The sequence below is a fragment of the Suncus etruscus genome, chromosome 5 (genome assembly GCF_024139225.1).
Source record: "Suncus etruscus isolate mSunEtr1 chromosome 5, mSunEtr1.pri.cur, whole genome shotgun sequence".
In the NCBI taxonomy this organism is placed as follows: Eukaryota; Metazoa; Chordata; class Mammalia; order Eulipotyphla; family Soricidae; genus Suncus; species Suncus etruscus.
Window position 1 is genome coordinate 20,101,329 of NC_064852.1, and position 140,791 is coordinate 20,242,119.

The window sequence follows — 140,791 nt, forward strand, 5'->3', positions numbered from 1 at the left end:
GCATTCCTCGGATCAATTAATCTTTTTTTTTTTTTTGGTTTGGGCCACACCCAGCGGTGCTCAGGGGTTACTCCTGGCTGTCTGCTCAGAAATAGCTCCTGGCAGGCACGGGGGACCATATGGCACACCGGGATTCGAACCAACCATCTTTGGTCCTGGATCAGCTGCTTGCAAGGCAAACGCTGCTGTGCTATCTCTCTGGGCCCAGATCAATTAATCTTTAAATAAAACTCAAATGAAGACACAGTCATTATCTTCAATAACAATCAAGCCGGCTTGACTTTAAGAGTAAAGTTGATTCTTCATGGGCACTATCTGGAGTGATTTTTATTTTGTTTTATTTTTGTTATGGAAGGATTTGAAGGCCATCCCTGGAAGAGCTCAGGTATCACTCCTGATGGTGCTCAGGGGACCATAAATTGCACCAGGAATCGAACCCAAGTTGGCCACCTGCAAGGCAACTGTCTCACCAGCTGTACTTACTAACTCTCCAGCCCGGGAGTAATTTTAAAGAATAATTTTGGGAATAGGAGCAATATAGTACAATGAGTAGGGCATAAAATATCTCTCTCTCTCTTTCTCTCTCAGTTTTTGGCCACTCCTGGAGGTGCTCAGGGCTGACTCCTAGTTCTGTACTCAGGGATCACTTCTGGCAAGCCTAGGGGACCCTATCAGATGTTGGGGATCAAACCCAGGTTGGTCGTGTGCAGAACAAGTGCCCTCCCTGCTGTGTTCTTTTTCCAGCCTCTGGATGGTCTCTTCTTGAACCACACTGATCCATGGTGCCATGCTTGAGAAACATGACCACTCACTCTTCCAACTCAATAATCAGGGCCGGAATTTTCTAGCTGGATTCTTGGGTTTAGGATGTTCAAGCATGCAGTTTTCCCAAGACAGAAAAGTTTCTGGGAAAAGAAATTGTAGTGGCTAAAATCAATACAGTCCCTAGCCAAGGTCAGGTCAAGGTCATGAAGGTTAGCCAGGACTCCACTCCCATTTTTACCTGCCATCTTGATTAGTCAGTAGCCAGCCAATTAGGGACTTCCCTGGGATTCTTTCTTTCTTCCTTTTTTTTTTTTTTTGGTTTTTTTGGTTTTTGGGTCACACCTGGCAGTGCTCAGGGGCTACTCCTGGCTCTACACTCAGAAATCACTCCAGGCAGGCTCGGGGGACCATATGGGAGCCGGGATTTGAACCACCAACCTTCTGCATGCAAGGCAAATGCCTTACCTCCTTTGCTGGAATTCTTTAAGTGTTTTGGGGACAGCCCTCCTCAGGCCCCTGGTCAGAGGGTCAGAGTGACATGGTCCTGGTGATGGAGGTTTCAGGGAAGCTCTCACCTGTGATGGCCCACACCATGGGTTGTGACCATGTGTCTGTGTGAGTGCCTATTTCTATATTGATCTGCAGGCTCAGTTGCCTGCCCATAGTTGTCTCTTATGCCTGGAGTGACCAGGACGAGGGGTGCTAGGAGGAGAGTATCCTTAGGCAACTGCCTCACAGTACCACCAGTTTCAGCCTGAGTAGGCCAAGGTAGTGGTGTTTACGAGCAATAAATATTTCATCCCACCCAGGGCTGCTCCTGCAGTAGGTGTGTCTAGTGATCAGCTTTCTGCATTCCAGACACATCGCGCTTCCCTTTGCAAGGCTAATCCTGTCCTCACGCAAGTGTGGGAATGAAATCCACTGCAAGGAACAAATGTGCTGCCTGGACTCATCCCATTTTTTTATGCAAAGTAAATATATTTGCACAACAGCTTGGAAAGAATTCCAGAGAAGTGGTGCGCATTCAGCCCAGCTATAGTCCCCAGCCCACTGCCTCCAGGTCTCAGAAAGGAAAGCTCAAGCCCCCCTTGACCCAGGTGGCCAGTGACCAGCTGCAGGCCAGCAGGCAGATGCCAGAGCAGCACAGAGCCAGGAGGATGTTTCAAGAGGAAGGGATCTTGGAGCCCAAGGGACAGTCCAGGGGGAGGGCACTTGTCTTGCCTGGGTTTGATCTCCAGCATCCTATAGAGGCACCCGAGCACCACTAGGAGTGTTCCTTGAGCACAGAGCCAAGAGTAACCCTGAGCACTGCTGGGTATGACCCCAAAACAAACAAAAAAAAATAAAAAGAAGAGGGACAGCCCTGGCCCAGCATGAGAGGTGCCAATGAGTTTCTTCCCCAGTCAGAACACAACATACATAAAATGCACACATGTACCTGCATGAAGGCACACTATGGCACATAATCATGTGCGTGAATATTCATGAGCATATTAACATACATAACAACCCTGCTGTGCAGGAAATACCCCCACATGTACACACAAGGCATGCACACTCACATGCATACATGTACACAAACTGACACGTGCACATGAGCGATCACATTCACGTGCACACGCTCAGGATATTCACACACATGTACAAACACAGACATAGCTGCAAACATACATTCATGTGTGTATCCATGCATGTACATAGCATGGTCAGCACAAAAGCCATGGTATGAGCATACAGTGCACATTCGAACACACATCATGCCCACAACGAACAGGTGAGCACACACATAGACATAATACACAGGTGAGAGAACATATGCATGTGCACAGCATGTCAAAGCACATACACACACCCTTCTGCTAGGTGTTGCCTACTTTAGGGACCAGGAAAGGAACTGAGTCACAAGGGAGGTGGCCCTTTCTCCACTGTGCCCAGGCCTGGGGACTCAGCTAAGACATTAGACACAGAGCTTGGGGTAGGTTCTTCAGCCTCTCCAAGAGAACACTGAGCACAGCATGGTCCTGGGGTGCCCCCAGATCAGCTGCTTCCTGAAACAGAAATTCTCATTTCCTCAGCACAGACCATTACCCCAATATCCTGTTCTTCTGTCTCTGTGCCTGGCAGGTACTTAATGCTGACAAGTTTACACCAAGAGCTGCCACGAGGGGGTTACCCCACTGTTTCCTATCCCCCTGCAGGGATCCCTGGCGGGAGGGGACCCCTCTCATTCTGGCCCTCCTGCTTTCCCGCATCCTTAACAGCAATAAGGGATTACCTTTTGGAGGTTACCAAAAGGCCAATCTGGGGGTTTGGGCAGGCCCAGATCTCGAACTCAGGCCAGCATGGGGATGGGAGAGCCCCATTGGGCTGCTCTCTCCTCAACAGCTTTCTGGGCTGGAAGTCACACTCTGTAAACCTGGCCATTGCAATGCATGTTCATGACTGTCTTTTCCCTCCTGGCTGGTCTCCAGGACTTGTCCCCTCTCAGAATCCATTTGTACCTTCCAGAGTGCCCTAGCCCACAGGCCACACACCCACTTCCTTTGCCCACTTATAGGTCAGGGCCTGGGCTGTGGAGGGCTGGTCCCACCTAAGCAGGGGTTGTCTGTGTCCTCCTGCCCATAGGCTCATGTAGCAGAACCCTGCAGCTGGGAAGAAATCCTACCTGGTCCCAGTGTCTGGTGGTGGTGACTTTATGCTCGTTGGGGTGGGGTAGGATGCTGGCCAGTGGGGTTTATGTCTACCCATTCAGCTGGCAACCTCCAGTTGATGACCAGGAAAGAATGGGTCCCAGGCTGATAACCAGAGAGACACTTTATCCCATTCTAACAATGCTTATATAAAGCAAGAGAAACTGGGATATGAGTAGAGTGTGAAAGAACCAAGACCTCCTGGGTTCATGACTAGGGCCCAAACTAAGACAATCACAAGTAGTTCTTGAGACAGGTAAAACCAAAGTTGTTACCCTCTAAGAATGAGGAAGTAGAGGTTGAGTGAGCTTGGAATGTTCAATAGGTTAAGGTTCCTTGAATCACCAAAGTTTGAGAGTATCCCAAGACAACCGAAGTTGAGCCAAAAAATATCAGTGATGAATCAAGACATCTCTACAATGAAATGATTGTGCTGTTAATGCTTGTGGTTTCTATATAAACTGCTTGAAGATTTGATTCAGGGTCCTTGTCAAGACTCCCCTGGTTGGGGCTGGAGAGACAGTATGGAGGTAGGGTGTTTGCCTCACATGCAGGACAGTGGTTCAAATCCCAGCATCCCATATGGTCCCCTGAGCCTGCCAGGAGCGATTTCTGAGCGTAGAGCCAGGAGTAAACCCTGAGTGCTGCCGGGTGTGACCCCAAAACAAAAACAAATTAAAGACTCCCCTGGTTGGAATGTTAGGGTCCGAGCAGATAACCCAACCGGTGCTGAGGGACAAAAACCACCTCTGATAATGTAAAATGCAAAGGGAGAGTTTATTCAGCTAGTCAGGCCCAGTTTTGTGAAAAGACAATGGCCCTGAGTTAAATCACTCCTGGCAGGCTCAGGGGACCCTATGGGATGCCAGGATTCGAACCATGCATGCATGCAAGGCAAATGCCCTACCTCCATGCTATCTCTCTGACCCCAGAATAAAACAGTTTAACTTTCACAGCATTTATGATTGGTTCTCACATCTCACAGTCCCAACTCCTGCTTCCCTCACATCCCTTATCTGCTCTGATACCATTTGGCCTGAAAAACAAAACAGCCTTTATAACAAGGAGGCCTTGACCACTCTATGATACAAACTGACATCTCATTTTCTCGGAATTCGGCCTGGGAATGCTAGGGGGAGCAGGATCTGGGAAGGGAAGAGGAAGGGGTGAGCAAACTTTCAAACTGCTATAGGCTTGTTGCTCATAGCTTCAGTGTCTGGGGTCCAACAGGATGAGACTTGGACCTCCTCTAGCTGAATAAACGCCCTTTTGTGCTTTGCATTATCAGAAGCGGTCTTTGATTCTCAGCACCAATAGTAGTTAACTCAGACCCTTATAGGGGCAAGGTTCAGGATACCAGAAATGGGCAGCCAGGAATGTGAGGCACCAGGGAGAAGTTAAACAAAACGTTGGGAATTTGGGACTGTTTGGGAGCAGCACAACGGGGCATAAAAGTAGCCTTATTTCTTTCAACCAGAGTTCTCTGTGAGAGAGAAGGGAGGGCCAGAATCAAGGCTGAGTGTGACCTCTGCTTATAGGGGAATGGCGCCCCCTTTGTGCTGTCCTTCCCCATCTCTGGAGTGTTGTCTCGAGACTTCTGTTCTAGGAGAACCCCTGGAGCAGTGGTTCTATGGGGTAGGCCCCTCTGGAACAGTTTTTCTACAGGGAGTTCCATCTGCCAGATGGTTAGGGAAAGCATCACAGGGTAGATCCAACGGTGTTACAGGGCTCCTGAAACCTCATCCCAGCAGCTGGTGTGGGTGTGTGGGGGGGTGTGAGTGTGGGTATGGGTTTCCACAGCTGCCTGCAGCCCTCATTTCCATCTCCTGCAGTTCAGACTCTGCTCTGTCCTCCTCCTTACCTGGGCCCACATCCTGCAGCATTGAAGCTCTCTCCCCTTAGTAAAATTTCGGTGGGGGGGGGGCCGGGCGGTGGCGCTGGAGGTAAGGTGCCTGCCTTGCCTGCGCTAGCCTAGGACGGACCGCGGTTCGATCCCCCGGCGTCCCATATGGTCCCCCAAGAAGCCAGGAGCAACTTCTGAGCGCATAGCCAGGAGTAACCCCTGAGCGTCACAGGGTGTGGCCCAAAAACCAAAAAAAAAAAATTGCGGTGGGGATTCTTCTGGCTGTGACGTATGTTTTCTGATGCTGACATGGAGGTAGTGGGGTCTGAGGCAATTGCACAGCAGAGAGGTCGCTGACCTAGAATTGTGGCTAACGTTTTGGTCCCTGGAATTTGGTCCCTGGAACCCCAAAGGTTCCCTGAGTCCACTAAGAGTGATGTTTGAGCACAGAGCCAGGAGTAACCCCTGAGCATCACTGAATGTGGCCCAAATTGGCCCCTCAAATGGTGGAGGTTGCTCCAGTGTTGTGCACCCATGGGGTGCTGGCCACATGTCCACACTTGTGGCTGGCTGACCAGCCCAATTGTGGGGTGGAGAGGTGGGGGCTACAGAAAAGGAGGTAAGCCCCTCCTGCATTGACACTTACAATAGCATCCTGCAGCCCTGGATCCTGCAACCAGGAACAGAAACTGACACTGATCTGGGCACAGAGCTGGGAGGGGGGCCGCTGGAAGCACAGGGGGAGAGGGAGAAGGACAAAGATGGGGACCTCCTGGTTTATTGTTGACCCCATGTTGGAGCCTCTCACTTCATAAAAATTTTGTGTCACTGGGTCACTGCAGAAGACTTAGATCAAGCCATTGACCCTAGGTCACACAGCCTGAAGCAGGTCAGCTAACTCTTCCCACTTAGTGGGGCGCTCTGTCATTCCTGGGTTATGCTTCTGAAAATGGCCATAGAGGGGATCCCCAGGACTAGGAGGGGCCAGACCCAGCCTCTGCCAACAGGGCAGCCCAATAACCCTTCTGTATTCCGTGGTCTGATGCCAGTCTGGGTCCTACCAGGATGTAGCTTCTCCACCTGCAAATCTAGAAGCTGTGATTTGGGTACTAGATGGGGCCTGGAGTTGGAGCAACTCTGAGCACCTGATCCTGGGCCACAACTCAATGGAGCAACTTCAGGGCCTGAGGAAGTGACCAGTACCCAGGACGGCAGACTCCTGCTCAGTATGAAAGTTAGGGTCAAGCTCATGGTTGTGCTCCCCGATTCTCCCTGTGCTCCAGTGCTCTCTACACTCTTCACTTTTCCCGTGTTCCCACGCCTTACATGTTCCCAGTGCTTCCTGTACACCTATACTCACAGGTGCCTTATCACCTCCTGCTTGTGCTGACATAAATGACCTGAATGAGGAGACAAGCTTAATTCCAAAGGAGCCTCAAGGTCACCCCCAGCCAGTGTCAGCCTCAGGGCAGAGTCTTTGTTGGGGTAGTGTAAGGTTTGATCTCTGTGTATAGTAACAGTTGACCAAGAGGGAAGTGGTGGTCACACAGTGAGGGTGGAGCATGGTGCTATATAGAGGTCTGGCACAGCAGGAGGCAGGAAGCACCCCCAGGACAGTCAGAAAATTCTCAGTTGACAGCTGGTCGCCAGCCAAGAGAATGTGGCCAGGCTGGGTGGTCAGGCTGGGCCTGCTGCTGCTGCTACTGTGTGCCCCTGGCATCTGGGGCACTGATACCTGCCCAGGTGAGTGGGAGTGAGTGATGAGGGGGAGGGCTGAAGGGACAGCTACAGTGGACAACAACTGCATCCCTCACTCTGGATAATCTGGAGCAGCAAAGGACGTGTCTTGAGGCAACAAGCTAGGCCTCCTGAGAGTCTCAGGGTCACCCCCAGTCCCAGGACCCTGAGAATAGGCCACACAGGAGCTATCTGAGGACCCAGGACACCATCTGGGGAACTGGACTTACAGCAGGGTCTCCTCTCACCTGCCTGACTGCACCCCAAACCTGGCCCTGCAACAAACCCAAAGAACTGGGGGGTGAGGGTGGGTGCTGCCCAGCCAACCCAAGGGGGGGGCTGAAGGCGCTGTCTCGCTGTCTCTTTGCAGAAGTCAAGATACTGGGGCTGGGCAGCGAAGACAAACTCACCATCCTTCGAGGCTGCCCAGGACTGCCAGGAGCCCCTGGACCCAAGGGAGATGCAGGGGCTGCTGGAGAGAGAGGTAGGTGAGACCACTCAATTCTGTTCTGCCAGCTGGCAGGACCTGTGCCAAGGGGATCAAACAGAGAGAGCGTTCCCCCCCCCCCCCACTAGAGCTTGGGTGGTGGGGATCCAGCCCTGAGCTCTCAGTGCCAGTCATTGACCAGCTTGGATGCAGCTGGTGGGCAGGATCCTCCACAACAGTCTCTCTGTACAGGGAATGCTGGGGATATTCAGCAAACGAGGGGCCCTGCTCCATGTTCCAGAGGAGGGCTGAGTCAGTCTTCCCCCTAGAGTCAGGACCCCTGACAGTAGCTGGACTCCAGTTCTCCCCCACCAGAAGCCAGGCACACAGCTTAAACATAAGCACACAGTAGATCCAGAGAAACGCTGGGAAAAATCAGCCCAGGAGCAAGTTCTACAGTGTGGGGAGGGGAGGGGGGTTTTTGACATGCCCAGCAGTGCCCTAGGGGCGAAAAGACAACCACAGCCAAGCCCCAGGGAAGATCAAACAACCTAGGGGATCAGAACCCCCATCAAAGCTCCAGGGGGTCAGACACCTCAGCTGAGCCCCAGGGAAGATCAAACCAGACCCCCAGCTGAGCTCAAGAATGCACCTTGGTGTTTACAGGGGAACGAGGCTACTCTGGAGCCCCCGGGAAGGCAGGGCCCCCTGGACCCAAAGGTAAGAAAAGAGGTGCTCTGGGGATTCCAGATCAGGCCTGAGTGAAGAGGGTGGGTGGTCCCAGGGGCCTTTCCCCAGAGCCCATCTCCATAGGAAAACCCACATCAGTCCAGCCCAACACACAAGGCTTCTTCCTCGGAGAACCAGATGGGGCCGAGTCCCCCACTTGGGTCCTGACTGCGCCATGGGCCTGAGGTCCCTGCCTTCAGTTGACCCTCATCCTCCTGCAGGAGCCCCAGGAGAGAAGGGAGAACCTGGGGAGAAAGGTGAGCCACAGCCAGACAGGGGTCTGCTGAATGGGAAGGGGGATGCAGGGGGTGGGGGGGACGGGGGACCAGCTGGGACATCAGCTGGAGGCAGGGACAAGCATCCTGGGCTAGAGGGTGAGGAGGCCCCTTGGCACTTCACTCCTGGCTAGACCCTGAACAGAGGCCAGACTCAGCCCCCAACTGTCCTGAGTCCCACTCTCTGAATGTGCTTCTGGGAGCAGGAGCTCACACAGGGCTGAGCTGGGCTGACACATCACACTCACCAGGCCCAGAGATGACATGTCCCCACCCATCAAGGGGACCCTCTCCCCCCTCCACAGTTCCTGCTGTGGAGACTCTGTTCTGAATGGACAGAGTCTCCTGTGCTGCCCAGTCCCCTACAGCACCCCACACTCCCCACAGCCCAGTGAAGGGCCTGCCCCAGAATGGCCCTGCAATCAGCTATCCCCTCTGCAGGGGTACTGGAGGATGTGGACCTGGACATCCACTCATAGCCTCAGTTTCCCCAGGACCTCAGCAAAGACAAGGCACACAGAGAGCCTAGCCAGAGTGTGCTAACAGGCAGGAAATGGAAGTCTAAGGGCACCCTGTTGTTGGCTGGGGTATGGCCAAATGACAGTAACAGTTCCTGCTGTGTCCTCACAGGTGCCTGGAAGGCTGAACAATGTGACACAGGTGAGTGGGGCCAAAGCATCCAGTGGCCCTAAGAGTCAGGGCCTGAGGGGTGTGGCCCAGAAGTCTATCTGTCTAGTCTAGATTGGAGATGTCAGTGGCCTGTCCTCGCACCCATTTTGGCCAGAATTCACCTCCACCTGAGTCCAGCTACTCAGGTTTAACCCCCTAGTTCACTAGTTTTCCTGGTTTTCCCAGAGGTCCATGCTTGGTAAACCCCAGGTCCACTATCCCTAGCATCCAGGGTCCATTCCCAGGGTCCACACCCCAGGTTCACCATTCCAAGGTCCACCTCCAGGATCCACCCAGAATTCACTCCGGGCCCCCGGCCGTACCTCCCTGTCCAGGTCCACGGAGCTGCCACCAGCTGTTGTCCAAGGGTCATGCTCTCAACGGCTGGCACACCATCTTCCTGCCTGACTGCCAGCCCCTGGAGGTGCTATGTGACATGGACACGGATGGTGGGGGCTGGACTGTGAGTAGCAGCAGAATGAGGTGGGCCTGGGCTGGACACAGAGAAGAGCATGTGGCCTCCACGTCCTGCTCACTGCAGGAGCCATGTCCGTGGCCCCAAGGCCAGAACAATCAGAAATGTGGTAAGGGGAACCCAAGATCTACCCGGGAGAGGCACTACGATACCTGATGCCCCTTGTGGCAATGGGCATCATCGTCCTGTCTAATCCCATGGCCAGTGTGTCCCAATACCTGATCTCACGTGGCCCCCTGTGGTTCGGAACCCTTGCTCTGTGCCCCAGGTTTTTCAGCGCCGCAGCGATGGCTCCGTGGACTTCTACCGGGACTGGGAGTCCTACCGTCGGGGCTTTGGCAGCCGGCTGGGCGAATTCTGGCTGGGCAATGAGAACTTGCATGCGCTCACCTCCCAGGGTAGGCATCACACCCCATCTTCTCCCCAGTTACAGGGGTGGCTCAGGGGTTCCCACACCCAACATGGTGCAGCTGTCCTGAGACTCCACATCACCACGTCCTTTACCTACCCTGGTCATGGCCCAGAAGCTGGTGACTTTTGGGTTTGGGTGACTTTTGTCCCTATCCCCTGCCCATGGATCTGCAGTGATCCCTTACCGGCCAGATCTGGGGTGACCCATGACCCCCTTCTCACAGGCACCTGGGAGCTGCGAGTGGACCTGGTTGACTTTGAGGACAACCGCCAGTATGCCCACTATTCGTCATTCAAGATAGGCAGCGAGAGTGAGCAGTACCCGCTGCTGCTGGGGAACTTTGTGGGGGGCACCGCAGGTGAGGGCAGCACTTCTCCCTCCATCCTGAAGGGAAGCTATCGAGTTGGTGGTGGGAGTCGGTGCATCTGGAAGGTCCCTGGCCCAGCTGAGGGTCGTGGCCCCGAGGTGCCCCCAGTAGGCACTAAAAGCCACATTTCTCTGGGCTCACAGCTCATCCCTGATGCCACCCTAGAATGAGCCTGTGGACACAGAGGTTGGCTGTGACATCATTGCCTTCTGCCTACTTATGTGTGTCTGTCTAAAACTGAGGGTCAACACACCTGTGTGGTGTCTGAATTGGTGTACCCTAAAATGCTCAGCTCTCACTGCATCCACAGTCAGATGGGATCTGCACTCCATTCTGCAGATGGAGATGCTGAGCAGGTCTGTCTGAACTGAGCTCAGACAAATGTGGGGTTCTCCAGTCCTGGGGCCCTGGATATTCCCAAGCCTCTGTGTTGCCCCTCAATAGTTTTCCCTGGCTCTCAAGGCCATATCTGCACAATGGGGTACAGGCCAGAGGTGACCAGCTGGTGGGGAAATTGGCAAGTAGTCTCAGGAACTCCCATCTTTCTGTAGGTGACTCCCTCAGTTCACACAAGGACCGGAAATTCTCCACCAAAGACAGAGACAATGATAGTAATGGCTCTCAGTGCGCCATAACGTACCAAGGAGCCTGGTGGTACTACAACTGCCATGTGTCCAATCTCAATGGCCGCTACCTGGGCGGCAACCATAGTAGCTTTGCCAACGGAATCAACTGGAAGTCTGGGAAGGGCTACAACTACAGCTATAAGATATCAGAGATGAAGCTGCGGCCTGTCTAGTGGCTGTGCAGCCCATGGTATCTCCAATGATGCCCCACTCCATCTAGGGGACCTGATCACTCCTCACCCTGACCCAGTCTAGGATGATGCCGTGGCCTGTCATCGGGACTCACAATCTGGCAACCCAGAGCATCTTCCTATTGTATCTCAGTGGGCGTGCTGTCCCTTATTTTCACCACCTGCATCCTGACAATCGCTGCTTGTCAAAGTCCCCCTGGATCCCCGTGACTCCCCAAGTTCTGTCCTTAACCCCATGTTATAAAAGTGTTTGCTGCCTGATGTGTCTGTTCTGATGGTGTAGCTGGGTATGTGGGTGTCTCCAGGTGATGGGAGACAGCCTTCTAGGAGACCCCAGTATCTGGTAACAGAAACCCAGCACAGTGCTGGGTTCTGATAAATCCTTGCAACTTGTCAGATTGCATGACTGGACTGTGATAAGCTCAATGGCATAGTGGGGGTGTGATGCATGGATTGGCTTCTACCCCCAGCATCCCACAGACCTGGTCTGCCTCTGTGGTCCTCATGCAGGTGGAAGGACATTATACTTAAGGCCCCTGGCCACAAACAGAGCAGCTCCCTTGTGACTGTGATGGGGTGAGAACAGCCCTCTCCAGGCTGTAATGGGAGAAATTGGGGCTCACCCTGTTTCTCCTGGAGCCCCATTTTCTACTTAGGTTCTGTTTCTGCAGCCCCTCCTGACACCTTCCCTGCTGTCCCACCCTCCCCTCTCCCCCACTTTCTCTCAGCCAGAAATTTCACACAGTTGCACTGTCTCGGCTTGATCTGCTTTGGACCCTGAGAATCAGGGATCTTTCTCAGGAGAAACGGCACAGCAGAAACTCCAAAGCCTCAGAAAATGCCCAGAGCCTGGCTAGCCTGTGACTTGGGGTCCAAAGCCAATTCACTTGAATGCAGGCGAGTTCAAGGTTAGGCTTGTATTTGGGTGGCCTATCCTTTCCCCTAGAGAAGCACCCACCAGTCCTGTCCTAACTCATTGTCCTGAATCCTGGTTAGCCAGGCATGAACACCTTAGTCTAGAGTACACCCCTTTGTCCATCTGCATCTGAGGGAGCAGATGGCTTCATGTGAAAGGAGTGAGATCAGGACAAACTTATTCTTAGAGCCCCACTTTGTTTAAAATTAAATGTCGCCTTTTATAGTTTGACAGCTCTGTCCTGGGGTCCTATGGTGCAGGTGGGCTTGTGTGTGTGCATTTGTGTGTGTATATGTAGGGGGAAGAGCAGGGGTAGAGAAATTTCTTTTTTTTGGGGGGGGTGTCACACCCAGCAGCACTCAGGGGTTACTCCTGGCTCTATGCTCAGAAATCGCTCCTGGCAGGCTCAGGGAACCATATGGGATGCGTGGATTTGAACCACCGACCTTCTGCATGAAAGGCAAATGCCTTACCTCCATGCTATCTCTCTGGCCCCATTTCTAACACAGATATTTGGATAGAGTTTTAGCACAGGCTCCTGTATGGGGGGATTGGGGACTATGGAAGAGTTTGATTCATCTCTTGGGGTACAGGGATGCTTCACACATACCTGGAGCCGCCCCCTAAATCACATTCCCCAATCCCCACTTCTCCTGGAGCAGGAGCTTTTCTGGGTGCTCTGAGGGTCCCCACTGGTCAGGTCTAAGCAGCACAGTGCCCTCCTGCTCCCACCCAGGTTGGCAGAGCCAACCCTGAGACACCCCACCCCACCCTACCCCCAGTGCTCTCAAAAAGCCCAAACATGCGAACCCAGATTCGGGAAGGAAAGAGCCCAGCTCAGCATGTGCTTTTGCCCACTTCCTCTGTCAAAGGGAGCCAGAACCCACTCAGCAATTTGAAAGTTCAGGAACCCTGATGTGACGCCCTGCAGGAAGTGCAGAATCAAGCAGGGGAAGGGGAGAAGCATGATCTGCCTGTCATTTCCTATGAAGGGGCAAAGGGCATGAAGAGGGCAAAGGGAAGAGTTTGAGGCCTCGTGGGCTCCAGTCCCAAGAAAGTGGGTGCCAGGTCTGGGTGGTCTCTTGCTAGCCAGAACAGGGCAGGATGTGGGGGATAGTGGGACTCACCCCCAAAAGTTCAGTTCCCTATGCACTACAGCCCCCCTCTATTATCCTGGCACTGGACAAGGAAGCTTCTCCCTCCCTGAGGGAACTGGCCCTAAGACAGTGTTTTGGCAGGAGAGGAGGGGAGGGGAGGGCTGTGTGCTAGAACCAGATTTTAGAACCAGCAACTGTACCACAAAACCCTGGCAGTTAAAATCCCTCCTCTTCCTTCTTTAGCCCAAGTTTGCTCCATTTTTATTTTTGGGGGAGAGGGGGTTGAGTCAACCTGGCTATGCTCTGGACTGAGTCCTGGTCCCTGGTGTCATCTCTTCACCCCTTTTGTGGGAGGACTTTGGTGAGAAGCACCTTAATGTGGAGTTCTTTGTGGGGAACTGGCCTTTCTCTGCTTTTAGAGAACTGGTGTGGCTAGACAGGACATCCCAGCTATGATTACAGCTCTGAAGACTCCTGTGCCTGCCTCTCACCTTTTCAGCACCCCCACACCTCCTTACTCACATGCCCCGCACTCCCCCTGAGGGACTGACCCCCTGGGCCTCCAACACCAAGGGAAAGAGGGAAAGGCCAGGTCTGAGCACACTCAGTGCTGTCATGAAGGGAACCCCAGCAGACATTCTTCCTTTCTTCATTTGATTTCTTCTTCTTTGGGGGAGCCACCCAGTGTAACTCAGGGATTACTCCTGGGTCTGTGCTCAGAAATTGTTCCTGGCAGGCATGGAGGACCATATCGGATGCCGGAATTTGAACCACTGTCAGTCCTGGGTCGGCCGCTTGCAAAGCAAATGCCCTACCACTATGCGATAAACCTCTCTGACCTCCATTTGATTTGATCTCATTTTACTTTAAGAGACTCCTCAGCAAGTGCTCAGGGGACTTGGAACCATGTACTGTGCTACTCGCCCAGTCTGAAATGCACTCAGTGCTTAGGCCCATGTGGTGCTGGTATTAAAATTGGGGTCCCACTCCTGGCCTGGCACATGGGCCCTCCTAGCCCTGGCCCTGTGGCCTAGAGAAATCGAGAGATAGGAGCAGGGTGAGATTGTCCTGGGCAGAGGTCAGTGTGGAAGGATAGAGGGGATTAGAAGGACTACAATGGATTAAGCAAAACACTCTCCGGAAGAGGTAGAATCTTTGCTGAAGACCAGAGCACATGTAGACCATTTGCCTCTGAAGGAAGGAACAAAATTCCCAGCTCAAGATTGCTGAGGCATCCCCCAACCCGACACAGCCAGGCAATGCATCTGGGGGGGGGGGGGATCCGGGTCCTGGAAAGCACCTCACAGCTGGGCATGTGGATAATGGCCTGTCTGGGATGATTCCTGGAGAACCACCAGGGTAAGACAAGTCCCTGAGATTTGGGGACAAGATAGACCCACTTCTCATCTCCCAGCTCAGCCAGAGATGGTTTTGGGGCTGTACCAATTCACTCTGAACCCCCAAAAAGGGCTGATGAAGGCCCTGATACCCCAACCTGCACCTCTCATTGTGATTCTCATAGAGCAGGGAGGCGGTGTAACAAAGTCAGCTATCGCCCCTCGCGAAGGGGGAGAGCACCGGGTTAGGGACACTTCTGGCCCATACCAGGTTTATCTTTGATGCTCAAATGTGTCCTAATGGGGTCTGGAAGAGATTGCACCCTTGAGGCCTGCCACCTGCATAGGCACACACCATCAGAGCAGACACACCAGGATGCAAACATTTTTATAACATGGGGTAAAGGGAAGAACTTGGGGGAAACATGGGGAGCAAGGGGGGCTATGACATGTAGGGAGGTCAGAGGTGATGGGACTAAGGGAACAGTACTCCCCACTGGGATGTGGGAGGAAGAGGCTCAAATTCAACATCATTTTTGACTGGGTGCAGTGGGGTGATATCAGGCACCCTAGACAGGGCAGGGCATCATTGGACACGTAGGGCTGCACAACCCCTAAACAGGTCGTACCTTCATCTCTGATATCTTATAGCTGTAGTTGTAGCCCTTCCCCGTATGCCAGTTGATGCCGTTGGCATAGCTGCCATGGTTGCCGCCCAGGTAGCGGCCATTGAGGTTGGACACATGGCACTCGTAGTACCACCAGGCGCCTTGGTACGATACAGCACAGTTGGCATTGTAGTTATCATTGTCTCTGTCTTTGGTGGAGAATTTATGGCCCTTGTGCACACTGAGGGAGTCACCTGCAGAGATAGGGATTTCTTGCAGGTTCTCCCCCACCCAGCCAGTCACCTCCAACCTATCCCCAATTGTACAGATAAGGCCTTGAGAGTCAGGAAGGACAGCATTGAGGGAAAACACAAGCTCAGGCCCTATCTAAGGCTCCAGGACTGCAGGACCCCACATCTGTTCTGAGGCCCCTCCTCAGTACTCAGCTCAGATAGGCCTGCCCAGTGTCCCTATCTACAGAATGGGGTGCAGATCCCCTTCTGACCATGGTGGCAGTAAGAGCAGGGCATTTCCGGGCACCCCAATTCAGACACAACAGTCATTACTAACAGACCAGACCCTATATTTTGGGTCAACACGCAAAAGCAGGCCAAGTGCAACGATGTCACAGCCAACCTCTGTGGCCAGGTATCCACAGGGTCATTCTGAGTGGCATCAGGGGTCAACTGTGAGCCCAGAGAAATGTGGCTTTCAGTGCCTACTGAGGGCACCTCAGGGCTATCACCCCACTACTCAGATGAGTCACAACCTCTGCTGGGCAAGGGACCTCCCAGGTGCATGACTCGCTAGCTCCCCTTCAGGATAGAGGGAGAAGTACATCCGGAGCAGCCTGGGAGGGGCACAGAGCCAGGAGCCCCCTGCCTGGTTTCTGGGCTGTGGCCCTTACCTGCGGTGCCCCCCACGAAGTCCCCCAGCAGCAGTGGGTACTGCTCACTCTCGCTGCCTATCTTGAATGATGCATAGTGGGCAAACTGGCGGTTGCCCTCAAAATCAACCAGGTCCACTCGTAGCTCCCAGGTGCCTGTGGGAAGGGGGTCATGGGTCACCCCAGATCTGGCCAGTAAGGGATCACTGCAGATTCATGGGCAGAGGATGGGGACAAAAGTCACCCAAACACCAGCTTCTGGGCTGTGACCAGGGTAGGTAATAGGACGTGGTGATGAGGAGTCTCAGGACAGATGTACTATGTTGGGGGCGGGAGCCCCTGAGCCACCCTATGATTGGGAAGATGATGGGGTGTGATGCCTACCCTGGGAGGTGAGCGCATGCAAGTTCTCATTGCCCAGCCAGAATTCGCCCAGCCGGCTGCCAAAGCCACGGCGATAGGATTCCCAGTCCCGGTAGAAGTCCACGGAGCCATCGCTGCGGCGCTGGAAAACCTGGGGGCACAGAAAAGGATCCCGAACCCCAGGGGGCCACAGGAGATCAGGGGATTAGGAGACACTGGGCCTGGGGTCAGACAGGACAATGACACCCATGGCCACAAGGGTGGGGGCAGTAGGCCTCTCAGTGCCTCTCCCATGTGGGTCTTGGGCTCCCCCTACCACATTTCTGATTATCCTGGCTTGAGGCCAGGGATGCGGCTCCTACAGTGAGCAGGACTTGGAGGCCATGCACCCTTCCCTGTGTCCAGCACAGGCCCACCTCATCCTGCTGCTACTCACAGTCCAGCCTCCGCCATCCGTGTCCATGTCACACAGCACCTCCACACGCTGGCAGTCAGGCAGAAAGATGTTGTGCCAGCCATTGAGAACATGGCCCCGGGACAGCAGCTGGTGGCAACTCCGTGGGCCTGGACAGGGAAGGATGGCAAGGGCATAGGGAGTGCAGGGTGGATTCTGAGTGGATCCTGGGGATGGACCTTGGTGGAAGCCTAGGAAGACCTTGGGATGGTGGACCTGGGGTGTAGATCCTGGGAGTGAACCCTAGATGCTAGGGATGGTGGGTGTACCTGGGGTGTACCAAGGATGGACCCCTGAGGGTAACCTAGGAAAGTGAACTCAGGTTGAACCTGAATAGGATACCCTGGGCAGCTGGACTCAGGTGGGGGTAACCTCTGGCCAGTCTCATTGGGAGGACAGGTCACTGGCATCTCCAATCTAGACCAGACAGACAGACAGACAGACAGACAGACTCCGAATCCTCACCCCTCAGGCCCTGACACCTAGGGCCACTGGCTGCTGTGGCCCCACCTACCTGTGTCACACTGCTCGGCATCCCAGGAATCTCCTGTGGGAGATATAACGGGCACTGTTACTGTCATTAGGCCTCCCCTCAGCCAACAGCAGGGTACCTTCAGATTTCTGTGCCCTCACCCAGCACCCTCTAGCCGGGTTCTCTGTGTGCCTTGGCCTTATTGGTTCCTCGAAAACTGAGGCTCTAAGTGGATGTCCAGGCCCACATCCTCCAGTGCCCCTGCAGAGGGGACAGCTGTTCACAGGACCTATCTAGGACAGGCCCTTCACTGCGACTGTGCGGGGGTTAAAGGGGTCTGGGAAGCACATGGGACTTTGTCCATTCATATCGGAGTCCCCAAAGTAGGAACTTTCCCGGTCTCCTGGTCTGGAGACAGAAGGTCCTCTTGATGGGTGTGGACATGTCATCCCTGGGCATGGTGGGTGTGATGTGTCAGCCCAGCTCAGCCCTACATGAGCTCCTGCTCCCAGAAGCACATTCAGAAGGTGGGACTCAGGACAGTTGGGGTCAAGCTGGACCTCTTTTCAGGATCTAGCCAGAATTGCTAAGGGGCCTCCTCACTCTCTAGCCCAGGATGCTTATCCCTGCCCCCCAGTTAATGTCCCAGCTGGTCTCCATCCCCCTCCCCATCCAGCCAGCCCTGTCTGATCATGGCTCACCTTTCTCCCCAGGCTCTCCCTTCTCTCCTGGGGGTCCTGCAGGAGGAAAAGGGTCAGCTGAAGGCTGCTGTGCTCAGGGGCCTCAGGCCCATGCTGCAGTCAGGACCCAAGTGTGGGGACCCGGCCCTATCTGGTTCTCCAAGGAAGAAGCCCTGTGTGCTGGGCTGAGCTGATGCAGGTCCTCACATAAGGGTGGGCTCTGGGAAGAAATCCCTGGAATCCCCACTCCCCTCCATCCAGATCTAATCTGGGGTTGTCAGAGCACCCCTTTTCTTACCTTTGGGTCCAGGGGGTCCTGCCTTCCCGGGGGCTCCAGAGGGGCCTCGTTCCCCTGAAAACACCAAGGTGCATTTTGAGCTCAGCTGGGGTCTGGTCTGACCTCCCCTGGGGTGGCTGATACCCCTTGTCACCTGGCTGGAGGTGCCTGACTTCCCCTGGGCTCAGCTGAGGTGTCTGACCCCCAGGAACTTTGCTGGGGCTTCTGATCCCCTAGGGTGTTTGCTCTTCCCTGGGACTGGGTTTCTGGGGATGTTTAACCCCCTCTTTCCCTGGGGCTGGGTCCTAGACTGATTTTTCCCAGGGCTTCGCTGGATCTGCTGTGTGCCTGGCATCTGGTGGCGGAGAACTGGAGTCCAGCTACTGCCAGGGATCCTGACTTCACGGTGCAGCCCAGGGTTCAGCCCTCCCCTGGAACATGGAGCAGGGCCCCCATCTCCTGGGCTCCCTTCTGGTTCTTCCTGAACACCCCAGAACTCCCTGTGGGGATACTCTGAGGTGGAAGATCCCGTCCCCCATCTGCACCCAAGCTGGTCAATGTCTGGCACTGGGAGTTTAGGGCTGGATTGATCCCCTTGGCCTCAGTCCTGGTAGCAGGCAGAGCAGAAGAATTGGGTGGTCCCACCTACCTCTCGCTCCAGCGGCCCCTGCCTCTCCCTTGGGTCCAGGGGCTCCTGGCAGTCCTGGGCAGCCTCGAAGAATGGCGAGCTTGTCTTCGCTGCCCACCCCCAGCACCTTGACCTCTGCAGAAAGACAGTGAGATAGAGCCTTCAGACCCCTCTTGGCCTGCTGGTCAGTTCCCTGTCTTCAGCCCCAGTTCCTTGGGTCTGCTGTAGGGCTGGGGATAGAGTTCAACCAGGCAGGTGAGAGCAGACCCTGCTCTAAGCCCAGTTTTTCAGATGATGTCCTGGGTCCTCAGGTAGCCCCTGTGGAGTCTGTTCTCAGACTTCTGAGGAGGAGAGGCTGGGGGTGACCCTGAGACTCTCAGGGGACCTAGCTTGTTGCCTCAAAGCATATCTTTTGCTGTTCCAGGTTATCCAGAATGAGGATTGCAGGAGCTGTCCACTGTAGCTGTCCCTCTTGCCCTTCCCCTCATCATCCGCCTAGCTTACCTGGACAATTATCAGTGCCCAAAATGCCAGGGACCAACAGTAGCATAACGCCCAGCCCGACCATCCTGCCCAGACACATCCTTTTGGTTGGCTACCAGCTGATGTCCCAGGATCTTGACTCTGAATTGGGGGGTGCTTCCTGCCTGCTGCAGCGCCAGCCCTCTATATAGTACCATGCTCCACCCTCACTGTGTGAGCCCCACCTCCCTCTTGGTCACCTGTTGCTATACACAGATGTTGCTATAGACAGAGATCAAACTTGCACTACCCAAAACAAAGACTCTTGTCTGCCCTAGCTTCCTCTTCCCCTCACCCAGGGGTTTGAGACACAAAGACCCATTTAGGATTATCATGAGGAAGGCCCTTCTGACTGTCAAAGATGTCTTCCCAGGTGATGTCACAGGTGAATTTAACCTGGTCAATAAAGATGGCAGAGGGGGGCCCCCCTGGAATGATGTAGGGCATTTGCCTTGCTTGGGGCTGACCCGGAAGGAACCTGGCTCAATTCCTGGCACCCATATGGTCCCCCAGTCTGCCAGGGGTGATTTCTGAGTCCAGATCCAGGAGGAACCATTCTGAGCATTGCTGGGTGTGGCCCAACAGCCAATCAATAAATAACTAAATAAAATTTATATATATATATTCATTCATATATGTATACATATATATATATTCATTCTCAAGGCAACACTTCTTCAGACCCATTCTCCCATGGTTGGATTACAGCAAGTAATCACAGCCACCCTTTCTTCTTCAGGAAGACCCCAAGCTCAGAAACTGGATCCTCTGACTCTTCCGGATGATTGTATGCCAGTGACCGGTGCCAAATGGATAGTACAGTCCTTGGGACACTTGCCTTGCATGTGGGCAATCTGGGTTCAATATCTGGCATCACATAGGGTTTCCAAAAGTGGAAGCCCTGAGCACCTCCACAAAAGAAAAAAGGTTCAAGAGACTTGATGCAAATATAAGAAGTGATTTTATTGCAATATATCGTCGCCAGGGGCCTGGGAGAACGCATAGGTCTGACGTCAGTAGAAATGACATCAGCATGGAAGGACCAACAGAGGGAAAAGTGGGGGCCTCAGGACTGAGGGAGGGTCCGGACAGGACCACATGACCTAGATGGGGGGAGTCCTTGGGTCTTGGCTTTCTGGCAAAGGTCACGGCAAGGGAGAGCATCCTGGCCTCAGACTCTCCCAGGAGGGTCCTCAGGAAACTCCACAGATGCTGGTGGGGTACTGGGGGCCTCTGCTGCTCCTGGGGTGCAGGGTGGCCACGGGGTACCCAGGAGGGCAGGTAAGGACAGTGTGCCAGGTCACATCTCCCTCCCAGGGCCTGCGGCCAACCAGCTTTTCACAGTAAAGGGACGGCCCTTCCTAGCTGGACCCTGGGACCTTCCTGACCCCTGAGGTGGAGCCCCTTGGTCAGATTAGGATGCACCACGTTCGTTCTGCAGTCCAGGTTCTGCGGGTCAGGAGAGGCCCAGTTGGTCCCAGCTGAGGCAGTGGAGGCCCCCCGCAAGGCAGCCTTCGACTCGAGTTAGCACCACGAACACGTGTCTTCGGGTCCCACCTGCTGTGGCCTCTGTGTGGTGGGCGTGCACCCCTGCCTTGAGATCCCAGCTAGGCTGAGACCCCCATGGCTGTGCACACCCGGTTTGTGTTGAAGGAGCCGGATAAAGGTGGGAAACGGAGGCTGTAGCCTTCAGGGGCCCATCCATGCCAATAGCACCACAAAGACGCTTACAAATGAGCACCTATTTTCACCGACCAGCTGCAGGCACAGCGCTGTTCCTGCCCAGAACCTCACCTGGGCCCCACAATGAGGGAAGGGGAAGGAGTACCATTAGGCTTGGGGGAGAGGCAGGGGAGAGGGGAGGGGACTGAGCATCCTCTATCCTGCCTACCCTGGAAAGCACCAGAGGGACCCGGCCCTGTCTGTGGAGGCAACTCCCCACCTCACACAGGGGTGGGATGGTGCCCCATATTCCTATCCTCTGGGTGGGCTGGTTCTCTCTGTGCTTGTAAGCAGCAGGGGGACACCGAGCATTTCTGATGCAGAGACGGACCCACCGAGGCTCACAGAATCAGAAAGAAGCACCTTGAAAGGGCAGCAGGGGTGAGGGCTGCCGGGCTGCCAGTGGTGTGGGAAGGGGTGTGGTGGGGCGGGGTGCCCATGCACACACTCAGAGTACTTGGAATGCTGGGGAGACGGGCATTTTCAAATTGAACGAAAACAGTAAAAAATACTTGGTCTCCGAGCGCAGCCACCTCCACCACAACCCAATTCTCAGTGGCACCACGAGGCGGTGGGGGGAGCCCTGAGGTGGGGCCTGGAGAAGGCACATGGGATCTCTAGGTCATGTGATTCAGCCGCTCCCCATGGCGGGATGCTGGTCTCTCCCTTCCCTCTCTCCGGGTTTGGGGTCTGGCCCAGCACAGGGTGACCAGGGCACAGATGAAGTGAGGGAAGGGCGAGGGGCCTTCACTGTTCAGGACCCTCACAGACGGCGCTGAGGTACAAGGTTGGTCTTGGGAGGCCGGAGGGTGCCTCCTAACCCAGGAAGAAAGCCGGCCCCACTTCGAATCCAAATTTCTGGGATGCTTCTCCGAAGTCATTGAACATGATGTTGACCACAGGCACCTGCTCCACCTTGGGTGTGTCCAGCTCCAGCACCGTCTTCTGGTAGCCTTTCTTGGTCTGGGAAGGGATGGGAGGGTCAGGGGTCATGGGCCCCTCTTCCATTCCAGCCCACTTCACAGAGATGTGCCCCGGTTCAGCCCTGCCAGGACCAGCAGGGCCTAGTCTGAACATGAAGAACTGGGCAACGAGGCCAGCAGACAGCCATTAGAACCAGGGTTCGAGTGCCTGGTGTGGTACAGGTGGTTGGCCCAGGCCCAGAGAGGTAAGAGCCATACTGGGTCCAAGGTGGATGGGAGGGGCTGTTTCTGGCCATTGCCCAAAAGACCTGTCCCATCTGTGTCCCATCACACCCCCCTTCAGCCCCAGTTCCACCCCTTATGTGACCCCAGCTACCAGCACCTCGTTTGAATTGCACCCCCAATAACCACGCCCCTGCATCTGGTTCTGCCTCCTGCCTGGACCCCAGATCCTGGTGCTGGGGCAGCTGAGGGTCAGTGCAGGGTCGAGGGCTTGGAGAGGTTTTCCTGCCCAGGAGCCAGCCATACTGAGCCGGCACAACGATTTCCTGGGATTTATGGGGCCCAGCGCTCCAATTACACAGCGTGGAGAGGGCGTATTTAGAGCAGGCTGCAGCATGGCAGCCCAGATACCCCCTTCCCCAGGAGCACTAAACAACCATTAGGAGCCAGCAATGGCCCCCTGGGACGTGCAAAACTGCAGAATAGGGGATTTAAGGGGCGGCTCCTTGAATCCCCTGGCCGGCCAGCGCTCACACACGCCTCGGACAACGAGGGGGCTCGGCAGGCAGGGCAGAGTCCTGGGCCCTCATTACCATTTACACGCATGCCAGGGGCAGCCTCTCCTACTGCCACTGCCCTGTGGGGGCACCTTGTCCCCAGTGTGAACCCCCATTAGGGGGCTGAGCACTGACCTCATTTTGCTAGGCTCGGGAGAGCTGAGTTCCCTCAAGTCCCCCAAGACTATCTTTGTGTCCAGTCCATCAATAATATGTCCCCATACATGCACATACATGCAACCACCCCAGTCATGCATACCATATGTAGGCATACATATTCCACTCATATCATTAGCAGTTGTTATAGTCACTGCATTGAGATGTGCTATAAATGGCTGTAATATTATATTGTTAAAGCAGCAGCCTTGTGGTTAAAGCCACAGCTTCAAGATTCTCCGTGCTTTATGAAGTTCTGATTGAACAACAGGGCCACTGAGCAATAGCACAGCAGGGAGGATGTTTGCCTTGCATGTGGCTGACTTGGGTTCCATTCCCAGCACCCCATAGCTGCCTGAGCCTGCCATGTGTGATTTCTGAGTGTAGAGCCAGGAGTAATGCCTGAACACCAGCAGGTATGGCCCCCAAAAAAAGAAAGAGAAAGGGGAGGAAAAAAGAAAGAAGGAAGGAAGGAAGGAAGGAAGGAAGGAAGGAAGGAAGGAAGGAAGGAAGGAAGGAAGGAAGGAAGGAAGGAAGGAAGGAAGGAAGGAAGGAAGGAAGGAAGGAAGGAAGGAAGGAAGGAAGGAAGGAAGGAAGGAAGGAAGGAAGGAAGAAGAAGGAAAGAAAGAAAGAAAGAAAGAAAGAAAGAAAGAAAGAAAGAAAGAAAGAAAGAAAGAAAGAAAGAAAGAAAGAAAGAAAGAAAGAAAGAAAGAAAGAAAGAAAGAAAGAAAGAAAGAAAGAAAGAAAGAAAGAAAGAAAGAAAGAAAGAAAGAAAGAAAGAAAGAAAGAAAGAAAGAAAGAAAGAAAGAAAGAAAGAAAGAAAGAAAGAAAGAAAGAAAGAAATTGTGACCAAAGATGCCTGGCTATTGGCTCTGTACTCAGGGGTCACCCCTAGAGGGCTTGGGGGAACCAAATGAGTTGCCCAAGACCAAATCAGGATCATTGTATGCAAGGAAAACACTCTCCCCACTGGGCAATCACTAGGCCCCCTAAAATGTTTGTATTAACTATAGACAATGCAGCTCAAAGTGAATCTTGTGTTACATGTCTCTCTGGGATGTTGCTTTAGAATAGAAATACCCCCGCAGTGTAAAATCGTTGGTCAAATGGATTAAGAGGCCCATGGCCCATCATGATTACATAAACTGTCCTACCTACCCACTTCTGTGTCCTGGCTGCTTGCTGAGTCAGGCTAAACTCGGGCACAACAATACATATATGAGCTGGAGCCAGCACAGTGGGGAGGGTGCTGGCCAGGCATGTAGCCAATCCAGGTTCAATCTCCAGCTTCCCATAGGGTCTCCTGAGCCCACCAGCAGTGATTCCTGAGTGCAGAGCCAGGAGTAACCCCTGAGCAATGCCAGGTGTGGCCCCCAAACACCAAAAAATGTACATAATACAAACACATTCATATACATATAGGTACAACACACCACTCACATACCTCACACACAGCACACACTACACGTACACACACATCACTCAAAGCAGGAATTCTCTGGCCCCATAGGTGGAAAAGGTCTAGTCCAGAACCAGCCACCAAGTGTGACTCTGTTGTCCTATTTGGTCCCCATACTCCTGGTGGTACTCAGGGCATATTTCTACTCTATGTGCAGGGACCAGTCCTGCTGGCCTTGGGGGACCTTATGTGGTGCTAGGGATTGAAAGTGAGGGGCCGGGCGGTGGCGCTGGAGGTAAGGTGCCTGCCTTGCCTGCTCTAGCCTAGGATGGACCGCAGTTCGATCCCCCGGCGTCCCATATGGTCCCCCAAGAAGCCAGGAGCAACTTCTGAGCGCATAGCCAGGAGTAACCCCTGAGCATCACAGGGTGTGGCCCAAAAACCAAAAAAAAAAAAAAAAGAAAGTGAGACACAGCTCACAGGAACAAGAACATAGAGGAGGGAGCCAGCATCTCACACAGCATCTGTGCTCACTAAACCTCAAGTCACCCTGGGTGCTTACAGCTGAGCCATTTGGGGAGAAGGAAGGAGGGATGGAAGCGTCCCAGAGCTAAGGGTCCACCCAGCCATGAAGATTCCAGCGGGGACCCTGCAGCCCATCTGGGGTGGCAGACCCAATGCTTGAACTGACTGTACCAGGTGGACGGGCGCTCTTTGGGTCAGCGCGCCAGCTTACTCTGGAAGATAGGAGAGGGCCGTGAACTTGGCCGCCTTACCATTTTCCCACGCTTGAACTCACTGAACCAGGAACCTGGGGTTTCTTTGGGCCAAGAAGTGATTCTGGCCTGGGAGGGCCGGAGCGGAGTGGAGCCAGCAGGGGGACAGACAGAGAGACACACACAGAGAGAGAAAGAGCAGGGTCACTGCCCGCCCTGCCAGACCCCTCCATCCTTCCAGCAGGTCTGGCGCACCAGGTGGCAGGCAGGCGACTTCAGGCCCCAGATCAAGGCCAGCAGGTGGGGCAAGAGTGTGATTGTGGGGACTTCGGAAGACAAGGGGTTCGTGTGCGAGTGTGTGAGTGTTCAGTGAGTTCAGGCTATGTGGGATGTGTGACTGTGTGTGGGTTTTGTGTGTCACTGCGTGAAGTGTGTGTATAGGTGTGTGTGTGTCTAAGGGGTATGATTATGTATGGGTTAGTGTGTGACTGTGTGTGATTGTGTGTGTTACTGTGTTAGAATGGGATATGTATATAGTTGTGTGCTTGTGATGTGTTGTGTGGCTGTGTCTCCCATCTCTGTGTGTGCTGTGTAGCTCAGCAAGGGTGGATGTGATGTTGCTTGCCAATGGACCCCTGAGCAGCTCACTGTGCCTCCCTCAGAAGACATGCCATCAGAAGTGTCAGGGCCCTCTTTGGAGGTGGGACTCCCCCTGGAGTGACCTTGAGGCCAGGAGAGCTGTGGAATGAACAAGTGAGTGTGGATGAATAACTGCATGAGGAAGGACACCTCCTCTGGGAGGCCTAAGGCTGGTGTGGGAGGAGGCAAGATGAGGAAGCAGGATCGAGGCCTGTGGTTCTGGTGGTTTGGGCAGAAATCCAGTACTCAGGGCCAGCTCTGTGTCCCTTGTCCCAGGCATGCAGATGGGCTTTGGAGAGCAGTGGGGACATGACAACTGGCCACTCCCAGACCGTGAGCAGAGGAGGGTCTGTCAGCTCGGAGGGTGCCCTGGGTGCCCCCAGGCCAGCAGAGACTATTGAGGACTCTCCAGTCTCCACAGTCACCTCATATCCCAGCCACACTTGCACCCACAGTCATCCACCCTCATCCCCCAGTCCATGTTCACCTGCCCATGCACCAGGCCCTTCTACACCCACTTCATACCCCAAACCCCACACTCACTCAGATCAACATCCCTGACTTGAGAAACCCTGCCCCAGTGACCACCCAGTCTCAGGGGTGCTGGGAGGGATCAGACTAGAGCCCAGAAGTTGCACCCCAGCCCTGAGGTGCCCGTGTCTCCACCTTGTCAGCACTCCCAAGCCCCTACAGGATGGGACTGAGATGGTGACACCAGGCTGTCAGGGTGTTGGTCTTGGGGGGGCACCCACACTAACCCCCTCAGACTTCTTGTCGGGGAACACACAGGTGGCTCCTCTTCCTGTGAAGTTGCAGTAGACTTTTTTTCCCCATTGCTGACACCTTAATTTTGAACATAAATTCAAGGAACATTAAGAAATAAAACAGAACCCATGTACAATTACTTTGTCCCTCAAGTCTCCAGATATACATTATAACATTTCTTAGTGGTACACAAAGCAATTTAAAGTCATGATATTTGTGTAACTCCTTAAACATTGAAGGCATAGTATTTTTTACATTTCCATGCATATGTATATTAGTTTATGTTAACCTCAAAAGTTTAAGTAGGTTTTTTTTATTTAAGGTTTAGAGTCAAAGGAGCAAAGTAAAAAACGGTGTTGAGTGGCAATTATTGTTTGCATAGGCCCACCAAAATATGGGTGACATGGAAAGGAAAAGGCTTGGCCTAAATACAAGGAGACCCAACCCCTGAAGTTTCCTGGCATAAGACAAGCTCTAGGCTCTGACAAAATAGTTTGTCTAATTCAAGTCCTTGTCTATAGTGCCAATACAGTTTTATTTTTCAAACAGTCTCTGTTGTTGGCAAAAGATCCTGGAATCTGCATATCCTACATTGAAGTCAGGCTGGTGTCGAGCGTCCTCTAGTTTCACCTCACAATTAAAGGGCAATGTAGAGAGCCCTGTCCAGCAATCAGGACATTGTTGTTGTTAAGTCTTCTCAGTGTTAAGGGAAGTCTCTTTTGAGTAGGTTGATCTCAGAGCAATGGTAGGGTCTTCCCTGGTAGAGGATTGCTTCCAGGTGATGTTATAGACAATGTTGGATGTTTTCGTAGGTGGCTTCCCTAGTTCAGGGGTGAATGGAGAATGCCCATTCTTCTGAGGCCTGCGCCAGGTCATTATGTCAATGTTCAGGGTGTAAGGTCCAATTGCACTATAAGTTTTGTGTGTTCCCATCTCTATTAGATAAGAACTTATTTGTATGTATAGAATTTCACCATTTTAATGTGCTTATGCAAACAAGGAATAATGCCATGTGGCATTATTGGTACATATGGGGGCTGCAAGAACAAGTCCAACAGTTCCGTGACTTGGTTCAGACATAAGCGATAAACTGAGGGAATCTTTCACTAAATTGCTTCTTGATCAGTTCACTAAGATAAGAAAAGATAAAAAAGTAGGGGAAATCGTCATTATATAAGAGAATATTTAGTAAGAGATATAGCTGTCAAAGAAAATAGATATAAAATATTCAAAGGGAATACTTGTCTGTTTTATGCTTTTAAAATAGTTGGGTGGGTGTTAAATCCAGTACACCATGTTGGTCTGTGATTTTGGATGGTGCAGTACTGAAGTTAAAAAAGGGTAAATGTGGGGTAATGATGGTTCAGGATGAGAGTTAAAGAGTAAAAATGAGTTTTGTAGAGGTGTGATAAAGAGAAAATACAAAATGGACATTCTGCATACATAAATACATATCTTAAGGATATGGAGTACTATTAATGTATATTGTGCGCACGGGGCGCTAGCCTCCACGTGGTTTGGAACATGTAGACTGGTATGATTACCAGTGACTGCCTTAGTACAGCCAATCAACTAACAGCCACCCCCCAGTTAAGCTCCTCCAAGTGTAAAAAAGGCCTTTGGCACAACGGAGGTCTGCCGAAACCCACACTGGCAGAGACTTCAGGCTCCCAGGAAGGAAGGAGATCCTTCCCGAGCCGAAAGGCCGGAAGTTCAAAGCCTGCACCCTAAGCCTCCCTCTTGAGCCGGCTTGGGAGTGGGGAAAGCCTAGGGTATCCCATAAGCTCCTCCAAGGGACCCACCTTGCTGGCTTGCAAGGAACTTGCAAGGAACTCTGGAGGAAAGAGGTAGAGGGATGCTGGGATGACCCAAGTTCCGCACCCCGACCCTAGACCATGCAGTAGACTTTGAAGGAGTCTTCAGAACAGCCTTGGTTGGAGTCCACCCAGTATTCGCCTGCAGAGATGGGGAGAGGGGTCAGCCTCATGGCAGCCAGAGGACAAGGAGCTCCAGCCCAAGGCAGGGCTAAGACCCCAGAGCCACAGAAACACTCTCAGTTCCTGGGGCTGCCTCCCCTCCTCTGAGAGGCTCAGCCTGCTGCCCAAGAGGACCCTCTATAGTAGGGAGCAGTGTGGGGGACCTGTCCAGCATCTCCAACCAGACACGGAGAAGAGGACAGAGTAGGTACAGCTAACACTCCCCCAGGCTCCCTGAGCAGAGGAAGGTCTGGGGCACCACAATGGCCCCAACCTTTCCCAGGAACCCCCACGTCCATAGCAGTCCCCTACCATCTGGGAAGTTGGGGTGGCACAGTTGCAGGTCCTTGCAGCTGCGGGCCGGGTTCTGCTGGGTGCCCAGCAGCCACTTCATCTGCTCGATCTGCACCTTGAGGGAGTTGAGTGAGCTGAACGCCTCCTTCATGCCGTCAGCATAGTCGGTGTAGCTGTCGTCTTCTGCATCGTCCAGCAGCTGGCTGGCATCGATGCTCTGCCTGGCGCGTGATACATGCATGGACAGTGGCTGGATGACCTCGCCTGGAGGGCCCTGCAGGGAGACCAGTGCATTTACCAGAGTCCATTCTCTCTCTCCCATGGTTTCTGCTCCCCACAGACACCCTAACCCAACCCAGGTCCCATCTCTAAGCTCGGCTCTTAGGACCATGCAGTGGGACCTCTACCAGCATATATAGGCTGCCATGGTCCAGCCATACACACATGCAGACATGCCTGAGCGAGTACATATGAGCATGCACATGTGTGCAAGATGGTGATGACACAAAAACATACATGTAGGCATATAGACATGCATGTAAACACTAAAGAGAGAGATGCACGACAGTTACATGTGCAAAACATGTGACAGATGTTTGCAGGCACTTATACACACATGCACCAGTATGTGTGCAAACACACGTGATATATGCACACATGTTCTCACTGCATACTCACTTGCCTGCACATGTGTTCCCCTGAGCCAACTCACCTTCCCAAGAGGGCCCCACCCAACCCCCCAGCAAGGCCTCACCCTTGGGGCCAGTTGGACCCTGGGGACAAAGAGGAAGAGGAAAAGGAGACATACATGGTTACAGAGATGGGACACTGTGGCCGGGAGGAGAGGTCACCCCAGGGTTTTAAGAGGGGTCATCCATGTGGAGGGGTCACCCCAAGGCTGTGGGGAGGGTCACCCCATGTTTGTGGAGAGGGTCACCCTGTGGTTGTGCCCACCAGGCCCTGGCACTTACCGAGGAGCCCTTGATGCCTTTGGGCCCAGGAAGACCCTGTAGGAAGCAGAGGGGGGTCAGCAGATATCTCTTTCCTTTCTCTTGGACAGGCCCTGCAGGCCCACATGGGACAGAGGGGTCCACAGCTCCATAGCTCCAATCCCAGAGCAAGTGGCCCAACCCTTTCCAAGGTCTGGAACCTGAGATGGAACCTCCATAAATGACCCCCAGGTCAGATTCCTCAACCTCATCTCTCCCAGTGTACCCCAATCTTCAACGTACCAATTTACCCCGATCTCCCAATGTACTCTCTATCTCCCAGTGTACCCCCTAACCTCCCAATGCCAGTGTCAAACACTTTCCTGTCACCGAGCTGTGCTTGGATCCAGGCCCCATCCCATCCCCACCCTTCTACACTCCCACACCATCCCTCACATACACACCGGTATGCCAGGAGGTCCTGGAGGGCCAAGGGGGCCAGATGGCCCAGTAATGCCCTAGAAGGAGAGGGAACAGGTCAGGGATAGGGGAGCTACCGGGGCACCAGCGAATGTCCACCATCCTTTGGCCTGTCTCAGCCAGGCTCTCACTTGGGTAGGTGTGACACCCAGCCCAGGCTGGCCCCCAAGGCAGGACCTTCCAGGACCCACAAAGTCCAAGGGCTTTGTCCCAGTGATTCCTTTACATATGATGCCCCAGTAGGAGATTGCCTGGGGCAGCCAGGTGGAAAGACAGTCTCTCCTGCCATGCTGTGGCCTCCCTGCACCTTACCATCCAGCTCTTCAGCCAATCCATCCTGTATCCCCACGTACCTGCTCTCCCTTGGGGCCTGAGGAGCCCTGGGGGCCTGAGAGTCCCCAGTTGCCCTTTTCTCCCTGTTCTCCCGGAGGTCTGATGAGTCTGATCAAACCTGGGTGCCCCTGTAGGGAACAAGCAGGGGTTCCTGGGGTGTTTAGGTCCCCCACGTGGTCATAGGGCCAGAAGCTCTGAGGGGGAAGGAGGAAAACAGGCCTCAAGACAGAAAAGAAAGCTGAGGCACTGTGTGGGTGCCCAGGGTACTGCCCACTGGTCTTCAGCAGACATGTGCTGGCACTCCTGGACTCTCTGGGAACCTCAGGTTGGGGGGAGCAGGGGACTTGTCTGCGTGAGCTCCTGAAGGCCGCCCTCACATCCAGAGAGGATGGGTGGGTGCTACCCCTTGTCCACAGCCTGTTCCACCCCTTGTCCACAGCCCATGGACAGTGTCAGGGTCAAGGGTCAGGACTCTGCAACCAGAGTGCTGGGGACCAGCAGGATGGACCTGGGATGCAGCCAAATCCCCCACCCTCCAACCCCTGCAGCAAACACAGTGGGAGAATGGACAGGAAGCGGCACTGCCTCGGGGCTGGACCTCAGCTGTTGTGGGGCCCCCTCACCTTTTCCCCTTTGGGGCCAGAGTCTCCTTTGAGGCCAGGAAGTCCTGGGAGACCCTTCATGGAAGCAAGCATCAGACTGTGCAGAGCCAAACCCAAGGCCACCCCCAGAGGGGCTGCACACTCTCGCCTGTTCCCATCCTCACCTACCCCCACACACTCTCGCCAGTTCTGCCCATTCCTCTAACACTTGCATGTTGCCATCTATTCCTGAACTCAGCATGGGGTCAGGGCCAGGAGATCCTGGGAGGCCTTGTTCACCCTGAGACACAGCAAAGCGCTGTGAGTCCCCCTCCCAGTGCAATCCCCACCCCCATAGGGTGAGCCCCCTCCCCTGCACAGCCCATCACCCCCATGACCCTGTCCACAACCTCCTCACCACAGGGCCAGGGATCCCCCGCAGGCCATCAGGGCCTGGTTTCCCTGGAGCACCCTGGGGGCTGATGGGGCCAGTCTTCCCAGGAGGACCTTCCAGGCCAGCTTCTCCCTGCAGAGAATTGGGGACTAGTCTTCCTCAGAGGGCATGGCTGGCCCCTCTCGCAGGAACTCCCGACAGTCCAAGAAGAGGAGAAGGTTTGAGCAAACTTTCAAGCTGCTACTGGCTTGTTGCTCATAGCTTCAGTGTCTGAGGCCCAACAGGATGAGACTTGGACCTCATTCTAACTGAATAAACAATTTTTTGTGCTTTGCATTATCAGAGGTAGTCTTTGATTCTCAGTGCCAATCGTAGTCAACTTGGACCCTTATAGTGGCAGGGTCCAGGATATCATAAATAGGCAGCCAAGGAAATGAGGCATCATGGAGAAGTTAAACATAAATGTTGTGAATTGGGACTGTTTGGGAGCAGCACAACGGGGCATAAAAGTAGGCTTATTTCTTTCAACCAGAGCTCTCTGTGAGAGAGGAGGGAGGGCCAGAATCAGGCCTGAGTGTGACCTCTGATAATGGGGGAATGGCGCCCCCTTTATGCTGTCCTTTCCCATTCTGGAGTGGTGTCTCCAAGACTTCTGCTCTAGGAGAATCCCTGGAGCATGGTTCTATGGGGTAGGCCCCACACAATAGCTTTTCTACAGGAAGTTCCATCTGCTAGATGGTTAGGGAATAGCATCACAGGGTGGATCCAACGGGGTTATTGGGCTCCTGGAACCTCATCCCAGCAGCTGGTGTGTATGTGGGGTCTCCACAGCTGCCTGCAGCCCTCACTTCCATCTCCTGCAATTCAGGCTTTGCTCTGTCCTCTTCCTTACCTGGGCCCACATCCTGCAGCATTGAAGCTCTCTCCCCTTAGCAAAATTGTGGTGGGGATTCTTCTGGCTGTGACATGTGTTTTCTGATGCTGAAATGGAGGTTGTGGAGTCTGAGGCAATTGCAAAGCAGAGAGGGCGTTGGCCTAGAAATGTGGCCTACTACAGTTCGATTCCCGGAACCCCATAGGTTCCCCTGAGTCCCCCAGGAGTGATGCTTGAGCGCAGAGCCAGGAGTAACCCATGAGCATCACTGAATGTGGCCCAAATTGGCCCCTCAAATGGTGGAGGTTACTCCAGTGTTGTGCATCCATGGGGTGCTGGCCACATGTCCACACTTGTGGCTGGTTGACCAGCCCAATTGCGGGGTGGAGAGATGGGGGCCACAGAAAGGGAAGTAAGCCCCTCCTGCATTGGCACTTACAATGGCACTTACAATAGCGTCCTGCAGCCCTGGACCCTGAAACTGGAACAGAAACTGACATTGATCTGGGCACAAAACTGGGAGGAGGGCTGCTGGGAGACGGGGGCGTGGGAAGAAGGACAAAGATGGGGATCTCTGGTTTATTGTTAACTCCATGCTGGAGATTTTCACCTTTTACTCTATGGAAATTCTGGACCACTGGGTCACTGCAGAAGACTCAGATCAAGCCATCAACCCCAGGTCACACAGCCCAAAGCAGGTCACCTAGCTTATCCCACTTAGTGGGGTGCTCTGTTTCTGTGTCATTCTGGGTTATACTTCTGAACATGCCCATGGAGAGGATCCCCAGGACTGGGGGGCCAGACACAGCCTCCCCTGGAGAGGTGCTGGGCAGCCTATTAACTTTCCTGTATTCTGTGGTCTGAAATCAGTCTGGGTTCTACCTAGATGTAGCTTCTCCACCTGCAGTTCCAGATACTGTGATTTTGGCAACAGATGGGGACTGGGACAAACTCGAGCAACTGAGGGGCTGGAGGAGGTGGGCAGTATCCAGGACAGTAGCTCTGTGCCCTAGTTCTCCTCTGCGACACTTATTGTCCTGGGACATGAGAAGAGAAGTGGGGGGCTTGAGGTAACCTTGGACATGGGGCTCGCTGTTCAGCTCTCCTGATCCAATCGTCCGTGTCTGCTGACACCTGGAGACTGGCTATCTAGAAGCCAAGGGAGAGTCCCAGGATGCACTAGCTTCTGACACCCCAGACAGAGTGGACTGCGGAATCCCAGGAGTGCAGGACATGTCAGGGTGCTCTGGGAAGCCAGGTCAGAACCCACCTGCCTCCCAAGGTCTCCAGCAATTTCTGAAATTCATTCTTTAAAGGTGCTCTGAGGGTTACCAGAGAGGCTGAGATGTCCGATGGGGGAATTCTGGAGTGAGGGGCAGGAAGGGTGAGGCTCACTGCAGACAGATTCAGCAGATACTAAGAGCTTCCTCAGAACTGGGAAGTACCTGGGGTCACAAAGGGTATCAACAGGGGGAGCCCAGCACCAGGGCTTCCTCAGAAATGGGCAGTGCCAAGGATCATGAAGGGCAAGGACAGGGGGAGCCCAGCACCAGTGCTTCCTCATAAATGGGCAGTTCCTAGGGTCATGAAGGGCATCGACAGGGGAAACCCAGCACCAGGGATTCCGCAGAACTGTGCAGTGCCTAGGGTCATGAGGGCATTGACAGGAGGAGCCCAGCACCAGAACTTCCTCAGAACTGGGCAGTGCCTAGGGTCCTGAAGGGCATCATCGGTGGGAGCCCAGCACTAGGGCTTCCTCACAACTGGGAAGTGCCTAGGTTCATGAAGGGCATTGACAGGGGGAGCCCAGCACCAGGGATTCTGCAGAACTGGGCAGTGCCTAGGGTCATGAAGGGCATCTAGGGGGAACCAGCACCAGGGCTTCCTCAGAACAGGGCAGTGCCTAGGGTCATAAAGGGCATCAACAGAGGAGCCCATCACCAGGGCTCAAGTGGAAAGGTATCTGCCTTGCCCGTGCTAGCCTAGGACGGACCGATGTTCAATCCCCCGGCATCCCATATGGTCCCCCAAGCCAGGAGCAATTTCTGAGCACATAGCCAGGAGGAACCTCTGAGCGTCACCTGGTATTGCCCAAAAACAAACACAAAACAAAACAAAACAAAAAAGATGTGTCCTGCAGCACTGGGCCCCAGATGGGCCGTTATCCACATGGCTGGCTGTGAGGTGCTTTCCAGGACCTGAATCCCTCAGATACACAGCCTGGCTTTGTCAGGGTTGGGGGATGCCTTAGCATCCTTGTGCTGGGAATTTTGCTCCTTTCTCTGGAAGCAAATGGTCTATGTATGCTCCAGTCCTCAGCAAAGATTCCACCTTTCTGGGCAGGAGTGTTTTGTTTCATTTCTCACCCACATGCCCCCAGAATTCCCAGATATTTTCTCATGCTTCTAGTCCCCTCTATCCTTCCATGCTGACCTCTGCCCAGGACAGCCTCACCTCGCTCCTATCTCTGTTCCTCCAGGCCACAAGGCCAGGGCTAGGAGAGCCCACATACCTGCTAGGAGTGGGACCCCAATTTGAATCCCAGCAACTCATGGACCTAAGCACTGGCATTTCAGGCTAGGCGGGTAGCACACTAAGTGTTTCCAAGTCCCCTGAGGAGTCCCTCAAAGTAAAATAAGATCATATCAAATGAAGAAAGGAAGAATGTCTGTTGGGGTTCCCTCATGACAGCACTGAGTATGCTCAGATCTAGCCTTTCCCTCTTTCTCTTGGTGTTGGAGGCCCAGGGGTCTCTTAGGGGAGAGTGCAAGGGAGGTATGAGGATGTTGAGCAGGGTGATAGGCAGGCACGGGGGTCTTCAGAGCTGTGCTTGTGGATGGGGTGTCCAGTCTAGCCACTCAGTGTTCTGAAAGCAGATAAAGGCTGGTTTTGCACCAAGAACTCCACGCTAAGGTGCTCCCCACCAAAGTCCTCCCACAAAAGGGGTGGAGAGTGCCAGGGGCCAGGATTCAGCCCAGAGCATGGCCAGGTTGACTCAACCCCCTCTCCCCAAATAATAAAAATAGAGTAAACATGGGATAAAGGAGAAAGAGGAGGGATTTTAAGTGTCAGGGTTTGTGGTACTGTTGCTGGTTCTGAAATCTGAGTCTAGCACCCAACCTTTGCCTTCTCTCCTCTCCCCTCCTCTCCTTCCAAAACACTGTCTGGGGCCAGTTCCCCCAGGCATACCATGGGAGATGCTTCCTTGTCCAGGACAGATGAGGGTGGGAACAGGGGGGCTGTAGTGCATAAGGACTGGACTTCTGGAGATGAATCCCACTATCCCCACATTCTGATCTGTTCTGGCCAGCAAGAGCCCACACAGGCCTGGCACCCACCTTCTCAGTACTGGACTCAATAAGGTCTCAAACTCTCCCCTTTGCCCTCTACATGGGAAATGACGGGCAGATATCCCCCCACCCCCGCTTGACTCCGCACTTCCTGCAGTGTCATCAGTCATATCAGAGTTCTTGAACTTTTGAACTACTGAATGGGTTCTGGCTTCCTTTGCCAGAAGAAGGGAGGCAGGATCACACACTGGGCTGGTCTCTTCCCTTCCTACATCCAGGTTTGCATGTTTGGGCTTTTTGAGCGCACTGGGGGTAGGGTGAGGTGGGGGTGTCTCAGGGTTGGCTCTGCCAACTTGGGCAGGAGAAGGAGGGCACTGTGCTGCTTAGACCTGACCAGCAGAGACCCTCAGAGCATCCAGAGATACTCCTGCTCCAATCCCCACCAGGGGAAGTGGGGATGGGGGCATGTGATTCAGGGGGTGGATCCGGGCACATGCAAGACATCCCTGCACCCCAAGAGGTGAATACACTCTTCCCTAATCCCCAGTCCCCCCCATACAGCAGCCTCTGTTAAAAGTCTACTCTAATATCAGTATTAGGAATTTATCTACTCCCTGCCCTTCCCCTTACACACACACACACAAATGCACACACACACACACACACACACACACACACACACACAAGCCCACCTGTACCACAGGACCCCAGGACAGAGCTGTCAAACTATAAAAGGAGACATTTAATTTTAAACAAAGTGGGGCTCCATGAATAAGTTTTTCTTGATCCCACTCCTTCCACATGAAGCCAGCTGCTCCCTCAGATGCAGATGCACGAAGGGGTGCACTCCAGACTGGGATGTTCATACCTGGCTCCCCGGGATTCAGAACAATGAGCTAGGGCAGGACTAATAGGTGCAGGGTACACCCTAGCCATCTGTGCCCCTGTTTCTTTCCAGGAAAGGAAAGGCCACCGAAATCAAGCCTAACCTTGAACTTGACGCATTCAAGTGAATTGGCTTTGGACCCCAAGTCACAGGCTAGTCAGGCTCCGGGCATTTTCTGAGGCTTTGGGGTTTCTACTGTGCCATTTCTCCTTAGAAAGATCCCTGATTCTCAATGCAACTGTGAGGAATTTCTGGCTGGGAGGGAGCAGGAGGAGAGCAGGGAGGGTTTCAAGAGGGACTGCAGCAGACAGAACCTGAGCAGAAAAAGGGGTTCCAGGAAACAGGGCAAACCACAGTTGCTTCCACTACAGCCTAGAGGGTGTTTTCCTCACCCCAGCACAGTCACAAGGAGGCAATGCTTGTGACCAAAGGCCTTGAGAGTAATGTCCTCCCACCTGCATGAGGACCAAAGAGGCGGACCAGGTCTGTGGAGTGCTGCGAGTAGACCCCAACCCATGCATAATAGATCTACTATGCCACTGGGCTTATCACTGTCCAGTCATGAAATCTGAAAATGTGCAAGAACACAAGACCATGCTGGGTTTCTGTCATTAGATATGGGGCCTCCTAGAAGGCTAAAAGAGAGTTCACATCACCTTGGGACACCCACATGCCCAGATACACCACCAGAGTAGACACAGCAGGCAGCAAACACTTTTATAACATGGTGTGAAGGACAGAGCTTGGGGGAGCCAAGGGGGATTTGACAAGCAGGAGACAGCACTCCCACTGGGATACAGTAGAAAAATGCTCTGAGCTGCCAGGCTATGGGTTCTGATGACAAGCAGAATCATACTGGACTGGGAGAGGGGTGAGGAGACATCAGAACCTCTAGATGAGGTGGAGCATCATTAGACACCACGGGCCACACAGCTCCTAGACAGGACGCAGCTTCATCTCCGATATCTTATAGCTGTAGTTGTAGCCCTTCCCCGTACTCCAGTTGATGCCGTTGGCATAGCTGCCATGGTTGCCACCCAGGTAGCGGCCATTGAGATTGGACAGATGGCATGCCTCGTACCACCAGGCGCCTTGGTACGATACAGCACAGCTGGTATTGTCGTTATCATTGTCTCTGTCTTTGGTGGAGAATTTATGGCCCTTGTGCAAACTGAGGGAGTCACCTGCAGAGATGGGGATTTCTTGCAGGTTCTCCCCCACCCAGCCAGTCACCTCTGACCTATCCCCAATTGTACAGATAAGGCCTTGAGAGTCAGGAAGGACAGCATTGAGGGAAAACACAGGCTCAGGCCCTATCCAAGTCTCCAGGACTGCAGGACCCCACATTTGTCCTGAGGCCCCTCCTCAGTACTCAGCTCAGATAGGCCTGCCCAGTGTCCCCATCTACAGAATGGGGTGCAGATCCCCTTCTGACCATGGTGGCAGTAAGAGCAGGGCATTTCTGGGCACCCCAATTCAGACACAACAGTCATTACTAACAGACCAAACCCTATATTTTGGGTCAACAGGCAAAAGCAGGCCAAGCGCAACGATGTCACAGCCAACCTCTGTGGCCAGGTATCCACAGGGTCATACTGAGTGGCATCAGGGATCAACTGTGAGCCCAGAGAAATGTGGCTTTCAGTGCCTACTGAGGGCACCTCAGGGCTATCACCCCACTACTCAGATGAGCCACAGCCTCTGCTGGGCAAGGGACCTCCCAGGTGCATGACTGCTAGCTCCCCTTCAGGATAGAGGGAGAAGTACATCCGGAGCAGCCTGGGAGGGGCACAGAGCCAGGAGCCCCCTGCCTGGTTTCTGGGCTGTGGCCCTTACCTGCGGTGCCCCCCCACGAAGTCCCCCAGCAGCAGTGGGTACTGCTCACTCTCGCTGCCTATCTTGAATGACGCATAGTGGGCAAACTGGCGGTTGCCCTCAAAATCAACCAGGTCCACTCGTAGCTCCCAGGTGCCTGTGGGAAGGGGGTCATGGGTCACCCCAGATCTGGCCGGTAAGGGATCACTGCAGATTCATGGGCAGAGGATGGGGACAAAAGTCACCCAAACACCAGCTTCTGGGCTGTGGCCAGGGTAGGTAACAGGATGTGGTGTTGCTGAGTGTCAGGACAGCTGCACCATGTTGGGTGCGGGAGCCCCTGAGCCTCCCCTATGACTGGTGAGAAGATGGGGTGTGATGCCTACCCTGGGAGGTGAGCGCATGCAAGTTCTCATTGCCCAGCCAGAATTCGCCCAGCCGGCTGCCAAAGCCACGACGGTAGGACTCCCAGTCCCGGTAGAAGTCCACCGAGCCATCGCTGCGGCGCTGAAAAACCTGGGGGCACAGAAAAGGGTCCCGAACCCCAGGGGGCCACAGGAGATCAGGGGATTGGGAGACACTGGGCCTGGGGTCAGACAGGACAATGACACCCATGGCCACAAGGGGCAGTAGGCCTCTCAGTGCCTCTCCCATGTGGGTCTTGGGCTCCCCTACCACATTTCTGATTATCCTGGCTTGAGGCCAGGGATGCGGCTCCTACAGTGAGCAGGACTTGGAGGCCATGCACCCTTCCCTGTGTCCAGCCCAGGCCCACCTCATCCTGCTGCTACTCACAGTCCAGCCTCCGCCATCCGTGTCCATGTCACACAGCACCTCCACACGCTGGCAGTCAGGCAGAAAGATGTTGTGCCAGCCATTGAGAACATGGCCCCGGGACAGCAGCTGGTGGCAACTCCGTGGGCCTGGACAGGGAAGGATGGCAAGGGCATAGGGAGTGCAGGGTGGATTCTGAGTGGATCCTGGGGATGGACCTTGGTGGAAGCCTAGGAAGACCTTGGGATGGTGGACCTGGGGTATAGACTCTGGGAGTGAATCCTGGATGCTAGGGATGGTGGGTATACCTGGGGTGTACCAAGGATGGACCCCTGAGGGTACCCTAGAAAAGTGAACTCAGGTTGAACCTGAATAGGATACCCTGGGCAGCTGGACTCAGGTGGGGGTAACCTCTGGCCAGTCTCATTGGGAAGACAGGTCACTGGCATCTCCAATCTAGACCAGACAGACAGACAGACTCCGGATCCCCACCCCTCAGGCACTGACACCTAGGGCCACTGACTGCTGTGGCCCCACCTACCTGTGTCACACTGCTCGGCATCCCAGGAATCTCCTGTGGGGAATATAACGGGCACTGTTACTGTCATTAGGCCTCCCCTCAGCCAACAGCAGGGTACCTTCAGATTTCTGTGCCCTCACCCAGCACCCTCTAGCCAGGTTCTCTGTGTGCCTTGGCCTTATTGGTTCCTCGAAAACTGAGGCTCTGAGTGGATGTCCAGGCCCACATCCTCCAGTGCCCCTGCAGAGGGGACAGCTGTTCACAGGGCCTATCTGGGACAGGCCCATCACTGTGACTGTGGGGGAGTTCGGGATGATGTAGGGGTCTGGAAAGCACATGGGACTTTGTCCATTCAGAGAGGAATCTCCACAGTGGGAACTTTCCCAGTCTCCTGGTCTGGAGAGAGACAGAGGGACCTCTTGATGGGTGGGAACATGTCATCTCTGGGCATGATGGGTGTGATGTGTCAGCCCAGCTCAGCCCTGCATGAGCTCTTACTCCCAGAAAGTGGAACTCAGGACAGATGGGGGCCGAGTCGGGCCGAGTTCAGGGTCTAGCCAGGAGTAAAGTGCTAAGGGGCCTCCTCACCCGCTAGCCCAGGATGCTTGTCCCTGCCCTGAATTAATGTAACAACTGGTCCCCATCCCCCTCCCCATCCAGCCCACCCCTGTCTGGCCATGGCTCACCTTTCTCCCCTGGCTCTCCCTTCTCTCCTGGGGGTCCTGCAGGAAGAAAAGGGCCAGCTGAAGGCTGCTGCACTCAGGGGCCTCAGGCCCATGGTGCATTTCAGGACCCAAGTGTTGTGGCCCGGCCTCATCTGGTTCTCCAAGGAAGAAGCCCTGTGTGCTGGGCTGGACTAACTGATTCGGGTCCTCACATAAGGGTGGGCTCTGGTGAGAGGCCCCTGGGATACCCACTCCCCTCCATCCAGACCTAATCTGGGGTCCTCATAGCACCCCTTTTCTTACCTTTGGGTCCAGGAGGTCCTGCCTTCCCAGGAATTCCAGAGGGGCCTCGTTCCCCTGCAAACACCAAGGTGCATTCTTGAGCTCAGCTGGGGTTTTGGTCTGACCTCCTCTGGGGTGTCTAATACCCCTTGTGACCTGGCTGGAGTTGTCTGACTTCCCCTGGGCCCAGCTGAGATGTTGTATTTATTCCCATTTTGTTTCTTCACTTCTAAATAAGATATATGCAGTGTGCATAGAAATTTGTTCATAATTTTTGTTTTTACTATAATCTGGCCCTCCAACAGTCTGAAGGACAGTGAACTGGCCTCCTGTTTAAAAAGTTTGAGGACCGCTGCTCTGGAGCTTTGCTGGGGCTTCTGATCCCCTAGGGTGTTTGCTCATCCCTGGGGCTTGGCTGTGATTGTCTTTTTGCCCTTGGGGCTCTGCTGGGGTGTTTAACCCCCTCTTTCCCTGGGGCTGGGTCCTAGACTGATTTTTCCCAGGGCTTCTCTGGATCTGCTGTGTGCTTGTGCTTATGCTGCTGTATGCTGGCATCTGGTGGGAGAGGACTGAAGTCCAGCTACTGCCAGGGGTCCTGACTCCAGGGTGCAGACTGGCTCAGCCCTCCTCCGGAACATAGAACAGGGCCCCCATCTCCTGGGCTCCCTTCTGGTTCTTCCTGAACACCCCAGAATTCCCTGTGGGGAGACTGATGTGGAAGATCCTGTCCCCATCTGCACCCAAGCTGATCAATGACTGGCACTGGGACCTCAGGGCTGGATTCCCCAACCACCCTAACTCTGTTGGGGGGGGGGCGGGACACACACCCTCTCTATTTAACCCCCTTGGCCTCAGGTCCTGGCAGCAGGCAGAGCAGAAGAATTGGGTGGTCCCACCTACCTCTCACTCCAGCAGCCCCTGCCTCTCCCTTGGCTCCAGGGGCTCCTGGCAGTCCTGGGCAGCCTCGAAGGATGGCGAGCTTGTCTTCGCTGCCCACCCCCAGCACCTTGACCTCTGCAGAAAGACAGTGAGATAGCGCCTTCAGACCCCTCTTGGCCTCCTGGTCAGTTCCCTGTCTTCAGCCCCAGTTCCTTGGGTCTGCTGTAGGGCTGGGGATAGAGTTCAACCAGGCAGGTGAGAGCAGACCCTGCTCTAAGCCCAATTTTCCAGATAGTGTCCTGGGTCCTCAGGTAGCCCCTGTGGAGTCTGTTCTCAGGCTTCTGAGGAGGAGAGGCTGAGGGTGACCCTGAGACTCTCAGGGGACTGGCACTGGGAGCTCAGAGCTGGATTCTGTTGTTGCCTCAAAGCATATCCTTTGTTGCTCCAGGTTATCCAGAATGAGGGGTGCAGGAGCTGTCCACAGTAGCTGTCCCTCTTGCCCTTCCTCTCATCATCTGCCCAGCTCACCTGGACAATTATCAGTGCCCAAAATGCCAGGGACCAACAGTAGCATAACGCCCAGCCCGACCATCCTGCCCAGACACATCCTCTCGGCTGGCTACTAGCTGATGTCCCAGGATCTTCTGATTCTGAATTGGGGGGTGCTTCCTGCCTGCTGCAGCACCAGCCCTCTATATAGTACCGTGCTCCACCCTCACTGTGTGAGCCCCACCTCCCTCTTGGTCACCTGTTGCTATACACAGATGTTGCTATAGACAGAGATCTAACCCTTTACTACCCAAAACAAAGACTATGTCTTCCCTAGCTCCCTCTTCCCCTCACCCAGGGGTTTGAGACCCAATGACCCATTTAGGCTTATCATGAGAAAGACCCTTCTGACTGTCAAAGATGTCTGCCCCTCCTCCCAGGTGAATTGAACCTGTTCAATAAAGATGGCAGAGGGCCCCCCCCCCCTGGAGTGATAGCACAGTGGTAGGGCATTTGCCTTGCATGAGGCTGACCCGGAAGGAACCTGGCTCGATTCCTTGCACCCATATGGTTCCCCAGCCTGCCAGGGGTGATTTCTGAGTCCAGATCCAGGAGGAACCATTCTGAGCATTGCTGGGTGTGGCCCAACAGCCAATGAATAAATAACTAAATAAAGTTTATATATATACACATATACATATATACATACGGCAGAGGATGTTGGTTTGGTGTGCTTTCAGTTCAAGGCTGGGAGCACCCACTTCCATACCTTTTCTATTATGGCTGTCTTGATTTATTCATTCTCAAGGCAACACTTCTTCAGACCCATTCTTCCATGGTTGGATTACAGCAAGTAATCACAGCCACCGTTTCTTCCTCAGGAAGACCCCAAGCTCAGAAACTGGATCCTCTGACTCTTCCGGATGATTGCATGCCAGTGACCGGTGCCAAATGGATAGTACAGTCCTTGGGGCACTTGCCTTGCATGTGGGCAATCTGGGTTCAATATCTGGCATCACATAGGGTTTCCAAAAGTGGAAGCCCTGAGCACCTCCACAAAAGAAAAAAGATTCAAGAGACTTGATGCAAATATAAGAAGTGATTTTATTGCAATATACCGTCGCCAGGGGCCTGGGAGAACGGATAGGTCTGATGTCAGTAGAAATGACATCAGCATGGAAGGACCAACAGAGGGAAAAGTGGGGGCCTCAGGACTGAGGGAGGGTCCGGACAGGACCACATGACCTAGATGGGGGGGAGTCCTTGGGTCTTGGCTTTCTGGCAAAGGTCACGGCAAGGGAGAGCATCCTGGCCTCAGACTCTCCCAGGAGGGTCCTCAGGAAACTCCACAGATGCTGGTGGGGTACTGGGGGCCTCTGCTGCTCCTGGGGTGCAGGGTGGCCACAGGGTACCCAGGTGGGCAGGTGAGGACAGTGTGCCTGGTCACATCTCCCTCCCAGGGCCTGCGGCCAACCAGCTTTTCACAGTAAAGGGATGGCCCTTCCTAGCTGGACCCTGGGACCTTCCTGACCCCTGAGGTGGAGCCCCTTGGTCAGATTAGGATGCACCACGTTCGTTCTGCAGTCCAGGTTCTGCGGGTCAAGAGAGGCCCAGTTGGTCCCAGCTGAGGCAGTGGAGGCCCCCTGCAAGGCAGCCTTTGGCTCCGCTCTTGTCCAAACCCGAGTTAGCACCACGAATACGTGTCTTCGGGTCCCGCCTGCTGTGGCCGCTGTGTGGTGGGCGTGCACCCCTGCCTTGAGGTCCCAGCTAGGCTGAGACCCCCATGCTGTGCACACCCGGTTTGGGTTGAAGGGGCTGGAGAAAGGCGGGAAATGGAGGCTGCAGCCCTCAGGGGCCCATCCATGCCAATAGCACCACTAAGACGTGTACAAATGAGCACCTATTTTCACCAACCAGCCACAGGCACAGCACTGTTCCTGCCCAGAACCTCACCTGGGCCCCACAATGAGGGAAGGAGAAGGAGTACCATTAGGCTTGGGGGAGAGGAAGGGGAGAGGGGAGGGGACTGAGCATCCTCTATCCTGCCTACCCTGGAGAGCACCAGAGGGACCCGGCCCTGCCTGTGGAGGCAACTCCCCACCTCTCACAGGGGTGGGATGGTGCCCCGTATTCCTATCCTCTGGGTGGGCTGGTTCTCTCTGTGCTTGTAAGCAGCAGGGGGACACTGAGAATTTCTGATGCAGAGACAGGCCCACAGAGGCTCACAGAATCAGAAAGAAGCACCTTGAAGGGGCAGCAGGGGTGAGGGCTCGGGGCTGCCAGTGGAATGGGAAGGGGTGTGGTGGGGCATGGTGCCCACACACACACTCAGAGCACTTGGAATGCTGGGGAGACAGGCATCTTCAAGTTGAACGAAAACAGTAAAAAATACTTGGTCTCCGAGTGCAACCACCTCCACCACAACCCATTCTCAGTGGCACCACGAGGCGGGAGGGGGGGGGCAGAGGGGCGGACTCTCCCCATGGACTGGGGGAGCCCCGAGGTGGGGGCTGGAGAAGGCACATGGGGTGTCTAGGTCATGTGATTCAGCGGCTCCCCATGGCGGGATGCTGGTCTCTCCCTTCCCTCTCTCCGGGTTTGGGGTCTGGCCCAGCACAGGGTGACCGGGGTGCAGACGAAGTGAGGGAAGGGCGAGGGGCCTTCACTGTCCAGGACCCTCACAGACGGCGCTGAGGTCACAAGGTTGGTCTTGGGAGGCCGGAGGGCGCCTCCTAACCCAGGAAGCAAGCCGGCCCCACTTCGAATCCAAATTTCTGGGATGCTTCTCCGAAGTCATTGAACATGATGTCGACCACAGGCACCTGCTCCACCTTGGGCGTGTCCAGCTCCAGCACCGTCTTCTGGTAGCCTTTCTTGGTCTGGGAAGAGATGGGAGGGTCAGGGGTCGTGGGCCCCTCTTCCGTTTCAGCCCACCTCACAGAGATGTGCCCCGGCTCAGCCCTGCCAGGACCAGCAGGGCCTAGTCTGAACATGAAGAACTGGGCAGCGAGGCCAGCAGACAGCCAGCAGAACCAGGGTTCGAGTATCTGGTGTGGTACAGGGGGTTGGCCCAGGCCCAGAGAGGTAAGAGCTGTTCAGGGGAGAGTCTGTACTGGGTCCAAGGTGGGTGGAGGGGCTGTTTCTGGCCACTGCCCAAAAGACCTGTCCCTGTCTCTATCCCCTCCAACCCCCTTCAGTCCCAGTTCCACCCCTTATGTGACCCCGGCTATCAGCACCTCGTCTGCAATGCCCCCCCCAATAACCACGCCCGTGCATCTGGTTCTGCCTCCTGCCTGGACCCTAGCTCCTGGTGCTGGGGCAGCTGAGGGTCAGTGCAGGGTCGAGGGCTTGGAGAGGCTTTTCCTGTCCAGGAGCCAGCCGTGCTGAGCCGGCACAACAATTTCCGGGATTTATGGGGCCCAGCGCTCCAATTACACAGCGTGGAGAGGGCGTATTTAGGGCAGGCTGCAGCATGGCAGCCCGGATACCCCCTTATCCAGGAGCCCTAAGCAACCATTAGGAGACAGCAATGGCCCCCTGAGATGTGCAGGGGATGTGCAGAACGGGGGATTTAAGGGGTGGCTCCTTGAGCTCCCTGTCCAGCTAGTGCTCACACACACCTCAGACAACGAGGGGGCTTGGCAGGCAGGGCAGAGTCCTGGGCCCTCATTACTGTTCACACGCATGCCAGGGGCAGCCTCTCCTACTGCCACTGCCCTATGGGGGCACCTTGTCCCCCATTAGGGGGCTGGGCACTGAACTTCTCTTTTTGCCAGGCTCGGGAGAGCTGAGTTCTCTCAAGTTCCCCAAGACTATCTCTGTGTCCAGTCCATCAGTAATATCTCCCCATACATGCACATACATGCAACCACCCCAGTCATGCATACCACACACATGTGCAAGCATACATATTCCACTCATATCATTAGCAGTTGTTACAGTCACTGCATTGAGACGTGCTATAAGTGCTGTAATATTATATTGTTAAAGCAGGAGCCTCGTGGTTAAAGCTACAAGCTTCAAGATTCTCTGTGCTTCATGAAGTTCTGGCTGTAATATTATATTGTTAAAGCAGCAGCCTTGTGGTTAAAGCCACAGCTTCAAGATTCTCCTTGCTTCATGAAGTTCTGATTGAACAACAGGGCCACTGAGCAATAGCACAGCGGGGAGGATACTTGCCTTGTATGTGGCTGACTTGGGTTCCATCCCCAGCACCCCATAGCTGCCCGAGCCTGCCATGTGTGATTTCTGAGTGTAGAGCCAGGAGTAATGCCTGAACACCAGCATGTATGGCCCCCAAAAAAAGAAAGAGAAAGGGGAGGAAAAAAGAAAGAAGGAAGGAAGGAAGGAAGGAAGGAAGGAAGGAAGGAAGGAAGGAAGGAAGGAAGGAAGGAAGGAAGGAAGGAAGGAAGGAAGGAAGAAAATTGGCTCTGTACTCAGGGGTCACCCCTAGAGGGCTTGGGAGAACCAAATGAGTTGCTCAAGACCAAATCAGGATCATTGTATGCAAGGAAAACACTCTCCCCACTGGGCAATCACTAGGCCCCCTAAAATGTTTGTATTAACTATAGACAATGCAGCTCAAAGTGAATCTTGTGTTACATGTCTCTCTGGAATGTTGCTTTAGAATAGAAATACCCCCGTAGTATAAAATCGTTGGTCAAATAGATTAAGAGGCCCATGGCCCATCATGATTACATAAGCTGTCCTATCTACCCACTTCTGTGTCCTGGCTGCTTGCTGAGTCAGGCTAAACTCGGGCATAACAATACATATATGGGCTGGAGCCAGCACAGTGGGGAGGGTGCTGGCCAGGCATGTAGCCAATCCAGATTCAATCTCCAGCTCCCATAGGGTCTCCTGAGCCAGCAGTGATTCCTGAGTGCAGGAGTAACCCTTGAGCAATGCCAGGTGTGGCCCCCAAAACACCAAAAAATGTACACAATACAAACACATTCATGTACCTATAGGTGCAACACACCACTCACATACCTCACACACAGCACACACTACATGTACACACACATCACTCAAAGCAGAAATTCTCTGGCCCCATAGGTGGAAAAGGTCTAGTCCAGAACCAGCCACCAAGTGTGACTCTGTTGTTGTATTTGGTCCCCACACTCCTGGTGGTACTCAGGGCATATTCCTACTCTATGTGCAGGGACCAGTCCTGATGGCCTTGGGGGACCTTATGTGGTGCTAGGGATTAAAAGTGAGTCACAAGCTCATGGGAACGAGGACATAGAGGAGGGAGCCAGCACCTGCTCTCACACACCATCTGTGCTCACTGAACCTTAAGTCACCCTGGGCACTTACAGCTGAGCCTTTTGAGAGAAGGAAGGAGGGATGGAAGCGTCCCAGAGCTAAGGGTCCACCCAGCCATGAAGATTCCTGCGGGGACCCTGCAGCCCATCTGGCGTGGCAGACCCAATGCCCTCAGGGGTCCAGGGGCATCTCTGGGAAGAGGGGACCCACAAGGCACTGACTCCCCAGCTCACTCACAGCACAGCCGTCGACCAGCGCATGGATGTAGGGGCTATTGTCGTAGGAGATCTCCTCGTCGTTGGAGCCCAACACACGGATGGCCTTGTCATAGCTGCCTGTGGCTGCATCCTGCCAGGCCACTGACTGGTAGCAGTTGTAGGTGATATTCTGGCGCGCAGATGCACTCAGCAGCCGCAGGAACGTCATCTGTACCACACCCACTGGGGTGCCCTCGGCATCCACGTATGAGAGCTGTGGGCATGCAGGTGCTCAGCATGGCCCAGCAGGGACACTCCATGGGCACCCCCAGAAATGTAATCCCATAGCCCCTCACCTGTCCAGGACCCCCCAACTCAGGGGAGCTGGCATTGGGAACCAGGCTCACATCTTTCAAGGACCCCAGGAATCCACCTGTTCTGCTCCTTCTGCTGGCCCTCCCCCTGCCTCCAGGAAGTCTCTCTGTATCCACACCCCCTTCTGCCAGGGAGCCTGCCTGAATCCATACCCCCTCCTCCAGGATGCCTATCAGGCTCCATGTCTGGCTTCCCAACCAGGCCACCAGTCCCTGCAGACCAGCGCTGCCCTGCCACCTGTCTGGCATCCTTCCCTAAAATGTATGCCCTGAGGATGGTGCTGAGCATAGGGGGAGAAGGGGGATCTCAATGCCCCACAGCACAGGTACTCGAACCAGTGGCCCTGAATGGAACAGGGGCCCTATGAGTAGAGCCCAGGAGCTGTGCTTTGGGTCAGTTATGTGTGGCTGGGGTCTTACGTTACAGTGGGCACAGTGGGGCCAGGGAATAGGGAGACGACTTAGCACAGGAGCCCAACAGGACAGAGGTGTCAGTCTATAGGGGGAGAGGGGTGCTGGGGGGTGGGCAGCACAGCATGGCTGGCAACCTCAATGCTCAGGATGAATCTTGAGTGCCGGGGACCCTGGGGGATTTTGAGCACCATGGGGGTACCCCAACTTGCCCTGTGCCCTGTGCCAGTCTCCTCCCCCAGAGGCCCAGCTGACCATGCTCACCATCCTCCCTGGTAACCCTGCTTGGGCCTGATTCAGCCACTCCTGCTGTGCTGGGGCCTAGACAGCCCAGAATCCCCCACAGCTACACGGAGCCCCAGCCTCACACAGTACTGAGCCCCACTCCGGAGACCATACCTACCGGTTCCACTGTTGGCTGCTTCTCGGACTGTGACTGACTTGGGAGGCATGCAGGGTGCGGGGGGGGGGGGGGGGGGGAACCTGGACACAGAAGGACCTGAACCCCATACTGAGCCCTGCCTGTCACTCAGAGTCCCTTGTGATAATCTCCAGGGGTGCAACTTATCTCTATGGGACCTGGGGACTATTCCTGGCTCTGCTCCAGGGTCACTGGCTGCTGGCTCTGAAATCAGATACCTGTAGGACCAAAGCTGTGTTGGGCAGCGCTCAGGTAATTGACTTGACCCCGGTCCCTCTGTCTCTCCTGTGACTCAACTTAATGGAATCTGTCAAAAAGCACCTTACAGCTTCCAGCCTTTCCATAGAACGCAAGCATAGAACATTCTAGACCAGTTCGCCATAGCCTGCACCAGCCCCACAATCCAGCGGAACCAGAATAGGCAGGTTCTTCGGGCTGGAGACCAAAAATGGAATCCTGGGACTATTTCCCCAGAGAAGGGTCTGGGTGGCCACATCTCTCCAACCTCCACACCCCATCTACATGCCATCTCCTCTGCCATCCCTCTGAGTCAGGTCCTTCTGTGTGTTGGTCATTATTGTGGAGAGCACAGAGGGGTGTGAGTGCAGACACAGCGAGACATACAGGGGTGCCTGGGCTGAGGTGCGTGTGGCAAAGCAGTGGCATGTGTGGCCGTGGGCGGGAGTGTGGGGGACTGTGGCAGCCGTGAATATTTAAGCAGAGGGACAGACATCCCAAGATGTGAGTCCAGGTGAACTAGGGTGTCTCCCCACTCCTCCTGGTCCTCTTACTGGCTAAGAGGAGACACAGGAGCACCCAGGGAAAAGCACCCACATGTTCAGGGAGAAGATCTTGGAGCACAATGCGCACAGGCCTTCTCATGTCTGATTATGGCTCAGGAGTCCCACGGTGGGGCGGGTGGAATGAGATGGGGGAAACAGAGGGAGCCTGGCTAGAGGCTCCACACAGCAGGGCCTGAGCCTGAGGGGGTCCTGAGCACAGAACACCCCACTCTTCAGCCCTCCACTCCTGATGGCACCAGGAGCTCTGGACAGCCTGGGCCTTAGACAGGAAAGGGAAAGCCAGGCCTTGCCGGCTAATAGAAGTTCCGAGGGTGCAGGGCTGGTCCATGCAGAGCGGAGCAGCCAAGGCCACTTACCAGGGACCCACGCTTGAACTGACTATACCAGGTGGACGGGCGCTCTTTGGGCCAGCGCGCCAGCTTACTCTGGAAGATAGGAGAGGGCCGTGAACTCGGCCGCCTTACCAGTTTCCCACGCTTGAACTCACTGAACCAGGAACCCGGGGTTTCTTTGGGCCAAGAAGTGATTCTGGCCTGGGAGGGCCAGAGCGGAGTGGAGCCAGCAGGGGGACAGACAGAGACACACACATAGAGAGAGAAATAGCAGGGTCACTGCCTGCCCTGCCAGACCCCTCCATCCTTCCAGCAGGTCTGGAGCACCAGGGTGCAAGTGACTTCAGGCCCCAGATCAAGGCCAGCAGGTGGGGCAAGAGTGTGATTGTGGGGACTTTGGAAGATAAGGGGTGCATGTGCAAGTGTGTGAATGTTCAGTGAGTTCAGGCTATGTGGGAAGTATGACTGTGTGTGGGTTTTGTGTGTCACTGCATGAGATGTGTGTATAGGTGTGTGTGTGTGTCTAAGGGGGATGATTATGTATGGGTTAGTGTGTGACTGTGTGTGATTGTGTGTGTTACTGTGTTAGAATGGGATATGTATATAGTTGTGTGCTTGTGATGTGTTGTATGGCTGTATCTCCCATCTCTGTGTGTGCTGTGTAGCTCAGCACGGGTGGATGTGATGTTGCTTGCCATGGACCCCTGAGCGGCTCAGTGTGCCTCCCTCAGAAGACATGCCATCAGGAGTGTCAGAGCCCTCTTTGGAGGTGGGACTCCCCCTGGAGTGACCTTGAGGCCAGGAGAGCTGTGGAATGAACAAGTGAGTGTGGATGAATGACTGCATGAGGAAGGACACCTCCTCCGGGAGGCCTAAGGCTGTGTGGGAGGAGGCAGGATGAGGAAGCAGGATCGAGGCCTGTGGTTTTGGTGGGTTGGGCAGAAATCCAGTACTCAGGGCCAGCTCTGTGTCCCTTGTCCCAGGCATGCAGATGGGCTTTGGAGAGCAGTGGGGACATGACAACTGGGCCACTCCCAGATGGTGAGTGGAGGAAGGTCTGTCAGCTCGAAGGATGGTCCCTGCACAGCACTGCAGTGGGCATGCTGGGTGCCCCCAGGCCAGCAGAGACTATTGAGGACTCTCCAGTCTCCACAGTCACCTCACATCCCAGCCACACTTGCACCCACAGACATCCACCCTCATCCCCCAGGCCATGCTCACCTGCCCATGCACCAGGCCCTTCTACACCACCCTTCGTACCCCAAACCCCACACTCACTCAGATCAACCCCTGCCCCAGTGACCACTCAGTCTCAGGGGTGCTGGGAGGGATGGGCCTTGGCTCACACTAGAGCCCAGAAGTTGCACCCCAGCCCTGAGGTGCCCGTGTCTCCACCTTGTCAGCACTCCCAAGCCCCTGCAGGATGGGACTGAGATGGTGACACCAGTCTGTCAGGGTGTTGGTCTGGGGGGGCACCCACACTCACCCCCTCAGACTTCTTGTCGGGGAACACACAGGTGGCTCCTCCTCCTGTGAAGTTGCAGTAGACTTTGAAGGAGTCTCCAGAGCAGCCTTGGTTGGGGTCCACCCAGTATTCACCTGCGGAGATGGGGAGAGGGGTCAGCCTCATGGCAGCCAGAGCACAAAGAGCCCCAGCCCAAGACAGGGGCTAAGACCCCAGAGCCACAGAAATACTCGCAGTGCCTGGGGCTGCCTCCCCTCCTCTGAGGAGCTCAGCCTGCTGCCCAGGAGGACCCTCTGTAGTAGGGAGCAGTGAGGGGGACCTGTCCAGTATCTCCAACCAGACACGGAGAAGAGGGCAGAGTGGGTACAGCTAACACTCCCCCAGGCTCCCCGAGCAGAGGAAGGTCTGGGGCACCACAATGGCCCCCACCTTTCCCAGGACCCCCCACATCCATAGCAGTCCCCTACCATCTGGGAAGTCGGGGTGGCACAGTTGCAGGTCCTTGCAGCTGCGGGCCGGGTTCTGCTGGGTGCCCAGCGGCCGCTTCATCTGCTCGATCTCCACCTTGAGGGAGTTGAGCGAGCCGAACACCTCCTCCATGCCGTCAGCGTAGTCGGTGTAGCTGTCGCCCTCTGCATCGTCCAGCAGCTGGCTGGCATCGATGCTCCGCCGGGCGCGTGATGCATGCATGGGCAGTGGCTGGATGACCTCGCCTGGAGGGCCCTGCAGGGCGACCAGTGCATTTACCAGAGTCTGTTCTCTCTCTCCCATGGTGTTTGCTCCCCACAGACACCCTGACCCAACCCAGGTCCCACCTCTCAGCCCGGCTTTCAGGACCATGCAGTGGGACCTCTACCAGCATATACAGGCTGCCATGGTCCAGCCGTACACATATGCAGACATGCCTGATCACATACGAGCATATACATGTGTGCAAGATGGTGATGACACAAAAACATACATGTAGGCATATAGGCATGCATGTAAACACTAAAGAGAGAGATGCACAGACAGCTACATGTGCAAAACATGTTACAGATGTTTGCAGGCACTTGTACACACATGTACCAGTATGTGTGCAAACACACGTGATATATGCACACATGTTCTCACTGCATACTCACTTGCCTGCACATGTGTTCCCCTGAGCCAACTCACCTTCCTAAGAGGGCCCCACCCAACCCCCCAGCAAGGCCTCACCCTCCATCTAGGTTGGGGACGCCCTCCCTCCAGTGCTCAGTCACTCACCGGCGGGCCTGGTGGGCCTGGGTGACCTGCCTCACCCTTGGGGCCAGTTGGACCCTGAGGACAAAGAGAAAGAGGAAAAGGAGACATACATGGTTACAGAGATGGGACACTGTGGCCGGGAGGAGAGGTCACCCCAGGGTTTTAAGAGGGGTCATCCATGTGGAGGGGTCACCCCAAGGCTGTGGGGAGGGTCACCCCATGTTTGTGGAGAGGGTCACCCCATGGTTGTGCCCACCAGACCCTGGCACTTACCGAGGAGCCCTTGGTGCCTTTGGGACCAGGAAGACCCTGTAGGAAACAGAGGGGGGGTTAGCAGATGTCCCTTTCCCTTATCTTGGACAGGCCCTGCAGGACCACATGGGACAGAGGCATCCACAGCCCCAGACCCCCAATCCCAGGGCAAGTGGCCCAACCCCTTCCAAGGTCTGGGCTGGAACCTGAGATGGAACCTCCATAAATGACCCTCAGGTCAGATTTCCCAACCTCATCTCTCCCAGTGCACCCCAATCTCCAATGTACCAATTTATCCCAATCTCCCAATGTACCCTCAATCTCCCAAGTACCCCCCTAACCTCCCAATGTCAGTGTCAAACACTTTCCTGTCACCTAGCTGTGCTTGGATCCAGGCCCTGTCTCATCCCCACCCTTCTACACTCCCACGCCATCCCTCACATACGCACCGGTATGCCAGGAGGTCCTGGAGGGCCGAGGGGGCCAGATGGCCCAGTAATGCCCTAGAAGGAGAGGGAACAGGTCAGGGACAGGGGAGCTACTGGGGGATCAGCGAATGCCCACCTTCCTGTGGCCTGTCTCGGCCAGGATCTCACGTGAGTAGGTGTGACACCCAGCCTAGGCTGGCCCCCAAATTCAGGACCTTCCAGCACCCACAAAGTCCAGGGGCTTCGTTCCAATGATTCCTTTACATATGGTGTCCCGGGAGAAGATTGCCTGGGGCAGCCAGGTGGGAAGACCGTCTCTCCTGCCATCCTGTGGCCTCCCTGCGCCTTACCATCCAACACTCCAGCCAATCCAGCCTGTACCCCCACGTACCTGCTCTCCCTTGGGGCCTGAGGAGCCCTGGGGGCCTGGGAGTCCTCGGTCGCCCTTTTCTCCCTGTTCTCCTGGGGGTCCGATGAGTCCAATCAAGCCTGGGTGCCCCTGTGGGAACAAGCATGGGGTTGGGGGTTCCTTGGGTATTTAGCTCCCCCACGTGGACATAGGACCAGAAACTCTGAGGGGGGAGGAGGAAGACGGGCCTCAAGACAGAGAAGGAAGCTGGGACACTGTGTGGGTTCCCGGGGTACTGCCCACTGGTCTTCAGCAGACATGTGCTGGCACTCCTAGACCCTGAGGGGACCCCAGGTGGGGGCAGTGGGGGGCTTGTCTTCTGTGAGCTGGGAAGATGGACAGGGAATAGCACTGCCTTGGGGCTGGACCTCAACTGTTGTGGGGTCTCCTCACCTTTTCCCCTTTGGGGCCAGAGTCTCCTTTGAGGCCAGGGAGTCCTGGAGGACCCTGCATGAAAGCAAGCATCAGACTGCGCAGAGCCAAACCCAAGGCCACCCCCAGAGGGCTGCACACTCTCGCCTGTTCCCACCCTTGCCTACCCATGCCCACTCTCACCAGTTCTGCCCATTCCCCTAACACTTACACGTTGCCACCTATTCCTGAACTCACCATGGGGCCAGGGGGCCCATCAGGGCCAGGAGATCCTGGGAGGCCTTGTTCACCCTGAGACATAGCAGAGCTCTGTGAGTCCCCCTCCCAGTGAAATCCCCACCCACATAGAGTGAGCCCCCTCCCCTGCACAACCCATCACCCCCATAGCCCTGTCCCAGAAACCCCACAACCCCCTCACCACAGGACCAGGGATCCCCCGCAGGCCATCGGGGCCCGGTTTCCCGGGAGCACCCTGGGGGCCGATGGGGCCAGTCTTCCCAGGAGGACCTTCCAGGCCAGCTTCTCCCTGTAGGGAATTGGGGACCAGTCATTCTCAGAGGGTATGGCTGGGCCCAGTCCCTGGAACTCCCAACAGCCCAACTGAAGGGCCTAAATGTGGTTGAATGTGGCTTAGGGTAGCTGTTTCTCTTCCTCAGGGGACTTGGAGAGATAGGGCATCTCCAGGAGGCAGCAGGTAGGCTGGAGGTTCCCCCATTTGCACCCCTCAAGGTGCCATGGGAAGATCCCCTGCTGCACAGCCCTACAGCAGTCCATGCAACTTGAGGGAGATGGGGAAACAGGGACCCGCACCCTGGGGAGACCTGGGCCACCAAAAGTCACCCGCTTCCTCCCGCCTTCCTGGCCACTCCATCCCTGGAAGCCCCAGATGCAGACTGAAAGTTACCTTGGCTCCTTTCTCCCCCTGTCTGCCTTCGGGCCCTGCTGGGCCAGGGGGACCCTGCATAGGGAAAGTATGCGGTGAGATGCACTGTAGAGTAGAGGGCCCCAGACTCCTGCTCCAATACAGGGTCCCTCATAGGCATGTGGGACACCTCCGCCCCTGCAGTACCAGTCAGCTGGACAGCCAGGACAGTGTCCTGGCCATAAATAGGGAGTTTTAGCACGGTGGGGCTTTCTCCCAGGTGGGCAGAGTGGACGAATCAAGTCTCCGAAAGGAGGCCAAAGTGAGGTTTGCTGACAGACATGACAGGCCCAGAAGTGCCCCTAAATCTTTGCTCGGTGCTAGAGATGCTCAGTTCCTGAGTCTGAGCACTGAGGAGTGAGCATGGGTAAGAGCACTAGAGACTGAGCACTGGCTCACACAGGGGAAGGGCAGGAAAGTGGTAGGCAGCCGGAAGGACACTCACCCTCTTTCCTGGAGGCCCAGAGGGACCTGGTTCCCCAGTGGGGCCAGGGGAACCCTGAGAGAGAAGAGAGGGGGAAAGATAAGGGGACAGGTTAGGAGGGTTAGGGGCTGCCCTGTGAACCCACATCATCCACCCTCCTGTCCTGCTCAGAAGGACCAGATGCTCTGGGGTTTGGTAGGTCTTGGCGTGGCTCTGGCCTAACATGCCTGCAGCAGGGCAGCCCCCACTCTGCCAGGTGCACCCACATTCGCAGAGCCGGTTAAAGGCAGTAGAGGAGGTGCCCCTTCCACAGAAATGTACCCCAAGGCTCAGAGGGCTGTTATCACGGGTCTGAGCCAGGGGACTGGGTGTACTTCCTGCCTCCAGACCCCCTAAACCAGCATGTCCAGCAACACTGGGGTGCAGGATCAGGTCGGGGGGCTGCTGGATGTCTGGTTTATTCACACAGAGAGCCCCACCCAGGCCCAAAACTCCCTGGGCTGCCAGAAACCCAAGTTGGGTCAGAGGTCATATCCAGGTGATCCCTGAGTAGAAGGGCTGATGCAGGGAGGGTCCTGAGTAGGCACTGCCCGGCTGCAATCCTGGGTTCAGGCCCAATGCCTCCCCCCAATTGACCTCCCTCCACACCCAATCCAGGGATGGGACTCACCGTTTGCCCTGGTTCCCCGTCGTCTCCTTTGTCACCAGGCGGGCCATCCTGACCCTGTGAGGAGAAAGTGGGTGCTTGAAAGCTACACAGGACTCCAGGCCATGTTTAGGACTGCACCCCAGATCTCAGGATGGGAGGAGAAGGACACATGGGAGGCAGGACTGAGGGTGATCAGAGAAAGGCGGCGCTCTGCGCCGTAATGACCCGAGAGAGAAGGGAGTCTGCCCAAACACTTACCGCAGGCCCAGGCTCTCCAGGGGGACCAGGGTCACCAGGAAAACCCACGGGGCCCTGCAAAGGAGAAAGTGTCATGTCCACCGACCCATGGCAGCTTCCAGAACATTCCCTAGCTCAAGGGGCAGGCTATCCCCCTCCTTGCACCCACTGAGGTGCTTTTCCCTGCACACAAGGATCAGACTGAACCAGCTGCTGCTTCCAGAATGTTCCCATATGCCTTCTGGAAGCAATATCTGGGGAGAGGGTCAGGTGTCAGCCTGACACAGAGGCACAACACATGGCGCTGACCTTGGTGGGCACCCCACCCCCACTCCACCCACTTCTCTGCTCAGAAGACCTGGGACAGCTCCAAAATTTGGGGTTACTCGCATCATGGGGGACAGGGCACCCTGGTGTGTCCCCACTCACCGGGCTGCCCTTCGGCCCGTCGTCTCCAGGGGGCCCTTTGGGTCCAGGCGGCCCAGCAGCACCAGAAGGGCCTGATTCGCCCTTCTCTCCCCTTTCCCCTTTGGGTCCCTAGAGGGAGAGGGAGGATGGAAGAGGTGTCTCTGGGCTGAGCTCACAGCACCCAACCCCAAAGGACAGAGGGTGGGGGGTCCTGGGCCTTGGTGGCAGTGACTTAACCCAGTGACCCCCTGACTCTCTCTCTCTCCCTCTCTCTCTTTCTCTCTCATACACACACACACACACACACACACACACACACACACACACACACACACACACACATTCATACACAGGCCAAGAGACCCAGCACTGAAGCTGTGGCGGCTGTCCCACTGTCACCCACACTTGCCTGGGACAGAGCCAGCCTAGTCAAGCCAGTGTAGTGGCGGCAGGACCAGAGCACCCGATGGGAAAGGTGGGTGTCCATGATCCTGACATCTAAGGTGGCTCAGAGGGGCCTGGAGCCCAACAGTGGGATAGTACCAGCCAGTGGGATAGTACCAGGGGTCATAGATTTCACTAATACCTGACATGCATAAACAGAGGCATGCAGGGGTGCTGATAACATGCGCAAGTCTCTATGAGCACACACACATGGGAAAGTGTGCCCTCAAACACAGATGCACACATACACAAGGAGAAGCATGAAAATACACATATGAACATGGGTCAGCATGCAAACAGACATGTATGTACATGGAAAGTTGTGCATAGACATCTCAAACATGGAGAGGCACACAGACATGGATGTATCTGAAGAATTGTGTGCACAGGCACACACGAGTACATGAAGAGGCATGCACAGTCATGTGTGTACATGGAGAGACATGCATGGACACACATGAACATGGAGAGGCACACGGAGAGGCATGCACAGACACGCAGTCCCTTTTTTTTTTTTTACAGGGGTTCTTTGTTCCCAGCACATAAGGGATGGAGCTGGCTTCAGAAAGGGAGGAGCTGGGAGAACTCACCGGGGGGCCCCCTTCTCCGGGAAGGCCAGGGTCTCCAGCTTCACCAGGCTCACCCTAAAGAGAGACCTCATGAAGTCACCCAGGGGCAAGGAGGTGCCCCACACCCCAGTCTTCCCACATCAAGGAGGGGCAGTGATGGCCGTGTCCTCTGGTCACACTTGGGATGAAAGGAGGTGGGTGAAAGGGATGAAAGGGCCCCTGGGTGCTCAGTTGGGATCAGTGTGGGTTGTGCAGGTAAAGTTGGAGGATACACATTTGAGGACAGGAGACCCCCAGCTGCCCAACAAGCTTCCTGAGTTTAATCAGAAAAAGCAGGGACAGGAACTTGGTCCCTTTCATGGGGCACAGTCAGAACATTCCATAAAGTTTCAACGTGCAGCAACCCTTGTGCACAGTCTGAAAAAGGACAAAGGCTTTAAGATTGGGCACCATGGGCATGGTAAGGGTCCGAGCTGGGCCCATCACAGGCACCACACATATGTACTCATGTACATACAAGTGCCTGTACATGCATGGGGCACATAGGGCACCCTGAATCAACTGGGTTCATCCAGTGGCCTTGGAGTTGGACACTGTCATTGACTGGGGATTGGGGGAGCATCTCAGAGGCCCTGGGCCTTAGAAGCAGACACAGAAGGACACAGGTACTTTGTCTAATGGAACCTCATGCCCCAGGCCCTGGCAGGACCCAGTAGGCTCAGGCCTTCCCTGGACTCTGTGGACACCCCGCCCCCCCCCCCCGACCATTACCTTTTCTCCCACAGCTCCAGGGTTGCCTATGCCTCCAGGAGGACCTTGGGGCCCATCAGCACCTGGTGATCCAGAAGGTCCTCGGGGGCCAGGAGGACCTGGAGGGCCCTGGTGGAACAAAGGGAGCATGAGTTTGAGCAAAGGGAACTTGAGCACAGCACAAGCCAACTGACCCCTAACACCCCAGCCGGGCCACTCACCATCTGACCCACGTCTCCAGTCTCGCCCTTCTCGCCTGGGGGTCCCGGCAGACCCTAGGAAAACAGAGTGAGGCTGAGACCCTGGTGGGAGCCCCTGCCCCACTTCCGACTCCACAGACCTCCCAAGTGGGCCCCCTGAGGTGCCCCCTGGGACATGAGCAGGGGGAACCATGTACGTGGCCACACCATGGTTGCGAGCTCTAGGCCCAAAAAGTGGGTGGGGGGAGAGGGACACAGGGCACTGTGGGGACCCAGCACAGGAGATCGAGGGTGCTCCCCCAAAGCACCCTCCCAGGAGTCAAGCAGGTACCTGCAGCCCCACAGGCCCGGGGGGTCCTGGGAAGCCTCGAGGTCCTTCGTCACCTTTCTGCCCGAAAAGGCCTTGCTGGCCACGTGGCCCTGGCTCACCATCAGCTCCCTGCAGATAATCACATGGGGTGAGACCATTCCTAACGCCCCACCACTCTTGGGGTTCAGAGCCCCTTAGGGTGGTCCCTCACTTACCGATGGGCCTGGCTGCCCGATGGGACCTTGTGGACCAGTGGGACCAGGGGGACCCTGTGGGGAAAAAGACAGAGTGGGTGGGTAGTTGAACAGGCCAGGGAGGTATGGACACTCATCCTCGGGGTCCAAGGGTAGGTCACGGGCAGCCTCGGGCCCCACCACATCCTGGAGAGAGAAGCACCCACACCAAGATCCCAGGCCCACAGTGGAGCCGCTGCCATCGAGGGCAAAGGGCACCGAGTGCCACCTCTCACCACACACACATAGACACATAGAGACAGACAGACACAGATATGCATACACAGACACAAGACATTCCACACACATACACACTAAACACATAGAGACTCACCTATAGGATACAGGACTCACATACATAAAGGTACCCCAATCATGCTCATGTATCTCCACAGATACGCACACACATACACACTGACATACATGCCACCAGTACATATTTCCCCCAGATGTCCACACACCAAGCATGCACCCGCACATGAAAAACATGTACCCCACAAATGTGCACACTGATCATCCTCCAGGTACAACCTGGCAAAGGGCCGGAGTCCCTCTGCATTTGTGCATCACACACGGGCACCTACCTGGTCGCCTTTGTCCCCTTTGCTCCCCTTCTGTCCAGGCTCCCCAATTTCTCCCTGTGGGACACGTGGAAGGTCTTGGTAAGCCAGAATACACTGCTCCCCAGCCCTGTAGGCTCCTGGCCTGGCCCTTTAACCTTCCCACACACACATGTTCCTGTCTACTCATTTCATTTCTCTCGCAGAGACCCAGGGAAAGACTTCATCTAACTGACCATCACTGGTCTGTGGCAGGTGTGAAAATATTTACTCTGCGTCAGAGTAACAGATGGGATGGGCCGGCAGAGGAACAGACACCCCAGTCACTCTGCTTCCAGGGAGCTTCCAGGCCTCACCCACACAGCACGAAGAGGACAGAGGCAGAGCTGTCACCCAAGGTTGTCACCTAGGGCTGGGAGCAGAGCCTTACCTGCACTTGCGCAGTGCTGGTGATGTGGGGAATGCGGGAACAGAGACCCTGACCAGCCTTTCTCTGCTCTGTGCGCTCACAGCGGAGAGGTAGATATGAGCCTACCCCATACTGTCACTGCTCCCTGGAAAGCGCCCCCCACAGGTTCTCCGCTAAACTCAGCATAGCCTATAGCCCCTCTAGCCCCAATACCACGGCTGCTCACCTTGTCTCCATCTTCCCCAGGGGGACCCACGGGGCCAGCAGGACCTGGCAGCCCCACGGGACCCTGGAGACCATCTCGGCCTGCAGGGCCCGCAGGCCCTTTCTCGCCCTGAAGAGGAAGAAAGATCCTAGTGAATACAGGCCCTTTGTGGGGTGCTGCAAGGAAGGGCTGAGGGGCAGGAAAGGCCCATGGACAGCAAAGATACACAGACAGGAAGGACCATGGACAGGAAGTACCCAAAGACAGGAAAAGCCATGGTCAGGAAGTACCCACAGACAGCAAAGGGTCATGGACAGGAAGTACCGACAGAGAGGAAGGGCCATATATAGGAAATATTCATAGATAGGAAATACCCACAGAGTGGAAGGGTCCATAGACAGGAAGTAACACAGATAGGAACTACCCACAGAGAAAGGCCCAAGGACAGGGAGTACCCACAAAGAGGAAGGGTCCATGGACAGGAAAGACTCACAGACAGGAAGTAATACACAGGAAGAAACCACGACAGAAAAGCCCCAGAAACAGGAAGTCAGTGCTCCTTGAATGACCATCACCACAGTACTGATATATTTTAGCTGGGGGAATAGAGGGTGACCAAGCTGGCCCACTTTCTGTTCTTCACTGAGTCAGAGGTAGGGCTGCTCTTATAGGGTGTTGGCAAAACAAACACCAGTTGCAGATATGGTGGGGTATGAGGCAGGCAGTGATGCTGGAAATGACACCCCAGGTACCCCTAAAAGTGCTCAGTGCAGAGCCTCATTCAGGGGTCCAGGATGGAGCCGACTCAGCTATTGGCTCCCACCTCTGGGACACACCCAAGCTTAGCATCGGGGACCTAGGAAAGGATTCTCCCTCTTCCTTCCTGCCACGTTGCCCCACGAGGGGAGACTGGGGTGCAGTGAAACAGGAAGGGTAGCAATCTTGCCCAGCTCCCCCAGTGCCTGCAACAGGCCGGATGTACTCACCGGCGCACCCTTCTCTCCAGCAGGCCCTGGAGGACCCTGTGGTCCTGGTCTCCCTGGGATCCCTATGGGCCCTGCAGCCCCAGCTGGTCCTCTTTCACCTGGGGAACCCTGCAGGAAAGAGAGACTGGCTGTTGGCAAAGCTCAGCTTGCCTGGGCCCAGGCACAGCTTCTGTGGGTCCCCCACACCCTGCCCTAACCATAGTCACTCAGATTCCTGAGCACCAATTAAAAAGTCCATGCACCAGAAACTCTCTCCCTCCCCTGCCCAGCCCTTCCCCTTCCTGAAGTCCTATCACATGTCCAAATTGCTAAGAACATGCCTGGTTCTGGCTGCCCACATATACACTCCCCCTACCCTGCTCCCAGCTGCACACTTTATGGGTACGAGGGTCTCTGCCTCATCCCAGATGCCAGGTTCCTGCTTCCTGCTTCACACCCTGCCGACTCTTAACCAAGGGTTATTTCAGGGGACCCCCAGATACAGTCAGGGATGTCAGACAGGTCTTGGGGGAAGCAGATGAGTCGACTCCTAGAATTGGGGAGGCCCTGAGAGTCTCACAGTTCCCACAGTTCTGTTATCCATGTGGTGAAGAAAGAAGAAGGCTTGAGGCCTGTGGGGGCCGATGTACTCACCGCAGGGCCAGGGGGTCCAGGAGGTCCCTCATTGCCCTTGAGTCCTAGTGCTCCCTGTGGAATAAAAAGCTCACAATGAAGCTCAAGGGAAGGGCCCAGCACCATCTGCTTACTCACTCCCATGGCCTGCCCCACTTACCACCGGACCAGGGAGGCCTCGATCCCCTGGGAAGCCACGTAATCCTGGGGGGCCATCTTTCCCGGGGATGCCAGCAGGACCTGGGTCTCCCTGAAATCAGAGTCCCAGGTGAACAGATCCATCAAGCTCAGCATTCCATTCCCATGGTTCTGAGCAACACCTCAGAGAAGGGATCTGGGAGATGGATTGGGGGCTGCTCACATGGGGTTTTCCCCCATAGGGTTCACTAGCTTTAGGAGGCATTTCAGTTTGGCAACTCTGCCCATGGACCTCCACCTGGATCATGTGGGGAGCACCGTCCAGCTCACGAGAGCACGGTCTAGTTTACACAGGAGCACAAGCCAGCTCACCTGGGGAGCGCCATCCAGCCCATACAGGGAGCATCATCCAGACCACATGGAGAACACAGCTCATCATACAAAGGAGCATAGCCTAGCTCGCATGAAAAGCACCCTACAACTTCCCTGGGAGCACGACTTTGAAATCCCACGGAGCATAGCTTTGATCACAGAGAGGCACCTCCAAGTTCTAGGAACAGAGCAAGCTCCCACGGGTAAGTACTCCCAATGAGGGGGGAGGCATACACAGGCCGGCTGTTTGTGGTTCAGGATGGCCAGCACCTGTGACGCACACTGCTCCATGGAGCCACACAACCTGGTGTGACCGAGTGTGTGAACATGGGGTCTGCAAACACACCCAGTCCTGGCTGACTCCCCAGATTCTGAGAGCTTCATCCATGACCAAAGGTTCTGACTAATCTGCAGCTCTGGATGTGCCTGCATCTCTCTGCACTACATCTCTCTGGATGGTTCTCTATCCATATCAGCATTTACATCCCCATCTGTATATCAACTGTTTCTCTCTACCTTCATTGAGGTCCTGTGTCTCTGGCTGTATCTGTACCTGCCTGAGCCTGTACTTATGTCCCCTGTGTCTCCTCTAAACTTGTCCCCACATAATGCACCTGTACCCCTACACTGGCATCTAAATTCAAATAGATCCAGACATCCCTGCTGCCTATCCCCATATCCACATGCACCCCAGAACTGCACAGAGAACTCCATCAGTGCCTATCCTGCTAATTTGCCCACACATGCACACCTACATATATGCACACACATGTCTATTTTTTCATGTATCATGCAGTGACTTGGATAAACACATGTCAGTAAATATGGGCACTTTCTCAGGACTTCTTTTTGCTTTCTTTGCTATTTTCAAGTCGCTCTTCTCTGTGTGGGCATACGAATGCCCATAAGCCCCTCAGAGGAAAATGAAGAGACAGTGACTCAGTGTCTGCTGCTCACAGGCAGTGCCCACTGGCTGCCTGGGGCCAGGATTCTCCCTTGGACTGCAGGGGTAGAGCCAGCTGCGTGGACGAGTGGGAGCTTCGATTGTTACTCGTGTCCCTATTGCTAAGCACCTATGAGTGGCCCCTTCTGCTCCAAGGACTAATCCATTTTGGGGTGAGGCAGAGTGGACAGTAGCAGGGCAAGATCCTCCAGCTATCCCGTGTTCCCTGTCCATGGCCCCAGCCCCCAGCTCTGGTGAATTGGCTTTGGGCAAATGGTTGAAGGGTGGGGCTCAGAGCGAAAGCAAATGCCCCAGCACTGAAATGGCCCCTTGGGAGTGTGGCCTTGGGAGAGGGCCTGGAGACTCACCTTCGTCCCTTCTTTTCCCGTCATGCCTGGGAGCCCCTGTTCACCTGGGGGCCCTGGGGGCCCAGGGTGGCCACGCTCACCCATCGGACCCGTCTCTCCAGTGGGGCCCTGCAAAAAGAACAGTGTGAGTCAGGATTCAGTGGCCTGCAGGAAACCGCCACATTGTCTGGACTGTCTGTAGTAACCACAATTGGGATGAGGGGGTGGCCACCCTAGCCCAAACCCACAAATAACCCTCTGGGTCTCAAAAGCTCCACTGCCCAAACTCCTGTGCTCCTCCGGGCAGATGTGACAGGGAATGTGGCAAGGAGGGAGGCAGGAGGGGTCTGGTCATTCACTGGCCATGACATCAAACCCAAAACAAGACATGGGCCCTTGGTCAGCTGAGCTCCCACAGGGCTGAACCACATGGCCATGAACAGGGCAACAGTTGTGGACACTGGAAGGAGGGCATGGCTGGCTCTGCCCACGGGACCCCTTTTCTGTACCCATCCTGCTCTGTGGGCGCATCTCCCTGAGCTTCTTCTGCACCTCTGGGCCCACAGACCACCTGGGACCCCATCTATGCAAACCAGGATCAGAATTTACTCACCTGAGGCCCCACCACACCGGGGGGTCCTGGGGGACCCGTCTTGCCTTGGAAACCCTGTGGAGAAAGGGAAGTGATGAGGATGGCCCTGCACCCCCATGTCCTCCTTAGGGTTCTGTGCAGCATCCCCGCTGAACCCCTCCACAGACTGTGTTCCAGAAGCTCATGCTCCCTCATCCTGCTGTGCTGACTTGGGAGACGAGTGGGGTGGAGCCTGCTCCCCACTGTGCCTGGCCAAGTGCCATGCTGACAACTCCCAGAACCCTGAAAGTGACTGCATCCTTGATCCTCAGCATCACTGGTCCTCAGCTCCTGCAGCCAGACCTGAACAAGCGTTGGCGCCCCCATGGAGTATGCGCTCATGCCTGGGACAGGCACCCACGGGAGCCCCCGTGGGGATGTAGCCTGCCAGCCTGGTCATACCCCAACCTTGGCACCCACATACCCCTCAGAGAAGGGTACCTGCCACACCAGGAGAGCCCATGGAGCAAACCAGGGTCACTCAGCCTCCTGGAGACACTCTAGGGCAGGCAGGATTGAGGGCTACTGCACTCAGGTCAGTCAGGGAGTCAGGGGCAGCCAGTTGGGCATCATTGGGAAGACATGGAGGGAGGGAAGCAGTGGGGAAAATGCCCCTTCACCAAGGTGGGAGTTACCTACTGCCCGGGGCAGTGTGGGCCTGGTGTCCTAGCTAAGAAGTGATGCACTCTGGGAAGAGGAAAGCCCCGTGTGTATGGCTCTCTCAGGGGTGCCCCAAAGTCCCTCAGAGACTGGACCCTAGAGACACAGGCCCAGTGACTCAGAGAACATCAATCTCCACTTTGCAGGATGCAGCAGCAGGAGGGAGGGGAGCTGGAGTCATAGAAGCATGAGGGGGAACCAGTCGCCCATGGTGGCCCCATTCTCTTCTCCCAACAAAACCCCCATCTGTCAACGCTGGCACAGTCATAGCTGCACCTTCCTTCCCTTCTCAGTGCAGGAGAAGACACGCACTGACCAAATCCCAACTCTGCTCTGGGCCAGCCCGGCCACCTCCAGGGACTTTAAAGCCTAGTGTCTAATCTGGGAGCTTGGAGGTCACAGATGAGCTCAAGGTCCCAGAAGAGGGCAAGTTCAAGGTCATAAGGAAGCCCAAGGTCATATGGTGGTTCAGGGTCATATGCAAAGTCAAAGGAGACTCCAAGGTGACATGCAGGCCCCAGGTCCCGTGCACGCTGCATCATACCCGGCTGAGCAGTCGCCACCGTGGAGGATTTTCCTGCCACTCTCGGGTTCTTCAGGTCAGCATAATAGGCCCACAAGGGCAGAAGCTTCCTGACCAGAAGAGGCTCCCCCAGAAATCCCCAACAGGCTGGTAAATGAGCCGACACCCGGGACCTTTGCAGATACTTGGTGACAAAACCACCATTGCTTAGCAAACCTGGCACAAACAACTCGTTTCCACATGGTCTGGGAGCCACACGAGCCTGACTTGGGAAGACCCCTGGTTGTACCCCAGCACCAATACTCACAGTCTCTCCTCTCTGTCCTGGGTGTCCGGGGAGCCCGTCCTTGCCTGGGGGGCCCTAGGAAGACAGGGACAGAGGGATATGAGTGCTGTGGCAGGCCCAGTGGGCAGCCCAGACTGGGCCTCCCCCACCCCCAGCACATTCCTTTGGAGACAAGCCAGATCTACCATGGAGAGAATCCATGCCACAGGGTGCCAAGTGTGCCCCCATCATCAGACACCCCTACCTCCTACGCTCCGGTTGAAACCTCTGATCTGGGCCTCAGAGAACGGATGGGGCAGCCATGCCCTTGGGCTGTGAGAGTGGCTTGGAGTCCCCAAGCAGGATGTGGCTTGACTTCAAGTGGGGGACACCTCTAGGTGTCTTGGGGAACCTAGCACCCCTAGGGTGCTTGGAGCAAGGTAGGGCCTGGTGTGGACACATAGCCTCGCCTGAACTGGCATCTTTTATGAAGAGGTCAAGAGTGTGGGGACAAGTCATGTGACTGAAAAAGGGGTGTCCAGCACTCCCAACCCTGCCAGAAGAATTGGGCAGCCTGATCCCAAAACTGCCGAAGAACCAGCCTCCCATGTTGACATTTGGGACCCCCCTTCTTCCTCCACTTCACACCCACATGTCTGCGAATGAGCCTCAGAACCCTGGGACCACATGACTAGGCCTGTCTCACACACAGATATTCTGGGGTCACACAAGGCTTTCCTGGGAGCAGAGAAAGGAATGCACGGAAGAACCCTACCAGCCTGAACAGTCACAGAGACACAAGGCAGGGGTGCAGAGGATGCACTCAGACTGCCCTTAACCCCCACAACCATTAGCAGCTTGATACTTCCAGGAAGAAACGAGGTACATTACTTACAGGGGGGCCTTTGATTCCTGGGAAGCCTGTGGGTCCTTGGGGTCCATTGGGTCCCTAGGGACAGAAAGTGGCCAGTTGGCAGGAGACAGATGTCCTATCTACACCAGCTGTCTACATCGCTGCTGGAGCTCATCACAATGAGGCCTTGCTAATCCCAGCTGCAAGAGGAAGCTTAGGCCGGGGTGCTGGGACCATGGGGATGCAGGTCACAGAACCCAGCTCAGGCTCCCCAACCCCAAAGACCATAAGGGCACCAAGTCTAGACCACCTCAGAGGTAAGGGGGGCCTACCATGCCCGGGAGGAATAACAGAGGTCCCAGAGGAGCTATGACCACACTCACCCGTTCCCCCGGAGGGCCAGCTGGGCCGTCCCCACCAGAGTTGCCCTAGGACAGAAGGAGGGAGTGGTGAGAATTGCCCAGTCGACTGGGCAGCTGTAGCCAGGCCCTAGACCCTGCGGTGACTCAGCAGAGCCCCAGCCAGGCCTGTCCACAGTAGCCAGGAAAGTCCCCGCGAATGGTCCCCTGCAGAGACAGTCTGGGCTCCTCTCACACACATGTGCTCTGGGCACATCCTCTGGGATCTGCCACCAAGGGTTGCATGGCAGTTCTGGGGGTCATGCAATACCGCTCACTGAGGACTGAGTCCTGGACCAGAAAGAGCCAGAAAAAGCCAGAAAGGGCCAGAGAGGCCCAGATGGGCCCTGATAGCACCAGAGAGATCCCAAGAGTTGTCTTCTGCAGGCTGGGGAGCATGTAGGGGCCCATATCATCACCAGGATATCGGGGGCAGGAGGCAGCACCTTCTGAATCCTGAGTTCTTCCCCATCTCAGCTGCTCCGGAAACACAAACCTACCTTGGGGCCTGGTTTCCCAGTGATGCCCCGGGGTCCTCTCTCGCCCCTTGGACCCTGGACAGATAGGAGAGAAGATCGGTTGGCTCAAAGCCTGGAGACCCTAGAAACCCTTATACACCCCCATGGAACAAGCTCCCAACTCTGGAAGTCAGTCTCAATCCCAGGGACGTTACCGTAGGTCCCCGTTGCCCACGTGGTCCTGGCTTGCCTGGCGTGCCCTAGAGCCAAAGAAGACAGGGGTGGTGAATTAGTTTTAGGTGCACCCAGCACTGACCACCTGTCAGACTCTCCCAGCCAGGCTGCATGGCACTCCACGTACTGTGGTGACCGCCCCACCCCATACTCCCTCCTGCTCCTTCTCCTTCCTAGTGGGGGATCATTATTGCAAGAAAAGAGCACCCGGCCCAACCCTTTCATACATAATTCACTTTTGCTACTGTAAGAATATTAGCTATTAAATTTTCAGCAGGCTGCGCCCGTGAGGAAAGCTGCGATTTAATACATAAATCATCGCGTGGCACTGGCTTCTCCTTTAATAGAATTGAGGCTCCTTTTTTCCTGGAGGTTGTTTGCATTTTCCAAACTGCAGCAAACAGTGGCTCCACCTCCAGGCACTGCTCTGAAAGGACCTGTGGGGTGTCCACCTCTGGCCCCAGATCCCAGGGCCAGATGGGTAGGGGAAGCAAGTACGGGAGAGCTGGGGACAGTGGACGATGCAGAGCCAGGACAAACAGGCCACCCAGGTCACCTGAGGAATCTCTATACTTCTCATGTATCTGCCTCCAGAAATCAAGCTTCTGGCCCAGCTCCCTGCCCTGACCCACTCTCTAATACCCTCCAGAGGCCACTCCTGCCAATGTTCCTGTCTGGATGCTTTGGCCACACAGCGGGGTCCTCCAGGATCTCTGCCATCAGCAGGCTTTGGGCATCTGGATAGAGTGGTCCAGGCTCTTCTGAATGCCCTCTCTTGACTCTCTGCCCCAGCCTGGCTACCTGCCCCTCCAGTGCAGATATCTCTTCCTCTCGTCAGAATTCACCAGGCCCACAGCTCTGGCCTGGAGTGCATCCAGGGAACATTTTGGAAACCTGGGGCCAATCCCCACAATGCCCCCTACCTGGTGCTGGGAGTGCCCACCAATGAGACACTGGTGGCTACCCCCATCCCAGGTCAGCTTTCTGGAAAACTCTGCTAGCAGAGGGTGAGAAGGAAACAGCCCCACAGGGACCAGCTGCTAGGGAGAGGGTGGTGGAGCCAAACTGTCATCCTTACCCTGCCCCCTTTCTCTCCATTGGCACCAGGAAATCCAGGGAATCCGATTGAACCCTGAAAGAGAGAGGGCCCGGGAAGGAGTGTGAGAGCTGGACCAGAAGGGCATGCAAGGCCTTAAAACCACAACATCCAGAAACACCTAAAGTCTGTTTACACACACACACACACACACACACACACACACACACACACGACCCACCATTCATACATAATTTATCTGCCCATCACCCATCATCCACCCATCACCCACCATCTACCTACCATCCATCCATTATCTACTCACCCATTCACCCATTCATCCATCCATCCATCCACCACCCATCCGTCTACCCACCCACCCATCTACCATCTATCCTTCCACCCTTTCACCAACCCAAATACTCATATATCATCCACTCATTCATCATTTATGCACCCATCCATCCATACACCATGCATCATCTATCATTCATCCACCCATCCACCAATCCATCCACTATCCATCTACCATACATCCACCAACCACTATCTATCCATCCAGCATTCACCCACCCACCCATCCACCATCCATCCATTCATCCATCTATCATCCATCTATCCACCATCCACCCATCTGCCCATCTACCTTCCACTGTCTATCCACCCACCATCCAATATCCATCCACGATCCATCATCACTGTCCATCCATCCACCCATTCATATCCCTATATCTATCCATCCACCATCATCCATTCTAACACTCCCTCTCCTCTACCCCACAACCACCATCTAACACCCACCTCCTCTCCATCCAAGCACCATCTGCTCAATAAATATTTTCTGAGCATTTCACAGATTCCAAATCACAAACCCAAAGTTGAGTCATTACATGTTCCCTTCTGCCCCTCTGCTCGCACCCCCTGATATTTGGGGAGTGGAGAGAAGGCATGCTGCTGAGATGTGGGGTGGGGGCTGGGCCTGACTGCCACGCTCACGACATCATTTTATTTGCTGCATTTTATAAACACTTCGTGACACTCCCAAATGTCTCCCGAAATCCGGGCACCCCACACAGTTGTAAATAAATGTAAATGCAGGTGCCAACTGCTATAAACCAGCTCCCTGTGGAGATCCATGGTGCCCACAGAGCAGAGGGTCGTGTTTACTCAAACATGGAGAGAATGCACGCCCCGGTGGGCAGCTGAGCCACACCCCTGAAGAAGCTGAGTATCTTAGGAGGTTTCTGCCCTCTGTGTGGTATCAGGCCTTCTGTGGATTCTGCTCAGCCCATAAAGAAGGGGCACATCTCTGAACGGGGCAGCTTTCGAGGCTGTGCCCAGAGTTGAGGTACCTCCCTGAGGAGGGGCCCTGCCTCACCACCTGTTTCAGGCCCCCAACCTATCCTTTTCCTGTGGTCCTAGCAAAGCTCGTGTCCTGTCCTGTCCTGTCCTGGTTCCTCCCCAGGACACAAAAGTGGGGAGCTGTGACCCAGCCTCCAGCCTCACTTCTGCCAACCTGTGGGGCCTTGGTGAGCAGCCACATCATGTCCATACACTGCCTGCTTGATAACACCAATACCTGCTCCTGGAAACCATAGGTGGATGAACAGAGGCAGCCTGTCATGCACCCATGGCCACTTGGTCACTCACCTTCGGTCCCTGCCTGCCAGGGTAGCCTGGAAGTCCTGGCACGCCGAGTTTGCCCTGCAGAGAGACAGAGAGATGGTCCACACTCAGGGCCCAGCCGCTTCTCCGTTTCCTAGAGCAGGGTGGAGCAGGTAGCCCCCAGATGGCATCTGAGACCCCTATTTTCCCATGTATCCCAGTGTGATTTAGGGACGGGGTGGCCCCCTGAGAGTGAGGGGCTGCAGACTGCTGCAAGGGCCCATGAGAACAAGAAGAGACTCGGGCTGAGGAGAGGACATGGGCTCAGGCACCCCAGGACCCCCACAAGATAGGCCTCAAGGGGCAGGAGGGTCAAACTCTGCAGCAGGGGTGGGACCCTGAGTATCTAAACCACAACCTCTATCTACACCCCAGTATCAGTCACTATCCCGTCTATACCCCAGTCCCAGGCACTAGCTCTGTCTAGAGCCCAGTATCAGCTACTACCACATCTAAACCCCTGAACCAGCCTCTACCCCTGTCTACAACAGAGTAATTGTGGCTACCCCATCTATAGCTCAGTATCAGCCACTATCCCTAACTACATGGTGAGTTCTGACATAGCAGGAGCCTGTGAGGACCAAGGACATGGACTATGGAACTCAGACCCCCAATCTCATGATCTGCGGGACTCAGATCCCTAATCTCATAGTTAGGCCTGGCCCCCGATCTCCTGATTAGCAAGCTGGGGCACCCAGGAAGAACACCATACACACACTTGCCCCAAAATGTCCCCAGGTGGGGGGGTTAGGAGCAATAGGTTAGCCCTTAGGGGAGCTCAGCCAGATGAACACAAAGCTGTACCCCCTCTTCCCCTGTCCCCTACCTTCTCCCCAGTGGGGCCCAGAGGGCCAGGGTCGCCGTTGGGGCCCCCACGACCCTTTGGACCCTCAGGGCCATCTTCACCTCGGGGTCCAGGTGGGCCGATCTCCCCCTGCAAGTTGGAGAAGAGATAAAGGAACTCCAATGGGGTCAGGGACATGTTCAAGGGAGGGAGATGCCCATGCACCCCAAGCCTGTACTGCATCACCTTCCTGGCACCCCTTCATGGGGCATCCTGGCCAGAGAGCAGGCTGCAGAATTCCCTGACCCTGTCCCCCAGGACAGGCGTCTGGGGCAGTCACAGCCTTGATGCCTCAGAGGCCACCCTGGGCTCTCTGCACCCCACCCCACATGTCGCCATACTCACCCGGTCACCTTTGATGCCCATGTCTCCCTTGAAGCCAGGGAAGCCATCTTCACCCTGAGGGGAGCAGAGAGCCCTAGTTTGGATGAAGACCCCCCAGCCACAGGGTGCTGGGGGGATGTGGAGCACCCTAACCCATTCCCACTTCCTAGGGGGCACGCATGTCCCTAGAACCCACACACACTCATGCTTGAAGTTTCCTGCATTGAGGCCCATCAGGGATGGTGGGAGCACAGCAAGGACGGTGGGAGCATGGCAAGGATGGTGGGGAACACAGCATGAAGGATGAGGAGCGCTGCAGCAGGGAGACCCATGAGGTGACAACTCAAGGGGCCCAGCTAGGGAGAAATCCCAAGGGACGTTTCCCCCCTTTTCCAGGCCCTTGGAGAGAGAAGATGCATGCATGGGCCTTCCTGGGACCAGACAGCCACAAACTCACTGGCCACTCTGTCATGGGATGGGGCTTTCTGGAACCTTCCCTTTCAGTCTGCAGATACCCCCACTGCCATATGCAAAGATGGTCCCACCCCTCTTCTGTCATCTTGCAGGCCCAGAGCCACCCAACACCCCGTCAATAGGGTATCCAGCAGCTGTCCCTGGGCTTGGACAAAGGCAAGAAGAACAAGGTATGTCGTGGGGGCCAAGAAATCCCCCAAAAAGAAAGAATTCAGGATCTGGAGGTGCTAGGGAAGAGGGAGTATGTGCTGAGCACCTGGCTTAGGGGTTATCAGAAGCTATGTCAGACTGACTTGCTGGGTCAGATTCTGGAAAGTTCCAGGACTAGTGACTGAGAAGCCCTAGGACTCAGGACACTCAGTCCTGTACCCCAAGCTCCCAGGAGGCAGGAAGCATAGCCAGTGTGGCTGAGCATGGGGCGGATGTCCTAGTTCCCAGTGGCTCTGCCCAGGATTGCCCAGTACCTGCCAGAAGAGAACCCACCTTCTCGCCTTTGGTACCCTTCAGGCCTCGGATACCATCTGCCCCCTGCGAACAGAGAAGGGCGGGGTGAGGGTCTCAGGACTTCATCAGCCAACAGAGCCTCAAACCCACCCTAGCACTCCCCCTGCCCATTTTCCTGGCCTTCTGGAACCTTCCTTGCCCTCTCTCAGGCTTGGGAATAGCACTGACCCACTCTAACTTTGGCCCAGATTCCAGTCACCTGGTGGCTGCAGGGTGGGAAGGAGTGGGCACAGAATTCAGAGTACAATGGTGTTTCCTAAACAGTACATCTAGACTGCAGCCCTGAATCCCAGGATTCTAGAGGGACAAGGGACAGGGACAGCATCTTGGGTACCCGAGTACCTCAGGAATTGTCTCACTAAGAATCAGGGATGACAGGCCCCTTGCTCACTGATGGGCACCAGCGATAACCCTCCCAGGAAGTGGGAGCACTCCCAGAAAGCTTAAGGCCTGGCTTCTGCCCGGTCCCAGTGGGCAAGGCCACCACGCCCCCTACCCCTGCAACCTCAGGACACCACCCAAAGATTCAGTTGAGATTCAACCCGAAGTTGAGGCCAAGGAGCCCTGTCCAGACCTCAGGGCTGCAGCGACCTCTGGTGGCCAGAGCTGCAGGGCCTATGCTGGGAACCCTGAGAGACTGACTGGAAGGACTTAACAGATATGGAGGGGTGTGGTCTGGGCAGAACTCCGTGCCTCCCTGGCGGGGGTAAAAGGGGGAAATGGCCCAGGCTTGGGCCCTGAATCAGAGACCATGTCGTGTCAGAAGAGCAGGATTTTGGAAGCTTCCAATAGGAGAGCCAGCTCCTCCCTCAGAGCACAGGGTTGGTAGGAGGATATATTCCAGATCTGCACCAGGATCCAGACACACTGTCCACAAGGAGTTTGGAACTTGGAGCATCCTGCCCTTTGGCTGGCTGGGTGCCTGAGCCCACCAGTCACTGAAACTGCTCACACCTGCCCACTGCCTGGGTGGACACACGGGGTCACTCCCTGCCCTGTTCAGGCCACCCAAGATATGCAAGGGGGTGACCCTCTGGACTAGAGGGGGAAGCTGCCCACAGGTGCTGCCCTGCACCCCTCAGACCTGCATCCTATACCCCTCAGCCCTGTACCTTTCAGCTCTGCACTCCTCAACCCTGTACCCCACGTGCTAATGCTGAGCTCTAGGAATCCAGACTCACCTTCACTCCCCGAGGACCAGGGTAGCCAAGTGTGCCCTGGGGCCCAGGGGGACCCTGAAAGAGAAGAAAGGATGATATGAAGGTCACATCAGATACACCCAGCACAGCACAGCTAAGAACCTGAGGGGCACAATATAGGAATGGGGTGTCCCTTCTTTTTTCCCCAAAGTGAATCTGGCCTCGGGGAGCTCCCTAACACTCGGGACTTTGGGGTGCTCACAGCCCCCCCCTCGGCAATGGAGCCCTGAGAAGCAGGTGGGATAAAGGGGGTGGGTAGAACCCCCCCCAATTCCATGGAATGCCACACCTGGGGAATGTACCCAACCGCATCCCAGGGTCTGTACTCTCCAGCCTGGACAGAACAGGCATGCCCAGTGGATCTCATTCCCACCCTGTACAGTGAGTCCCCATGGTTGAGTCCCCCCAACACATACATAGTCAGTGATTCAGTCCTGGATTTAGGGGTGCCGGAGCATCAGGCAGGAGAAACCTGAGTCCAGTGCAGATGATAGGGTGTCCAGCACAAAGGGGTAAGCCCGGGCTGAGGGGCAGAGACCCACCTGGCCGCCTTTCTCGCCGGGAGGCCCTTCTTTGCCGGGATGTCCCTGCAGGAGAGAAGCCACTGGTCAAAGGCTATCTGAGCCATGAAGGTGACTCATCCCTGCAATGTCCAGCCATAGGATACAGGGAACATCATGGGGTTTTGGGCACCCCTGAGTTCATACAGCAAGAGTAACAGGTGTTACTCTTGTGGGAGACGAGGGTGTGGGAGAAGAGGGACTTATGGGAGTCACCACATTTGACACTTACTGTACCTCAGTTCCTAAAACCCATCCCTGCCTTATACCCCTTCATGATATTTCCAAAATTATCACATTGTAGGGGGCTGGGACAGTGGGGATGAAAAAGTCACGCAGGAGAATCTAAGCAAGAAAGCAGAGGAGCCAGAAGTAGGCGATGGACACCACGCTCCCACCTCCAGTGCTGGCATCTGTCCCATCCAAGGTGATTTCCAACACAAGAAACATCAGAGATTCACAGCTGTTATCCCCGACTTGAAACCTCAGGGCAGTCCCCCTGAGGCTAGTGAAGGTGCATTAGTCCCCCATGCCTGCCCCAATGCCCTCTTTCTGTGCACCCCAGGTAAGTCTCGGTACCCACTTCCCGCTCCCAAGCACTACTCCTCATATGCTCCTGGCATTCCAGGTCCCTGGTACTCTGGTCTCTGGCTTTGAAGCCCGCACCCTCAGCCAGCACTCAGACTCCAGATTTTCAAGTTTGACAAGGCTGGAGAGGACAGGGAGGCAAGAGCAGATGTAGGAGCCCCGAGGCCCTGAGCACCCTAGAACTGGGTCAGCTCCTATGACTTGGGGGGGTCCCATTTCAATGCAGGGAGGGGACTCCAGGGTGGAACTAGTGTAGACATCGCCCCAGTGCCCAGCTCTGTGCAATGTCACCACACAGGACACTCAAGATGGACCAGGCTGGGGCGGCATTACCCTCTGGTTGCCAAAGCCTTGCTGGATGCCCAAACCGGCCTTTTCCACTACTGTTCTGTTTCCTGTGGAGTTCCTTCTAATTAGTGCAATTCTGTGTCCACGTGGGTTCAAGGCAAGGATGGCATTGTGCTAAACACTCAGTGTTTCACAGCTGGGCTCCATAAAGCCAGGAGACTGGCAGGGGCTGGCTGGCCATGACCCGGCAACCAGGACCTGCTGCAAAGCCAACGGTGGGTGTCTGCCGGTCACCTGCTAATTGCCTTGCTCAATTTGTAATGGGGTTATTAAAACAAATATCCATGGCCTAAAATCCCTCACTCAGCAGTTCTGGCTTCCTGTCCCAACCCCGCTGCAGCCGCCACTGAATGTTCTAGAAAACAGCAACGGCTCAACCTGCAGCGGCTTCTAGTGAGTGCACGGAGCTGGCGAGGCTCTCCCTCTGCATGCCCATACTTACATACGTAACACACAACCATGCACCTCCATCACATGTGCACACACACCCTAATGCTCTTGCGCACATGCCCACAGGCACAATAAATACTCCTCCATGCCTCCATCACACACACGCACACATTTACATGCACTGAATACATACCCCCATGAGCCACACACCTGCACATGTTCACATTTATCATGCGTTCCACACCTGTGCACATATCCCACTTATAGACATCAGGCAAAAGTCAGACACACACCACTGAAACATGCCCACACAGATGGGTCCCCACATATGCTTACACAAACTCATGTATATACAATTGCTTACACAGCACGTTTATATACATGCAACACCAGCACTTACATGCCTCATCACACAGTGCTTACTCATCTACACACACACACACACACACACACATGCGCACACACGTGCCCTGGCCAGGAGCCTGCCCTGCTCTCTCCTGCCTCCGCTCGGCCCCACACCGGATCCACCACTTGCTATTTCGGGGGGTGTCTAATTTGGGCCCACAGCTGTGTGCTCATGCTGCAGACACATTTGCTAATCACCCTCCCTCCTTGGGTGGATAAAAATACGCTCTGGGCACGTGTCGCCTCCCTTCGTTCGCAATTGGGGACCGCGTGACGGTTGGAGCCAGGCCAGACGATTCTACCCAGACAGACTGGGGTCACTCCCCCCACCCGAACTAAAGACCTGAAGCGCAAGCACCCAGCACCACCAGTCTCATTGATCCCCCAGAAGGAGAAATGGGGGCCATACACATGTGGCTGCCATTCTGGGCACCAGGGACATGTGTGTGTGAGAGAGTGAGAGTGTATAGGTGTCTCTGTGAGAATGTGTGTGATATGTATGTATGTGTGTATACATAGGTCTCAGTGGGTAAGCATGTGAGTGCACTAATACACACTGTATACGCATATATACAATATATAAAATGTACATGCGTGGGCATGTGCGTGTAGGCATGACTAAACAGGTTGCACATCTGTGAGATGTGTGAATAAGTGTGTGTGGCATATATATATAAAGCACATGTAAATGTTTTCATGTATGTGAACATGGTGTGACCATGTATAGCTTGTGTGAGCATGCACATATGTGTTACATGAGTATGACTGACTGCATGTGAAGGGTTGAGGTGGGCAGGGCACTCACCGGGGGTCCGTCAGCGCCGGGCATTCCTGGAAGGCCTGGTTTTCCCAGGGGACCCTAGAACAAAGCAGTGATGCCTGAGCCAAGGGCTCATCCCTGTGCAGCACCCAGGAATCTGGGGCAGTGTCCAGAGACTCCCCTGGTCAGTTGCTCTCTGGGTCCCAATCTCAATGCTAGGAGCTGTTAGGTACCCGGGGTTCAGGGAAAGCCAGCCCCTGCACATTGAGTACTCAGAAGGAAAAACTTAAGAGTTCCCAGATTTAGCAAAAGCTGGACAGAAACAAGCCGCCCAGTGCAAGACGCCCCTCCAAGATCTGCATTTCAGGCCAACAGTTCTACGTATCACCCTGTTGAACTGACAGCCCTTCCATAAAGAACAGCACCCACCGGGTGCAGGATAGAGCAAGGGCAGCTGTGAGGCACCCCTGAGACTTTCCAAACACAGGGCTGAGCTTCTCAGGGGTCAGAGAGGAGGGTGTAGGTACCAGCCCCCACCTACCTTGTCCCCTGGAGGACCGATGGCACCTTGGGGTCCTGGCAGGCCCTAGAAAGGGAACAGGATGGAATGGGTGAGCGCACTGAGTGCACTTTCTATCTCCCACACCCTACCTTCCAATCACTCACCTGAGCACCAGGGTTACCCTGTTGACCCGGGGGGCCAGGCTCTCCCTGGGGGCCCTGCAGGAGACAGAGAAAGGCACTGGAGGGACCCCAGAAGGCTTCCCACTGACCAGCTCCCTCCCTGGGAACAGAGTCACTGCCCATATTGGGAGCACCCCTGCCTCTGCGGAGCACAAAGACAGACAGAAACCAAGCTCCTGGGGAGAAAGTCTCCGTGTATGTCAGTCACAGTCTCTGACTGGGTACTGGAGTTGGGAAAGTGGGGACATGGCCTGTTCCTGGACACTCTTGTGACTTTCCACAAACAAGGGCCCAGGGCCACCCACATCCTGCCCTGCCAACAAGTCAGGTCCCCCCTGGCCTGGAGCATCCCACCCTGGATGCAGGGTTATGAGGCAAGACCCAGGGACCCTGAGACTCACCACGCTGCCTTTGGGACCTGTCTGGCCGTCCATGCCTGTCACACCCTGCAGAGATGAAGCGGCTGAGTGGCGGGAAGCAAGCAGAGAGTGCAGGAATGCGGGACACCCAGGCCGGGGCCAGGACACTCACTCTAGCCCAGTTCTGTGCCTGACACTAGATGGGAAGGCCAACTAGGGCCCCGACAGTGGTGGGGCTAACTAAGCACAGTTTTAAAGGACGGAACCCCATCGAATCCAGAGGTGAGTAGGTGCCTCAACCAGAATGTTCCAGAAGCTGCTAGAAACATTTTCAGGCAGAGACCATCAGGGATGCCAGGTAACTGCCACATCACACAGGAAGCAAGAATAGTGCGGGTGGGCAGTAGGTGGGTAGTTGCGGGGATAGACAAGGATGGAGGACTCAGTACTTACAGGTGGGCCTGGAGGGCCTGGGGGACCCTTGGGCCCCAGAAGACCACGTGGACCCTGTATGAGAGAAAAATGAGAAAGGCACATATAGCACAACCTGCATCCCCAAGGCCCCCACTGCCATAGAGCCTGGTAGGGGTTCAGGGCCAGCTCCCTGACTTCACTTTGCTCCTTTAAGTGTCCCACTTCTCCGGCTCAGCTGGGGTGCCCACATGATCCTGGAGCTCAGAGGAGGCTGAAAGGTGCCTGTGGGGTCAGGGAGCCTTCCTCACTGTGGGGCCCTTTCCACCGCTGAGATGGGACCCACCAACTATCATGTGCATGGGACTTAGCTTGGGCCTGAATCTCTAACTGAAGTCAGCTGGGGGTATGTTTATGTGGCTGGTCTTGGCCAAAGGCTCTGAGGAAGCACTGTCACCCTAAGAGGAAGCATTCTCACCTTGAGAGGAAGCATCATCACCTTGAGCATTGTCACCCAAGAGGGAGAACCCTGAACCCTAGAGGGAGCACCATCACTCCCAAGAGGGAGAACCTGAGCAGGGTCCCTCCCTCTGCGGGCAGTGACAGCACATGTAGGTCACTGGTCACAGCCCCACTGGTCACATCTATCATGGGAGGGACAAATCCACAGCTACACTCAGCCACCCCACTGCAGGGCCTGGCCCAGCTGGTTCAGGACTCGCTAACACCCGCTAATAGCCCAGACAGCAGTGCTTAGGCTCAGGGCGTGCTGACGAGTCCCCAGGGGCAGATCAGGCATCCAGGGTCTAATTTCTTCCCAAATGAGCCTGCCAGCCCGACCCGGTCTCCTCCCACAGTGCTGCCAATTTTTCTCCCCAATTAACGCTGCCAGATGCGAAGGCATCGTGCGGAGGTAACAAAATGAGCCAGAGATGCGTCAGCGGAAAGGGAGGGATGGGGTCCATTGTCCCGCAAGAAAGCTTGCTTCGGTCTAGATGGGGTAGTGACCTTTGGGGATAGGGCTCCCTGCTGCTGGCAGGACCCTCCATCACAGACCTGGAACCCTGTTACCCAGCATGCACCCTCCCAAATGGACCTGTGTACCCACCACATACCTTGTACCCCCAGGATTGACCCCAACACCCTGCATGCACCCTGTGCCCCCAGCATAAACCAGTAAGGGCAGGAGAAATCATGAAAGATTTCACGTCATGAAAGACACAGATCTACCCCTCAGAATCAGTCTCTCCTAGATTCTGTCTCTCAGGGGTCCTCTATCTGAGCCTGCTGAAAGGTGTGTTGAGGGTACTCTGGTACTCTCCTCCCATAATTGCTTGTTAAAGAAATGGAAGCCCCCCCCCCAGTCAGCACACTTACAGGTTCCCCAGGCAGACCCCGGGGGCCGACTTCTCCATCATCACCCTATGGAGGAGATACAAGGGTTAGAGACAGCCAAGAACAGTCAAAGACAGTCAGGGAGAGCCAGGGACAGTCAAGGACCACCCATTAGCAACAGAGAGGCTCTGCAGCAGACCAGCATGGACCCGTTTCCATATCTAGTACTGACCAGAAAGGCCCAGAACAGCCCTGCTTGCAGGGAACTAGAGGCTGCAGAAATGACAGGTGAAAGTGACAGGTGATTCGGGGCTCAGCACTGTACAGGCCATAGTTCTGAGGAGAACTGAGGGACCAAGGATCTGGGCACTGACTGGGATGAATGACAGAATGATACATGGAGTGAGCAAAGGTAGCAGGTGAAAGGATGTGCAGGGGGGGACTTGAGGGAGGAATGGCAGATGGGCCTATGGAGGGATAGAGGGTGGGGATGGGTACAGAGATGACGGATGATAATGGATGATGGATGGTGAGTAGAGGATGGGTGAAGGATGGATGATGGATGGATAAATGGATGACAGATGATGGGTGAATGATGGGTGGATAATGGGTGGATGGATGTGGTTCTATGAATGATGAATGGATAATGGATGATAAATAATATTTATATATGATATATGTGTATGAAGGAAAGAGGATGGTTGCATAGATGTTGAGTAGTGGATCTATGATGGATGGGTAATGGTTGGATGGAGGATGGATGATAAATGGATGAATGGATGGATGGATGGATAGAAAGATGATGGGTTGATGGATGGATGGGTGGGTGGATGATAGATGGTGGATGGATGGATGATAAATGGTTGACAGATGATAGATGAATGATGGGTGAGTAATGGGTGGATGGATGTGGATCTATGGATGATGGAAGAAGAATGAGAATGTATGACTAGATGATGGTTGCATGAATATTGGGTGGTGGATCTATGATGATTTGGTTATGGGTGAATGGTAGACAAATGGGTGAATGATGGATGGATGTTGGATGGGTGGATAGTGAATGGAAGGACGATGGATGGTAGACGATGGATAATGGATGAATATCTATATGGATAGATGGAGAAATGATAGAGAGATGCATGGCTAGTGAATGGTAGCTGATAAACGGTGGATGATGTCATGGATGAACAGATGTTGATAAAGTCAAGACTGATAGATTCGTGATTATATAAATTGGTATGTGATAGATAAAAGCTAGGAAGGTGAAGCAGGATAGACATATGAGAAGGCAGAAAAATAATGGATAAAAGGTGAGAAGAGGTCATAAATAACAGGTACACAGAGTGATAAGGCTCTCTAGCACCCCCAAAACAGTGAGGGAGGACACAAACTCCAAGTAGTCCCACTCCTGTGGTCAAGAGTCAAGGCATAAATGGCCTGCATGTCCCCCAAACCCCTGACAGAGCCCCAGAACCCAGACCTCACTTTCTGGACACCCCTAATCTTAGGGAGAGGAGTCTTGGACACCAAGCATGTCTCCCAACCCTGGGATCCCTGACAAGTACTTCTGCCCCTGAGAAAGTGGAGGGGCTGGGGTGCAGTTACGTACCCGATCTCCATCATCTCCCGGAGAGCCCGGAGGCCCAGAAGGACCAGGGTCACCCTAGGAAGTGACAGGAAAGTGAGTCATCAAGGGGGTGCATCACTGCCTCAGGTCCCCATCTCAAACCTCATCATCCCAAACCCTGACCCAAAGGTGTCCCTGAGTCACAGATCTTCGAGAATGTCTGTAAGCTGAAGGGTACATGCTGACTGCAGTTAGCAGGGAAAGCAGGGGACCCGATGCTGGGGGCCTCATCTACCCTCAAGGCCTCACTGCAACATTGCACTGCCCCCTGCAAGTGGCCACCGCTGTGCCAGGAGCACTGCTGCTTGACTCTGGGCCCCTTTGGCCCCGAGTTTGCTCCTCCATACAGGGCGGCCCTGGTGGACAGCAGTCTCTAGTCCCTATCGGCCAGGAGCAGGCAACACACCAGGAGCGAGTCCCAGGGCTTGCAGCCGGATTCTGCAAGCATGTGTGTCAGAGGGGGCACCAGTTCCCGGGACTGTCAGGGGTTCACTTACCCGGTGGCCCTTCTCCCCAGGAATCCCAGCCAGGCCGTCGAAACCTCGGTCACCCTGTTGGAAAAGAGAGGATGGTTCTGAGCCTACCCTTAAAACCTCTACACTTGCTCACACCTGGGCCCAGCTCCCAACCCCTCAGCCCAGTACTAACTCTAGCTGCAAATAATAAGGCTTCATCATGGGACCCCAAGCCTGAGGTTCCAGTGCTGTATCAGGAATGTTAAATTTGGGGTGTGCAGTGTCTGAGGGTACTCATCTGACATGAACCAGCCTGCTTCCAAATCCCTTTTCCGCCCCTTGCAGGAGGACATGGGTAGGGCAAGACCAAGGGACATCTTCAGGCTTCTGGAGGAAACACAGGGGGCCCAGAAGCACCCAGGACACCTTTCCCATCCCATCGCCCAGACCCTGTCAGTCAATCTGTCACACTAGGCATGCTCAGCAGGGACCTACCTTGGGGCCCGTCTGGCCAGGCATCCCCCTGGCTCCGTCACTCCCAGCCCGGCCCTGGAAAAGAGGCGGTGGATGGCACCACAAAGGTGGTCCCCAATAACTTCTTGGGGGTGGTCAAGAGAGGAGCCCCTGTGTGCAGCACCCATTCACACCCAGCAAACACAGTGAATGTTGCAGGAGCATGCACCTGAGCCTGTGGGGCCCACAAATTCAGAGCATTGGCTCAGTCTGCCACCGTGATATAGCAAACAGAGGGTTCAGGCCCTGGGGACACGAAGGGTTGCAAGATGGCCAGGCCCCAACCTGAGTCTACTTAGTGCCTGCAGACAGGGTCTTGGAAGAGGATCTCGATGGTCACTATTCCTCAGAACCAGTAACACAGAAGCCCAAGTTCTCAGAAAATATAGGTAGGGTATGTGGGCGGGGCTATAGGAGGGCTGTGTCTGTGTCTGGAGTGGATGATGCCTAAAGTGGATGGATCTTGTTGGGGCAGTACCTGATGGGGGCAAAGTTTGTTGGGGTGGTGCCAGGAGTAGGCAGGGTGTGGGTGGGGCCTGGAGTGGGCGGAGCTTGAGAAAGGTGGTGCTTGGAGTAGGCAGAGCATGTGAGCAGTGCATGGGGTGCCTGAACTGGAAGGGGCATGTGGGTGTGGCCTTGGAGGGCCAGATGTGCCAGCTGTGAACTCTGCAAGGGGGGGTTGGCCAGGTGGGAATCACATGAGCCAGAGATGGGCAGGAACTAGTGGGCAATGGACAACCAAGCCTGGTGTATGAGCTTGGGTCAGGTGTAGCACTGGAGGGGCAGCCCCTATGCATGGCTGCTATGGACACCCTTCCCTGCTGACACTCACCCTTCTGCCGGGCTTTCCTGTGGGGCCAGGAGGACCCTGCACACCGCGGGGACCCTGTCCAGAGTCACAAGACAAAGCTTCAGTGTTGGGCTCATGTTTTCCCAAGGAAAAAGCACATCCCAGTCCCCAGCTTCCCCCTGGACTTGGGCTGCCCTCCAAGGGGGAGAAATGGGTATAGAAGGCACCAGTGTGAACCATATCCACAAGAAAAGCAGTGCCCACTGTCATCCCTTCTAGAGATATCCAGTTTTAGGGCCCCCCACTCCAGAGTCACCGCCTCTCCTGAGGGACAAAGTTGGGGCCCACGTACCTGAGGCCCCATGTCTCCGGGCTCGCCCTTCAAACCGCCACTCCCTGGGGGACCCTAGGAAGACAGGGTGGGGTTGGGTAGCAGGTGAGGAGCACCCACAACTCCCTAGGCCTGAGCACCCTGAGTAGGATGAGCACAAAGCACAGGTAGGAGGACAGAGATTCAGAAAGGTTCATGTGGGGAACCCAGGAAGAATGAGGATAAAGCTGAGGGACCCTGCTGGTCACAGGGCTTGTAACTTACAAGGAACCCCCCCCAAAGAGGCTGGGATCTTTGGGGTCACTGGCAAAAGTAACCACTGCGGTGTGGGTGTTCCCTGGACCAAGGCCCCAGAGGTGTGAAGAGTGTTAACTATGGTTACCCATAGGAAGCCCAGGGCATCAGGTCCCCAATTCTCCCTCTCACCAGCCCCCAAGCTGTCCACTCACCACAGGGCCAGGCCTCCCTGTGAGCCCCATGGGGCCGGCAGGCCCACGCAAGGCCAGCTGCAAGGGAACAGACACAGAATGTTATTTGTTTATTTATTTGTTTATTTATTTTGGTTTTGGGGTCACACCCGGACGGACACAGGGATTATTCCTGACTCTGTACTCAGAAATCGCTCCTGGCAGGCTCGGGGGACCATATGGGATGCTGGGATTCGAACCACCATCCATCCTGGATCGGCTGCTTTCAAGGCAAACACCTTATCGCTGTATTATCTCTCTGGCCCCTGGGATGTTATCTTGATGCTAAGTGCGGGTCAGTGAGAGCCCAGAACCTCCATTAGCTGCCTCGGGTGGAGCTCTGTCCTCTTGGGGGGGGCTTGGCCCTGCACACCCCTAACCACAGCCCCTTGGGGAGCAGGGGAAGGTGGGGTGTCTTCCTGGGAAACACGGTCATTTCCTGGGCGGCCAGTAGGGGGTGCAGGCAGGATCCGGCCCTCAGGCGCATCCTGCACTTGGTTCCCGGAAACAGCTCAAGGTTGAAGGGCCCTAATTACCAGCCTTTGCTCGTTAGCCGCAGCCACATCAATATCACCCCAACAAGGGATGGCGCGGGCGCCGGCAATCAACGGGGCGCAGCCTGAGCAATTAAAACCGCGGGTTCCCCAGAGCGGGAAGAGGAAATCAGAGAACATGAGGGGACAGCCAGGCCCCGGGGGTGTCCTGCGTCCTCAGGAAAGGACTCCAGCTCCCTTCTGCCCACCCCCCACCCCAGTCCTGAGCCACTCCTGGAAGGAATAAAAGCACATCTCGGTCCCCAGTTTTCCCCCCTGGACTTGGGCTTCCCTCCCAAGGGGGAGAGATGGGTACAGGAGGCACCAGAGTGCACCAGTCCTGGACCAGGGCTCAGCACAATCTAGGGGGTCCCCAGGACTCACTGCCTGGCCCCCTGCTCACCCCCGGTCCTGCCCCGCTAGGATTCACTCACCCGGGCCTGCTGGAGAATGGCTTGGGCCTGGGACTCCTGCGCTGACACCATGGGGCCTTTAGAGCCCGAGTCGCCGCCACCCCCAAACCGGAACTGCAGGAGGAAGACAAGGGGTCACCTAGGGGGATCTGGAGGGTTGTTGGACCCCAGGGCCAAAGGAACATCTGGCCTGGTCTGGCCCAGAATGGGGGGGTAGATGGGGGAGTCCCACAAAGTCAGCATATGCCCTCAGCTTCCAAGTCCCAGAGACTATGGTCCCCTGGAAAGGAGATGCTGAGCCCACCTCCCCACCCCCTGAGCTCCCAGACCCCATGATCCACAGAGAAACTCACAGGAAGCATGAGCATTGTTCCGGGGGGCCCAGGCAGCCCATCAGCCCCTGGGAGGCCTGGACGTCCAGGGGGGCCCTACAAAGGTCGGGGGAGAGAAGGTCAGCACCGGCTCTGTAGCAGGGATGGAGCCTCAGATCCGGAAAGACATAGGCAACATCATAGCCAGACACAGGGAATGTTCCAGAACACAATCCCAGGGCTAAAGGTTTATGGACTCTGAGGGGGGCTCTGGGAGGTGCAGGGAAGCAGAGGGACACGATGAGGCAGCATCCAGATGCATCGCTCCTTCCGGCCAGTACAGCTGTGGGGGGGAGGGTGCAGCCAAGGGTGGCCTGAGGGAGTTAAGCTGGAGATGGGGGAGAATCCAGCCTCAACAGAAATGAGGCCATGTAAGGCTGGACAGTCCTGGGTCAGTTCTTCCTGGCTCTACTGGGGTGTAGCCCAATGGTCAGACCCCAATCAGTGAGGAAGGAGGGGCACAGAACAGGAACCCCATGTTACTGCCAACTGCACCATCACTCAGGCCCCATGACTTCAGGGCACTGGGCAACCCTGGGGGGGCGTCGCTTCTGGCTCATCTAGGGTCCCCTTCCATAATCATCTATCTCCTGTACCACAGGCCCTGCACTTAGTGAGTGGGAACCCCTCAGGGTGGGACATGGGGCACACAGCTCACCACCCATGACCCCAGACTGCAGGGTGGCCCTTACCCGCTCTCCAGGATCTCCCACTTGGCCAGTGGGACCCGTCGTTCCTGGAGGTCCTGGGAGACCCTGAAGGAAAAGCAAAGTCAAGAGAGAGTCGGGGTGCCTTGATTCCCCAAAGTCAGGGCCACACAGTCTGGAAGGCAGGTGCTAGGCTTGGGGGCTCTAGCCAGCACGTCATCTTCTCCATCAGGACTTCCAGGGAGCACCAAGCGTGTTCCACACAGCCCAGAAGTGGGGAGGTACTCACCGCAGGGCCCTCAGGGCCTGGGGGACCCTCAATGAGCATGCCCTGTGGGAGAGACAGTATGTGAGGACCCTCCACACCAACCCACAGGCATTCTAACCCAACATCTGCATCCCACATCCCCAACACCAAGTGCTGGGTGACAGAACCAGGGAGGGAGAGGAGGACCCCAGGATAGGGGTCAGGACAGCAGCTGCCTATGGGTCTAGAGCACCCACCACCTCAAGCTAGGAGAATCAACTACATGATGCACCCTCACAGAAGTGTACCACAACCTGACAGGATTCCCCATAGGGGAACGCTAGTGCCCCTCTCTTCCCCGGACCACTCACCTTCATGACCTCTCACCTTCCAGGGCTCCTCATCTCTCCCTACCACAGTAGAGAGGCTTCCCACCCACAGAGGCCCCCAGAGAAGTTGATCGAGCATGGTATTTGCACATGGTTACTTGTGTGCATGCTGGAACTATCCACTTCCCCTTTGGATAAAGGCAGCCTCAGCCCCAGGAATGGCTCAGAAATTCAGGGGGCCTGTTTCTGACTGGAGGGGGTTCCTGCAAAGGGAGCCCCATAGGCACAGCAGCCCACTCCCCAGGCTAGACTCCAGGACAACTCCAGCCTGACCAGCCACCCGCATATCTGTGGCAGAGGCTGGTGTTAAAGCCTAGGTCTGGGGGGAGGGGGTCAGTGCCCTGAGCCTGCTGGACACCCCAGAGCAGCACAACCAGGTCCTCGGGTTCAGTTGGCCCTCCCAGCTGAGTGGCTTCCTGTCTTTAGGGGGGTCCAGCCTGCTGAAATGACTGAAGGTGTGGATCTGAGTGGGGGGTCATGGGGCAAATAATGAGGGACAGGACAGTTTCCAGAGCTGGACTGAGACTCATCTCCAGGGAGACTGGGAGTGCTGGGGGAAGAAGGAGCGACCACCCTCATGTGGATGTGAGGCGCATCTCCGGGGACCAACCATCTGCTCGAGGGCTGCTGAGGCTGCAGCCCAGCTGGCCACGGCCCCTGCAGAGACACTCCAAGTGTTTACACAGCTTCGGGGAGGGGGGGCAGGGAGCAGGCGAGGCAGCCAAGGGCGGGCACTCTAACTACGTCCAGATGTAGTTCCCTCAGTTCCCTGCACCCATCCTGGCCCCGGGGGGTCCACCCACTTCCCAGGGAAGCCTGCTGAGGGGGCCTAGTCTTGCCTACACCCCAATGCACTGCTCTGTGGGGACACAAGGACAGCTTGTGGCTTTGGCCTCCAGAGTCCCAACCACAGCCAAGGCCTCCCAAATCCCTACCCACTGCTAAGGCCCCCAAAGTCCCCTTCCACAATTGAGACCTCCAAACCCTGTCTACAGCTGAGGACCCCCAGAACCTCAATCCACAGGGAAGGTCCCTCCACCCAGGGACTGGCACCTGTGTCCTTCTCACGGCACACAAGTCCCCTCTGGGACCCCCTAGTGTGCTGCTGAGCACCTGAAACAGCCTACGTGCCTCCGGCCCACAGCATTCACCTTGGCTCTAGCCCCCCAACCCAGTCGAGTTCCTGGCTCTGCCACAGTGCAGCACCCCCTTTGACACCCACAGCCACACATAGCCTGTCGCTCCAGAATCTTTGGGATTCGGGTGCCCCAAGGTCTCATAGCCCATGCCTGGGGACCCCTCACACCCCCCAACCCTCAGGCAGTCATGTCCCCACCAGCCCCTGAGGGGACGGGATCACGAAGCCCGGAAATTATGTCAGTGTCTTCCATACACCACAGCTAACACCACAGACCAGGAGAGAGCTCAGATCCACCCAAACGCCTGTGCAGGCATCTAGAAGCTTCCGCAAACCAGGAGCTTAGCCAAGCCTGGACACTTGGCTGCCCTTTCCCCGCTGGGAGCCTCAAGTTGGGCTCATCCTTCCGCCCTGCCCTGCTAGGGGCTTCCCAGATGCATAGACCACCCGTCTCTGTCTCAGGACCCTTGGATGAGTGGGTCCCAGGAGCCCCAACAAGTTGTCCTAGCCACTTCCCTGCTGCTGGACCCAAGGGTGGCCCAGGACTGGACGGACACTGGCATCTGTCACACCCCCGGGAGACTTGTGTGTGAGTGCATGTGTGTTCATGTGTGTGCATACTAGAGTGTGCATATTAGTGTGTTAATGTGTTTAGTGGTATGTTAATGTCTTGTATTGTGTCTTCATGTGCACATAGGTAAATATGTATGACAATGCGTGCATGTCTATGTAAATGTGTGTGACTGACTACATGTGTGTGAATGGGTGCCTTGGGTGTGCACATATAAGTGGATGTGTATACATCACATAATGTATGTGACTGAGTAGGTGACTAACTACCTTGTGCATAGGACTGTATGACTGTGAGTGTGTCCATATTTTACTGTGTGCATGGTATGTAAATATATGTGTGTGTGACTGTAATGTATGTTGGTGTGTGATGTAGGAATGTATCTGTGAGTGGATGTATATGTAAATATATGTGTGTCAATGACGTATCATGCAGCCGTCAGGAGAGATGAAGTCATGGAATTTTCCTATACATGGAATACATGGAATCTATTATGCTGAATGAAATAAGTCAGAGAGAAGAGAGAGAGAGACGCAGAATGGTCTCACTCTTCTATGGTTTTTTGTTTGTTTGTTTTTTGGTTTTTGGGCCACACCCGGCGGTGCTCAGGGGTTACTCCTGGCTGTCTGCTCAGAAATAGCTCCTGGCAGGCACGGAGGACCATATGGGACACCGGGATTCGAACCAACCACCTTTGGTCCTGGATAGGCTGCTTGCAAGGCAAATGCGGCTGTGCTATTTCTCCGGGCCCAATGGGTTTTAAGAAAAATGAAGGGCATTCTTGCAAAAAATTTTCAGAGACAAAAGAGAGAAGGGCTGGAAGTTACAGCTCACTTCATGAACCTCACCACAAAAGAGTGATGAGTTTAGTTAGAGAAATAACTACATTACGAACTATCCTAACAATGAGAATATATGAGGGGAATAGAAAGCCTGTCTAGAGTATAGGTGGGGGCGGGGTGGGGAGGAGGGAAATTTGGGACATTGGTGATGGGAATGTTGCACTGGTGATGGGAGGTGTCCTCTTACATGACTGAAACCCAACCACAATCATGTTTGTAATCAAGGTGTTCAAATAAAATATTATTTAAAGAAAGAATCAATTTAACAAAGGCATGCTAGATTTATACATGGAAAATAGTAAAAAATATATATGTGTAGGGCCCGGAGAGATAGCGTTTGCCTTGCAAGCAGCCGATCCAGGACCAAAGGTGGTTGGTTCGAATCCCGGTGTCCCATATGGTCCCCCGTGCCTGCCACGAGCTATTTCTGAGCAGACAGCCAGGAGTAACTCCTGAGCAATGCCGGGTGTGGCCCAAAAACAAAAACAAAAACAAACAAACAAAAAAAAAATATATATATATATGTGTGTGTGTGTATGTGTGTACAACTGCATATGTATATGTCTAGCCACACATATGCATGTGACCATGTATGTGAGTGTGTATGGTGGTACATGTGTGTGGCTGTATATGTGAGTTTGTGTGTGGCATGCATATGTGTGTGACTACACATGTGACTGCTTCATTATCTGCATGCATATGTTCAAGGTGTGTGTGAGTATAAATGCGCACAAGTGTGACAGAATTTGCATGGAGTATGTGTGCGAATGAGTGAATGTGAATGTATGTAAGTGTGTGAATGGGTATATATGTGTGAGTGTGTGTTTAAGTGTGTGGCCTCCACGGCCTGCCCTGGCCCCTGGCATCTGGGGACTGAGAGCCACCCAGTGGCCACTATGTGTCTCACTTTTTGCCCTGGGCACATAGATCCAGGTCAGCTCCCCCAGCCCCGTCCCCAGGCATGGCTCCCTCCCACTGGGTCCCCCTCTAGGAACAGCCCAGAGCAGGGTGATGAGGCACCACAACCCACTGCTGCCACAACCATGCAGGTCCAGGCTATCTCTGGCTATCGCTGGGCTGTCCCTGGGTCTCTCCTGGGAAGCCCCACGCCTCCTTGTCTGCAGGAAAAAATGATGCGGTGACAAATCCAGCCAAGGCCCTCTGGACACCACCTCACTGTGATTCCTCCTGAAGGTGTCGTGAGACCAGGGTGTAGGTTCCTGAGGTTACCCCCATGAGCCCCCAGCTGCTGAGAGGGTCCCTTACCGGCTCGATGATAGCTGGCTCGCCCTTTTGGCCCTTCTCGCCCCGTGGTCCTCCAATCTGGGGTGCAGGAGCCAGATGAAGGGAGAAAGCTGTCAGACACTGAGGAGTCTCTCCGGGCCCACCCTAGAACCCACACACCTGCCCTAGCTCACCCCCTCGTAGATGGTGTCCTGGTTGGCCGGCATGCCCGGCCCCACCTCTGATGGGGACATGGTGGGGTCATAGTAGGTGTCGTAGTAGTTCTCGTCCAGCCCCCGAATGGTCTCTTCAGTGAAGTCCCCATCCATTCCATCCTTCCCTTCCCCTGGAGCTGGCTGCGGGGGGAAGGGGGAGGCAGGCAGGGTCACCCCAGAGCACAACATCCTCCTTTCAGGGATGCCAACCTCAGCACCCTGGACTCCCCTGCCACACACTCTCTGTCACCCTAAATCTGCTCACAGCCCTGGAGCTGGCCACAGAGGGGCAGCCCCCTGCCTGTGCAGCTGACAGTGGGGGACTAGAACAAGACCGACACCATAGTAACACCCCCCCAGACCACAGAGAAAAGAGCCTGCCAGGACAGGCAGCACCCTATGAGGTCCCCATCCTCCCAGTCACAGTCTGCAAACAGGCTGACCTCACCCTATCTCCCAGGAAGCCCAAGAGATAGGGGCCCCTGACAGGCCAAGTGATGAGGGTCCCACATGGCCAGCAGGGCAGAGAAGTGGGTACTCACGTTGGAGGCATTGGAGGGTGGCAGAGTGCTGGTGGGTGCCTCTGGATTAGGGGCCTGATCGGGGCCCTCGCCATAGCTGTCCTCATAGGGGGGCGGCGTGTAGTAATCATCCACGGGCACGTAATCGTACTCCCCCAAACCCAGGTCTTCGTCCTTCCCGGGGCCCTCAGTGGGATTGGGCATGGCTGGGATGTCCGTGGGGGGCTGGGTCTGCTCCTGGGAGTCCCAGCAAAGACAGACCATCAGAGGGTAGGGGGTGGGGGAACAGCCAGGCCTGTGGCTGACCAGGAGTCCCGAGACTCCAGCATAGGCTCACCTGACACTGGAGTCCTTACGAGAATGGGGCGTACAGACAGCCCAGAGCCCGACCCCCAGGACACACTAGCTCCACACCAGGAGCATGGGTGGCCCACAGCCTCACCCAACACCATCTGACCCAGTGAGGTGGAGGCATTAGGCTCGTTCTGGAGAGGGCCCCTCCCTTGACCTGGGTTATGACACCCACGGGAACCTCTTGACACCCAACACTGCATATGTGTGCAAAGCACCGTGAGTCATAGGCCCTGTCCCATCTCCGTGGCCCCCACACTCTATTCTGTGGCCCCCTGGGCCCCCATCTCTGTGGCCCATCCAGCATCCCAATGCCTGTGTCCCTGGGGCCCTAAATTCATGGCCTCACACCCGCTGTCAGTGCCCCACCTCTGCTATCTCTGTGGTCTCCCTTGCAGCTTCCACAGGCTCCTTGGTGGGGGTGGATTCCTTAGTGTCATCTGTATCTTCGTAGTAAGGATACTCGTAGTAGTAGGTGTCCCCTTCACCGTCTCCTTCGGGGTACTGAAAGGAAGGGCTATGAGGGGCCTTGCCCACTGCATGCCAGAGCTGTGCCTATAGGGACCTGGCTTCTCAGAGCACTTGAGCCATGAACAGCCTGAGCAAGATGGACGGACGGTCTGTGCTCCACAGTGCCCTGAAGAGCCCCTCAGCACCCTTTAGTGTCCTCACACTCAACTGCGGGTGCTGCCAGGACCATTGGGCAAGGGTCTATCCCAGATAGCCCAATCCTTCCTCAGATCCCTCAGTATCCTTAGGCCACCCCGCCCCTACTTCCTCTGAGATTCACCAGTAAAAAGGGCACGAGACAGAAGCCCCAGCAAAAATCCCCAGGGCTCTACCAGGTTTGGGGTGGGTGCAGCCCAGCCCCCTCCACTCCCACAAGCTCACTCACATATTCATCAGGGTTGGGGTCCTGAGACTGGGGCGTGTCGGGCACTGCCGTGTCGCAGTCGGGGCTGTAGTGTTTGCAGTAGTCATAGGCAGCATGTGGGTCCGACACCAGGAGCAGCTGCTGGATGAGGCCCTGGACAAGCAGCGAGTCATGAGCAGGCAGGCTCCAACCCCAGGAGAAAAGCCTCGGGGCCACTGTCCTAGGGACCCCTACCAGGGGTTCCTTCCCCTACCCAGTACCCAGTACCCCCATCTACCCAGTACCCATCACATACCTGCCACTCCCTACTACCTATCACCCGCCCAGTACCCTCCATCTATGCAGAGCCCACCATCCCACCATCCACCTGGTACCCGCCATCCATGGATACACAAAATCCACCTGGTTTTCCATCACCCACCCACCTCCCCATCATATGATGCCCACTGACCAGCCACCATCAGCACCTATAAAATGTCATCCAAACAGATGCCCATGTAAGTGCGAAGGAGGTAAGTGTTGTCCCTACCTAATGTCACTGTTTCCAGGGACTACTCCCCTGAGCCATGCAGGTGGAGCAGTGTCCCTCACCACCATGGGTTTCCCCCCTGCCATAGAAGTGGGTCCTGGGGCCTCACAGCCATGTGCCCTGGGGCCAGTTCCTCAAAGGCAAGACCTGGATACCAGGCTAGGTGCAGGGAAGAGGTGAGAGCTCAAATGAGCACGCCTCCCCCCCCCCCCGCCCCCAGTCCCCGGGATCCCATCACCCTACACAGCTCTGTCCCCTCCTGCTCAGGAACAGTGAGAGGCAGGAGGGACTGCCCTGTGGCAGGGCCCCTAACAGGCCAGGCCTGGCTCTCTTAGTTAACAAGGACCTGGCTGTACTCAGACACACACCCAGGGGCCCAGAGAGCAGGGCAGCTATCCAGAGGGTGCACCTTGAGGTCCCCTAGCACCCAGGCATGTGTCCTCAGAGCAGGAGCTATGTCAGGCACATGGGAAGGAACCTGGGTCAGGAAGCCTATCATGATGGTCCCTGGATTCAAGGACTTGGGGGGAATGCCCTGAGCTCAGCCCACTGTGGGTCCCAAGTCCTCAGGTCCACAAGGCCTGTAGCCATTTCTGTCTGGTTCCTCAGGGCCTTCCCCTATGCTGCAACCACCTCCTGAGTGCTTGGCTAGCACTACCGGATGCCGGTCCCCAAGAGCAGCACCACCCTTAGCCCCCATCTCTGTTCTCCACTCCACCCACTTCAGTTCATCCTGTGCCCCCCCCAGCCCCAGTCCCATGGTGGCCAGCAGGGTCTTGTGTCCTTGACCCACATTCTGCTGAGCAGTCGACTTTCCTGATCACAAGATGCCAGTATCACAGCCCAGACTGGCAAGATTGTGGTTTCAGGGGCATCTTCACGACCCCAGTCATGGGATAACTAAATGTGCATGCTCCCAAGAAGCACCTGCTGGGGCGCTTCCCTGGCCCCCCAACTCACAGCTTCAGTCCCCTCAGCTCAGTAGGGCCCTGACACAGAGGCCAGGCCTGGTGAATGTAGCTCCCCACAAGGCATCCAGGAACCTTCAGGCCAAGCACAAGGACCACACTCCAGGACTCCTGCCTATGCAGAGCCCTTCCTTAGTCATGTCCACTGGGAAGGCAGCCGCAGGCATCCAACAGAGGCTTCAGGTTCCGGGGACGGGAACAGGTGGAGGGCAGCAAATGTCTGCTCCCCCAAAATAAACAAAGACGCATTGTTCCTCCTTCCTCCCTTCTCCTTTCCCATTCCTCCTCCCCTCTCATCTCCTCCCCTCTGCTCCCTGCTCTCTTCCCCTCCTATCCCTTTTTTTCCTTTCCTTCCCTTCTCTCCCTTCACGTCTCTGATCCTTGCACCATCCCTCACCCCAATTGTGGTCACAGATGTGATCTGGCCAAAAGCAGCCTGTCCAGACAGAGTCCTGATGTGGCACAGCCTCTCCATGCCCTCCACCATCACTGCCATCACCACCGCAGAGCCTCCACCACCACCATATCCTCCGTCACATCATCACTAGTGTTGCCTCTTTCCTCAACATCATCTTAACGTCATTCACATCATCAGCACCAACAAACATCACCTCCACCAGAAGCATCATCACCTCCTCACCGTCACCACCCCATTAGCATTTCATCATCACCTCCAGAATCACTTCCATCACCAACATCACCTCCACCATCACCACCTCAACAGCAACACCAGGACCACCAGCACCAGCACCTCCACCACCAGGACTACTACTATCAACGCCTCCAGAACTGTTACCATTACTCCACGTAATTACCTCCATCCTTACTTACACCTCCCCAAGCTTCACTATCCATCACCTCCATCCTAAGTGCCTCCGCCATCACTGCCAGCCTGTCCCCACCACCACCACCACCCTCGCTCCCTGGCAGACACAGTCATTCTGTGGTACTTTTGCTAACTGCACCAAACTCTTTCCCAGCTATGTGATGGACCCAGCTGTGTGAGGGTTGTGAGGATGACTACAGTGTCTCTGTGCCCCTTTGGGAGAGCTCCAGCTGGCTCATCACAAGACCAATGTCACACAGTGTCACACAACAGGCAACACCAGAGCTTCAGAGGGGCTCCTCCTGCTTGCTGGCAAGACTCTGCTATGGGAATAGTACATAGAACCCTCACACCTGGGCCCCATCTGGTTAGAGCACAAAACCCCCAGAGAACTCCCTCATTCCCCAATGTTCTGTGTCCAGGTGGCCTTGGGCTGGGCCTTAGCTGCCATGACCTTGGGCCTTCTGGGGAAGTAGTACACATACGCTCATTTTACAGCCAAACAGCCTTCTGGAATTCCAGTGCTGCCCACATAGAGCTGAGAGTGGTTGCTCAGACCTGCCCTGGTGGACAGTCCCATATGTCCATCTCCTCCTGTGTGTCCCCTCAAGACCTCACCAAGGAGACCCCAGCGTACCTCAAACACTTCCACGTCCAGGATGCGGGTGCCGAAGACAATGATGCCGTTAGTGTCAATGAGTGGGTGGTCGCTGCGCCCAAGATACTTGGTGGCCTTCTTCTCGCAGTCCAGTATCAGGGTGACGTTCTTCTTATGCACGCTGATGGCCACGCGGTGCCACCTACAGACACACACAGGCTGGGGAGACTGTGGCCTCTCAGGAACACTCCCGCCCAGCCCAGAGCTCACACGGCCCTAAAATGTGGGCTCGGAATTCTAGTCTAAGCCTCCAGGGCAGCAGAAGCCTGGGACCAAGGCACACACAAGTGGCCAAGGCCCAACACATCCATGTTGATATGCCTGAGCCCAGAGGAGAGCCAGGAAATTTTCTGGAGCAGTCAGTGAGGTCCAGCCATCCTGATGCTCCATTGACCCTGAATTTCTTTCTGAGGAGCCCCTGGGTTTGGAGACATAGTACAGTGGGCAGGACACTAGCCTCACATGCAGTTTGATCCCTGGCACCCCATCTGGTCTCTTGAGTCTACCAGGAATGATTCCTGAACACAGAGCCAGGAGTCAACCCTGAGCACTGTCAGTGTGGCCCCAAAGCAAACAAACAAGAGCTAGAAAGATTGGGTTGACACCAGGAGCTCAGCTCTGCTGCCCTGGCCGGGTCCCACCTGAGGACAGGAGAGGAGGGGATGGGACAGGATGGGACAGGACGGGACAGGAGACGACAGGAGGGGTTGGGCCGGGCCGGTGTCCACTCACTTGCCATCAGACAGGTTGATGCCCGGGAAGAGTGGATAGCCCTCGGGCCCCGGCTTCCCCGTATGGTCCTCGTAGAGGAAGATGGGAGAGCGGCCCAGCTCCAGGCCCAGCTGCTGGATGCCCTGCTCATTGTACAGGGAGACCAGGAAGGCCTGGCTGCCCTTCTTGGCTTTCACAGTGGTGAGAATGGAGAAATCCTCGGGGAATGGAGAGTCTGCAAGAGAGCACAGAGATGAGACACAGTGTAGGTGCTGAAGGGCCCTGCTGGTCACATTTGCCTGCACCTTGACCACTCCTCCTGGAGCCCTTCCTGGCATCATGTGGCTAAATACAGCCCCTTCACGACTCAGACCAAATGCAAACTCATTTGGTTCCTCAGGTACTAGGCTCCAAAGCCAGCTTCTCACTTTGACACTTTCCTTTTTTGTTTGTTTGTTTTGGGTCAGTGCTCAGGAGTTACTCCTGAGTCTATGCTCAGAAATCACTCCTGGCAAGCTCAGGAGACCATATGAAATTCGAACTACTGTCCTTTTGCATACAAGGCAAATGCCCTAACTCCATGCTAACTCTCGGGCCCCTCACTTTAATACTTTCTAACATCCCTGTCTCAAATCCACTCAGAACCTTCTGGAGTAAAAGGCTTCCTCAGAACAGGATCCTTTCTGAGGCATCTTGGTGCCTCATTGGAAGCAAAAAAGGAACCCAGGAGAAGAAAGGAAGGAAGGAAGGGAGGGAGGGAGGGAGGGAGGAAGGGAGGAAGGGAGGGAGGGAGGAAGGAAGGAAGGAAGGAAGGAAGGAAGGAAGGAAGGAAGGAAGGAAGGAAGGAAGGAAGGAAGGAAGGAAGGAAGGAAGGAAGGAAGGAAGGAAGGAAGGAAGGAAGGAAGGAAAACAGGCAAGAGGGAGTGAGAGAAGAGGGAGAGAGGGAGGGAAGCAGGAAGAAGTGGGATGGGGGCTCTGCCCTCTGTTTCTCAGGGCTGAGGGCGGCAGGCTCTCATCCACCTGTGGGAGAACCACCCTCAGGCCCAGCTCAGCAGCTTCACTGAGCCCCAGGCTCTGTCCAATGGCGCCCTCTGCTGACCAGCAGCCCCTCTTTCTGCGTTTAGGGGATAACGGAGGGCACTGCAAGTCTCCTTCCTGAAGGTGTCCTAGACTCTGGAAGTGGGGGCACTTCCTGCCACTGTGGCCCTCTCCAGGGTTAGGGGTGCAGAGCTGGCCCTACCACCATCAACACCCCACTGCCCTCACTACAGGGATGTGAGGGGAGCCTAGACTGGGGGAAATAAATCTGTTGTCCCCCAGGGATAATGGGGAACAAGCCCTGCAGCCCCAATTCAGGAGACACACAGGCATGCCGCTCAGGAACTCCTTGTTCCTACCAGGCCAGAACAAGGTCCCTCTCTCACTGCCCATGTCCAGAGCCTCTGTGGCGTCGTGGACACAGCAGGGCTGGGCCTAGGACCCTAGTGGATAGTGGGGGGCTGAGCTCGCGCCCCTGAATAGTCTTGAATAATCTCTCTCCTGGGGCAGCCAAAAGGTACTGATGCATGCCGGTACCAGCTGCATTGGTGGATCATTGAATGGAGAAAACTCCGAGTTGTGCCCTGAACATACCACACAGCCGGCCTGTAACCATGGTCGCTACCATGAACAATCCTCCAAAAGCAGCAATAACCGGTGGAAAAAGAGACTAATAGTGCCTGTGTGCCAGCTCTCTGACCTTGAACTTGGAGGGGTTTCAGAAGAGTGATGCCAGCCACAGGGTTCCCAGAGGGAGGGCAATATGAGGAAGACCCTCATCTAGGTGGGAGAAGGGTGGGCTACATCACCGAGGGGCCACTATGGGCTACATGGGGGAGAAGGGGACCCTGAGAGGTCAGCCACAGCCCTTCCAGTATGTGGGTGTACCCTACAGAGCCAGCAGCCCGGCCACTGTTAACCCTATGCAGAGCCTCAGGGCCAGATTGAGTACAGGACCCTGTCTCCTTCTGAGGGTACAGGTAACACCCTGAGGCTGGCCCAGCCATCACTGAAGAAGACAACCAGCCACCAGTGAGCCCCATGTCAGAAGCTCCTAAGACTTCAGAGACACCCAGACGGTAACACCCATAGCCATGAGGTGTCCCCCAGAACTGAGAGTCTTAAGTGAACTTGGAGGCCTTGCGCCTCGGGACATGTGGGGACCAGGCCCATCAAGTGCAGTGTCCAGGCAGTCTCACCCTAAGATGACATCAGGGGCAGAGATTCTGGAGAGCTGTGGTGCCCAGAGAGGCCTGGGACTGTGGGAGGGGCCTTGGGGTGCAGGGCTTGTACAACTCAGACTCAGTTATTTGTGAAAAAAGCCTGGTTCTGGGCTGCACATCAGAGACAGCTGGGATATCAGCCCTGGGCTGGACTAGTGTCTGAGAAGGTCCCTGCAGTGACCTAGAGTGGGAACTGACCCCTGTCCATTGATCCAGATGAGGCAGATGGGACAGATAGGCAGACACATGGCAGCCTAGAGGAGCTGCCAGCCCGTGATGAGTCTTCTGAGAGGTCAACACCCCCCTGATTCACAGTACTGGTATCACCCAGCCCAGGGAAACAACTCTCAGCCCTGTCCCAGGCCCCTGGGTTGCTGTGACCTTGTCCGCAAAGCAGCTAGGGAGATAACTGCTAGGGAACAAGGGTTCTCACAGGGCCCAGCATGCAGTGCCTCTTACTGGGGTACAGTTGTTTCGTGGGTGCGCTGAGTTGGGCATCCTTGGTCACCCGGTAGGCCACATCCGGGCCAGTGGATGACCGCCGAGTAGGGCAGAAGCCAGTGGTCTTGGAGATTCCTTCCGGCAAGTTGTGGAAGTCTAGAACCTTCAGGAGATCGGCCTGCAGAGCTGCAACACAAGGTAAAGAGAAGGGGTGAGAGACAGGTGGGGTGAGTGCAGAGGAAGAGAGTGTGGAGGGTGTGACTGTGGTGGACTGAGTGTGGAAGGGGTGAGTAGATTGGGCAGGGTGACCGCTGAGGGTCCAAGCACAGGGTCCCCTTTTTACTCTGAGGGGCCTGTCTGTTGAGCATCAGGGTGGGGCACCACACAAGACAGCTGAGATTGTTCCTGCAGCATCCACAACCTCCACAGGGGCATCAGTGCCCCCTACCCCACCCTGGGTCCCTAAGCTCCCCTCCCTGTGGTCCTGGGGAAACCATCTGATAACCTCTAGAGAACCTCCCACGATACTGGCAGGTAGATGAGCCCTAACACCCAACAGTGTGGCCCACTCACCAGAAAGAGGCCTGTGGCCCATTCAGAAAATATGGGGGCCAGCATGGGGGCCAAGCAGAAACAGCTGCCCCCCCCCACTGCAGCTACTGAGATTTGTGACCTTCATGGCACCCCAGCCCCAGGCTCACTGTGATGGGCACTGGCTGGCCTGAAGCAGAAGGCTCGGATACAGGCCTGCCTCATGGCATCATAGCCAGAAATCCCCATCCAACAGTGCCCCCAATGCTGCAAAGCACCCAACTCTAATAGCCCCCAACTCCAACATAGGCCCCCAAACTCCATCAGAGCACCCAACTCCAACACAAAACCCAACTCCATAAGAACCCCCCAATTCATGAGAGTACCCAACTTTATCACAGCCCCCAACTCCACCATAGCCCCTCATTGTCCAATAAGAAACCTCCATGTCCAACAGTGTACCCCAAAATGCTACAGAGAGAGCCCCCCAACTCCATCAGAATCACCACATCTAGAAAAGGGAAAACAGCCTGAGATCTATGCACAGAGCTGCAGCCGGACCCTGTCCTGAGGGCCCAGTGATCACACGTGGTCCCTCAGCTGTGGCCATGAGCCCCTGCCGTGAGCTGGCCAACATCCCAATCCCTGCAGCCATCAGGGCTCACAGGAGCCAAACCTGCTAACTAGGCAGCTCCGATCCCCCACCCCCAGGGAAAAGGAAACCCTATCAGCTATGCTGACCCCAGGGCTGGAATGAGCCTGAACAGAGGCCACTGTCTCTGGGGTGTGGGGAGACCACCTGGGAGAGGGGACAGGCTTCCCCACTAGCTCCCCTGGGGCTCCTGTATCTAACTGTGCTTAAAGGAGCATCAGTACAAGCTATTAGGTGACCTCTGGCAAGTGAGGGGTGCTGGACTCTGCCCTACCCCCAGTGGCCTATCCATATCTACTGGGGTTGCAATAGAAGAAAGGCCCTCACCCACTGCCCAGTGAGCCAATCACCAACTTCCTTCCATCCTCCCAAACGCAGAATTAGGGGTGCTGGGTAAGAAGATTGTCTCCTGAGACTCCCAAAGCCCCTGAGACCAGCCTGACTCTGAGTCAGCGGGAGGTGGTAGGAGGCCATTGGTCCTGAGTTGGGGGACACAGAAGGTGTCCAGTATGTCCCCAGCCAGAGCAGCTTAGCTTACGGCTTGCCTCAGAGAGGGGTGTGAAAGGAAGCAGGTGCTGCAGTAGGTTCTGGGAACCTGCAGACACCCTAACTTTGCAGGATAGTATGTGCCCAACTGGAGGTCCAGAGTACCCCTTGGTCACTCTCCAACATCCAGAGACAGGGGTGATGTGACACTCTACCTGGGGGGTTTGGGGGGGAAAGAGCCAGAGGCAGGTGGCTCAGATGACTGTTGAGTGCCCTGAGGCCTGGTTAGCTTACAGTGGGGTTCCTCCAGCATGAAGTCCCTTGCCCAGCTCTCCAAAACCCTTGCTGGACACTTGCCCACTGGGCCAAAGTGTGGGGACACCCTGCCTGCCCACAGCGTGAGAAGTGGTCGTGCCAGCCGGCCATGCCAGCCCTGGCCCAGAGCAAGGTCCGGCTGCCTGCCCAGTGGCACAGCCAGGAGAGGATCCAAGGCGCTGGCCCAGGCCTCTCCCAGGCACTGATGCGCTTCCCAGGCGCGGCTGCAAAAGCTGCTTCCTCGATGACATGAGTGGTTTCCCAGACCCAGCACCAACCATAAGACAATCAGCCACAGCCCTCCCAGGTTAGCCTTCCTGAAGCCAGAGCTGCATCCACACAGCAGAAGGACCCAGAGCGGTGACAGGCAGGGCACAGAGGGTTGGGGGTCCAAATGCAGCTTCCAGAACAGTCTGTGGTTCCCTGGCTGGAATGACTGTGTTCCAGGAAGCAGCCCGGCTCTGAAGAAAGGACATGTGGGTGTTCTCCAAACAAGCCCCATTGTCCACACTGCCAATGGGGGCTCCACCCACCACCTTGATGGTTCCTCAGGAGACAGCTGGAGTCCCCCATGGCACTGGATGGGGAGCCTGGCGCCCACACAGGAGGGCTCCCACAGCCCTGCAGTCAGCCAGCCAGGTACCCTTGTCTGCAGCAGGCCCCCCTGAGGACATCCCCTCTGCACCACTGACTCTTGAGCAGATGGCTGCCGGCCTCCTAGCACCCCACAGGTGGGAAGACAGTGAGGGTCAAGTCAGCTTTGCCCACATAGACTGGGTGACCCTCAGACAGGTTTTGAGGGGCTTCAGAGCCCCGTTCCAGCAGAGGCAAGCAGGCTCTGACCCCAAAGTCCACGGCTGTCCACCCCCCACAAAGTCCTGGTCTTAGGGGGCACAGAACAGCAGCAGGTGGGCAGCCTCCAGGGCCACCAGGGGGTGCCCTGACATCTCGGGGAGACCACAGAGCCCAGGTCACAGCCAGGTGAAGGAGGCAGAGCTCTGAGCTGAGAGCCAGGACACTTGTGCGCAGAAGCAGTCACCCAGGCGCCCCTGCACACAGGTCCATGCATGCAGGAACATGTGCTGCAGGGAACAGGCCGTATGTAATATGTGATGTGTGGCATGCATTCATGTCTGCTACGTGCAATGCAAGGAGCACACGTATGCTGACATGTGATGTATAGATATTACGTGACAGTGAACATGGTAACCATTACACATGGGCATGAGCCATATGCACATATTAAATACACATGTACACAGACATCACATGTCAATGCTCACCTTGGGACATATTACATATGGTCCATGGTGTATGGACATGCACTGGCTTACTACACGGGACCCATGTGTAGCATACATGTATATATGCACATTAACATGTGCACCCCCATGGCATATATTCATGTATGCGCTAGCACGTGGTGGGGCTATATGTACACACATGTGTGTGTTGGCATGTGACATGAGAAACACACAGCTTCTCAGAATGCCTGGCACCAGGAGACAGAAAGGCACCGGAGCAGGCAAGCAGGGCGGGGCTCTAAGGAGGAATCACAGGAAGGGGGAAGCCCTGGGGGCCACTTGCAAGAACATGAGTATCAGGGTCCCACAGGGTAGCTGGGCACAGATGATGGGGCTCAGAACCGCTAGGATCCCCAGAAATAGGAAGGGAGCCCCCAGGGCATGGGCCACCCTCACTGTTCCTTGGGCACCTGCTACCACCTTGGCCGCCCCAGGACCCGAGTCCTGCTAGTCAGTCAGTCAGTCCTTCAAAGCAGAGCAGGGTCCGGCCTCACCCCTGAAAGTGGCTGCCAAGATGCCCAGGGCAGGAGGCTTGTGCAGCATTGCCAGCTGGAGCCATGCCAGGAACGGGCACGTTGGCCGATTAAAAGCTAGAGGATTCATGTTTCCTCGAGGGAATCAGTTGTCTGTCCTGGGAGAAGGAGAGGGGGGCAGAGGACAAGAAAGGGGGAACTGTGTACACAGCACCAGGCTGAGGGACTGACAGATGCCGCTGTGTGAATGGAGCCAGGTGGGACAGCTATGAGCACTGGTCCAGGTAGGGGCTGCTGTGTACATGGGCCCTGGGGGTCTGCATGTACATAGCTGTTGAGTGGCCCCAGGAGGCCCAGCAGCAGAGTGGCAGCCACGGCAGCTACAACCACACAGGCAGGGACCCTCTATTCAGGCCCCACAGCCTTCCCCCGAATGCAGGTTCCCCAGCCCTGAGGCTCAGGAGTCTCCCAAACACCCAGACTCAGGGGAAACCTCACCTTCACAGACAATGGGAGTCCAGGAGCAAGAGCAGCTCAGTTTCTCACTGAAGAGTGGACCCAGCCACACGGCTCTCAGCCCCTGAGGACCTGTCCCAGAGGGGTCCCAGAGGACAGCTTGTACTGTGGGTACCTATCAACACGTGTGCCAGAGCCCAAGATAGGGGATGAGGTTACTCGAGAATCAGAGGGAACCCCAACACCACACAGAGGATGCAGCCTCCTCTTTGCACCCAAAAACTAAAGGGCAATGGGGGAATTCTTATGGAGCCGGCCTGGAGGCCCTGCCACATACATGGTCTGGAGTGGGAAGAGTTCACATCCTCTCTAGGAGACCCAGCAAGGAGGGGCTTAGAGTTAAAACTACTGCAATGCAACGTGGAACCCCGGCTCTGAAAAGAAAGACCTGGAGCAACCCTGGAAAACAAACACCTTAAAATACCCACCTGGTCACTTACTAGTGCCCCCAAACAGAAGCACCCTCAACTTGGTCACATCACAGTTTCAATAGGGGCCATGATCAGTTTCCATTCTCTTCTCTAGACTTCCGGGAGCCTACAGGCCCAGGTGGAGCTGGCCAGCACCCCACCCACCCCATGCAAAACCTGTACTCAGTCCAAAGGGACCACTCCATCTCTCCGTCCCTCCCTGCCCTCCAGTCAGAAATCAGGACTCCAACCCAAAACCACATCTCCACACTACCCCTAGCCGCCACTTCCTTCCTAGTAGCTTTTGTCTTGCCCAGGACTTTGCTGGTCCTGCCCAGTTAAGAACTCATGGACCAGGGGCCGGGAAGGTGGCGCTAGAGGTAAGGTGTCTGCCTTACAAGCGCTAGCGTAGGACGGACCTCGGTTCGATCCCCCGGCTTTCCATATGGTCTCCCCAAGCCAGGGGCGATTTCTGAGCTCATAGCCAGGAGTAACCCCTGAGCGTCAAACGGGTGTGGCCCAAAAAACCAAAAAACATAAAAAAAAAAAATAAAAATAAAAAAAAAAAAAAAAAAGAACTCATGGACCAGGGGCTGGGGTGATAACACAGCGGTAGGGCATTTGCCTTGCATGCTGCCAATCCAGGACAGACCGGGTTCAATCCCCCAAGCCTGCCAGGAGCAGTTTCTGATCACAGAGCCAGGAGAAATTCCTGAGTGCTGCCGGGTGTGGCCCAAAAACAAAACAAACAAACAAATTCATGGACCAATAGGTGCCAACCAGCAGCACAGAAATAAATGCTCTCTTTCCTAAGTGTCCTCCCTCCAGGCACACCGCAGCTCATAGGATGCTTCCCAGTCCCTCAGGCTCTGCCTCTCTGCCTCCAGAGCAGCCTTCCACAGCCTTCGAACAAACCCTTGGGGTTGCCCAGGAAAGCCCCCAACGCCAGACCTGACATCTGCAGGGGAGAGTACAGCTTGGGCCAGCCCCCTTTGGGCTGAGCGTAGGCCAAGGCCAGTGTGATGCTGCCCGGCAGCCCTCCCCACACCCACTGGCTCTTCCCTGGACATTCTCGCCTGAGAAAAGCTTCTAGAAATGAATGGGAATTGGGCCCAAGAGACGGCTGCACATCTCTCGGATGTCACTGAGCCATGGCGGTGCCAATGGAGGCGTGGAACAAACCCCAGTGTCTACAGGCATACCACATGTCCAGAGTCACTCTCAGGGCTGAGCTGCCCTAGAAGGATGACCCTGTTCTGGGAGAAAGCAGGGGTCTCCTGGTCCCCAGAGGGCCCTGTTCACAGCTCCCACTCTTCTCTTCTCAGGGGTTACTCCTGGCTCTGTGCTCAGGAATTATTCCTGGTGGGCTCAGGGGACTGTATGGGATGCTGGGGATCAAACTAAGGTCAGCCACGCCCAAGTCAAATGCCCTACCTGCTGTGCTATCGCTCCTGCCCCAGTGGATCATTCTATAATGTGCTGTTCAATGCTGGTGAAAATGCCACAGTCCAGGGGCCAGAACAATAGATAGCATAGTGGTAGGGCATTTGCCTTGCACATAAATGCCCAGGACAAACCTGGGTTCAATCTCCGGCATCCCATGTGGTCCCCCAAGCCAGGAGCAATTTCTGAGTGTATAGCCAGGAGTAACCCTTGAGCATCACAGGGTGTGCCCCACCCCCCAAAAAAGAAAGTGCCACAGTCCCCAACTGGACCAAGCATATACAAAGTGCACAGTCTGAACACCGCAGCCTTAGCCCAGCTGCAAGCCTCAGGCCTGACCTCTGCCATCCTCCAGGCCTGAATCCTCACCCTGGTGGACCCCCACATGCTCACTGAGTGGGTGCAGCATGATGGCTCTAGTCACAGATGCAGAGACCTGGGCCTGACCTCCTGGGCACATGGAGGAAACAGTGGATACAGTTCCCCTTCTCTGCCTGGGAGAGCCCCTATCACCCCTCAGTCCAGCATCACTGGCTCCACATACCCTACCCTGATCCCAGGGCTGACCCCTCACATGCCCAATTGGTAATGTGACAGCCTACGGGAGGGGGGCACCTTTCAATCAGCTGGACCTCGAAGTCAGAGACACCACCCCATGAGAAAAGAGAGTTATGCTGGGGACTGAGTTTGGGGCTGCTGTGATCCATCATCCCAACTCATGGAGGCTGTCCAAGTATGAGGGAGCAAAGGGCCCAGCCCATAAAGGCCTTAAGCCCAGGCACTGAACAGCCTGTCTAAGCAGACACTGGGGATCCCAGTAGGGGTAAGGGATCCGCTCGGTCAATGTACATTGAGACTCCAGGGGTGATGGACAAGGCCAGGCAGAAAGTTACCACATGGAAAGGATTGAGGCTGAGCAAGCATCCAAGGGTCCTTCCAGAAGGGGATCCCCAGACGGCATACAGGATACCCCTAAAGTATCCATCAATGTCCAGCACCAGCAACCAGAAGCAGGCCAGGACCCCAGGAAAGCAGCTGCATGGATTCGTCCAAGAGGCAGTGTATGGCAGTCTAACACCCCTATGCCTGCAGGTGTCTGGGACAGTCACGCAGAGGGGAAAGGGTCTAAACAAGTATGTCCCCAGACTCAGATTGTAAAATTTCCCCCACCCCACAGAGTCCCTGGATCTTCCACCTGCTGAAAACATGATGAGGACTGCTGGGATTCAGGAAAAGGCCCCTCACACAGCCCCCTGCACCCCCATAGCTGCCATCTTTCTCCCTCACAGCTGCCCTCCTCCCCACATGTACCCACTCCAGCTACACACCCTGCCCCAGATGTGCGGTCCCTGAATCTGCGCCCACACCCAACCCTGTCTTATGAACACCCCAGACATTTCAGCACCAGCCATTCACACTGCCTGTAGCTGAGTGGGGTGTCCATACCCTTGAGAGTAGGTTGGGGGACAGGAAGCAACCAGCTAGGGGAAAGAATGGGGTGGCTAGGGCACAAGTAGTGGAAAGATAAAGGAAAGATAAGTGAGTAGACAGATGGTGGGTGGATGATGGATAGGTGGGTAGATGGGTGGCTCATGAATGTGTACATGGATAATGGACAGATGGATTTTTAGGTGGGTAGATGAGTGTGAGGATGGATGTTAAATGGAAGGATGGATGGGTATGTGGATGGATGGATAATTATGGGTTGACAAATGGATGACTGGATAGATGGGTACATGGATAAATAGATGGTGGATGGGTGATCATGTAGAGGGATGATACATAGGATAGAGATATGAATGGGAATAGCTGGCATAGATGAGTAGGTGAATGAATGAATGAATGATGTAGGTAAAAGAAAAGACCTGTTCCCCAACCCCAATCCAATGTTGGGCACCATGGTTCAGACACTCCCCATCAAATGCCCACATCTGCCACCTGCTATCTGGTGCTCGCTCAGGTTATCTACAGGTCCAACACTGGCATGTAGCTTCCAACCACCTGAGCCAAAAATAGGTCCTAATGCTCTCACCATAAAGCCTATGCCATGACCATCCCCAGGACAAAAACCCAAGAGCCCAGGGGCTCCCAACTCTTCACTTTTGGTGCCAAAAACAACTACCCTTGTGCCCAGTGTGCCCTTGAACCCCGCCCCACACCTCCTCACCTCCTCACAGAGCAGCCCAGGACCCCAGCAGGGATGACAACAGTGACTGGCAGGGGCAAAGCTCACTTGGCAATAGGGACCTTGTAGTAGGGACACAGTGAGACACCAGGGGAAGCCACAGAGCCCTAGCACCTGAGATCCTCAGGGTGGGGTACTAGTGACACCCATGTGTTTTGGTGTTTTCTGAGCAGAAAGGCAGCAGTGAAGCAGGAGAGCATGGTTACTGAAACTGAGAAAGGCACTAATGGGGAGCTGCATGGCCAGAGAGGAAGTGGGGAGCCCTAAACAGGAAGCTGCCTGGCTACTGGAACACAGCAAAAAAAATGAGGGGAGCATCTGAACCCCCACTTTAGGTGGGCACTTGAGGGGCAAGAAATTGACCGGAAATGAAAGCTGATGGGAAAAGCAGAGCCAGGGTTCACATCACCCTTGTCTCCGGGCCCTGGGAGATTCAGTCCAGCGCCCCAAGGCCAGCACAGAAGAGGTTTGGAACTGAGCATCTCACATCCAGGATGTGCAGCCCCCACCCCACCCCCATCCTTGAGATCAGAGCAAGGCATGGCTGGGCTCCAACATGAATGCAGGACCGGTGAAGACGAGGCGCAGGAGCCAACGGAATGACAAGAATTCCATAACAAGGCACAGACACTTCAGGACACCCTGATAGGGTATTAGGGTTGAGCCTGGAATGAGAGTGCGGGGACTGCAAAGCCTGAGAAGGCTCATCCGAGAGCCAGATGTGAGGAGCGGGCTGACAGGCCGAGTTGGGTAGGGGGTGGGAGAGACATCCAGAGCCCCCCCCAGATGTCAGGTCTGGTCCCCGGCGCATGTGTCACAGGACAGTTTCTCATGGCTGGGGAGGGGGCTGCAGGGAGCAGAACCCGGGGTCTGGAGCAAGCAGCTCTCACGTGTGCTCATGGGATACACAGCCAGAGACAAAGAGCCAGAGAGACAGGAGGTTGAGCTGAAATAGATGCACCCATTCACTCAAACACTCATATACATGCAAACACACACATGCATGTGTGTGCTGGCGTGAACACAGAAACTACATAGATACCAGCACCATCATATATAAGTACATGTGGTGCCTTACATGCAAGTGTATGTTTGCATACATGTATGTAAGCCTATATATGCAGACATATGCATGCCTACGAACACTGGTAAGACGTACAAACACAGATACGAGCGCAAATACTTGTGGGGTTCATATACACGGTATCATGTGCATGCATGGGTATACACAGAGACACTAACCCAGGCAGGTGTACAGTTGCAGGGGCACCCTGGGAAGATCTGGGGGTGTGGGCTGTTGCCATGTTGCTAAGTACTGACACCCTAAACCCTCCAGGGAGCTCCAGGCTCCATCCAGCAGGCCCATGGGCCAGTCGCCCCTCCCTACCCAGATACAGAGCCCCCTCTGTATCTCAGTGTCCCCTCAGTCTCCCCAGGAGACAGACTACAACCCTTTTCTCAAAGAACCATAGGGGAGATGGGAACAAGTCCCAGGGCGCAGTGCAAGCACTACTGGGCTTATTGGCTACGCTAAACTGTCCTCACACCCTCTCCAACACGCACCTGAGGCCAGCACCTCAACTTAACACGTGCAGGAACTGAGGTTGGAGTCTTTTGATTTGTGTTGGGGCCACACCCAGTGAGTGACCCTCAAGGGTTACTCCTGGCTATACGCTCAGAAATTGCTCCTGGCTCGGGGGACCATATAGGACACCAGGGATCGAATCCAGGTCTGTCCTGGGTCGGCCACATGCAAGGCATACGCCCTGCTCCTGTGCTATCACTCCAGCCCCTGAGATGGGGGTCTTATTATGTCACACACACACACCCCAAAACACGCATCATGTCCCACTGAACCAGCAGCAGTGGGTGCAGTACTTCACTTAGCCTCCAGAGGCACTGAACTGGCTGATCCTCCTGGTCCTGCTGTGGGCCCTCCTCCACCAGGCTGGGGGACAGACAGGGAAGCAGCCCCTGGAAAGGGAGGTTCTTCCTTTTTTCAGAGGGTGCCATGCAAGAGGATGGGCAGGCATCCTGAGAAGCCACTTCCCAGGGAGTTTGACACGTCTCCAGAACTCAGGACGCATTTTTCTTTTTTTGTTGGTTTTTGGCCATGGGCCACACCCAGTGGCACTCAGGGATTACTCCAGGCTCTGCACTCAGGAATCACACCTGGAAGGCTCATGGAACCTATGAGATGCCAGGATCGAGCCTGGGTCCAATGCATGCAAGAAGGCAAATGCCCTCCCCACTGTGCTATCGCTTGCTCCAGCCCAGGGGTCTTCAAACGATGGCCCGCGGGCCACATATTGTATTTATTCCCATTTTGTTTCTTCACTTCTAAATAAGATATATGTAGTGTGCATAGAAATTTGTTCATAATTTTTGTTTTTACTATAATCTGGCCCTCCAACAGTCTGAAGGACAGTGAATTGGCCCCCTGTTTAAAAAGTTTGAGGACCCCTGCTCCAGCCCTTCAGGACACATTTTAAGAGAAAACCAGGGTAGATCCTGGGCTAGGGCCTGCAGGCCTCCAGCTGCTCCTGTTCTGCAATGCTGCTCCTCTTTACACTGGAATTCAGCCCAGTCTTCTGCCCTGACACAAAAGGGCCTGCAGCCCAACTCCTGGAACCTCTCAGGCCTCAGAGTGGAGGGGCGAGGGGCCAGGGGCCAGGAGTGGACCCCCACCCTTATCTCCCGAACCCATCCCTCTGGCTCCTCTGGCCGCTCAGCCCTGGACTGCTGGTAGGAAACAGCCAGTACTTACCTGGCCCTGATTTGCCTGCAGCCCTCAGCCCTTCCACGAACATGGAAAAAATGACTCAGAATCAGAAAGCAGTTGGCCTCTGCCGTAGCGCAAAGCACAGCGCACTCCCGGCTGCACAGTGCAGGGAGGCCTGAAATCAGGCTGCAGAGGCTACTCCTCCTCCCATGGGCCCCAAAACACATGGAGAACCCCTTACCCTCCTCCCTGTCCGGAAGAGATGAGAACCAGATCCAAGGAGCACCAAGACCCAGGCCACTGGCACAGCCTGCTCCCTGGACCCCCACAGAAGATAGCACAAAGGGAAGGAAGAAAAACTCTGAGAATCTGCTGACCTTCCAGAAATTTCCCAAGCGGTCGCCACCCCCTCCTGTTCCCCCACAATTGACCTTTTGACCCCCCTCACTCTCATTCTAGGGCTTTAGCTCAGGAGAGGCAGTGGGACCTCCTCCTCCGGGCTGTCACCCAGCCTGCCCCTGCCCCCACGCCCTGCCTGCAGTCCGGCCCTGGTATCCAGGGATCCCGCTCGGGCCAGGCAGCTGTTTGCAATCGGGAGGGGAGCAGAGGCTGCACGCAGGGGGGCCCAGGGGCGTGTGAGGACAGGAGCTTCCCAAGGACCCACAGGGGACCTAGCTGGGCCCAGCTCCTCCAGGGCGGGCCCGTAGGGCGAGGGTGTGAAGAGAGAGCGAGAGCCTGTTGGTGCTTTGGCTTCCAACAGGAAGTTTTCCGAGTTTGGGGAACAGCAGAGGAGGCCTGGTAGGTATAAGACCCAGGTTTCCATCCCCTGCACCCCAAAATAACATAATGAAGCTTGCAGAGCAGAGTGATAGCACAGTGAGCTGGGCATCTGTCCTGTATGTGGCCAGCCTGTGTTCGGTCCCCAGCATCCCATTGGGTCCCCCGAGCCTGCCAGGAGTGATTCCTGAGCACAGAGCCAGGAGTAAGTAACCCCTAAGTGCAACTGGGTTTAGCTCAAAAAACTAAAGAAGAAAAAAGTTTTAAATTGCAGCTTTCTAACCACCCCTCCCTGCTGCAGTCACTGGGATTACCCATCTCCCAATTCACCTCTCAGTAGCTGAGACCCCAGGAATCCCAAAATATCTAGGCCACGGTGCTTGTCACAAAACAGCCCCCAAGCGCAGCCCGGCCAAGTCCATCCTGCCTGGGCCCGGCACTTCCAAAGCGTGTCTGGGACAGGGCAGAGCAGGGCACTGGCAGCAGCTTCTGGGTGCTCTGTGATGCCAGGCTAGCCAATCCCCACTGCACATTCCCTGTGCACACCCTACCCCGATGCCCACAGTCCCTCAACCTCTTTGGAGGTTGGGTGAGGGCCCACTGTATATGGCCAGCACTAGCCTGAACCAGGGGTGACCTTCCTCTGCTCACACACTGCCACTGAGTCCCCCACAGCTGCTTAGGCTTCCAATTTGGTGCACATCTCTGGACGGTCCTATGGACCATGAAGAAGACTGATTCAGGGGCCCCACGCCCCCTGATCTGCCTTTCCCAAGTCAAAGGGATGAGCACCAGGCCCAGCCCTAAATACAAGGCCAGGGGTGACTATTGCTCCAAGTACCTCTGGTTCAAGGAGTTCCCACCCCACCCCCCAGTGTCCACTGCAGGCCTCAGAGCCAGTGCCTGAGTTCCACGATTTTTGAGGGACCGAATACAACATCTTTAGACTCTTAGGTTTAGATCCCTGTTAAGATTCTTATAGCCCTTTTGGGCAGGAAACTGGACCTGCACCCCCCACTTGGCTGGGCTAGGCCCAGCTCCAGGTCCAAGCGAGAGGCCCCCAGCACAGCTGGGTGTTGAGTGTCCCAAAAGTGAGGTTTTCGTGAAGCTGTGTGCAGGAAATCCAGGCTGGGTCACACCACCCAGCCCCATACCTGGCAGTTAGGGGCTGTGGGGTAGCCCATTAGGTGTCTAGGCCTGAGATGAGGACCATGAGACACAGGAAGGGCTCTCCCATTTGGCACCTGATGCCCCAGCAGTGCCCTGATGCCAGGGTTTCAGGATGGGCACCCTTGGTGCCCCTAGATTGAGCACAGGCTAAGGCCAACTCAGCACACAAGACAGATCCCATGGCTACACTGTCTTGGGCTCTGTACCATAACACCTCCCGGGCTTCCATGCCTGTGTCACAGAGGGGAAACAGAGTCATGGAGCAGAGCTACCCAGGCCCCTGGAGATGAAATAGTAACCACCTGTCCATCCCCTGGTCCACCGGCCCTGAGCCGAACTCACCTCTAGAACCCCCACCCACAGTGTCCCCTCACTCAAAGCACTTGCCAGAAAAGCAGTTTCCCTCCCAGGATACTGTAAGTGGCTTTCAGGGGTTCCTAGCATCTCCCTCTCTGGTCCCTTGTGCATCTTTCAGGGCTGCAAAGAGGAGCCCGGGGAAGCCAGAGTTCTGCATGGACAGAGGAGGCCCTGAGCCTGGGAGTGCCAGCCCTTTCCCGTGCCCCAATCTCTCACCCCAGCACTGTCAATGAAGAGCTCTGAGGTAGTTTAGTGCCCGCAGGCAACACCCCTATACCTTCCGTGATGCCCACACCACTCCTCTTTGGTCCCCCATTTCAAATGAGGAGGTGTTCTCAGGCCGTGTGCACACAGAGACCCCAACCCCCAAATATTCTGGCTTCTGCATCCTGAAGCCTCAATCCTCCAAGACGAGCCTAGCATGCCTGAGACCTGACAGGGGCTTCCAAGGACAGTGGTACCCTGGAAAGAAGCAGCTGCGTTTAAACTTGGCACCTGAGCATGGCCCTGTGGTACCCTGGAAACTGACCCAAAAGGGCAAGGCCTCCCGGATTCTGGGGTACAGAGCCCAGCTGAGGGGACAATGACCGCTCTTTGACAGAGCCATGTCCCATGCCTCTCCTGGGAGAAGGATGAGCAGCATCAGCCGGAAAATGCACCCAAGACTCCTTCCCTCCAGAGGTGTAGGGCTGCCCCATAGGAAAGAAAAAGCAGGTGCAGAAAGGAAACATGGCGGCCCATGGGGCTGAGAACCATCTCTCCCAAAGGTGCCCCGTGACCTCACAATTCGGCCCTCCGAATCAGACTGAGGGCAAGGCCCAGACTGTGACATCCACTGAGCAAGAGCCTGGGTGGGGCCCAGTAGCTTGTCACTGACCCCTAAAGTCAGCCCCTGTGGGCCTACAAATACATAACTGTCCCCTCACCTGCCATCAGGACTGGGGATCTCTCCCAAAGCCCCTGAGGCCTATGGGACCCTTGCACTCAGCCCGTCCCTGACTGTATAGGGTGACCAACACCTTAGTGAGGTGTGCCAGGCCCAGCCAGATCCCAGCACATCTGCCGAAAGTGGCCATCCTGGCCCAGGGCTCCAGTGAGGCTCACTGGGACCTGCCCCCAGGTCTGCAGAGCCAGGAAGGGACACACAGGAAACACCCATGGGTCGCCGAGGTCTCTCCCCAGAATAGACCTCAATAAACTTCAGGGATTAAAGCAGGTTTATCTCTGATTGGTTATTACCTCCTTGGAATGTGCTTGCCTCTTTCTGATTGGCTGGTGTCCCACTAAGCTGGGCATTGCCCCTCTCTGATTGGCTGGTGTCCCACTGGGATGGGTGTTGCCCCTCTCTGATTGGCTGATGTCCCACTAGCTGGACGCTGCCTCTCTCTGATTGGCTGGTGTCCTACTGCCAACTGGCCTTTCCTGGGTACAATCTACATTCATGTGTCTGACTCTGACTCCAGGGTTCTGGTGAGGCTCAAGACCTTCCCTGGGCCCCGCACAGGTTTGAGCCTGCTCATGCTTTCATGCTGCAAGCACAGAATCACAGAATCTCAGAATCCCAGAATGGCAGAATCACAGAGGCCAGGCCAGCGTGCCCTGAGGCCACAGCGCCACGAGGCCACATACCCAGCAGCTATATGTACCCTCAATGCATTTTTATGTGGACTGCAAGCATTGTAAGGACGCTGCAGTTTCCCCGAAAGAGCACCGAGTACCCAGGCAGGGCAGGGCAGGGCAGGAGCACGGCGGCCCAGGGAAGTGGGTCAGACTGCGGTTTGTCTCGGGTCTGACTCACCCAGCACAGACGCACTCCTAAAGCGGGCTGTTCTGCAGCTGAGAGCTCAGCAGTGCCACGGAATAAGGTGGGACACACGGGTTTGCAGGCGTCCTACTGCCCACTGCCACCTCTGGTCATTCCCCAGCTTCTCTGGGACAACTGGTGTTGTGGGAGTCATGGGAAGGCAAAGTCACGCATGCCCTGCCTGCTCAGGTATACCCTACCTGCACAATCATAGGCACAAAGCACACCCACCCTGCTCACACTCTCAGACGCACATATGCACGAATACACAGTGCACCCTGCCTGCATGCATGCGGACACTCACACATAGCCACACACATACACACACACACACACACACACACACACACGCGCGCACATGCACCGGGCCTACAAGCAGACACTCGCACGTACCCCGCCCGCACACATGGATGTATGCATGCACTCAGCCCACACACATGAATAGATGGAAGCACGCACCCGGCCCACACACACACAGACTCATACTCACCTACCCACACACAGATACACACATGCATGGATACACAGACACACACACCCAGCCCCCACACACGGTCACACACATCCCTTCTCCATTCTGCAAGAGGTACCTGTCCTGGGGCAATCTGATGGGTCTGTCCCAGGTTGCCACCCCAGGCCAAAGAGTGCACTGGCTGGGGAACATAAAGGAAACTTTTCCTTAATGGTTTCCTCTGTGTGAAAACCAGCCCTCCAACACTCCCATCGGGGCACTTGGCTGCACAGCAGGGACAGAAAAGCCAAAACAAGCCCCAAGACTTCCAGGGCCAGTGTGGCCTGGTGCTCCTCCCATGCCCAGAAGAGGCTTTCAGGCCACTGGGGCCGGCCAGCAATGGGCAGTTAGGAGGAAGGACGGATAGACTGACAGGAAGGGAAGAAAAGTAGGACTGTCAACACCTCTGAGAAGTTTCCTGGGGCTATCCAGAGCCTACTGGTCAACCTGTGCCAGGTCTATCCACATTCATATGGGCCTCTCGGGCACCTCTACCCAATACCCCAGGCTGCCAAAGGCAATACAGACAGCAGCAGGGGATAGAGGCAGGGGGCTGGTGGGCGCTGGAAGAGTAGGGGAAAGGGAAGAGGGCGAGAGGAAAGGAAGGAAGGAAAGAAGGAAGGAAGGAAGGAAGGAAGGAAGGAAGGAAGGAAGGAAGGAAGGAAGGAAGGAAGGAAGGAAGGAAGGAAGGAAGGAAGGAAGGAAGGAAGGAAGGAAGGAAGTGGGAAGGGAGGGAGGGAAGTGAAGGAGGGTGGGAGGGAGAGAGGAAGGAAGGAAGGAAGGAAGGAAGGAAGGAAGGGAGGAAGGAAGGAAGGAAGGAAGGAAGGAAGGAAGAAGGGAGGGAGAGAGGGAGGGAGGAAGGGAGGGAGAGAGAGGGAGGAAGGGAGGAAGAGAGGGAGGAAGGAAGGGAGGGAGGGAGGAAGAAAGGGAGGGAGGAAGGAAGGAAGAAGGGAGGGAGAGAGGGAGGGAGGGAGGAAGAAAGGGAGGGAGGAAGGAAGGAAGAAGGGAGAGAGGGAGGGAGGGAGGGAAAAAGGGAGGGAGAGAGGGAGGGAGGGAAAAAGGGAGGGAGAGAGGGAGGGAGGGAAAAAGGGAGGGAGAGAGGGAGGGAGGAAGGAAGAAGGGAGAGAGGGAAGGAGGAAGGGAGAGAGGGAGGAAGGGAGGGAGGAAGGAAGAGAGGGAGGAAGGAAGGAAGGAAGGAAGGAAGGAAGGAAGGAAGGAAGGAAGGAAGGAAGGAAGGAAGGAAGGAAGGAAGGAAGGAAGGAAGGAAGGAAGGAAGGAAGGAAGGAAGGAAGGAAGGAAGGATGAAGGGAGAGAGGATAGAGGGAGAAAGCAGGATGGGAGGAGGGTGAGGTCCAGGTCCAGGCCACATCAGTCTGTCTGGGGCATCTCTGTCCTGTGTGGGCCGCGACTCTCCCAGGTTGCCGAGGACTCACACGAGGTTGCAAAGGGATGCTGCTCACACAAGGCCCGGGCTGAGATCAGATCCACAGCCCAAGTCCCTGCTCCAGATTCTGGGTCCTTCCACGGGAGTGCCCCACCCTGCACTGACCAGCCTCTGTGTGGTCAGGGGAGACTAAGGGTGCAAGCCACGTACTGGGCCACACTACACAGGGCCACACAGCAGCAGCACCCGCAGGAGACACTCGGGGCTCCAAGTGACCCCTTTTCACTGGGGCTCTGCAGCCCCCCTCCAGAGCAGACACAGGGGCTGGCCAGGGCGCCACAGTGCTGGCTCAGGATTCGGCAGTACAGGGTGGGGTGTCAGCTCTGGCCAGCACCCCTAGAACTGCCCTAAATGGAAGACACCCCCAGAAGGAACTTGGGTCCAGCACTCAGCACTGCCCTGACCCATCACCATGGCCCTGCCACCACCCAAGCCTGGACCAGACCCCCGAGGCTATGGGTTGGGGGGCCCCTCCTGCCCGGCCGCTGTTCCAGGAGGCGGAGGAAGGGGACGAGGATGGAAAGGCCCGTTTGCAGCCAACATGATTGAGTCAGAGGAAACTTAACCATTGGAGGTCGGGCAGCCCCACCAAACTTGGACGAGGCTTCCCACAAAATCTGTGCAAGAAGGGCCACGTGACCAGAACTGGCCAACAAGGCGCCGAGGAGATGACCTCAATTTCCAAATATTGGGGTCATATTTCAGTTCCCATAGTCGGCTTTGCCCGTTACAGCAGTAATCGGCCCCAAATGCAATATTCCTTTTCATTCCTTCACACACTTGGCCTGGGGAAGGTAGGCGAGCAGCATGTTCGCATGTTCGGAGCAAACTCTGAAAACATCTGGCAACTCCGGGGGAGAGGAGGAGCCGGGTGGGGGGGGTGGCGGAGAGTCTGGCCCAGGACCCCTCCGCCCGCCCCCAGCCATGGCAAGGACAATGAGGCGCTCCCAATCCTGGCCCAAGGGGCTGCAGGAAAAACCACCCAGAAACTGGCCTCTCCCCTAACCCTGCACTGTTCAATGCCCCAATCCCCACCCTCCTCCTCCAAGGGCCCCCACAGCAGGGAGTCCATGGGGGGAGTAAAGGGAGGGGGCTGCATACAACTGCTCAGCCCCAGTCCCACAACTACACTCTCCAGTTCTTGGGGGACAGTGGCAACCCCCACAAAGGGTTCCCTCCCAAGTCTCCAAGTTATCAGTGGAGCCAGGACAGGGCTAAGTATGGAGGTGATGGCTGAGTGGTCAGACCACAAGACACCTCCCCAACCATACCTCTTGTCCGGAAGCCCCCCATTGTCCCCTGCCTGCACTGACCATGTGCCAGAGAGAGCCCAGAGCCTTAACCCGGTGTGGACCACCCAGCATCCGTTCCCTCTGAAGACAGGAGAGGGAAGAAGGAAGGAGTTCCCTTCCAGTGCTCATATCCTTGGACAGAGAAGGGGGGACTGTAAAACCGGAAGCCCCAGCCTCCCAACAGCTGGCGGGTCCATGTTGCATCAAACCCTCTGCCTCCACCCTGCAGTATCCCCACCTGCCAAGGGAGTTCTAACGTTCCAGGATGGGCTGAGAAAACTCAAGCCTGGTGCGGGGAGTCCCTAGGGGGGGGGGGCACCAGGCACTCCAGAGACAGCCAACCCCTACCTACATGCCTTCTGGGAATCCCCAGGCCCACTTGCCTTTGCTCAAGGAATGTCACCTCTTGGCATTCACCCAGGGCATTGGGAAGGGGGATGGAGAAACAGGGTTCCCGCCCTGGGGTGCCCTCTCAACCCCATAGTAGCGGATCTGGGGGAGACCCCGATCCAGGGATCAGGATGCCAGCCTGTTGCAGATAGAGAGAACCACAGGGGGGTGTGCAGGGCCAGGGGAGGGGGTTCCCACTTCTGGAATTGCCCCAGCAGGGGAAATGAGGACCCCGCCCAGAATTGCAGACTGTGTTCTCTAGGGGAGACCAAGTTTGGGGGGGTCAAAAGTTAACTTGCCCCGCTCATCAGCTCAGCTGCAGGGGCCCTAGGCCAGCTCGCTGGGTTGGGGCAGGCAGGCAGGCGGGCACTCCGGGGGATCCCCCAAACTTGGCCTCCCATTACAGGTCCCCCCCCCCGAGCCGAGGGTCCAGGCCCGGTGCATTCCACGCGTAGGAGCTGCGACAGCGCCCGAGTGACAGGCAGTCCTTTTCATGCACCCCGCGCTTACCTGCGCGGCTGGGCAGGGGTACCCCAAGAAGCAGCAGGAACAGCAGCAGCGGTGAGGACAGCCGCGGGGTACTGGGGTGCAACGGGGTGCTGCACGCTTTCCAGCGAGTGTGGACGTCCATGCCGGCGGGGTGCGTGGGGTGAGGTGGGGTGCGGGGGCGAGGTCTCGGCGGGGCCTGTGCGGCTCTAGGAAGTCATGGGGGATCCCTGGATCTTGCTGGCGGCGGCTCTGCGGGCTTGCAAGGGCGCCCACGGGCGGGAAAGTTGGGGGTTCGAGCCGGCCCGCAGGAAGAAGGGAAGCGTGGGGGGACCCCGATGGCGTGTGCACTTTGCAGCCGCTGCAGTCCGGAGTTTCTCTTCGGGGAGCCGAGCCGATCGCCTGCCGCGGGGCCGAGGACTGCGGGGCTCGGTCCGGGGCGCCGCACACTTTTCCCCCGCGCCTCTCCCGCCCTGGGGCCGGGGAGCACCCTCGAGGGGGCGGGACTCCAGGAGCCGGCAGCCAATCAGCTCGCACCGCTGGGCCCGGCCCCGCCTTCCATTGGCCGCCTCGGGCTAAGGGGCGGGACCTTAGCAGGGGGCGTGGCCGGGCGCGGCCTGGCCGACGTGGGGCGGAGGCGGCGCCTAGACGGCCCCGAGCAGCCCTGGGGCCGAGCTCGGGTCCGAGCGCTTGCTCGCTCGCTTGCTCGTTCGGGCTAGGGCGGAGGCGCAGCTGGGCTCCCCCCCCAGAGCTCGGTTCTGGACTTGGTTGGAGAAGTGGCTGGCTGGGTGGAGTCTGAGCAGCCAGATGTGGAGCCCAGAACCAGCCAGACCCTGCCCTGGGCTGGGCTGGGCGGCCTTTGCAAGGGCTTCCGGAGCCCACATTAGGGTGACACTGGCCAAGACACCCCCATACACGTACCCCAAAGGCTCTGAACAAATGATTCAGACCTTCCAGCTCTGATCTTCCTAGGGACCCCCTCGGTAGTAGGGGACAGAAGAAGGGGCTACAGACACACAGGCCAGGGAGATGGCGCTGGCAGTGTCTTCGTTGGGGGCTTCCCAGACCAGGTCATGGAGGCAGTCCTTCATTCCCTTTTGGGGGTGCTGGTCATCAGAGTGACTTCTGTGCGCTTTGCAAATACTGTGGCCCCACCCCCTTGGACTCAGACATTCTGGCTGCAGAATGGGTTGGGAACTCAGCACCCCAAAACCCTTTACAGAAGGTTGTAAAGCTCCCCCACCAAAAGCCCTAACTCCCAACTCTCTCAGGAAACTCCAGGAGGGATAGGCTGAAGGCCAAGGACAGCTGGAGAGACGGCAAAGGGGAACCAGGCTGAGCAAAGCGAAGATTCCTCCTTTTTTCCATTTGCTTTTCCCACCATTCATGTGCTTTGAGGGCTAGGGCCTGGGTGTGTGGTAGTGGCTGTACGTGTTGTGTGTGGGTGTGAGAGGACTGACATACGTGTGCTTGTGTACTTTGTATGTGTGAGAGCTGTGTTATGTGTGCTCTATGCATAAGTGTGTGGCATACATGTGCGTGTGTGTATTGCCATACACGTGAATGCGCCGTAAGTGTAGGAGGGGGTGAGTACGTATGAGCATGAGAGCACTATTGTGTTGATATATGCATGTGTAAGAGGGCGTGTGATATATGGGTATTCCTTGTGAGAGTGTGTGTATATGGCTCATGCGCATGAGCATAGGTGGTATATGTATATATGTGTCTTGTGAGACCATGCATGCTTGTACGAGAGGGTTGTGTGTGATGTGCATCGTGACGGTCATGTATTGTGCTCGAGCATCCAATAGGTGACATGTATGAGATTTGAGACCATATAGTATGTATGCGAACATTGCGTAAAATTCACATGCATGTGTGAGTGTGTGCATATGATGTACGGTATGGTATAATGTGCCATGTGAAAGTGTATGTATGCCATGTGTGTATATGCATGGAAGCATGTGTGTGTGATACTCATGCATGAAAGCATGAGTGTGACATACTTGCGCATAGGTGAAATTGTTGATGTACTTGAGTGTAGCATTAAATAATTAAATATGGGGCTGGATGGTGAAGGATGGATATGGGATCTTTCTCTGCCATCCCAGGCCACGTGGCTCCTCTATCCCCATTCAGCTGGCGGGTCCCAGGCTTAGGTGAACGGCGGAATCAGACTCATCCAGAGACAGGCATCAGGAAGCATCATCTTTATTCATGCCCTATTCACCACATGTGTGTGGCCTATATCATAACCTTTCAAGCACAGCCATTCTTCGCTAGCCCTGCATCTTAACTCCTTTCAGCCATCTTCCCTTTCACCTCCATGCTGGCCAAAAACCAAAAGGGCAAAGCCCCGCAGAGAGCCCTAATCCCCTGGGTCAAAGTCCTTATCTACCCTTTTCAAGACCCCTCCCAGGAATGGGCGGGGTCTTGCAGGTAAGGTCAAGTTACCTAGGAAATATGGGTGGGGGATGAGGCTTCACTTGAGCATACATGTGGTAGACATATATGTGTGAGCATGTATGACCCACCAATGTATGAGTGTTGCATTTAATAATTAAGAATGGTGGTGGATGGTGAAGGATGGAGGTGGATGGATTTTTCTCTGCCATCCCAGGCCACGTAGCTCCGCAATCCCCATTCAGCTGGTGGGTCCCAGGTTTAAGTGAACAGTGGAATCAGACTCATCCAGAGACAGACATCAGGAAGCATCAACTTTATTCATGCCCTGTCCACCACAGGTGTGGCCTCTATCATAACCTTTTAAGCAATCAGTCATTCTTAGCTAGCCCTGCATCTTAACTCCTTTCAGCCATCTTCCCTTTGACCTCCATGCTGGCCAAAGACCAAAATAGCGCCCCCCTAATCCCTTGGGTCAAAGGCCTTATCTATCTTTTCCAAGACCCCTCCCAGGAATGGGCAAAAGGTCTTGCAGGTAAGGTCAAGTTACCTAGGAAGAAAGGAGGGATGAGGCTTCACATGAGAGCATGTTTGTGTAGCGAGCAAGCATTTTTGTGTGGCATAAACATGCGTGCACAAGAGTGTCTGATGTGTGCATTGTGTGTATTATGAGGGTGCACTGTGAGATTATATGTTGTGTGCCTGTACCATGCATGGGATGCACACATGTGAAGATGTGAGGGTGTTTAAGCATGTAAATGTGTGAGGAATGTCAGCGAGCATTGCGTTAGTCTGCAGGTGATTAACACATCTGCATGTGAGTATATGTGTGAGGATGTGTCTGTGAGAGCATGTGACACCCATGTGCGTGTGCAGCGTGAGCATGTGTGTGGGATGCATGCGTTCGAGTGGATATGTGACCCATGTGTGCCTATGAGCATGTATATGAGGTATAGGTATGTGTATATGTGGGGGATGTGGGCAGGTGCATGTGGGAGGGGTGCATTGTGAGAGCATTATGCGAGGAACATGCGTGGATAGGGTTGTAAGCATGTACTTGTGTGATGGGTTCATGTGTGTGGACATGTGCAGGTGTGAGGGTGTGAACATGTGAGACTGCATGTTGAGGATGCATAGAGTGTGTTTGAGGGATGCATGTGTAAGTGTATGTATATAAAAGTGTGTGTGAGGTAGCAAGACTATGGAAACAACCAAGATGCCCTTCAACAGACGAATGGCTAAAGAAACTGTGGTACATATACACAATGGAATATTATGCAGCTGTCAGAAGAGATGAAGTCATGAAATTTTCCTATACATGGATGTACACGAAATCTATTATGCTGAGTGAAATAAGTCAGAGAGAGAGAGAAAAACGCAAAATGGTCTCACTCATCTAGGGGTTTTAAGAAAAATGAAAGACATTCTTGCAATAATAATTTTCAGACACAAAAGAGAAAAGAGCTGGAAGTTCCAGCTCACCTCAGGAAGCTCACCACAAAGAGTGATGAGTTTAGTTAGAGAAATAACTACATTTTGAACTGTCCTAATAATGAGAATGTATGAGGGAAATGAAGAGCCTGTTTAGAGTACAGGCAGGGGTGGGGTGGGGAGGAGGGAGACTTGGGACATTGGTGATGGGAATGTTGCACTGGTGATGGGTGGTGTTCTTTACATGAGTGAAACCCAAACACAATCATGTATGTAATCAAGGTGTTTAAATAAAAGAAAAGAAAAGAAAAAAAAAGTGTGTGTGAGGGTTATGTGGCTGAGGAGCACATTTTAGGGGTACATGTGTGAACATGTGTGTAGAGGGGTGTGTGTGATATGTGTATGTGTGAGGGGTACATGTGTGAGGGATATGTGAGGGATGCCTTATGAGGAGTACCTGTGTGAGGGAGGGGTATGTGTCAGGAGCTAAGCAGAAGCCTTTGGTGCAAAGACTCCTTGGGCCCCCAGTTCCCCAACCTCTTCTAGGTAGCCTGGTCACAAGAAAATTTTGGTTGCTTGGGGGATTGTGGTAACCGAGGTCTCTGGGCCCCTTCACCAGTCACAGCCCCTTGGGCATGTCCACCAGCCCCCCCCCCATGGGTCTCAGTGGGTCCCTCAAAGCTGAAGCCAGGTTGTATCCTGGTCCTCCAAGATCCAGATGGAAAGCAGGAGCTCAGAGAAAGGTACCCTGGGGCAGCTGGACCCTCAGCTCTGGCTCTGTTAGATCAATCTGGGGTCACTATGGAGAGAGCTGGCAGCACCCCTAGCCTGTCTCCCAGTGCCCCGCAGAGGGGGTATCATGGTGCCCTGGACCTCATTCCATCCACAGCCACTGGGGAGAGATTCAAATTCCATATCACATCCTTGCCCTTGAAAGCTGATGCCACATTCCACCGCAGGGCATCACACTCCCCAGGACAGTGCTGTCCCAGGGTGGGGGAACTGGTCCTTCCTCCCCCTCCCTGATTTAGGACCTGCTAGACTCACTGAGCTCATGCCCTGGACACCCCACAGCGGCAGCCAGTAAGTCAGTGATCTGGAGGCACCCACACTTCAATGGCTCCAGCCCCCACAGGGAGCCCGGGGGCAGGACCCATAGCCATAGAGCCTCAGTTTTCTTCTTTGTGGAGTTGGGGGCTAAGGCTGGCTGCTAGGAATCCCTCACCCCAGACCTCACAGATCTTTTTTTTTAGCAGTTTATTAATTTATTTATGAATTGGTTAAATTTTGGGCCACACCCTGCAGTGCTGAGGAGTTACTCCTGGCTCTATGCTCAGAAATTGCTCCTGGCAAGTTCAGGGGACCATATGAGATGCCAGGAATCAAACCGGATCTGTCCCGGGTCAGCCACATGCAAGGCAAATGCCTTACCGCTGTGGTATCTCTCCAGCCCCATCGCAGCTCCATTTGCAAAGAGGAGCAGGGAGAGCTGAACTCTGGGCTCTGGGATGCCTCGGGGTGACCTGTGATGGGTCCAAGATGTAGCTGCCCAAGACTATGCTTTCATGAGTGGATTCCTCTACCTCTACATGTTCCTGCTGGGTCTTGATTTACAAGAATCTCAGAGGGCAAGCAAGAGATGGTAAGACTAGCAGCCTTGATTTGGGGCCCTAACTTCTGTGCTATCTCTAAGGTCCCTATTTAATTTTTTTAATTTTTGAGCTATATCTGGTGATGCTCAGGGTGTGCATTCTGGGTGTGCACTCAAGGCTTCCTCCTAGCAATGCTTAGGTGAGCACATGGAGTGCTGGGGATGGGACCCAGGTCAATGCGTGCAAGGCCAGGCATGAATCCTCTGTCTCTCCTCTGTGAGGAACTGGGAGTACTTAAGGACCTTTAAGTCAGCCAAGAGCCCTTTCTTCTGTATCAGCCAAGATTTTGGGGCTGCAGCAGTGGCCTCTTTAGACCCCAGGGACCCCAAAGTTGGACAGCAAGATAGGTGGAGTCCTGGCTACATGCCCTGGGCCCCTTCCTGACCCTGTTGTAAGCCCAAATGCTCACCTGCCAGCACCAAGTTCAGAGATAATGCAGATATGGGGGCCATACTGTGGGTCCCCAGGGTCCTGCCTGCCTGCTCTGAGGGCTCATGGAGTCACTTGCTATGCCCACCACCCTTGTGGCACCAAGGCTCTAACACAGGAATTCATTGGGTTTCTGGCCAGATGTTGCAAGTCAGCCCCTGAAGAGGTTGACTGATGGAGGGATGAAGGACGAGGCCTTTCTCCTCCAGCTCAGACCACACGTCTGTTATCCTGTTCAGTCGGCCGTTCTGAGGTGAATGCAGCAGAAAGAAAGCCAATAGGCAATCAGGCTTCTGAAGAAAACAGCTCTTTATTCCGTGAAGTGGCCGAAGCCAAAAGGCCTAAGAATAGGCCCCAGGAAACAAGCCTCTCGCCTTCCACAGACCCTTGCTTTTATGGTACTCGAATCAGGTACCACCCAATGGTGGGATCAGGTACCATCCAATGGTGGGAGCAGAATCAGGTACCACCCTAGGGTGGGAGCAGAATGCCAGGTCACACCCTAGGGAAGGGCACAATCACCGATCAGGGTAGGGTCAGTAACTTAATAATCCCATTTAAATGTTTACATACACAACATCGAGACTCAGGGTACTTAGGGTTCAAAGATATGTGTCATCCATTACACCCATCTCTAGAAGGGCAGGGCCTCTGTACCCCCATGATCCACTCCTAGGGTCCTGCCAAGGAGGCGTCAACCCCAGACCCACACTCCAGGCCAGTGTCCCTGTACCCCCAGTCCCGTAGGTGGCATCTCCAACCAGACTCCACTTCATTCCAGTCTTCCAGGTAAAGGGGGGGGGGCAGACATGTGGTCAGAGAAAGTGGGGGCAAAGCCCACGGTGACTGCACTGCAGAATTCACAGCCATGTCTCCCCACCCTGCACGCCCTTTGCCAAATCTGGGACTGGGCAGGCCAGAGGCCCTGGAGTCAGGAGAGGATTTTGTCCAGCTGCTGCCCAGCTGTGGGCAGGACAGGGATCCCCTCTCTTGACTAGGCTTAGGAGATGCTTCACTGGAAAGGTGAGGTACAGCAGAGTTCCCTGCTGAATGGGTTTGAGGGTCCCTGGCAGGCAGCACCCCCACCTTCCAGCCCAGTCCCACTGTGACCCCATATCTCTCATCCATTAGTACAAGCCCTGGGAGAGTTTCTCAGGCAGCTGAGAGGCACCTGCCCACTAGACAGGGGGCTGGGCCCTGCCCTTCACTTGGGCACAGGGTGATTCTAAGGATTCTCTTCAGGGCTGGTCAGGCCTGTCCCCCCACACCCTGGCATGGATCTCTGGAAGCTCAGACCCCTTCTCCCCCTACAGATGGCAGCAACAAGACCCAGAACCTGGCCCTTGAGTGCTCCTGGAAGTAATGAGGATGGGGGAGTAGGGGCAACAGGGGTGTGTTGGTCTCCTGATGGGTGAAACAGGATGGGGCTCTTGTTTTTCCAGGAGCCACACAGGCCTGGGGTAGCACATATGGGGTGCACTGGAGTGTAGGAAGCTGGATGGAGAGAAGATGGCGAGCCCAGAAAGAGAGTCCCTTCAAAGATACAACAGGCAGGCCAGGTGAAGTTCTAGAAAACTGTCTGCAGTGCACCCATTGCTCAGGAGGGACTAGGCTGAGGTTCTTGGGTGTCCGGCTGGGAACCAGGACCATCTCCCTCTAGACCCAACCATATGATGTTGTGTCTGCACAGGTCCTCACTCCCCACGGATATGGGACTCTGGATGCCATATCTATGTTCTGCATCCCAGAGGGCCCCTGTGCCCACTCCCACAATGGCCCTGCCTGGCCCATCTGGGCAGGACTTTAGGCCTTTCTCAATTCTCAGGGACTATGACCCTGAGGGCTGGTAGGTCAGAGGGACCCTACTGGGGGTCATCAGCCAAACACTAGCTGTGGTGATCGGGTCACCTCTATAGAGTATTGCATATTTGCAGCATGCTAAAAGCAAACTCATATTAACTGCAACGATCTGTTTTTCCAGGGACACAGGACGTGGGATGTCCACCCCATCCCCTATAGGTCCCGCCATGATCCAGTGGCATCAAGACCCCAGAAGACAAATGTGAGTGTCCCAGGCCTGCATGGATACATTCTCCTGGGTCCCCAGGTGGTAGCTGCATCCCACCCAGTACCGCATGGGAGACTCCTCTCCAGCTCCCTCATATCCTGGGTTCCCAACACCCTGTCTCTGCTCTGTTACGGCTGCTCCTCAGGGTCCATTCTGCAGCTGCCCTGTCCGTATCACAAGGATGCCTGTCCTGATGTTGGGGGCACCCACAGAAAACACGGTGCAGTTGTGTCCTGAGCTCCATTCCTGCCATAAAGTCCTGCCTTAGGACACAAACCAGCTGTGGGGCCCCTCTGTCCACTGCCTTTTGGGGTGTGTCAGCCATGTGGCCCCAGATACCAGCACGAGAGCTGCACTGCTGCTGTTCCGCCCAGGACTAGCTCCTTGCTGGTCACTGGGCCCAGTGCAAGGTCCCCTTCGTGACAGAGCCCAGGGCTCCTATGCCAAGCCCTGCCTGGGCTGATCTTTCCAGCAGTCCAACTTCCATTTGTTTTCATTGTTCATATTAAACCAGTGTTTTCCAAGGAAATAGCTCCCAGATTAGACTTTCTTCCGTAAGAGGAAATAAAGAGAAATATAGAATTTAAAACCCAGTGAGTTCGGCCAGAAACCCAATGAGTTCCTTGTGTCAGAGCCTTGGAGCCACATTGGCGGTGGGCATAACAGGTGACTCTGGGAGCCCTCTGAGCAGGCAGGCAGGGCCCTGGGGACCCACAGTATGACCCCTGCATCTGCAGTGCCTCTGGACTAGGTGCTGGCAGGTGAGCATTTGGGCTCACAGCAGGAACAGGAAGGGGCCCAGGGCATGTAGCCAGGACTCCCCTATCCTGTCCAACTGTGGGGTCCCCAGTTTGGGCCCCTGGAGTCTGAAGGGGCCCCTGCTACAGCCTCAAAATCTTGGCTGATACCTAAGAAAGAGCTCTTGGCTGACTGAAAGGTCCTTAAGCTCCCCCAGTTTCTCACAGAGGAGAGACAGAGCAATCATAGGACCTAGGCCTTGTGTGCATTGACCCGGGTCCCATCCCCAGCACCCCATGTGGTCCCCCAAGTGTTGCCAGGAAGAAGCCTTGAGTGCATGCCCAGGATGCACGCACTGAGCATCACCAAGTATGGCTCAAAAATCAAAAAATTAATAGGGGCCTTAGAGATAGCACAGAAGTTAGGCTGTTTGCCTTGCACACTGCCAACCCATATTTGCTCCTTGGCATCGCATATGGTTCCTCAAACCTGCCAGGAGTGATCCTTGAGTGCAGAGCCAGGAGTAACCCCTGAGCACTGCTATATGTGGCCCCAAAACCAAAACAAAAATATTAATAATAAAGACAGGCACTCAGAACAGGCTGACATGAGAGATTGGGTGACAGGGTGGGTAGAGGAAACCAGGCAGCATCTGAGTCCCAGTGGCCATGAGGCAAGAAGGGCCATGGATAGAGCCAGTGGATGGAATCACAGAGCTCCTTTGCCAGAGGCACATCCTGTCACCTGTAATGGGGACACCACAGCACTGTCCAGAAAAGGCCCCAGGCCTCACATACTGAATCCTCTCAGACTCCTGGGTCCCCTGGAAAGCTGAGCTCCCATTTCTGCCCTCTGGGGTCTTTTTTTTTTTTTTTTGGTTTTTGGGCCACACCGGCTTTGCTCAGGGGTTACTCCTGGCTGTCTGCTCAGAAATAGGTCCTGGCAGGCACGGGGGACCATATGGGACACCAGGATTTGAACCAACCACCTTTGGTCCTGGATCGGGTGCTTGCAAGGCAAACGCCACTGTGCTATCTCTCCGGGCCCCCTCTGGGGTCTTGGGAGAAGCCAGACCCCCAGACCCTCCAACTTCCCAACTAAGCTCAATCCCCCAGCACACAGGCCCTAAGCCCACCTGGTCTTTAGGGGCAGGTCCCCTTTTCCTGGTTACCCATGTGTGTCCAGGATGAGGACCAGCAGGTGTTAAGCCCCTAAGTGGGTTCTTCCACTATACCCCACTTCTGACCAAGCTCATCCCTTTCACCAGAGATGCTCTAGGGGGAGAAAGGAGGTGTGTGGGGCAGGATGGAGGTGCAGACCCAGTTCCCTGAGTCTGAAAAAATGCTAGATACCTCTCAGCACTGCACAGCCCCCTTCCAGTACCAATGGAAGTATCCCCCAAATTAAAAACCAGCTGCAGATGCCAAGGCACTGTGTGCAGCTGGTCCGAGAAGGTCAGCATTATGAGACTATGGGTACCTGCCCCCCACAGGAGCACTGTCTCTCCAGTGCCAAAAGGGCAGCATGCCCCCCTCCCACACACACAATGAACAATGTGTGACTCAGGGTGCCTGTCTGATGCCCTGGCCAGACTGGAGGCTGAGTCCTGGTGGCAGTGCGATGAGGGAGATGGCAGCAGTGGTGTGAGGCTTGAGTGATGGGATGTAGGGCCCCTAGGAAGGTTCTCTGTGGGCAGGATTCTGGGTGTTCCTACATGACCCACTTTCCCTCCCCCTGGAGTGACACACTCACATGTCCCAAATGGCAGGAAAGTTTTGGTCACCCCCAGCCGTGAGCCGATGTGCCAGCGTGGAAGCTGAAGACCTCCCCTGACCCCTCCTAGGCTCTCAGTGATGGCCCAGTGTCTGTGGGACTCAGGACACCTCCCACCCAAGGGCTGGGATGCAAGGCTGGGGTACAGGGGTGGGGTAAAGGGCTAGGGTTCAGGACATAGGCTAAGTGCCAGAACCCAACCCACAGAGCCCCAGCTATGGAGACTGCCCAGAAGACCAAACCTGCCCCCAAGGAGCCTGGGGTTGGAGGTATGGGGCTGACTGCTGGAACAGTCTAGATGTAGATGACAACCAGGCCTCTCCTCTGCCCTGGGGATCTGATGTGCTGGAGAAAGTCAGTGCTCCTGCATAACTTGTAAAGGCTCCAGAGATAGGTGAAGCAACTTCCACTAGAATCCTGGCAGCTCTGGACTAGGAGGAAAGATGGAAACCCCCCCAACTACTCCAGCTCCCCAGTGGGCAGGAGTAGAATCACTGCCCTCACCCACAGGTGAGGACTCTGTGATACCTCACCTGAACCCTCCGAGGTGGACAAGCTGCTATAGGCTGAAAAATATGGACCACAGTGCCATGGTGCCTTGTGTAACCCCACCCCAAATTCTTCGTGTAACCTTATCTACAAGAAAGACTCTCCCATTTCTGGGAGGGGTCTTGGGAAGGTTGCAAAAGGTTTGGCCTCAGGGGCAAAAGGGGATTTGCCTGGATAGAGAAGTAGCAGGAGGAGAGATGGCTGAAAATAGCTAAGACACAGGGCAAGCTGAGGATAGCATGTGTAAATGGTTATGATAGGCCACACATGTTGGCCAGGGCAAATAAAGACGTTATTTCCTGAAGAAGCCTGTGAGTGAGTTATCTACCTGCTGCTTTCCTGAACCCAGATATTCGCCAGCTGGAGGAGATTGGAACCACATGGCCTGGGACGGCAGAGAAAGGTCTCCATCTCCATCCACCACCATCCAAGCCCATCCGAAGGGCCTTTTTTATTATTTTATACTACGGCCTTGGACCATGGCTGCAGCCACACTGGGGCTTCTGCAGACACTAAACATGATAGGCACAGACAGGTGAGACCCAAGCTACCTCCATCAGGCCCCTTGGGGCTCCCACTACACAAATCATGGCCCTGGAAGCAAGTGGCTTTGACCAGGAGCCAGGGAGGAGTACCCTTGGGGCTCCTGGGGAGATGGGACCCCTCGTTTATAGGTTCCAGAAGCGTCTGAGCAATCCTGGCACAGACCAGCTCTGCAGGAAGCAGACAGAGGGGAACTGATGAGACCCTATGAGAGATTGGTATTGGCCTCACATTGTATGCCCTCAGACCATAGTAACTGTGGGGCTCCAGATCTATCCATGCCATTTAGGTACCCATAGTGAGTCCCCAAGGTCCCAGCAGGCTCAGCTCAAGGAAGCCCCAGGCTCAAGAACATTCTCAATGAAGAGCTTTCCGGCAGGAAGCAGCTCTTGAGAATGAATCAGGGAGTGTGAGCGGATGTCTGGCCCCTCTGTCCATTCAGCCAGGCCGCCTGGCCTGCCCCTCGATCGCTCCTGCTGCAAAACTCATCAGAGTGACTCAGAGCAGCAGAGAGACCTGCCCTTCCCCCATGACGGCCCCCTTGTAGGCCCCATCACTGCCACCGGATGCTGGGCCCGCAGGAGCTGGACGGCCTGGCCCGGCCCCTCCTGCAGTGGCCACAGTAGTGTCCTCTGGCCTGAGCTGCAGCTGGTACTGGCACCGCAGGGGGCACAATGCACAGCTGCAGGGGGATGGCCAGCAGTTACTGCAGCATGGGGGGGCCCAATCCCAGGGGTGTGCTTAGGAGAGACAGGACTAAGGGAGGGAAAGGAGGGAGGGCATGGGAGGGAACAAGGGAAAGAAAGAAGAGGGAGGGAGAGGGAGGGAGAAGAAGAGGGAGGGTAGGAAGGAGAGAAAAGAGGAAAAAGGGAGAGAAAGGGAGGGAAGGAGGGAGAAAGTGAAGGAGAGAAGGAGAAAGAAGGGAGGGAAGAAGAAAGGAGGGAGGGAAGGAAGGAGAGTTGGAAGGAAGAGGGAGAGGGAGGAGGGAAAAGGAGAAGGCAAGAAGGAGGAAGGAAAAGAAGAGGATGGTAGAGAGAGGAAGGAGAGGGAGAGAATGCAAGTGGAATGGAGAAGGAAGGAGAGAGGGAGAAGGGAGAGGGAGAAGGGAAAAGGGAAAGGAAGGAGGAATAGGAGAAAATGGGAGGAGTGAAAAGGAGGAGAGAAGAAAGAAGGGGAATAGGGAGGAGTGAGAAGGGGGAGAGTAGAAGGAAGGGAGAGAAGAAGGAGGCCGAGGGAGGAAAGTGAGGCTGGGAGGGAGTGGAGTTCTTACATGGTCTGAGCTGAAAATCTCTGCAGTAGCCCTGGGAGGAAGGTTGCTGAGGTTTGAGATAGAAGGAGGGGCTGGAAAGGTGGGCTGCAGCGGATGGAGCCCCCAGTCCCCAAAGGCTCTGTCAGGACAATTCTGCTCCTTCCTCCCACTGCCTGGCCTAGCTGCAGGGGTTTACTGTGGCTGGGGTGTCTAACCGCAGTCGAGAGCCAGGCTGGGAGCTGACCCCTCCTTTCTGCCTGCACCCTACTGGCAGTCAGCTACTGAGCTATTTCCCCACTGCCTCCCGGTGCTCTGGGTTTAGCCACCACCACCCTCCAGTTCACAGCAAACCAGCCTGTGTCCCATGTAGTGGATGGTACTGCCAGGTCTGATTCAGGTTCTAGGGCTGATGGGGCCTCACAGTCACCCCAGTCCCATTGTGTCCCATTCGGCCCTTAATCTGAGGGTCCGTCTGAACCTGGCCCCCCACAAGGAGCTTTTAGGAAAAGGTGAGAGGGAGGATCTAGGCTGTACCCAGTCTGTGAGCATTGCTCCCTGGGTGGGCGTGGGCACAAGCTAGCCCGGGTGAGGCTGTGCCAGCTAACCAGACCACACAGCCCGTGTGCTGGCTCCTCTCAGACACATCAAGTGGCTTTTGCCAGCTGCTTCTGCCACAACTATCCAACACCATCTATGTTGGGGATGGACTGCAGCCTCTCAGCCACCCAGCCACGAGTGGGGCATTAGTGACTTGGCTGCCAAGTCCTACAACTGTAGCCTCCACCCCTGAAACTTGTAGCACTGATCCAACAGGCACAGCCCTGTGGCTTAGACATCTCTACTCCATTTGGGGGGGGTCTACACCTCAGAAATCACTAAGACTCATTCCTGGGGGAGAGATTCTCCCTCAGCTGCTCAGAACCCACTTTGCTACCCAAAGCCTTGCAGGGCAGAGTGGTGCAGGCGGGTGTAGGGCCAAGACAGTTCAATCCCAGCACAGAAGGGTTCCCTTGATCAGTGACTCTCATTCAGAATTGGGGGGCCAAGATCCCCAGTTGTAGGCATCTATACTTGGACAGGACCGCAGCCTGTGCGGGTTCCTGCATGTGGCCACTTGGGCTCCATCCAAGGGTAGGATAAGGCAATGGACAGGGTCATGGCATGTCCCCACTGTCCTGTGGCCCTATGACAGTCAGACAGTGCAGCCAAGTGTTGGCACCAGAGTACCACAAACCAACACCCTCCCACCCCTCATGGCCACTCCAGGTGCCTGATGGGCAGGGCAGAGGTAAAGGCATCAGGCAGCACAGTGGACGAGTACCCCAACACTAGAGAGGTTTAGGTCAGGAGCACTCAACCACGCTGCCAGGAGATGGACAGAGTCACACCCAACTGGGGTGCTATTTAGGGTCCCTCTGCCCCCTGTCAGGGGCAACTAGAATGGACATTCTACGACTCCTCAAAATATTGCCACCCCCTGCCCTATTCCCATCCAGAATTACCCCAACAAGAAGTGGAGACCTGGGAGCAGAACAGGGGTCCCACAAGAGCCCCACAGAGATGGGCTCATGGAAACCCCACCAGTCCCCACTAATCCCCCAGGAAGAGGCAGCCCAGCTTACCTTGCATCTTACATGCCCACTGGTGTTGGGGTGCAGGAAACACCTCCTGACTGTCCACACTATGTGTGGGGAGGTCTCCTTACACCCTCTTACAGCCCTGGGTTCTGAGGTGCAGTGTCCTGACAAGCTGGTCACTGCAGGGACCCCATGTTCTCTCCCACAGGGCAGTGGCAACCCTGCAGGCAGCTTGTGAATGAGGCCAGGGCGGTGGGTAGGGCAGAGTGGAATGGGTCCCAACTCTGTTTCTGCCCCAAACTCCCAGTCTGGCAGGCAGGCAATGTATGTGCAGCCCTTCTCTTGTGTCCTTTCCCTATATTCCCCCAACAAGCTGCTGCTAAAGTCTGTCTTTGGCTCCAAGCAGTTGAGGGTTCAGCGATGCATTCAGGACACCAGCTTGGGTGGCAAGCAGGGAGGAGGTGTCCAGAGGGGTGAAATTTTTAGGATTCACTGCTATGAAGGTTCTTCCCGGTACTTGCAGGCATCAGCCAACCTCAGCCCGTTGGGCACACAGACACACACCCTGACCATGGAGTCCAATTCACCTCCACATGGAGTGTGATCCTACTTTCTGTCTCTCAAACCAGAGTCACACTATGCTCACTTGCTCACAGGCCACTCTGGGAGCAGGTTCTGAGCTTCTTATTTTGATTTTGGCTTTTTGGTGTTTGGGCCACATTGGGTAGTGCTCAGGGGTTTCTCCTCACTCTGCACTTAGAAATCACTCCTGGCAGTGCTTGGGGACCCTATGGGATGCCAGGGATCGAATCTGGGTAGGCTGCATGCGAGGTAAATACCCTTCCCACCTATGCCAGTAATCTGGCCTCTTGTGTTTTCCTCTTTGCTAGAGACTAGGACCCCTGTTCATTGGCTCATCTGCTTCTTGCTCGGTGCCCATTTCAAGTCTTTAGACTCTTTCCCTCTTGTGAGGACCATTTCCAGTATGTTCTTGACTCCCACACCTGAGTTTGGAGGTTGCTGCTCTTTGGGGCACCATGACCTGAGAAAGTTTTGCTCCCTCTTAGGGGTCCTCAGGCTTCTCTGTACTCCAGGGGGGAGGTGCATGGGGAGGAGGGTGGCCAGATATCTGGCTTCCGATTTCCTCTTTGATTCTGGAGGCCAGCTCTTGCCAGGTATGGGGTTTAGGGAGGCCCCATGCCGGAGGCCTTCTCCCTAGCCTGGGGAGTGCTGTGAGGCTTGGCAGGCACCCAGCCATCCTTGTCTTTTTCCCCTGACTCCAGGCCTTCCCTGGGTGCCAGCTCAGATGGCCAGAAGTGGGTTCAGGTGGATTCTTAGGGATCCTCAGGCTTCCCCCCCTTCCTCTGTACTCCAGGGGGGAGTTGCATGGGGAGGAGGGTGGCCAGATATCTAGCTTCCGATTTCCTCTTTGATTCTGGAGGCCAGCTCTTGCCAAGTATGGAGTTTGGGGAGGCCCCATGCTGGAGGCCTTCTCCCTAGCCTGGGGAGTGCTGGGAGGTTTGGCAGGCCCCCAGCTGTCCTTTTCTTTTTCCCCTGGACTCCAGGCCTTCCCTGGGTGCCAGCTCAGATGGCCAGAAGTGGGTTCAGGTGGACTCTTAGGGGTCCTCAGGCTTCCCCCCTCCCTCTGTACTCCAGGGGGGAGGTGCATGGGGAGGAGGTCAGGCAGATATCTGGCTTCCAATTTCCTCTTTGATTCTGGAAGCCAGCTCTTGCCAGGTATGGGGTTTGAAGAGTCCCCATGCCGGAGGCCTTCTCCCTAGCCTGGGGAGTGCTGGGATGCTTGGCAGGCCCTCATTCATCCCTCTCTTTTTCCCCTGGACTCCAGGCCTTCCCTGGGCACTGGTCCAGGTGGGCTCTATAGGGGTCATCAGGCTTTCCCCCTACCTCTCCCTACAGTGATGAGAATGCACTTTGGGAGGAGGGCGGGTCATTCTAGCACTGATTTATGTTGGGACAGTCACTGGAAATTTTTTCTCCTTGGTCTCCTATTGATAGTATTGTATGCATATAGTTTATATATGCATAATATCCATCTTTCATTGTGACCTTGATACTGCCCTTACAAAGCTCATTTCTAATCTTTTACTGCCTCAGTCCCAACCCTTATTTTCCCCATCTAGGTGCAGCTCATGACATGAAGCTCACCACATAGAGTGATGAGTGCAGTTAGAGAAATAACTACACTGAAAACTATCATAACAATGTGAATGAATGAGGGTAATAGAAAGCTTATCTTGAGTACAGGTATGGGTGGAGTGGGGAGGAGGGAGATCTGGGAAACTGGTGGTGGGAATCTTGACCTGGTGAAGGGGGGGTTCTTTACATGACTGTTATCATACAACTACAATCATATTTGTAATCATGGTGTTTAAATAAAGTTAATTTAAAAAAAAAAGTTTTGCTCCCTCTCACACCAGGACTCCCCACTGGCAGCCCAGAGTCTGTGACCCCTGAAGCCAGAGGCCTGGTAATAGAGATCGCCTTGGAAACGCCTGGAACGCAGCAGTAAAACGCAGTCAGCGGAGAGAGAGCGTCAAAGAGAAAAATAAATAAGTTTCAGGCACTCGAGCCATTTTTGGTCCGACGGTTCCAGACACTGCTTCTTAGTGGGGGGCTGTTTCTCCAGCTCTGCCCACAGGAGTCCCGGAGCTGGGAGCTGCCAGGGACAGGCACCCCCGAGCACACCCCAACACAGATTCTGCACACACTTCCCACCCACCCCCAGCTCCTTCCTGTCCCCCAATGAGCCCATGTTCGTCTCTTGGCCCATGTGAAGAGCAAGAATGTCACACTTGGTTTTGCCCTGAGAGCTCAGCACCTTTTGAGAATGTTCCTTCCCCCTCTTCTCCCACCCCCATCTTCACCCCCAAATCCACTTTCCACAAACCCACGGGCCTGTTCGTGCCGTCTCGACTCTGTCCCATCCCACATCTGTTTTCCCAAGACAGGGCAGCCTTAACTGCCTGCATTTCGAAATCCTGCCTGAGCTCTATAGAGACAAATTCCTCCACAATGTGGTTCCTTTTCCTCTCCCCCCCTTGGGAATGTATGATCCCTGGATCTTCTACTTTAATATTCAGTCATGATCCTTTTCATAATGCAAACCACACATCACACACACACACATATACTCACACTCCTCCACTGCCAATGTCCTGCCCAGCAGACATCACACACACACAACACACACACAACACACACACATGTCACCATAACACACATATAACACACAGCTCAGTCACACACCACATATTACACCAGCCACACAGCCTACACACACCCTAAATATACAACGCATGTAACTGCCTGGCCAACATACATCTCTCTGGGTTCAAGGTACAGAGTGGTCCTTGGGAACAAAAGTGCATGTGACCTGACCAAACACCCTCATTTTCAGGATTGACTTGACCCTTGTCTATAGTTCCAGGAAGTCCCAAGCCTCACTCCTATCTCACATGGGCCACTACAATCGTGACATCAGGGTGTCCAGTGTAGACAGCTGGTACCCAGCGCCACCAAATAAGGTGAACGTGTCTCCACAGATCTGCCCCCTCTGTTGTGCACCACTTCCAGCATCCAGAAGTTTCCATCTGTAAACCAAAGGAAAAAAGTGGGACCAGAATGATAGCGTGTTGAATTAAATATTAAGTATAAAGTCCTTGATGTTGCATGGAGTGGATGGATGGATCGTGCCTGTAGCCCCTCTAGGCAAGCGATATCCTGAATATTTAGGATAATGGTGAGGAAATTATCCACAGCAGTCAGATTTCAGGAAAAATGAAGCTTTATTATAAGGCCCTAACCACCATGAGTGGCTTCTAAGCTAAACAGCCTCTCTGAACCCAACCTGTCTCTCATCTCCATCTCCTGTGTCTTTCTAGCTGAGCCTCTTCTTCTCATCCAGAGGTAACCCCTTTTGTACCAACCAGACCTCTCACATCCAGGTAAGATAGACAGAAAGTTAGGAGAGGGGTAACATCTCTGGGTTTTATTGTTTGGAAAAATAAAGACAAGGTTACAAAACTTTTGTTGTCCTGACCTCCGCCAGCCAAAGGCAGGAACCTAATATTCCCCAAAGCATAAAGTCCAAAGTGTAAAATTAAAATATCAGCCCTTTCCATAAACAGAACTTTTCTGCAAAATACACTTGTAGTTTAAAATTCTTAATGCTATTTAACCAAGCACTTTTATACTGGAACATCCTTAGTTCCTTTCATTAAACTTCCCTAAACAAAATTACAAGAACATTTATACAGAAAATACAGTTTGAAAACAGGCTACTATGGACCCGGAGAGAGCACAGCAGCATTTGCCTTGCAAGCAGCCGATCCAGGACCAAAGGTGGTTGGTTTGAATCCTGGTGTCCCATATTCCCCCATGCCTGCCAGGAGCTATTTCTGAGCAGATAGCCAGGAGTAACCCCTGAGCATCGCTGGGTGTGGCCCAAAAAAACAAAAAAAAGAAAAAAGAAAAAAGAAAAGAAAGAAAGAAAAGAAAAGAAAACAGGCTACTACATTAAAATACACCATAAAACATTATAGCAATCAGGGAAAATATTAATTAAGAAAAACTGTAACACATTTAAACCAACAAGACAATGATGCAATGGATTAAGAGATACACCTAAAACAAAGTTAAGATGCAGGAGGTATCAAAAATTAGCTTTTCAGTTGGACTTTGCTGGCCTTCTGTTCTCCATCTACTTTTCTCCTTTTATACCATCACCAAATTGTCCAGACTCGGATAAGCTATGGGCTTCTCCCCAAGATGTGTGGGCTCGCCACATGGCTTTAGCTTCTTGAAACCCAAGCCCCACAGGTGGTCTCAGGAGGTCCCAGGCTGAAGTCGCAGGTACCACCTCTTGCCAACTCGGGAGCTGCTGCCACTGCCTTGCAGCTCAGCTAGCTTATATTGAAGCACAGTGCTTGGCTGCAAGGAGGCAGGTCTTGGTCACTGCAGCCGGGCATCTGGGAATTTAAAGCAAGGTGGTCTTAACCTGAAAATCTGTTAGTTCCGAGGCTGGAATCCATGTCGGGGGCTGTAGGTTGTCATCCAAATGTCAGTTCACCATCAATGAAGTTTTTTTTTCTCATCTTTTTTCCAATCAGTGGCCTCTATAAGCTTCTGCCAATTGGGAGGCCAACGTCCTCGGAAAAAGGACCTTTTGTAGAAAAGTCGCAGTTCTAGGCTCTGAGGGGGGTACTCCAAGCTTTCAGCTCCCCTCCTTCATTGCCCCTTATGCCTCCAGTGGGGATCTCCACCTTGTTTAGAAAAGGCGCCATGAGGTCCCACCTTTGGATTCACTCCAGCTGAATAGAGCCAAAACTAACCACAAGATCAGGAATCTCACCATCATCGTTGTCTTCTAAGATCCAGAGTTCAAGTTCATATCTGAGAGCCAATTTGTTGTATTAATTATTAATTATAGAGTCCTTGGTGGTGCATAAGGAGTTGGATGGATGGTACCTGCAACCCTGCAGAGGGTGACAGAGAAGAGATGACCCACAGCAGTCAGGTGAAGTCAGGAGACATGCAGCTTTATTGTAAGGTTTGAACCACCATGAGTGGTTTCTAAGCAAACAGCCTCTGCACCTAACCTGTCTCTCATCTCCATCTCCTGCGTCTTTTTTACTGGGCCTCTTCTTCTCACCCCTGAGGCAACCCCTTTGTTACCAACCAGACCCCTCCCATCCAGGTAAGATAGAAAGTTGAGGGAGGGGTAACAATAGCATAGCATTTGCCTTGCACATGGACTATCTGGGCTAGATCCACAGTATCCCATATGGTCCCCCAACTCCTGAGTGCAGAACCGGGAGTGACTCCTGAACACAGCAGGGTGTGGCCCAAAAACAAAAAACAAGAGCAAAAATAAAAAGAAGGTTCCATCTTGCCTTCCTGGAGCCATGATGGGCTGGTCACTTGGTGGGGGGGGAGCACTGGCCTTTCTGTCTTTGGTCCTGGAGCCAGCTCCTTCCTTCCAGTCCCATCCCAGGAGGGGCCAGGGGAGACATTACAGTTCAGGGCCACTGAGACTCATCCTCCGATCCATTCTCTGGGGCTCCTCTCTTGGCAGTATTGCACCCCTATTTGTCTTGTGTTCTCCCCAACATGATGCAGGGTTCCTGCCACCAAGATGGAAGAGTTGTGAGAGTGTCTTTCATCCATATCACCCTCTTTCTTTCAAGTCACTTTCACGCCTGAACCCCAAGCTGTGGGGTCTGGTAGCCCAGTCACATGATGTGTGCTCTGCTCTGTCTTTTGTGTGTAGTCCCAGGCACATATGAGTGCTCCACTTCCTTGTCTCCTCCATCACTCCCAGCATCACTAGGACTGGGCAGCCTCTCCCTTTCCTACCTCCCCACCATCTTAGTTTATTAGTTTGGGGGCCATACCCGGTGGCATTCAGGAGTTACTCCTGGCTCTATGTTCAGGAATCACTCCTGGCAGCTAGGGTGGGGGGGACCATATGGAATACCTGGGAATCAAATCCAGGTTGGCTGCATGCAAGGCAAAAGCTCTCCCCACTGTGCTATTGCTCTGACCTCCCCCTGCTATCTTTGTGTGCTTCCCTGGTCACCTCTCCGGACTGGATTTGACCCTCTCCAATGAATGTCTGATCATGGGGCACAGCAAAGTAGGGGTCTTTCTCCCTGTTAGTGACCCTTGACTTTACACCTGCCCCCATTTCCCATAAAAATGCAGGAAAGTATGCGATGCCTGAGGGTTGGGCCTGGGTTCTCAGTTGCAGATTGTGGCTGCCAGTCCTTGTCTGGAAAGTGGAGGATCAGAGCCTGGAGGCCAGGGGAGGTTTCCCTGCTGGGAACACCTGGACAACTAGAACATGGTGAGTGGAGCCAGGGTCAGACCCCAGGATTCCAGATCTTCTATGGAGCCGCCCCTACCAGTCAATGATCTCTCCTATCACCAGTTCCCCTTCATAGTTCTCGGCACTCTTTCAACTACCAGCAACAGTCGCCGCAACATCTGAATATTTCACTGAACTCCCAGGCCCAGGTGCATTGGGAGTCAGCCCGACTCCACAGTGGCCTGCTAAGGCCAGACTTCTCCATGTAAGCACCCTCCATATGCGACTTCACATGCTCTGTGCAGCTTATCACACGGGCAAACCATGCTGTGTGCTCTGATACACTGGCACAATGCACTCTGTGTATCTATTGCATTGTCTGTGTCCACTGCAGTGTGTCCATAAACTGCATTATGTGAGTCAGGATGCCAAAACAATAGCACAGTGGGGAGGTAGATTGCCTTGCAGGCAGCTAACCCAGGTTCCATCCCTGGCATCCCAGAACTTCCACCCCCCCCCAATCCCCGGCCCTGAGAGAGCCAGGATTAACCCCTGAGCACCACTGGATGTGGACCAAACCTCCCCGCCCCCAAATAAAGAAAAGAAAGTCAGAATGTTCTGTCTGTCTGCTGCCTCCTCAGCTCTTATCAAAGCAGTCACTCATCTAGGCTGAGCTACTTAAACTTTGTTCACCCCTTCATGCCTCACAAGTGAGACCCCAGGGAAGTGGGGCCAGAAACATGGGATTCGGGCTGTGGCTGCTGTTAAATTGGTATTTTAATTTTGTTGGTTTGTGTTTGTTTTTTGGTGGGGGGGATGGGGATCACACCTGGTGGTGCTCAGGGGTTACTCCTGGCTCTGAAATCACTCCTAGCAGGCAAGGCAAATGCTTTACCGCTGTGCTATCTCTCCAACCCCTGTTGAGTTGGTTTATAGCTGTTGGCGCAGGTTGGACTATGATCAGATTTTTTTGTGTCCCCCATTCAAGATCATGACCCACCATTGAAGTCATAAAGTGGAGTCTTTCCTCCTTGGCACTTTGGAGACCTCACATACTCTGGGGTTGTGCATTCAGAAGGTTCAGAGGCTCATTAATGTTTATCCTGCTTGAAACTTTCTGGGCTTGAGGAATATGTGGTTGGTCTTGTAACAAATTCTCAGAACTGACAGACAGGTCTAGTCTCACTCCCAAATTCACTGTTTGGGTCATCACAGATTTCCTTCTTCCGGACACCCCCCAGAATCCTGCTCTTCCCCATCTTTCCTATCTCTGTTCTGTCAAAATAACTTCTAGAACCTTTGCCCCCCCCCCAGTAGTCTCCCCATAAGCTGACTAATTCTCCAACAGTGTCCAGTCAGGGCTAAGCCTGTCCTCTGAGTTTTGCTGGATTCATAAGGGTTTTCAGGGGAGCTGGAAGATAATGACGTGGCTGACCTGGTTCAATTTTAGCACCACAATGGTTCCCCCAAGAACAGCCAGGAGCAACCCCCTAAACAAAGAACCAAGAGAAGCTCCTGAGCACATACGGGTGTAGCCACTCCCCCCAAAAAAGGAAAAATTATAACTACATTTTCAATTTTAGGGATTCTCCTGGGCTGGCTCCCAAATCTGTGTGGGCAGTATGGTTCTGTGGCTCAGACATACTCAGTCCCCCACATTCCTCTGTTGCTGCGTGTAGGAAGTGAGGCGTGCCTGCTCGTTCCACTGTGACGTCCACAGTACTGGTGAGACGTGGGGTTGACCTAGTCTGGTCATGAACACAGGAGCTTGGGTCTGGGGG

At 55.0% G+C, this 140,791-nt stretch overlaps 3 protein-coding genes across 6 annotated transcripts; 1 reads left to right on the top strand and 2 right to left on the bottom strand.

Annotated features, from left to right (window-relative positions):
- The first annotated feature begins 6,786 nt into the window (after window positions 1-6,786).
- On the top strand, window positions 6,787-11,467 carry LOC126009556 (ficolin-2-like). Its single transcript, XM_049774061.1, has 9 exons — window positions 6,787-7,041; window positions 7,406-7,519; window positions 8,129-8,182; window positions 8,413-8,448; window positions 9,097-9,126; window positions 9,471-9,598; window positions 9,879-10,008; window positions 10,246-10,380; window positions 10,941-11,467. Exons 1-9 carry the CDS (start codon window positions 6,861-6,863, stop codon window positions 11,186-11,188), a joined length of 1,056 nt encoding a protein of 351 aa, XP_049630018.1. The 5' UTR covers window positions 6,787-6,860; the 3' UTR covers window positions 11,189-11,467.
- Window positions 11,468-15,141: 3,674 nt separating this feature from the next.
- Window positions 15,142-42,171, bottom strand: LOC126009564 (ficolin-2-like). 3 transcript variants are annotated; one of them, XM_049774074.1, is made up of 9 exons: window positions 42,046-42,171; window positions 18,946-19,059; window positions 18,318-18,371; window positions 18,041-18,076; window positions 17,382-17,414; window positions 16,850-16,977; window positions 16,435-16,564; window positions 16,072-16,206; window positions 15,142-15,418 (listed from the first exon to the last, which is right to left on the bottom strand). In XM_049774074.1, exons 1-9 carry the CDS (start codon window positions 42,122-42,124, stop codon window positions 15,171-15,173), a joined length of 957 nt encoding a protein of 318 aa, XP_049630031.1. In that variant the 5' UTR covers window positions 42,125-42,171; the 3' UTR covers window positions 15,142-15,170. The 3 variants fall into 3 exon arrangements, with proteins under 3 accessions (XP_049630031.1, XP_049630030.1, XP_049630029.1); XM_049774073.1 differs by lacking the exon at window positions 18,946-19,059 and adding an exon at window positions 41,539-41,652; XM_049774072.1 differs by lacking the exon at window positions 42,046-42,171 and adding an exon at window positions 19,429-19,520.
- Window positions 42,172-44,028: 1,857 nt separating this feature from the next.
- Window positions 44,029-117,927, bottom strand: COL5A1 (collagen type V alpha 1 chain). 2 transcript variants are annotated; one of them, XM_049774105.1, is made up of 66 exons: window positions 117,797-117,927; window positions 98,523-98,690; window positions 95,824-96,037; window positions 95,071-95,233; window positions 92,132-92,263; window positions 91,606-91,740; window positions 90,907-91,122; window positions 90,344-90,505; window positions 90,192-90,248; window positions 86,028-86,069; window positions 85,784-85,846; window positions 85,074-85,148; window positions 84,742-84,834; window positions 83,757-83,813; window positions 83,329-83,382; window positions 83,019-83,072; window positions 82,169-82,222; window positions 81,716-81,769; window positions 81,201-81,254; window positions 79,634-79,678; window positions 78,299-78,352; window positions 77,888-77,932; window positions 77,469-77,522; window positions 77,344-77,388; window positions 76,848-76,901; window positions 74,294-74,338; window positions 73,734-73,787; window positions 72,532-72,576; window positions 71,596-71,649; window positions 71,233-71,340; window positions 70,392-70,445; window positions 68,784-68,837; window positions 67,687-67,731; window positions 67,514-67,567; window positions 66,999-67,043; window positions 66,658-66,711; window positions 65,805-65,858; window positions 64,297-64,350; window positions 63,705-63,812; window positions 62,044-62,133; window positions 61,905-61,958; window positions 61,272-61,379; window positions 60,307-60,414; window positions 59,696-59,749; window positions 59,094-59,147; window positions 58,900-59,007; window positions 58,590-58,643; window positions 58,390-58,497; window positions 57,640-57,693; window positions 56,627-56,734; window positions 56,219-56,272; window positions 55,982-56,035; window positions 55,333-55,386; window positions 54,870-54,923; window positions 54,384-54,491; window positions 54,203-54,256; window positions 53,987-54,040; window positions 53,576-53,683; window positions 53,206-53,259; window positions 52,778-52,813; window positions 52,526-52,579; window positions 51,745-52,000; window positions 51,299-51,411; window positions 49,837-49,905; window positions 47,512-47,745; window positions 44,029-44,885 (listed from the first exon to the last, which is right to left on the bottom strand). In XM_049774105.1, the coding sequence occupies exons 1-66, from the start codon at window positions 117,915-117,917 to the stop codon at window positions 44,739-44,741; spliced, it is 5,496 nt and encodes a 1,831-aa protein (XP_049630062.1). In that variant the 5' UTR covers window positions 117,918-117,927; the 3' UTR covers window positions 44,029-44,738. The 2 variants fall into 2 exon arrangements, with proteins under 2 accessions (XP_049630062.1, XP_049630061.1); XM_049774104.1 differs by lacking the exon at window positions 49,837-49,905 and adding an exon at window positions 49,945-50,013.
- Window positions 117,928-140,791: the final 22,864 nt, after the last annotated feature.

Bases quoted from the DNA above. Each gene is read 5' to 3' on its own strand.
- LOC126009564 (XM_049774074.1), bottom strand. From the start codon at position 42,124: ATGTGTCTGGGCAGGATGGTCGGGCTGGGCGTTATGCTACTGTTGGTC. The intron at 18,372-18,945 runs GTAGGTGGGACC...TGGTGTTTTCAG, and splicing joins AGGGGCCGCTGGAGCGAGAG to GGGAACGAGGCCCCTCTGGA. The intron at 18,077-18,317 runs GTAAGAAAAGGG...TTCCTCCTGCAG, and splicing joins AGGACCCCCTGGACCCAAAG to GACCCCCAGGAGAGAAGGGA.
- COL5A1 (XM_049774105.1), bottom strand. From the start codon at position 117,917: ATGGACGTCCACACTCGCTGGAAAGCGTGCAGCACCCCGTTGCACCCC. The intron at 98,691-117,796 runs GTAAGCGCGGGG...CTTGTGTTGCAG, and splicing joins ACCCCTGCCCAGCCGCGCAG to CTCTGCAGGCCGATCTCCTG. The intron at 83,814-84,741 runs GTGAGTGAATCC...GTTCCCTTGCAG, and splicing joins CCATTCTCCAGCAGGCCCGG to CTGGCCTTGCGTGGGCCTGC.
- LOC126009556 (XM_049774061.1), top strand. From the start codon at position 6,861: ATGGTGCTATATAGAGGTCTGGCACAGCAGGAGGCAGGAAGCACCCCC. The intron at 7,520-8,128 runs GTAGGTGAGACC...TGGTGTTTACAG, and splicing joins AGGGGCTGCTGGAGAGAGAG to GGGAACGAGGCTACTCTGGA. The intron at 8,183-8,412 runs GTAAGAAAAGAG...ATCCTCCTGCAG, and splicing joins AGGGCCCCCTGGACCCAAAG to GAGCCCCAGGAGAGAAGGGA.